Raw genomic sequence first — 144,179 nt, 5'->3', positions numbered from 1 at the left:
AACAAAATATATTGTTTTTCTGATTAATAAATAGCAAAAGTTCCATGATTTATTCTCTTTAGGTATCCATGATCTTATTTTAATAAAATGACCACATCTATTTTGAGAACATTTTTGCTTTTGCCTTCCAAGATCAAACCCTAAACTCAGAGGAAAGAAAAAGCAATGTATCTTTTATACTTAAAACGATTGTTGAGATTTCCCAAAGAATCCGGGAGGAATCACAAAATTTATTACAGATACTAGAAATGATTAGGTACATTTAATATGTTTGGTATTTCTTAAATAGCTCAACACCACAGTAAGAGCTGTCTCACTGGGATGATTACCATAATTATCCTACAGGGAAAAAAATCATCAAAACATAACAGAAGCTCTGCCTTGCCTAGGTCACTTTCTGGCAGTCCAGGAATGACAACAGATTATGGGGATCTTAAAAAGAAAGAAGTTTGACCACAATGATAGAGACTGCAGGTAAAACTCATGGAGGTAATTTTCTGGGAGTTGATTTTGTAGGCTCAGCATGAAAGAGCAAATAACATAGAGGTTTTGGAAAGTGGAACCCTAGATTCCTTATACAAATTTTCACATGAAAGATAATTATCTGGCATTAGTAGTTTTTAACACTGTATGGCTCTATGCATTCAAGCAAGTGAACACTCAGTGTCATATATATGTAAATGAAAGGACCGGAAAACAATACGTAATCATTTTGATTCATGATGAATCAAAAAAAAATCTTTGGAGATTATTTATGAACATAAGCGTGTCTATTAAGAAAATATTATCGCAAACTTGGGAGGCCAGCATGTGTTTTCAATGTTTTATGTTATATGGAAACACTGGTTAATAGGCCTAGCCAGGGGAATGTAGCTTTGTTGGATTTGGTTTTTTCTCTTGATTATAGGTCAAAATTTTATTAACTTACATACTCACTTAATAAATTATAACAAAACATATAATTTGTCTTCTAAACCAGGATACTATTAAACATTACACTTGGAAAATAGTGTCAATGTAGGTACAAATGATTTATCAGCCACAGAATAGAAAAATATCACAAAGATTATTGCCCTGGTAGATATTAATAAGTTTTGTGTCTACTAGCAAATGTATTCAAATACACATAGATACCCAGTTCTTCAAATGCTCTTTGAACCAGTTTTATCATCTGCTGGTTCCCAAATTAATGAGTTGAATACATGAACACTATGCTTTTAACTTTTTGAAAATTGTACTTTGACAAATGTTTTTGCAAAGTGTATTTTGGGGTATACAAGTCCCAAGAGATGTTTTATGGAGAAAACGATTTCATGTTCATGTTCAAGTAAGTTTGGAAAAATGTGACCTTTTTTATTTTTATTTTTCACCAAAATAACCACTCCCCTTACCATTGGTTTTGGTAGATATTTCTCTCTCTCTCTTTCTGTGTCTCTGTCTCTCTCTCTCACACACACACACACCACAAGTATATTTACTTTAACACTGCATTTCTTAAGGAACTTGAACATAGCAACAGCTCTGCTGATACTGCCCTAGTTTGAGCCATTATGATCTGTTGCCTCTTGCCTGCACTTAGCAATAGTCTGAAACATGGGTCTCTTACCTCTATCCTGCTGCTCTCCAGTCCATTCTTCACACAGTGGCCTAAGTGATCACCCAGAAGTGTAAATTATACCAAGTTTCTCCCTTTGTAGCTTTCCACTCGCTTTGAACTGCACTCTAACTAAATCCAAGCCCCTTCCCTGTTGGGCCCACCTAAAGTGCCTGCTGTCCGCCTCTCTCTCTTCAGCTCAGTTGCACCTGCTCTCTCCTCATTTACCGTATTCTATCCTCACCTGCTTTCTCCTTTTCCCAGAACAATTCGTACTTCTTCCACCTTAGGGTTCTACTTCCTGGAATGGTCTTCCTGCAGGTCGTCCCATGCTAGGTTCTCCGTATCCTTTAGTCTCAGTTTAAATGTCACTTCCTCCAGAGGCCTTTGTGACCACTCAGTTTAAAATAGATTGTCCACTCTTCAAAACATGTAATTTTTCCACACCACTCTATTTTATTTTATTCATAGGACTTACAACTTTCTGAAATTTTTTATTTACTGATTTACTTACTTCTTTATTAATGTCCCTACTCCACTCTTGCGTATGGTACTTTCTACTCTATCTTCAGCACCTAAAACAGTGCTTAGTATTCAGTAAACACTCAGAACAAACAAACAAACAAGCAGATCAATTAATTAATTCTATGGAATAAACCATGCAAAAGAGTTGTGAATGAGGAATGCTGAACAAAGGTTGAAAATGGTCTTTCCCTTAAGTGAAAAAAAAAAAAAAAAAAAAAAAGGATCTGGGAGAATCTGGGGGTTGTTTATAAAATCAGGTCATTTGAGGTCTCCCTAACCCTTAGTCAAGAGTTCCTAACAATGCAGAGCCACGTTATCTTGCTAGGCATAAAATACAAATAGGCAGAGTTTAAAAATATGTCTACATGACCCGATTTAAGGGTGCTGAAAATGTGCTGCGCTCTAAAAGTCTCATATTCTTTACTTTAGAACTGCTTGAAAATCTACTATTCAGAGGCTTTTTAAGGATATCTTTGTCCTCTTTTAAAATGCATGAATTCCTCGAAGGATGAAGGCAAAGATGGAACGGGAAAAAATTGTTGGCCTAGGGCAGGAATTGAGTCTGCAGATAAGGTTTTATGCGGCCCAAACAAGTGTTTTAGTATTTCCATTATTTGCCAACATTTATCAATTAAGAGGTTTTCCAGTAAATTTCTCCTTTTTGTGTTGAAACCATACCCCTTTCTTTCTTGGTGACAATCTTGTGAAAGGACAGACATCCTTTAGGGATCTCCAGTTCCTGCCTAATGCTGGACACTTGAAGTTACCTGCCTAGACTTTGTAACCTCTCATTTTAGGATACTATTATCTCTTACTTAATCATGAATTAGCTAAAACAGTTTTTTATTTTTTCCCCAGCAGAAACTTAGGCAAGACTTCTGAGTTTTGTTATATGTAAGAGATGATGGTGATTTTTCAAAAGTGAGGCTATGGTAATCTTCATGGTAATCATAGATATGTAATTTGATTCTTAGAAAGGAATTTAGAGATTATCTAAGTAACCTCCCACTCAGTGAGAAAGAATTGTCTTACTTAATCTTTACAGAAATCTCTTCTTTTCTCTTTTTGACAGATCTTTCTCTTTCTGTTGCCCAGGTTAGAGTGCAGTGGTGCAGTTATGGCTCACTGTAGCCTTGACCTCCTGTGCTCCAGTGGTCCTCCCACCTCAGCCTCCCGGATAGTTGGGACTACAGGCACCCTTCACCATGCCTGGCTAATTTTTACATTTATTCAAGGGACAAAGCTTTGCCATATTGCCCAGGCTGGTCTGGAACTCCTGGGCTCAAGCAATCAGCTCACTTTGGTCTCCCAAAGTTCTGGGATTACAGGTGAGAGCCATCACGTCTGGCCCTTTGTAGCAGTCTTTTGGAGAAGGCATTATTTTCCGCCTCTTTGGGGATGAGAAAATGGGTCTTCAAATAATTCACACAGCTAGAGTCAGGGTCTAGGCTTTATCTGACTTGTATTTGTTTTCAAGTACAGTGGTCTTTCCACCATACTCCACTGCTTCACCATAAGGAGGTGGGATTTGTGTGTAGCTACTATGAGAAATTTGCCAAGGTCAATGTGTATGTCTACTCAGTTCTCTGGAATCTGCTTCTCTGTCCTGGACTGTGACTCCAGACGCAGTTCCAAATGCCCTGTGCCACTGGCATAATGACCATGTAATTTCCTTAATGTGTCTAATCTTGATTTTGACTGTGGTTTCTTGGTTTATGTTCCTTTCTCGCTGCTGTTATGCTGTTATTGCTCAGTTCGCTCACTCTTTGTCTTGCTGATCCATAAGTTTTCTTGGTGATTTTCCTGCGTTTTCTGGATTGCAACCTCACTCTCTTTAAAGCCCTGCTACTGAAGGAGGATTGGAGGACAGCAGCATGGCATCATTCGGGAAGTTGTTAGAAATAAAGCATTTAGATCTCTTCTCAGAGCCATTGAATCAGAATCTGCCTCTGAACAAGACCTCTGGCATGATTCATATGCCCGTTAATGCTTGCAAAGCTCCACCCTTCTTATGACTTCTTTGTCAGGCATCCTGGAGTAGGTCTCCTTATTGCTGTAGCTATCCTGCTTTCCCATTGGATCAATTGAAATCAATCAGAAATCTTGACAGTTCCTTGCACCTTTTGCATCACCTGTTTCTAGAGATTGTGGCTGCCTTGCTTTTCCCTAGACTCTACTTGGCTGCTGTATTTATTCGGATGACATTGACAACAGTGTGTGTATATGTGTGCATGTATGTGCAGAAGAAAATATCGAGTTGAGGAGTATATTTCCATCAAGACGGTAGGTATATGAACTGAACATTGGAAGTTACAAAAGATTTTAAAAAGATGGAGTTTGAGAACAGAAAATCAAGAAAAAAGGTATCTTATAATAATCACCAATGAAATTAGACATTTCTTGGTGACAACAAATGTGGTAATATTTCACATAAATTTCTCTCATCTAATCCTCACAAAGCTTTATCATTTAGGTCTATCATTATCCCCCTTTTACAAATAAGGAAACAGAGGTACAAAGATGTTAATTAACTTTGCCCAAGACCACAACACAAGTAAATGGCAGAGCAGGCCTTTGATGTTAGGCAGTGTGGATATCACACCTACGCTCTTAACCGCATCACTGCCTGTGGAATCAATGTGAGAAAATAACTCTAGGTATGAGAAAATGGAGTCCAATTCACTGCACCATGAATAGTCCAGATTAGTTAGAATCTAATAATAAGAAGAGAAGTAATGGAAAGAAGGGACAGATACTACAAAATTTCCACATAAAGATGGGTCTAGGGTAGAAATCTGGTGAAGGGTTGCGAGGGGTTGCTAAAGGTTGTTAACTTGATGTTTCAGTTACAAAATAAACACTGTGTTTATACTTAGTGTATTACATTTGAAGTGGATTGGTAGCGGTGGTAGGGGCAGGTAAGGGCCAATTAATAACATATGTAGGAAAACGTGCAAAGCTAGATAGATCTTGTTATTGCCAAATCTGCAGAATTCAGCTGAAGAAGAGCATGCATGGCTTCAAATGTTGACTTGAATAAAGGTAATAGAGCTAATAAAAGATCTGTATGCAAAGGAGATTGGGGAAAGAATAGTGATGAGAAAGAAAGGTGATGAGATGCAGGGAGGGGAGTTGGGGAGTGGATTAATAGGTAATAGGACCTCAGCTAGAGCAGAGGCCCTCAGTTTACAAAGGAAGAGATGGCAAAAATATTTACCTCATTATTGGCATGGGCATACAGGAGTGGGAATACTTAGCCAGTATTTTGAATCTCAGTGACTAGAAGTTTGATAGAAGGACTAAATTAGACTAATAGAAACGAGAGATCTAGCCTCTATTTAATCACTTGAAGTGAAGGAGATCTCTCTAGTTTGCCTGGCATCCTGTTCTAACATGGGATAATTCAAGTTATTATTGATGAGGGAACTTGGTTGGCATTAGTGAAAAAACTCATCTTGGGATACTGGAGTCATGTTGCTTCAGAAGTATTTTTCCATTATGACATATCCGTTATTATAATAACGAAAATGTTGCCATTATTACAATCAGAAGAAATTTTTATCTTTTAAAATACTAAGAGAAATCTATGTTTAAACAAACAAAAACAATTTAGTGAAACAAGTTCTTATAATAATATGTAAAAATTTATATCAGAAACTTGAAGGAAAAATAACATTAGATGAAAGAAAAAAGTTCTCGAGGCAGGGTGAAAGAGAGTAGCATGTATAAACACCTTGGGATAATAGTTAACAGGCAATGTATCAGGGGAATTGTGAGTAGTTTAGGTCGGATAGAGTAGGGTGGATGGAGTGGGCAAGATTCTATAAGACCTACTGAGACAGACTAACTCTTTCAACTTTAAGAGCAGTGGAAGTCTGGAGTAGCTATTACTAATGCTCACCAGTGTCTGGTTCTCTTCTCCTTCCTGGCCACATGGAAGATTTACATTCTCCAGAACCCTTGTAGTTGGAGGGAGGAGTATTGAGTTCTGGCCAACAGATTGTAAGTAGCAATATGGACTGTGGCAAACAATGGTTCACCCCCTCTCCATGAAATATTTATGTCCTAACTCCAGAACCTGTGAATGTGTTACCTGACATGGGTATAGTAACTTTGCAGTATTTGCAGATGTGATTAAGTCAAGTATTTTGAGATGAAGAGCCTATTTTGGATTATCTGATGGACCCAATATAATTATAAGCATCCTGACATGAAGGAGAAGTGGTGACAGAATCATAGGAAACAAACAGAAAGACAGAGACAGAGAATTAGAGAGAGAGAGAGAAAGAGAAAGAGAGAGAGAGAGACTTGAGGGTGCCGTATTACTGACTTTGAAGACAGAGGGATAAGTCTTGAACTAATGAATGTAAGCAGCCTCTAGAAGCCAGAAAAAGCAAGGAAATGGATTGTTTCCTAGAGCCTCCAGAAGAGATTACCTGACACCTAGAGTTTTAGTCCAGTGAGATCCATTTGAGACTTCTGATACAGAGACATGTAAGATAATAAATTCATGTTGTTCTAAGCCACTATGCTATGGCAGTGTGTTATTGCAGTAATAGGAAAATAACACATGCACCAAGATAATGAATATCTTTGAGAGACTTTGCATTCCTCTGTCCCACAGCATTGAAGATGAAGCTCTGTAATGGTAGAGCCATGAAACTGACCCAATCTGGATTGATGATAAAGACAGCTGCCCAAAAAAGTCCCTTATCTAACATGAATGAAAGATAAACTTTATGTCTTAAATTATTAAGATTTTGTCTTTGTAACAGAAGCATTAGCCTATCCTATCCTGACTGATATAAAGCCATTTACAGCATTTAGGTAGACATGTAACAAGGTCAGATTTGCATTTTTAACTATCACTTTAGCTGTAGCATTGAGAATGGATGAGAGGGATACAAAGTGGTTAGTTGTTAAAAGACTATTGTAAGCATCTAGGAAAAGATGACCATAACTGGATAAGGATGTGAATGAAGAGAAAAAGAGTTTGAAAAATAATTTTGAAAACCAAATAAATATTTCCAACTTCCAAGATTTTCAAATCACAAGATTGGTGATCAATTGGATATAGGAGGTGAAGGAGAAGAAAGGGTCAAGGATGGCCAAGATTTATGTTTGGGTGGTGAATTATGGTGCCAATAACTGAAAAAGGGAACACAAAAAGTGGATAATGAGGATGGGGAGTTGATGAGTTTAATTTTGGCTTGGTTAGAGGTTTCTATTGACTATTGGAATGGAAGTATATTGTGGGAAGTAGAACACATTGGTCTGGAACTCGGTGAGGGTTTTAAGCTGGGGGTTAGATTTGGGAGTAATCAACATGTAGATGGTAATTGAATCCACTCATTCATTCAGTTAGTTTTGGAATGCCTACTATGTGAGAAACACTGTTCTAGGCACTGGGGATTTGGCAGAGAAGAACAGATAAAAAATTTCTGCCCTCTTGTAGTGTGCATTCTAGGGAGAATGGCTGAGATAACCCCAGAAAGAAGATAAAGGGTGAGAAGAGACACACAAGTGCTTAGGACAGGAACAAGAATGAGCCTATATTTAAAGACCAGCTGAAGAACTAAAGTCCAAACTTACAATCTGATATAAGTGATCCTTCATAACATGGCTTTTGTCTTTCTCTCCAGACTTGTCAGCTGAAATTTCCATGATATCAGCTCTACTCCAAAGGAGATGGGGAAAGACCAACAGTGAGTTAGAAGAAACACCAGTAATGTATAATACCAAGAAGACTAGGGAGATACAATGTTTCTTGAAGAAAATTGTCAATTCTGTTAAATACTACAGGGAGACCAAGGAAGAGAGAGACAGCAGAGTATCTGTGTTATGGTCTTTGGCAAGAGCAAGTTCCAGGACCTAAGACACTGCTGGAGGGTACAGATCTGAGTGGGCTACAATAAGGGAAATATTGTATGACTATCTCCTACATAATAAAATATTATTAGATGGTGTGTTAACTATTTACTGCTTTGTAAAAACTTATTTGAAAACTTAGAGGGATACTTAAACAAGCATTTGTTATCTTACAGTTTTGGAAAGTCAAGAATTCAGAAACAACTTAGCTAGGTGGTCTGGATTAGGGTCTCTCATGAGTTCACCATAAAGATGTAGATCATGGCTTCCAACTCTCAAAGCTTGATTGAGATCAATGTCGTGCACCAAGATCTCTCTTTTGACTATTTGCAAGAGTCTTCACTTCCTCACTGTCTGTTGTTTGAAGGGTCATTGGCAGAAGAGCCATCTTGGATGTTGGCTACCACTGGGGAAGTTCAACTTATTTAGGATGATAGGCTAGGTGGCGGTAACATATCACATTGCTTTCCTTAAAAATCTCTGTTGTTACTATTCACAATAGGAAAGACATGGAACCAACCTAAATGCCCATCAATGGTAGACTGAATAAAGAAAATAAGGAACTTATATGCCATGGAAAACTATGCAGCCACAAAATAGAATGAGATCATGTCTTTTGCAGCAACATGGATGGAGCTGGAGACAATTATCCTAAGCAAACTAATGCAGAAACAGAAAATCAAGTACTGCATGTTCTCACTTATAAGTGGAAGCTGAACAATGAGAACACATGGACACAAAGAGGGAAATAATAGACATGGGGGCCCACTTCAGGGTGGAGGGTTGGAGCAGTGAGAGCATCAGAAAAAATACCTATCAGGCACTATGTCTATTCCCTGGGTGGCAAAATAATCTGTACATCAAACTGCTGTGACATGCAGTTTACCTATTTAAAACCTGCACATGTACCCTTGAACTTAAAATGAAAGTTAAAAAAAGAGAAATCTTTGTCGTGCATGTTATCAAAAATGTTAGCTTTTGGTGAGGCATCAGGGCCTTGGTGCCTGAAGCATAAAAGGGAGTCTGGCAAAAAAGATGAGCTTTCCTGAATAAAATATTACAGTTCTTAATACTCCTACAAAATCTACAACTTCAAGTTATTGCAATCTGGCTTTTAGGCTCCCTTTGCACACCTGCTACAGGTTGTCCCATCAAATATCTTAGTGGAAAGGGTCACACTTAAGTATCTTATTTATATTTAATAAATAATAGCATATTTAACAAATCTAATATTAATTTATATTTAATAAATTGCATATATAAATTACATATGCTATTCGACTTATCTATCTTAATATTATTTCTTATATTATTTATCATACATTTTATATCTTATCACCCTTTGTTTTTACTCCCTAATCCAAGAGTGGTAAAAAAAAAAAAAACCCACCTGTTTAGCATAATATCCACAATGAAAGAAATCAGCAAAATTACTATTTCAGGATGTCTACATCTACACGTTAGCATATTATATGTTCTGGAAAGTCATGCAGTAAACTAAGTGTCTGCAATTTATTTGGCTATAGAATCTTTTTTTTTTTTTTTTTTTTAAACATAACACCCTAACATCCAACTAAACTAGTGCTCCTTGGAAAACTCTTTGGAAAATAAAGATGTCCTAATCTTTCTCCTCTTCTCTTCCACAACCTCCTCTTCTCTTCCACAACTCTTGTTGCTCTCTCTTTTTTCTTTCTTTCTTTTTTTTTTTGAGACAATCTTGCTCTGTCGCCCAGGCTGGAGTGCAGTGGCGCGATCCCGACTCACTGCAAGCTCCGCCTCCCAGGGTCTCGCCATTCTCCTGCCTCAGCCTCCCCAGTAGCTGGGACTACAGGCGCCCGCCACCACGCCCAGCTAATTTTTTGTATTTTTAGTAGAGACGGGGTTTCACCATGTTAGCCAGGATGGTCTCGATCTCCTGACCTCATGATCTGCCCGCCTCCGCCTCCCAAAGTGCTGGGATTACAGGCGTGAGCCACCGCGCCCAGCCTTGTTGCTCTCTTTAAAGTTCTCATTCTGTGGCTGAGAACCACTATAATAGACTCTTTATGAGTCCTCTGCTTTTATTCCTCCTACCCAATTCAGTTTTACATTTTCAAAATGGTTGTCCTTCTAGAACAAAATCTAATTACAACTCTGTCTTTTTCAAAACCAACTTATGATGCTCCAGAATCAACTGCAAACTCATTCACTTGGCACGAAAGATCCTCCTTCTGCTTTTTAGCCCTAAGTCCTGACATCTTCATGCAAAAGCTCTGCAGCAGCAGCATGGAATTTCCAGTGCTCCCTAAACAATACCATGTTCTTTCATTTCGCCATGGCTTCTTTTTATTTCCGCCTGAAAACTCTTTTTTCTTTACTTGGAAATAAGATTATTAACCTTTAGGATTCTTCTTAAATATAACTATCTGAAATCTTTCTGTACTTCCTTGCTAGATTTTTCTCCTGAGTACACTTCATATTCAAATCTTCCAACCCTACTTTCCATTTTAACTTCACTAGGTTGAAACTTTCCAATGAATCTAGTAGACTATCCAAGCTGGCTTAGGACACACAGCTGGGAGGGCACCAGCTCTCCTGCAGAAGGCAGACACTCTGCAGCTTGTGTTTGCTAAGACTGGCTACATCTCTCTCTAAATTCAGAACAGGGACTTTTGTGTGTCCTTTACATTTTGACAGTTGATCAGCTCCTAAGTAAGTTTAATTACTCCTTTCCCCTGCCCCACATCACCCAGTGACAATTAAAGTGATGATAATGGTGCTTAGTGCCTATCCCATATCCATTCACCCTTTTTCTGATCACAGTGTTCTGACTTTTCCTTCTGGGGAATCCCTCTCCCTAACTCTTACCTCTGGAGTTAGGAAGTGTTGACTCCATTCACACCTTCAAGAATGGGTCCATGACCCAGAACTATTCAATCAGATTATTTTATTCTTTTGGCCATAGTGACTGGCTGAGGCATTAGTATGTGAAGAAAGTTATACTAATGAGATTTAACTTTTTAATTTTTACAAGAACTACTGAGGAAGAGGATCTCTTTCCTCAGGAGTTGCTAAGTTGGTCAAGTGCATGTCTGTAGTTACAGGGCCCCAGTTCATGGAGAGGGCATTTGAGTACAAAGACTACCGTGTGGACCAAAGGGACCAGAGATGGAGACCTGTTTCTGATGTCACTTGAGTATCTGCAACCAACTTCATTTGGTATTTATTTATTTATTTATTTATTTATTTATTTATTTATTTTGAGACAGAGTTTCACTCTTGTTGCCCAGGTGCAATGGCATGATCTTGGCTCACTGTAACCTCTGCCTCCTGGGTTCAAGTGATTCTCCTGCCTCAACGTCCTGAGTAGCTGGGATTACAGGCATGCACCACCACATGGTTAGTTTTTATTTGCGCTTCTCTTACTATGAGCTGGTTTGATCTTTATTTCATAGGTTTAAATGCAATATATGTTGCATATTTTTGAAGTATCCATTTATCTAGCTCAGTTTTGTTGGTCTTTTCTTTCTCTAGTTAGTTAAATATCAGAAATGTTTGTGAGATTAACTGCAAATGTTTTCTTCAGTTATCATTTGTCTTGATTTGCAAAAAATTTATCTATGTGTTTATGTGTGTATATGTATATATGTGTGTGTGTATATGTGTGTATATATTTATCTATGTGTTTATGTGTGTATATGTATACAAAACCATGGATAATTTTGTATTTTTAGTAGAAATGGGGTTTCTCCATGTTGGTCAGGCTGGTCTTGAACTCCCGACCTCAGGTGATCTGCCCGCCTTGACCTCCCAAAGTGCTGGGATTACAGGTGTGAGCCACCGTGTCCGGCTCATTTGGGAATTTTAATTGTGTGGGCCAATTTTTTTTTTCTTAAGTGAAATTGGTTCATTTAACATTTAAAAAGTTTTGATAATAAAAATGTTATTTGCTTGCGTATGACTGTCAAGTAATTGTTTTCTCATTTCTATGGCTACGGCATATTATACTAGGGACTCTTGTCTCCTTATGTGAATCACTTTTAGGGTCACTGAGCCTCTAGCCTAAAGCAAACATGAACTTTTCCCAAAAATATTGGTTCCTAAGAATTCTATCAAGTTCTTCTTCTTCTTTTTTTTTTCCTGGAGTCAGGCAAACAGATTGTAACCTTCATCTGGAATAATATACAAATGAGAATAGCCAGGAAAACTCCATAGAGGAAAGGGGGAGGGTGTCATCCCCAGCAGATGTTAAAATCTATAATAAAATTTCCATAATTAAAACAGTATCTTAAATGGCATGTGGAAAAGCAGGCTGACTGGTGGAATAGGATAGAAAATCAGAAATAAATCCAAATTAATTCCTAAATTTAGTTTATAATAAAGATGATATATTAGTTTCCTATTGTTGCCATAACAAATTACCACAAATGTAGTGACTCAAAGCAGCACAGATTTATCAGTCTTACAGTGTTACAGGTCAGAACTCTGCAGCAGTCTTCAGTGGATTAAAATCAACGTGTCTGGAGTGCTACATTTTTTCTAGAAGTTCTAAGGGAGAATCTATTTTCTTGCTTTCCATAGTTTCTATAGGCCTCCTGCATCTTATGGCTCATGGTCCCTTCCTTCAAAGATGCTTCAAAGACAGCAGCATCTTCAACTCTTCCTTGAACCTGACCTCCTTCTCTGCCTCCCTCTTTAATTTCAAAGGAGCCTATGATTACATTGAGCCCACCTGGATAATCCTTAATGTCAGCGGATTAACAAATTTTATTCCATTTGCACCTTTAATTTTCCCTTCATGTAAACATATTCATAGGTTCCATAAATTAGGGCATAAACCTTTGGAAGGCCATTAGTTTGTATATCACAGATGACATCTCAAATGATAAAAGAAAGGTGAACTTGTAAGATAAGTGATGTCCAAATAGCCAGTTTATAGAAAAAGATAAAACTGGATTCATTCCTCAAACCATATACCAAGATAACTTGTACAAGTATAAGAGATTTAAATGTAAAAATATAAAACTATACAAAAACAAGAGGAAATGAGGGTGAATTTCTCTATAAATAGAAGTGGGTAAGACTTTTGTAACTAAGACTGTAAATCCAAAAGCAATAAAGGTAAATTATATATGTATATATGTGTATATATAGGTATGTATATATGTGTGTGTATATATGTGCATATATATGCCTATATATGTGTCTATCTCTGTGTGTATATAAATATATACACACATATACACATACATATATATACATATACACACATAAACACATAGATAAATTTTTTGCAAATCAAGACAAATGATAACTGAAGAAAACATTTGCAGTTAATCTCACAAACATTTCTGATATTTAAATAACTAGAGAAAGAAAATACCAACAAAAATGAGCTAGATAAATGGATACTTCAAAAATATGCAACATATATTGCATTTAAACCTATGGAATAAAGATCAAACTGGCTCATAGTAAGAGAAATGTAAATAAAAACTAACCAAGATACAATTTCTCACCTATTTAATGGGCAAAAATCCAAAAGTTTGCCAATAGGCTCTATTAGCATGGCTGTGGGAAAGTAGGTACTGTCATACACTGCCAATGTGAATACAAAATGGTACAATGCCTATGGCAGAAAGTTTGAAGATACAGTAATGTACCCCATAATGACATTTTGACCAACTACAAACTGCCTAAATGACAGTGGTCCCCTAAGATTACAATGGAGCTGAAAAATTCCTATTGCCTGGTAACATCATAGCTGTGATAACATTGTAGCTCAATTACTTAATATTTAAATGTAAATTTCATGTACCATAAGTGTACAATGTTTTCAAAGTCTACAGTAGTGTATACAGTAATGTCTTAGGCCTTTGCATTCACTCACCACTCACTTAGTGACTCACTCAGAGCAACTTTCAGTCCTGCAGGCTTCATTCTTGGTAAGCGCTGTATACAGGTCTACCATTTTTTAATCTTTTATACTGTATTTTTACTGTACCTGTCCTATGTTTAGATACACAAATACTTGCCATTGTGTTACAATTACCCACAGTATTTAGTATAGTAATATGATGTACAGTTATGAAGTCAAGGAGGAAAAGGCTATACTATATAGCCTAGGTAAGTAGTAGACTATACCATCTAGGTTTGTATACTTGCACTCTGACATTCATACAATGAGAAAATCACCTAATGGTACATTTCTTAGAATATATCCCTGTCATTGTGACGCATGACTCTATCTAACAAATTATATATGCATTTTACCCTTTGATCTAGCAATTTCACTTTCAGGAATCAATTCCAAAGTTACACTAGCATAAATTGAAAAAGTCATTTGCCCAAGATCTTTATTTAAGGACGTTTTATTCTAGCAAAAGACTGGAACCGCCCTAAGTGTAAATCAATAGGGAACTGGTTGAGTGACCATGTCACAACCATCTAGTGGGGGTTTTATGCAGCTATAAAAAATAAGGAAAATCTCCCTATACTACTATAAATTTATGTCCACGAAGTGACGTAAATTTTTGGATAAGTATATATATATAACGAAGTGAGAAAAGCAAGGTGAGGAAAATGTGCTACATTTATCTTAGTATGCGATGTAAAATAAAACAATAAAGAGAAACACTAATAACATTAGAAAAATGATTACTTCTAGAAAGTGAAAAGAATAGGGTAGAGGGAATAGGGATGAAAGCTAGATTTCTTTAAATATGCTGGATAGATAAATTTGATTTTAAAACCACATAAATATTTCACAAAATTAAAAACTCAATTCAATTGAAAAATCTCTATCAATTAAAAAAACCACAGATGTATGTTCAGTTTGTGGTATAGCTACATGGTGAAGAAGTATTCTAAATGGTTTCAAAACCCAGTAATGTGACTGTAATAAAATTGTAGGTCACAATGTAGGTGTTTTAATCTAACACTATTGTGTGATAATCTGGAAACAGACAAATGAGTATCTATGTGATGGCTTAATTCAGTTATCCCTGTGTCCTTGAGAGCCAGGATTGTCATCCTCAGAATAGGAGAAAGGAGACACAGAAATAATATAGAAGAGGTTAAGTAAAAAACTTATAGTCTTGAATTTAAATGGGAACATATAGTAGGGATTTTGATGTGATTTATCTTAAAAATAATTCCTAGTTTAGTCGATTGAAAAGGTCTAGAAACCATGGTTAACCAAAGAGTAGTAAGCCCTCTAACACTCAGATTTTTATTCTGAAATATTATTTCCCACTAAAGCAAACCAAAATTCCTGGTACAGGAAATGTACAATATGAGTTTGAAACATTTTACCAAGGAGGCTATTAAACACTATTAAGATAGTGTTAAAAAGATTCAGGAATCAACCAAAAGAAGATCCATTGGCAAGAGATAAAACAATTCCAATTATACAAACAAAAACATATATTCTATGGTTGTTTGAGTAGTGTTTTATATATAAGACTATATAAACTCTGTTAGTCATCATTTTTACAGTTTCTTTATATCTACTGATTTTTGTCTGATTATTCTTTCAGTAACTGGACCTGTATGCATATATTACAATAAATGCAACTTTATAAAAAGATCAAACAATCTGATTATCAATAAAGATGCAAACTGCAATGACTTTAATACCAAATAAGTTTAAATCAATGGGTTCATAATAATACTTATCAAAAAAAAAAAAAAAAAAGAAAACTTACCATCAACAAAATGTACTAGCTTCAGAATGCTGGAGAACCAATTTATTATTTTTAAAATTTAAAGATAGTGAGAAGAATTAATCATTTACCCTATGTTTCCTATATTGTACCATGAAGTAACCAAATGGTAGGCAAGGGAAAGTTTCTCATTACAGAAATGTTCTAAGAAATAAGTGAAGAAATGATATAATTGCAATATTTTTATCATTCTTCCCCAGCCCCAGTGATCCCCATTAGGGCTCAAGATCATGGCATCAATTGATGCTTATAAAATCAAAGAGAGACAACGTGGCTTCTGATGGAACAGTGCATCATCTCTAAGGTAGTCTTGCAAAAAAATATCAAATCTGAACCGGATCATGCCTTAGATTTAACAGCTGACAGAAAAAATAGAGAACCTGGGAACCTCCTAATGACACCACAGGGATGCAATTAGAAAAATCCCGACGGAGGGAAACTTTAAAGATCTCAAAAGATCTAATGATTCAGTCTTTCTGACAAGTAGGTATCAAGAGAATAAAATGAAGACACCTATAAATTAAGATAGATTTATGGAACTTATCAATTACATTTGATGCGCTAAACTGGTAAATAAAAGGAAAGAATCAAGCATTTATCTTGTGTTTCCTATTCAAACTGGGATAATCAAAATAGAATTTCTTCTCCGAGTCCCTGAGAATGGGGCACGTATTTAATCAAATCATAAACTACATTTATTAACCACCTAACGTATTCGTCACACTTTGTTATTCTCTGGGATTTGTAGTTTCATAAACCAGCACCTGCCTTCTGATTCTCTTTTCCAGTCCGTATTTTGGACACTGAACCAACCGCATGGAGATTTATTTTTTAGCTGGTGAATCTTTCATTATGTAAATGTTAATGTATTATTAATGATAATAATAATGGTAATAATAATGTGACTAATTTCTTGAGTCTTCCTTATGTGCAAGGAACTGTGTATTGTGTCATTTATTCACCCAGTGATACTAACGTAAGCACTTTACGATTCCTATTTTACAGATGAGGGAACCGAGGCTTTAAAAATTGAATAAATTGCTTGTGAGCCCACAGCCAACATCAAGCTAGAAACGTGCACCTGAGAACATGATTCCCTGTCCAGCGCTGTTACTTTCACCGAGTACTTAATTTAACATAAAGGTAAAGGAAGAGATTGCCTTTTTGGTTAAATGTTCTCTGACGCTATAAATACAGTTAAAGGCTCTTAAGAGGCTCTATAGCTTCTAAGATGAATAACATGAATTGAAAGTACAGTGAAAAGTGTACCCCTTTTGTAGCTGGGGGATTCTTGCCTTTGCATCTAGACTGGAGTTCTGCTTTAAATGGGTTGCCATTTCAGGATTGCTTTAGGGATCAATGATAGTAAAGAGGAATGTTTTAGTCTAATAATATTAACCTGAATATATAAAATGTGCTATCTAGGGACAAAATGTACTTTTGCATTAGAGAATAAGAAAGGAAAAAAATTAAAAACTGGAGCAGAGAGGTAGAAAGGTGAAGAGGAAAATAGGTTATGGGAATGAGGAGTCAGATTGGGAAATAAGCTTGATGAATAATTAGTGAGAGGGCAATGGGGTAGGTGTAAGGCTGGACTCACTTTGCAACCTGCATGCTGCATGGAACCTGGAAAACTACCATATACTGTATAAAGTTTTCTTTCTTTCTTTCTTTTTTTTTTTTTGTCTTTAATGACAACAAGTCAAACACTACTAATGTCTCATAGAAACCTGGGAGGCTACTGCACAGATGAGGTAATGACATTTATCTTATACCTGCTCAGCATACAACCTCTGGGTTTCGGCATTCAGTTAAGATTCTATATGGATGATACTGGCAATTATCTCACATTCTACTCAGGATGCAGTAGAATTTAGCAATATTGTATCAAGATCCCATTATGGACTATGACTTGCTATTCTCACAAAATGAGAATGGTTTGAAACCTTTGACCTCCAAGAGCCATTCTTGAATCTATGATCCAGCTAGCTCCAGGAAGATGACTGGAAAATAGATTCTTAGGTTGTGTTTCAAAATATCAAAATGTACTTTGGGCATGATTTTTCTTTTTCTTTTAATAAGATTAAATAATAAATATTATATTTAATATATTAAACATATTATAATAATAAGCTAACGATGAAAGTATTTTGAGCATGAAAAGTGCTATCTCAGGTAGATTGTAAGGTACGCCCTTACATAAGAATAAGAATAAGAATGCCCAGGGGTAGGCTGGGATGATTGATTCAAGACTAAAACAATTTTAATTTAAATCCTCCTTGTCACTGGTTCACATAAATCAATATCCCTGGGTCCTACCACTCTGTCTTACATTCCAGTACTTTCTGATACCTTTCGCTATTTGTCTGACTTTGCTTAAAAATTCACAGCACAGAGATCAGAGGGTTACATTTCTCTCACCTCTGTATACTACTCCTTTCCCAGTAATTCTGCATTCATTAAAGGCTGATGTGCTCCTTACCACAAAGGGACTTGATTTATTGTGAGCCTTGAACTCTCCCTAAGGAAAAAAAAAAAAAATAATGGACAGCACTCTGAAATACTTTGATTAGTTGTGGATTAGATACTGGTTTATGTAACTCGTTTATGAAACTACAAGTCCTAGAGGGAAAGAAATGTGAGCTGAATATGTTAGGTACTTAATAGACGTAGTTTGTCAATGGGAACATCCGAACATAAAGATGGAAATAATAGACTGAGGACTCCAAAAGGGGGTCAGTGGGAAGGGGGTGAGGATTGCAAAATTACCTATTGGTTACCATGTTCAATATTTGGGTAACGGGTACACTGGAAGACTAATTCCTACCAGTATGCAATACCATGTAACAAACATTCATATGTACCCCCTGAATCTTAAATAAAATAAAATTTTAAAAATGTAGTTTGTGATTTGATGAAATATATTCTCTATTCTCGACTTCCTTCTCTAAACACACGAAGTTCAACACAGGCAGTCACTGTTTTTATTTTGGCTTTGAATTAAGCCTTGGCTACTTTAACTGGCATGTTCTGCAGAATAACAGGGCCACACCCTGAGGTCCTGCAGCCCCTTATAGTATAGGATTTCCTCTCTGCAAGGCCAAAAAGTCACTGCATTTGTTATTGTGATGGCTTATTATATTAAGAACTCTCCACCCTGTAAACAAGGCAATCTAAAATATATTGACGCAAATTATAAACAAAAGTAATCCTGTATAAATGTTTCAGACAGTTTCTTAAAGGGATCTATGTTTATTTGTGAAGCTGGACTTGATATTTATACACAGCCTTTACTTTTGTTGTTGTTGTTGTTCTCAAGTTTCTTTAGACAGTTAATGCATAAACCTTCCTGAATCTCATAAACTGTTGTTCTGAACACTATATTTTCTTCTTACTTGTGCTATAAACAATATAAATTTTACCAACTCATCCATGTTTTAAACCTGAGCTGTCTAATAGGCTAGCCACTAGCTACATCTGGCTACTGAATACTCAAAATGTGGCTAGTATGAATTATGATGTGCTCTAAGTGTAAAATACACACTTTATTAGTCAGGAGTCTCTAGAGGGGCAGAACTAATAGGATAGATGTACATATCAAAGATAATGTTATCTTGACTGGAATGAAAGAAAAATTATGTAATCATCTAGAGGAAACCTTACAGAATTGGCAGGTGCAAATATTGTAAGACTCCAACTGTTCATTCCCTTAGAAACTGACGCATCATTAGTAATCATAATTGCATTCCTGATGTTATACATATTCCAATTAGGGTAACCTGACTGGGAGCATCTCAGCCGGAGGGTGGGAAAGGGGTGAGACACATGATCAATGATGAAGAGGCTGTTGGAACACTGCCAGCTTTCTAATCTCTTCCGATTCGCATGTGTACTCTACATGGGCCAACAGTTACTCTCACCAGTCTTCTCCCACCCAAATCCACTCCCAGTTTAAATGAGCAAATATTTCAAAGAAATTTATTGTTACTATTTCTGCATGTTTGTTCCAGACACAAATTTATAAATTTTTCAGGCTCACATGGGAAAATGTAACTAAGTGATGCACATGAGGCGATCACATAGGGGACGCAAATGGAGTAAATTTTGTTTTTGTATGGCCACTTGATTTTGATCTCTGTACCAGCAGCTTGTTTATGTTTAATGTGAAATTTGTATTTCAAATGAAAATCTCCTAATTTTTTTACTTTTCACTTTTTCTCATCAGATTGAGATCTTTCCGTTAGAAAAGAAAATAGACACATTCTTAAAGATGCATCCCGGAGAGCTGTCTAGTTTCAGATGATTCAAGCTTGTACTTCAATATCTATTTAGTTCGTGTTTTCTGCTGCCTTCCTCCTTGCCCTCCCAAACTATTTTTCACTCACATCATCCACATTCCTATCTCTCTGCACCCTTTCACCATAGTGCCTTAAAACTACAAAGTAGTCTTTCAGTGGATTTATTTATTTAATAAATATTTATTGGGTCCCTACTACGTATAATCAGGCATAGTGCAATTCTGAGGATGCAGGTATAAACAAGTTATAATTACTGTCTTCAAGACAAGAGACAGGCAATTATACTATAGTATATAAATAAAACATGTAAACTGAGTAAACTAGGATATTATTTCTGAGACACGAAAGCAAAGCATTTTGGTTCTAGATTATTCCGTTTTTTTCTTCTTTTCAAAAGGAGGACAGAATGCTACTTAGAATCAACAAGTCCTTGTTTGGTTTTGGATTTCATGTTAGACTTTCTTCTTCCTCCTCCTTGCCCTCTTCTTTCTCCTTCCTTCCTTAAGGAATAGAGAGAATGAGAAAGAGAAGAGGAGTGAAAGAGAGAAAGAGGGGATGAAAGAGAGAGCGAGAAGGAAGAGAGAGAGAGAAAGTAGGGAGGAGAGATGTGCAGGAATAAAATAAAGATGTAGATGCCTTCTCCATGAACTCCATTACGTTTTCCAGACTCTCAGCACTTTGTTCTTCAGCCTATTGAGTCAATTTATAAGTGGCAGGATCTAGGAGTGGGGTTAGCCTGATCATAGCAAATTGAAATAGAATAAGAGGGAAGCCAAACTAAGAGGGAAGCCATGAATAGTCTGTGTCTTGATTCCAATTTGGAGAATTTTTCTTAGGGGATCCTGGACCATTTAAGTCAACAGCAGATGAGTAGAAATATTAGTATTATATAGTTAACGAGAAACTGTGAGAGAGTATTGATGTTTTCCCACATTTAATGTGTGAGCTACACAAGTCTTTATATGATTCATGAAGTAAAAAGAGACCTGGTAGACCTATGCAAGTTTAGGGTTGGAATAAGGGAGTTTCAGAGTACACATGTGAACTATAAGATCCTCAGTCAGCAGCAGCAGATACCAGCATAATACCCAAAGAGACTGACTAGGACTTCTGTTTATGTAGAATGGTGGACTCTGTGTCCCATAGATCATCCACTGAACAGAATCAGAAACACTGAATACATTTTACAAATAAATAAGTGTATTGATAAGTTAACATTTAATAAAATCAGGAAAACAAAAAGAAAAGTAGACAAAGCTGATATTTCCCCTGAGAATATTTCAAAAACTATGTGCATTTAAAATTTAAGATTAGATGGAGAGTAGGGAACAGAATAGGAAGTCTCAGGCCAGTCCAGAGTTGGGAAATGAACAGAAAAGTTTTTCCCTTTTTCCTATCACATACAACTAGAATTCCAAAATGCCATTCCATCCAGAAGAACTAGAAATAAATTCCTCCTCCCTTCCCTTTTTCCCACAGAAGAATGTGAGAAAATTGCTTTTCTCAAATGTTAGAGTGGAGTAGAGGAAAAAAAATATTCTCCCGTAACTTATAATCACAAGGTAACCCCTCACACTGTTTATGTCTTGAAGTCACAGTAATTAAGTTGTCTCTACCAAAAATCTCAAACTGAGAGTTCATTTTAAAGTGGTCCAAGGTTGGGAGCCCTCCACGTTTTTGGCTGAAGCAAAAGCAAGTCTCGCCTATTGGAACAACTTCACTCCAGGCCTCAAATGAAATTTCAAGAAGTGTGAGTCCACAAAAGGCACAAAGAAACAAGACACCATGAATAAGAGCCAGCTGAAACAACTGAGAGCAGAATCAGACCAGCAAACATTTTCAGACATTGAAATTATCAGAAAAATTATAAAATCATTATTTTTTAGGGAGTCTGGCTTCTGGTTAAAAACCTGTGTGTGATTTTTCAGGCCTTACTAGAGACAATTACAAAGTCTACTGTCTGACCAGGCGTTGTAGGGAAAAGTTGGCTTCCCCACACTAGACTGGGTGCACAGGTAGTGCATTGAAGACTCTTAAGGGAGTAGCAATAAAATGTTTCAGGCCCTCTTGGCTGGTTATATTCTTTTACATGTTTACATACCTAGCTCAGGCGCCTTCACCTAGATTTCTTTATTTGAGACCTTGGGCAGGAGTTTTCTTCAGGCATCTCTGTTGAGACCTCTTTTGTGGAGATGAGGTTGTGATGGTTAATATTAAGTGTCAACCTGATTGGATTGAAGGATGCAAAACATTATTCCTGGGTGTGTCTGTGATGGTATTGCCAGAAGAGACTAGTATTTGAGTCAGTGGACTGGGAGAAGCAGACCCACCCTCAATCTTGATGGGCACCATCCAATCGGCTGCCAGACCAGCCAGAAAAAGCAGGTGGGAGGGAAGAAGTTGGAATGAGTTGGCTGTCTGAGCATTCCAGCCTTCATCTTTCTCTCATGCTGGATGCTTCCTGCCCTCCAGTATCAGACTCTGAGTTCTTCAGCTTTTGGACTCTTGGACTTATACCAGTGGTTTGCCAGGGACTCTTGAGCTTTCGGCCACAGACTGAAGGCTGCACTGTTGGCCTCCCTACTTTTGACATTTTGGGACTCAGACTGAGACCCTACTGGCTTCCTTGCTCCTCAGCTTGCTGACAGCCTACTATGGAATTTCGCCTTGTGATCATGTGAGTCAATTCTCCTTAATAAACTCCCTTTGATATATGCATCTATCCTATTAGTTCTGTCTCCCTAGAGAACCCTGACTAATACAGAGGGGAAATGTTGATACTGGATTCTAGTTTACAGTATTTTTTCACTTCTAGCCCTTCTCCCCTTGTTCTTCTCTGACCTCAGAGTTCATAAAGCTGCTGGAACCTTTTATTCCAGGATTCCTCAACAGTGCTGATCTGCCTGACTCTCGAACCATGCACCATACCATGGGGAAAATAGAAAAGGGAGAGTCAGAGCTTCCTTCAGTTTAGGTTCTTGCTTATACCATTGCAGTAAATATTAAAGCCTTGACTCCTTCATTTTGATAATTCCCAGTGTTCAAAGAGGGGCATGGTGGTGATTGGATCATGGGGGTAGAGTTCTCATGAATGGTTTAGCACTATCTCCTCTTAGTAGTATACAGTGAGTGAGTTCTCACGAGATCTGGTTGCTTGAAAGTGTGTGGTACCTCCCCACTCTCTCTCTTCCTCCTGCTTTGGCCATGTGAAGATGCCTGCTCCGACTTTGCCTTCTGTCATGAGTAAAACTCCCTGAGACCTCCCCAGAAGCAGATGCTGCCATGCTTTCTGTACAGACTGCAGAACTATGAGTCAATTAAACCTCTATTTAATAAATTACTTCAGGCATTTCTTTATAGCAATGTGAGGATGGACTAATATAATCGGCTACTCAGACACCTAACAGTTCAACTTTGTCTTCTAGCTCAGCTGAGCTCCTGATATGCTCAAAATGTTTAAAGAAAAGAAAAGATTAAAAGATATGAGGGAAGCAGAAGAGACTAGTTTAAGAAGCTGATCGAAAAAGAACCAACAAGAACAACTGGAAATAGAAGTGATAATAACTGAAATTTTTTAAAAATTAAAGAGACACTGGTACATCACAAACTGCCTAACACCAAATAAAAAGATTCTAAAAGCCTCTAGAGAGAAGACAAAATCTCTCCGAAGTAATACTAGATTGACAGCTACCTTCTCAAGAACAATAGTGACGGGCAAAAGGCAGTCAAAAGCGTCTTCAATAAGTTGTAAGAAAAATAGAAAACTATCTCATTTCCAAGATTAGATTATAGAGAACAGATTAAAAATTGAAAAAAGAAAAATATAAAACTATAAGTCAAGCATTCTGCATTCAGTCAACTGATATTTCCAGAATAAGGGTGAAAAAAGACATTTTAACAAATAAAAACTAAGTTTGCCTAATAGACCTGCAATGTTCTACAAGATGTTCTTTAGGCAGACAGAAGGGAATCCCAAAATTCCCCTCCAAAATTTCCTAGATCCTTTTGTTTGGGAGCTCTCACCTTTACAGTATATGCTGGAAGTTTTTTAATGCAGATCGACCATCTTTGTATTTAGCTTGAGCATTTTTAAAAATAGCTAATGTATTTTAATGATTTCTACCATCAACTTTGTACTGTGTATTTGTCCTGCATTTGCTACGTTGGTAGTTTTCCAGGGAGGTGTTAACATTCAAAGCTGACGTGTTATAAATAACAGAGTCTCAAAACAAATTTAAGATATTGTACAATTACAATGTGAAACAGATAAATTACTCACCATAGAGTAAATTATAAAGTTCAGTAATGATTGATCAAGAGGGAAGTACAAAAGTAAGGCTACAAAAGATATGAACGTCACAATTACTGCATTTGATCTAATAAAAATACGTTCAATACTACATGTAAAAACTGAAAACTGACAGTTCTTTCTGCTGCACTTGGGACGTTTGTTGAAATTGATGCCTATTGGGTCCTGATAAAAGCTTAAATAAATTTCAAAAGATTAGTCTACATGGGACAACTTTCTTAGTAAACTGCAATCAAATTCAAAATTAATAGAATACGTATAGAACTGTGTCAAATATTTGAATATTATGAAACTCACTTTAAATTGGACATGGGACAAAAAGTGAAAATGGAAATTAGTAAATATTTAGAACTGAATGGTTATGAACATATTACCTATTAGCCTTGTGGAATACAATTAATGCAGTACTCAGATAAAATGTTATGATATGGTTTAGCTCTGTGTCCCCACCCAAATCTCATGTCGAATTGTAATTCCCACATGTGAAGGGAGAGACCTGGTGGGAGGTGACTGGATTATGGGAGTGGTCTCCCCTATGCTGTTCTCGTGATAGTTAGTGAGTTCTCATGAGATCTAACTGTTTAAAAGTGACACTTTCCCCTTTGCTTTCTGTCTCTCCTGCTGCAATGTAAGACATGCCTTGCTTCCCCTTCGTCTTCTGCCATGATTGTAAATTTCCTGAAGCCTCCCAGCCATGCTGAACTGTGAGTCGATTAAATCTCTTTTCTTTATAAATCACCCAGTCTCAGGCAGTTCCTTAGAGCAGTGTGAAAACAGACTAATTTGTAGTCTTGTTGTAACTCTAATTTCTTTTATTAGGAAAAACGATGTGAAAGTTAATGAACTAAGCATTTCTTTCAGTCATTTTTGCTGCAGTAACATACCACCATGAATCTCAGTGTCTTACACTGACAAAAATGTATTTCCTTTTCACATTACATGTAGACGTGAGTCAGATACTGCTCTGCCCCAATGTTGTTCTGTCCTGCAGCTTGCTTCATGTGTTTTATCATTCCAAGACCCAGTTTGAAGGAACTGCTATGGGGACCAATCTATTCCTATTCCTAAGGGTAGGGTGAAGAACAAGATAGCTGTTGGAAACTCATTTGTACCCTAAAGCTTCTCCCCAGAACTGACACATTGTCTAGTCTATGCACAATCTCAAGGTACATGGATTGAGGCATGTTCCATGGAAATATACTACTGTCTGCTATCTTAATAAAAAAATAAATTTCTTTCTTTCTACAATCAAAATATATTCACTCCCTCCCCTAATGAAGAAATCCTAATATCAGATTTAAGGTCAATACCTAGGGTCTCATGATAGTGTCTCCATTGAGTGAAGATCTAGGGATCTAATGCATAAAAAGGCACTGCCCTCAAATACAGGATCATGGGATAGTGAACAATTCCTGCGAAAACCACTCCCATTGGAAAGAGGATAAGAAATGTTACTTGATTAGGCCTTTATTTTGCCCAGTCTATGGTATTCCATGGTGCCAAGCTCTTCTCTCTGGAAGAGTTATTTTCTATTTTCCTCCTTGGCCACATCTCAAAAGGGTATTGAATAATGTGCATCTTTGAGGCTGAGCAGCTTGCTAAGCCTGCTCCTTTCTTCTTGAAAGCTGGAAACCCAAAAATTGTTTTATATTTTAACAGTTACAGTCTATTTTAATCCAGGCTATTGGAACTTTTGGCATTATAACTCTCTGAAAAACATGATTGTTTTTTCAACGAATTGATTTTAATCAGCAACCTATGCAAATAGCTACACCTCTGTTATTTGGAAATGTGCCTTTCTCTCCAGACTTACTTATAAATAATGTGAGCTACCCAGCTTCAAGGAAACTGTTGGCATCTCTTTCTTCTAAGTAATTTTGTCCAACTGGCATAGCTTTCTAGGAGTCATCTTAAACCATTCATAGTTTTTAACAAAGGATATGAATGGCAGTGTCCTTTATTTGGGCATGTGTCTTAATCTGAGATTTTGTTGCTCAAGGCATTTATTTTCTACTAATTAAAAAAAAGTATGTTTTCCTATCTTGCAGTCCCTAGAATCTGGTTACTGTAATTTTTGTTTCTTCCCTGCTTGCAAAGCAACTCATTCTTCTCTGAACTCATATGACAATTCAGAGGAAAAGGTAACGTTAGTAATACTCTGTTGTGAAACCTCTTCTTCCAAAGCCACTCTTTGGTAGATCTATTATCTGCTTTCCAAGTTATTAAAGGTGGCAGTTTGCTAAATATTTTGCCATTGCATATCATGGGTCATCATTGTTCCAGCCTCTGATAATAGTATCTTTACAACTTGTCTCTTGGCCTCAAAGTCAAGACACAGATTTTCAATTGTTATAGGAGTACATATCTTTGAGATACTAAGATTTCTTTTAATCAACTTTGCTATAGTAACAAATGGTTTCAAAAGCTTAGCACTTATACCAACAAAAAATAATTTCTTGTTCATGTTACACTGAATATTGGCTCAAGCCTGTAATCCCAGCACTTTGGGAGGCCGAGACGGGCGGATCACGAGGTCAGGAGATCGAGACCATCGTGGCTAACACGGTGAAACCCCGTCTCTACTAAAAAATACAAAAAACTAGCCGGGCGAGGTGGCGGCGCCTGTAATCCCAGCTACTCGGGAGGCTGAGGCAGGAGAATGGCGTGAACCCGGGAGGCGGAGCTTGCCGTGAGCTGAGATCCGGGCACTCCAGCCCGGGCGACAGAGCAAGACTCTGTCTTAAAAAAAAAAAAAAAGGAAAGAAAACAGACATATCAAAAATTAACCAAATTCAATCTTTTTAAAGAGAACTAATAAAAGTGAGAAGCCTCTGGCAAACTTGGCCAAGTAAAATGAGAGAAGGCAAAATAAACAACGTTAAGAGTGAAAAAGGGGCTATAACTAAAGATGTGGCCAAGATTATAAAGAAATAAGAAAATCAGATGACCAATTTGATTGGAAAAGTTAGAAAACATGGAAAAATTTGTAGAAATATGTGACTATTCACAACTTTTTGTACAACAAAATGAAGACCTAGATAGTACCATAAAGAAATTGAATCAGTAATGAAAAATAAGAGATTCAGAAAGCTAAAACAGGGGTTCCAGACACTCTTACAGGCAAGTTTTATCAGACATTAAAGGAAAAAATGCTTTGCTTTTACACAAAATGTTTGTAGAATACACAATAGAAAAAGAGAAGCCCCCTTACTAATTCAATGAGCTAAGTTAACTTTGGGGAGTTTAACCTGACAGGAACAGGACGAGAAAGACAAATTTATAAAAATATCTTATTTATGAACATGAATCCAAAACTATTAAGCATAATATTAGCAAAAAATACAAGGACTGTATTAAAAGGTTAATGTATCTTGAACAGTTTGGGTTTATTTCAGCAATGTGAGCCTTGTTTAACATTAGAAACTCTGTTCATAGTAGTTTTTAATATAAAAACTTTAAATGAAAAGAATTGGATTATCTCAATGAAGACACAAAAAACTTTTGATAAAATTTAACATTGGCTAATGATAAAATATCTAGTAAGTCAGATATTTTAAAAAGTACTTTTTAACTGAAAAACAAGATCTAGACAAAATACTCAGAAAACATTTTAATACTAATATGTTATAAAAATTTCCTTTAAGATTATAAATAAGACAAGACTATCTTCTATCACCACTTCTATTTAACTCTGTGTCCAGGGGCAATAAGGCAAGCAAAAGAGGCAAAAGATATAAGAGCTGCAAAGAAAAAAAAATTATTAACAACATAAAGTTTAGCAATGTTGCTGAATACAAAATCAAATAAAAAATCAATTACTTTTCTCAGCATAGGCAACAGGGAATAATAATAACATACCAATTGTAATATCCCCAAGAAATATTAAATACCTAGAAATAAGTGTCATATAAGATGTATCACATCATAATAGAAAAAATAAATTTGTACAGAAAGACATTAAGGAGACTTGCATGGAGAGATATACTGTCTTAGTGAATTCAAAACTTCAGTATTATAAATATACAAAATTTAAAATTTCAACAGGTGTTTTTGTGAAAGTGAGCAAATTAATTTTAAATTTTTTATTTAAAGAAAACTTGGAGAATAGCCAGACCTCTCCAGTAGTAAAAGATTACTGATTGAACATCCTTCATCAAATATCTAGACTAACAAAACGTTAATATTTAAGATGGTGTGATATTGGTACAGAGATAGAAAAAGGAAACATTGAAACAGAAAAAGGTGTATGGAAACATAGCGCTGACAGGATGAAAAATTGGTGTATAACAGGACCAGCACTGCAGACCCCTGGAAAGAATATACTTTTCATTAAGTAGAGCTGGGGCAATTGAGTTTTTATATGAAAAAAAAAATGAATTTCTTATTCTACAGCTTACAAAAATTCAGCTTATTATAGGTGAATACAAAGATTTAAATGTGCAAGTCAAAACAATAAATACAACATTGAGCAGACAATATAAGATACTCTATGTCTTAAGAAATATATATTAAAAAAGACATTAAAAGTCCCCCCACTAAATTAGACTATAGACGAAGTTGACTACACTAAAATGAGAAATTAAAACATACCATAAGAAAATGAAAAGGCATAGATTTGAAAATGTATTTGCAAAACATATCATGCAAAATGGCTGTATAACAAAAACGTAAAGAACATCTACCTATATCCCACTCCCCCAAAAAAATTCAAAATAAAATAAAAATTGGCAAGATACTTGAAGACCCTTGACTTTACAGATTAGGTATCATGAATGCTAGTAACTTAGGAAGTAATGTTCATGCTCATTAACAAACAGGAAAATGCAAATTAAAACCATAATGAGATATATTTTTATGTCTATTAACTAGGAAAAAAGTTAAACTATCTCAAGTATTGATAAGGCTGTGAAGATATGAGAACACTTTTGTACTGATAGTGGGACTATTGATCAGTATAAAAATTTTGTGAAAAAAATTGGCATTTTCTAGAAGGATGAAAATATGCATACCTTATAATATAGCACTTTCCCTCTTTGGTATATATTCTAGAAACATTATTTTACATGTTCACCAGAAAATACTGTTTAAAAACACAAAAACAAAAACGGAAAATCTAGAATCTAACCATATGCCCATTATTATAAAAGCAACAAATTCTGACATTTTTATCTAACGAAATACTATGTATTTGAGAAAAAATAACAAATTTACAGTTACACACAACAACAGCGATGAATTCAGGAACATGTTTAGTGAAAAAAAAAAAAAGTAGTTTAGGCCAGACACGGTGGCTCACTGTAATCCCAGCACTTTGGGAGGCCAAGGCGGGCAGATCATGAGGTCAGGGGATCGAGACCATCCTGGCTAACACGGTGAAACCCTGTCTCTACTAAAAAAATACAAAAAATTAGCCGGGCATGGTGGCTGGCGCCTGTGGTCCCACCTACTTGGGAGGTTGAGGCAGGAGAATTGCGTGAACCCGGAAGGCAGAGCTTGAAATGAGCAGAGAAAGCGCCCCTGCACTCCAGCCTGGGTGACACAGCAAGACTCCGTTTCAAAAAAAAAAAAAAAAAAAAGTAAGTTTAATGATGCCAACATATGTGTTAAAACTATAAAGAAAAGCAAGGAAGTGATAAAAACAAAATTCAGGATTATGCTCCCCTGAACAGAGAGAGAACTGGGTAAAATGAAAGGCATATGAGAGACAGCAATGGCAAAGGTAACATTCTTTTATTTTAAACTGGGCAGTGGGTAAATGGGCATTGTATCATTTTTAATACTTATGTGTGTATATGTATATACATAAATATTCATTCGTATCTACTCAATATTTGATTACAAAACACCAATGAAGAATGCAAGACACAGAGGAATTAGCCACACCTCAGGGGATACCAATATATGACACTTTGTGACATAATGAGATGATAGACATCTCTTTCAGGCCAATGAAGGAACAGAGGGCAAAATGTGGACAAGAACACCATTGTATTACTATAAACATAATGAGATTCCCCTTCTTCCAGATGCCATCTCAGGGAAGAGGGACTGAGGCCATCCTCTTCCTTCTGAGAAAGCACAGACAGCCCTAACGAAGAATGAGAAATATTTGGAGTATTAAACTGACAAAAGAATTTTTTAAAGAAAACTCTTTTAAACTAAAAGAGTCTGAATTATCTTTAACTGACAAGTGTCCTCCACTCTCACCATTATCAGTGAAAATAGAGACTCCCGAGGTAGGCAGTATAAAATAAAACAGTATTTTGAGGACATCTAAGTCATTGGGTGCATTCAGTTTTAATCTCACTTGAAGTATTACAGGAGTAAATTCAGGGTGCTTTTGTGGCACATTAGGAAGCTTGCCCCAATCCAGATTTGAGGATTGGATTGGGAAGAGGTAGTCACAGAAGACTTATTGAGACCTAAGAGACCAGGAGGATTTAGTTTGGGGAGTTTTTCAAACAGAAGAAAGAGCACATATAAGGATTATTCTCTTCTTGCGTTCCACTGACGCAGGGGTTCAACTTATATCTATATTTGTATCTATATCTACGTACGTATATATGCCCTACTTTTCTACGAGATAGAGTGGTAATCCTTTACTAAAGTCACATTCTGGCTCAAGAGAGATCTGGGCACCTATTCTCTAGGTTCACAGAGTCCTTGGAACTTCAAATCCTTGTACCTCTTATTACCATGTATTAAGAACATTTTTTCTTATTTGTCTTCCCTTCTAGGGAATTTCTATCCTTGAGAATTTCTATCACTTTCCCAAGGATAGAACTTGGCACAAAGAAAATGTTCAATAACATTTAGTAAATGTTGAAAGAATAAAAATCTGAGTAGAATAAGTGATCAAAGGGAAAAAGGTACATTGGTGAGCTGAAAAGATCCAAAAGAAGAGAAATCTAAGAATGTGCAAGAAACTGGTTCAGAAGTAACCTGAAGAGAAGGCACATTTCAATTTCAGTGAAGTCCGTTTAGTCTCCATTGACCTCTTGCTATTTAATCCATCAAAGAGTGGTCTATCCTTTAGTAAATTGATTCAGTATGTTATTGGCTTTTTGGTTCTGGGAATCAAGACAGGCTTATCCAGAACATAATCAATATTAGATTGAGGTTTGATTATAAGATCTGATTCTGTAAAGGTGATCCAAAAAGATGATGAATTTTTATATAGCGTATCGTATTTATTGTACTGTTAAATGAATGATTGCTGTAACTGAATTAAAGTCGTTACTAGCACATTAAGCAATGCCTATTGTTTCTTCCAGGTGGCACAAACCTGTCAAATTAAAAAGCCAAACATAATAAAATTTTACATTGCACTCCAGGATTGCAAAGAGTGATACAATATAACTCCAGGGGTTTGGGGCAAGTACTATAATGAGAGCTTATTATTGAACTCTAGCTTTGAATGAACCTTGGGTTTTCCTTTTAAGTAGACGCCTGTATTATAGGACAAAGAGCTTTATCTTTTGTGACGGGAAAGCTAAGAATATCTGTTCTTTATGAGTCATGCAAACACATTCCAAAAAGGGCTTTCTTCTATTAAACATCTGTAACAGCTCTTCCTGTCCTTTCCCACCACCTCAGCCCAGGTAGAGCTGACAGGCAAGGGATAATAGGCAGCGGTTATTTTTACTCTATTGAATTTCAATAAAGGAACAAAAAATAATTCACAAGAGCAAATAATATTTCAATTCTCTGCCTCCAGAGACAAAATGTGGCCAAGAGTGACCTTTGGGGACAGGAACTATAGAATAATTTTTTTTTTTTCCAGTTTGTAGTTGGTGCCAATTTCTCACCAATGGAGAGAATTACAGCTCCCTTGTTGAGTCCTCATTTCAGCATCTTTTGTAAAGATGAACATTTGAAGTCTAGAGAAAATGTTTTGCTCTGTGTGGTGTTCAGCCTTACCTGGGCTGCCCCCGATGCCAATTTTTTCTTCACAAATGAATCTGATTCCTTTATTTATAGAAAGCTAGCATTTAGGGCTCAAGATACAACATAAAGATGTTGTTTTCACCTATTTAAAAATGAGAAAGGGAATGTATACCTTTAAAACAAAGTCTTAGATTTCTCTATTAAAAATTGACCAGAGAGACTAAGTTCTTCAACTTTTTAGTCACTTGGAGAGACTGAGTAGGGGGGAGGGTAATAATTTTCTGATGGAATTTTTGGCCAAATAATTCTGCCCATCAACAGGAAGAAAGGAGAAGGTTGGTTATGATGGGATCGTGGGTGCTCATCTCCAACAAACTCTGCAGTAGTAGTGGAGGGATGTTGTCCGATTTCACTCTTCTCACAGTTATCCTCTTTGGTCATGTTTGACTTTCTGCCCAGCATGCAGAGTAGAGATAATACTATCTGGCTATGCAATTTGGAAGAATGATTTGCTTTCTCTTCTTGCTAAAATCTGGGAAGTAGTAAGTAGAGAGAGGGAATGTATGTATGTGGATTATAAATCAAAAACAATATTTTATAAAGGGCCAACTTCTCACCTTATTCACTTATCCTAGAGAAAACAGAGTTTCTCATGGCAAAGTTTACTCCATAAAATGGCAACTGTGCAGTATCATAAGAACTCTTTCAAAGAGTAGTAGCTCAATAATCTTTGAGTGAATAAATGCTCTTCTAAGGAGACAAAAAATATTGGTATATTCTTTAGCTGGATGTCTATGTTTTCTAGTAGCTTGACCTCAGAATGAAACAAACGAAAATCAGTATGGCTAGAATATTATAGTTGCTTATACTAATTCAGCAAACCAGCAAATTTCGTGCATCTACTACATCAACTAAGTAACAAAAGCTGCTTAATGAATCCTCAAATTAGAGGGCTTTTTACTCCCTTTTATATCCCGGAATGGTAGAGCTAATGGAGGGCAAATTTTACGAAATAATTAAAATGGTGCCAAGCTTTTACTAGAAAGAGGAGGAGCCCTGATTAGCACAGACTCTAAGGACCAGCAGCTGCAGATGCCAATTTGAAGAGTCAACAACCTTTCTCACTGTTAAGGAGCAGGTTCATTGTTCAGCAGCAGCCCTTTCACTGATGAAAACCCTCTTGGACCTGGAAAATGTGCCAAATGTGGGAAGGGCCTTTCCATGGCAGTCACACTGGTTGCCATAATTTTCTAACTGGCTTCGGTGCTTCTTTGTTGTGTTCCTGTACTGCAAAGCAACAGAAGGAATAGGAATATGCCTGCAGGGCTTTTGATGGAGTGCACAGTTTTTTTCTCAGAATTTATTTCTGTTGCCATCTGCATCAAAATAACATTTTTTTTTACATTCAGTTTGCATGCCCTCAATTCACATAAGCAATTCACATACATTGCTTAATGTCTCTCATTTCTCAGCTCCCTGGGCTGCCTCCAAGTTTCCCCACTAAATACGGATTTTCCTGAATCCTTTGTTCTTTTCGCTCATCCATGCCCTGCCTCTCTCCTGCTTCATCCTTATGTCCAGCAGAGGAAACAGAAATAAGGTTTTGTTTTTTGTTCTTTTTTTCCAATTATAAGATCGTTACATTATTTCTAGGCAGTTTAGCTAGACTGGACCATCTTACAGGTGTCTCTCAATTTCCAGAAAACTTACGAAATTTGAAAAGTTTGTTAAAAGTGAATTTGTTTCATTGTTCTTTTCATGCCTTTTCATGCCACTGGTTTTCATTTAAACTTGGAAAATGGTTGCTTCTGGAGAAAACAATCAGTCCTGAAAGATAATGTCACAAGGGAAGTAATTTTAACATCAGAAGCATGCAATTCTCCATTGAAAGGGGAGGAATTATCTTGTTTGAAAATGCTTATTGACACAGTGATCTAGTCTGCTCAGTTAAGCATTTTGTTAAATAAACTATTTATTTTCTTTTATAACAGCTGGAAGGGATGACATTTCAAATGAAAACAGCTTTCTTGGTCCCTGGGAAGGTATGAACTTGTGAAGGAACATTTTTTTTTTTTTTTTTTGCAGTTTTTTGTGGCCATCACCATTTTGGGCCAGCCTCTGGAATCAGTCTGTGCCTAAAGGTTGAGCAAGATAATGAGGCATGGGTGTAGAATGTACCCCGCCTCACCATAAACAGAATATTTTCTCCTCTGTACAACACCTATTTTTTGACCATCCATGGAACTCTACTGGAGCTCCAGAATAAGATCTGCAAAACGGGTCCTTACCTTCAAACAGTTGTTATGCTAAACCATGATAAGCATGTATGCCAGTTTTCAGTTGTAAGTGAGAAAAAACTCAAACCAGCTTAATCCAGAAATTCATTTACTGACAAATGAATGAGAAGTGCAGAGCAAGGCAAGACCTCAGTTATGGCTGGATTTAGGGCCTCAAGCAATGTCAGGTCTGTTGGATTAGCTCTGCACTACTCAGTGGGTGGACTTCCCCAGATTGACATGATGGCAAGATGGCTCCAGAAGCTTCCCATATCACACTCATTTAGGTAGAAAGAAGACGATATATCTTACTGATAATTCTTACAAAAATTCTGGAATTCCTTCTGATGAAAACACAGGAAAGTCCCCTTTGTGAACTGAACAAGAAGAACAAAACAGTGGAATTCTGTTGATTGGTGAAGCTAGGTCACTTGGCCTCAGAAGAGGATTCGGTGCTCTGACGGGTCAGCCCAGATCACATGCCCAGAAGAAAGATTCAGTTATCTGATTGGCCATGTCGGAGTCACATACCTAGAAAAGGGATTCAGTGCTTTGCATGACCAGATTTGAGTCATATATTTCAACTCTGAAGTCAGGGATAGAGCCCAACCTCCTGGAATAAGCAGTAGAGAAAGTCACTTCCCAAAGGAAAGTTATTATACTTATCAAAAGGGAGAGGAATGAATAAAAATTGTGCACCTGCAGAGTTACTACATATTTAAAAAGCATATTATTTGAGTATTTACTAGGTTGTGGACAAAGTAGTAAGCACATATATGCGTCACCTCTTTTGATTTATTTTTTATCAACTTTATGAGGAGTTGCAATTTATATTTAAGAATTCAAAGTTTCAAAAATTACATGGCCTGCCTAATGTCACACAGTTAGAAGGAGGTGGAGCCAGGATTCGGGCTATAGTGTCTGATTTTGGAGGCTACACTCTGAAATACTGTATAATATCCTACACTCAAAATGATAGTGACAGCCACCACAACAGCTAATACTGGTTGGTACTTACTGTGCAAGGGGTTTTATGTGGATTATGAATAAAGTGCTAAGTCCAGGCAGAGCATAGCAGTTTCTCTTCCAAAAAAAGTTTTTATATAGATAAAGAATTGGATACAAGACTTGAGACTCTCCTTGGCATGAGGAAAGCAGCAGGGATAGGGCAGTAGTTTGCAGTGATGCTGGTGGTGACAGTGCCAGGCCTTAGGAAAGTTGTTTTCAGAAGCAGGATACAAGATGTTTATAGGCTGAAAAAGGGGCAAGAGAAGCAGCTGTTGATAACACAAAAGAAAACAGAGATGTTTATGTAGTAAAGTCTCAGGGGAGGTGGGAGGGAATCAGATTAAGAGCTTTGATGAAGGTTTTAGCCTTGGATAAGAGAAACACCTTTTCTTTTAAGATAGAAGGGAAGAAAGGAAGGCTGGGGCAAAGAAGTATAATTGCTTCTGTTGGGATTCTTAATATGATACCCCAAAGCAGGGTATCTTGGCATGCTGAGTACTTTGAACTGAAGATTGGAAGGGCCTCGGAAGTGAGTTCTCTCTGAACTTCTTCTGCCCTTCTGTCTCCTACCCCTCTTTCTTCCCTGAAGGGAGTCATAGAAATAAGAACTCCTGTTTCCCAAGGAGGGTCATAGAAATAGAACTCCTCTTCTCCAAAGCAAACCATAAAACCTATAAAGGCCGTTCTCTATCTTCTGCCTTCTTCTTTGAAAACCTTCATTCCAGAGGCTTACTGTCCCATACTCAGGAGGATGGAATGCTACACCGACAGTCCAAGAAGAATCTGAACAGACAGACCTTGCTGCATTTCCCTCCTCAGTCAATTACAGTGAGATTACACCCTTTTGTCCAATCACATTTGTATACCACTTTATCAAACCTAAGCATAAAAATAGCTTTCCCTGGGTGTTTGGGTCTTCATTTCTGTAGGCGCCTGTGTCATGTAAAACTTTGATTAAATAAATTTGTTACACTTTTCTCTTGTTAACCAGTCTTTCATTTTAGGAATGTCAACAATGACCCTTATGATGGGTGAAGAAAGGTATCACATCTTTCTGCCTCTACACTCCTTCGTAAAAGAAAATACAGGTCTTCACATTTGTGTTGAGGCTGCCTAACCGTTTACATGGAATAAATAGAGTTGCACCTTTAATTCTGCTTTGATTCCCTTCTCCTCAAGGTCACGAGTCTCTTGAGAGTACCAAATCACCAGGATTTTGGCTGGCTGGCTGCAGCATTTTGGAGGTCTTTGTCATGTTCCGATATGGAATTCTTGTCAACTTTGCATGTTAAAGGTATTTTCTCTTTGTCATTCTGGTGTTTTTATGGTGCGTAGATACAAAAGAACTAGTTTCACCATTTATTGCAGAATAATGTATAACTTATACGCAGGGTTTAAATATATAATTTAATGTAGATAGGCAAATAGTGTATTTCCAAGAAAGTGATATAATACACTTACTAATTAGCTACAGTTTGTAATATAGATGAATTGGCAGCTGGAAGTGACAACCATTACTTTATAATTAATTGAGTTAGACCTTTCTAAAATTAATTAGTTAGGAAGTACAGCTGGGCAAAGATTAATGCACAGGAGGCCTTCAGTGCTCCCACCAGAAATCAAGGTCAAGCAAGTGATTATGGCTATTCCACCTTTCTACTGCTTGTTGAGCAGTAATTCAACCAGCCAGTTATTTCTGATATGCTGCCTAATTGTCTTCTTCGGGTTCTTTTGAATCTTCCAGAAAATCCACAGAAACTATGTTTTCTAAATATTGACTTCTCCTAATTATAGCTCTGTTGTTCCACAGACTTATTTTTTTTAAAAAATAGATAAAATTATTGAGTGTTTAATACATATCAGGCCCTATGGTAAACCACTTATGTACTTTATTTCATGTTTCCTCACAAGATCCCTATAAATTAGGTTTTCAAAGAGGTGGCATACCATAACGGTAAAGGCCAAGATTTAAATGCCTGACTTTCTAGATACAGATCCCAGCTCTGCTAGTAACCGCTGTGTGCCTTTGGGTAAATTATTTAACCTATTTCTTAGTTTCCTTATCTGTAAGATAGTGATAATAATAGTAACTTCCTCATAAATCTGTATGGATTAAATTGGTTAATCTGCACATACATGAGTTTAGAATAAAAATAGGGCTGTCACAGTACTGTTATTTTTCTGCACCACCACCTGCCCATAATGATATTAGGTTTCATTTGTGAGCACTTACATGATTCTAACCATTTTGTGCATTTTAACTGACTGAATCTTCCCAAGAATCCCATGAGGTGGATGTGATGTGAGTTGAATGAATCCTCCTTTTACAGGTGAGGGAGCTGAGGCACAGAGAAGACTGATAACCTGCCTAAAGTTATCTTCTTTACTAGTGTAAGAACCCAGATTTACTCTCAGCTTCAAAACCCATGTTTTTTACTACTCTATGTGGCTGCTCCTCTTCAGCATCACCTGTATATCAGACACACTGAAGGAAGTGGAGTCCCGGGAAGGAGCAGTGTTCTTTTGTGACCCTATCATTACGTGCATTTTTCATCTGGACTGCTCTGCTTCCTTTGCCCATGTGTTGAATACTTATTTAGCCTTAAATAGTCAACAACAGCAACAAAATCACCTCTGCTGGAAAGACTTCCTTAATGTTTTCATAATCTTTCATAATAATCTTATGTTTATCTCTTTCATAACATTTTAAAGTCAATATGTTAGTCAAATAATCAATAAATATTTATTAGTTCATCAATGACTTTTTATTGAGTTCCTTTTTTCATCGGGTTTGCATCCTAATAGAGGAAGATAGTCTTTAAACATGGTGGAGAAATAAAAAAACTAAGATAATGCCAGATGTACAAAATGACTTTTGGAGAGGATGCAATGGGTTAATGTAGAAAGGGATTGAGTGTGCTGCTTCAACTAGATTGACCACAGATGAGACTTGAATAATGGAAAGTAGTCCCATTACTGGGGAGAGAGATGATTGGAGTGATACTAAGCTGTTATTTTGGATGTTGGCTTTAGAAAAGGAAGGAATAAGGGGAGTCACCTTGATGTTTCCTGCTCACCCTGAGAGAAGTTTTGTTGTTTGATAGCTCTTAGAGATTGAGGTTTAAAAATAACTTATAAAAAAGCCAAAAGGGATGACCAATTTTAATAGTTAATTATAAAGAATTCCTAGATTGGAGAGATGATTGGAGATGAGACTTGAATAATAGGAAGTCGCTGTTACATTAGGTAGCTAGTCAGACATGAGCAGGGTAAGAGAAGGCTCTCCCTGCCACACGCACACACCAGGAATGTCAGGCGACCATCAGATGATGGTCACACCGTTGTTAACGGTCTCTCTGAAGTATTAATTGGCCGCAGCCAGCGCCATGGAAAGACACTCACCGATAAACAGCAACACGTGAAACTGGTGATCAGCAACTTCCCGATAAGATCTTAGATGTTGAGCAAGAGGGCTGAAGCACGCACATTAGGAGGCACAGTGGCAGAGTTTAACTGGTATATGACATCTCCAGTTGTATACCACTTCTAGGGACAACTCCTAGGGACATTTGACGGGTAAGAGGAGAAGAACACCTCAAGTGAGCATGCGTATAACTCCAGTAAACACACTGCACAGGCTTCCCTCCCAATATCTAGCAGGCCACTGCACATGTGGACAGCCCACCCCAAGGGAAGAATCAGGGAAGAAGTAATGAAGACCCCAGAGCATGCCAATGTATAAACCCCAAGTCCAGAGGTCAAACTGTGTACTTGATCTCTCATTTCCTGTTTGGACCTCTTCCAAATGTACTTCAATTCTTTTCATTCCTACTCTAAAGCTTATTAATAAACTTTCACTCCTGCTCTAAAACTTGCCTCAGTCTCTTCTGCCTTATGACCCTCAGAAGAATTCTTTCTTCTGAGGAGGCATGAATTGAGGTTGCTGCAGACTCGTATGGATTTGCTGCCAGTAACATAGCCAGCCCTGCAAAGATAGAGCATTCCATGCAGAAGGACCAGCAAGTGCAAAGGCCCATTCCTGGAATCAAAGTTGCTGCACTGGAGGGACAAAAAGAAATGGAGTGCAACTATGAATAACATCAAAATATGTAGAGCCATTACATTTTTACAGGCTTATTTCTCTACCTAAACTGTCAACATTTTAGGGTTAGGGTTATGCTCCACTCATCTTTGAATCCTTAACATTTAGTATATATCCCTGGACAATGGTTGTTTTTGGCCAGGTGCCAGCATGAATCATTGACACAGTGAACTCTTATCACAGATATTTCTCTTTTCTCTTCCTTCTGCCTTCTCCATACTTGTAACTCTTCTGAAACGAGTTCTGTATTTTTCTTTTTTCTCTCTAGTTCCTTCTCCACATTTCTGTTTTCATTTGGTTCTACCTTTCCCTACTTTTATTTATCTTTACCCCTTGATCTCTTTTGTTGCCCTAGGTAATTCCATCCTAAGCTGCAGGGTTCTATCAATAGATAATGGTCTCAGGATAGAAGATGAAGCACATTAGATACCTCTTAGCTCTCTTTAATCCCTACCTTCTTCCACAGACCCCAAACAATTTCTTATATTTTGGGGTCAGATGCCAAAGCTGAAAACATAACTCAGTCCTGAGATCTTTGTTGGCAAAAGAATGCAAGCTGGTTTCCTTTTAAGCTGTTGTTTTGGATGCTGGCTTTAAAGATGAGAGAATAAGGTGAGCCACCTTGGTGTTTCCTGCTCACCCTGGGAGAAGTTTTATTGCTTGATAGCTCTTAGAGATTGAGGTTAGAAAAGAACGTATAAAAAAGCAAAAAGGAATGACCAATTTTAATAGTTAACTATAAAGGATTCCCGGAGTTCCTTTTCTTCCAGCTGATAGAGAAAAGAAGAAACTCCTGTGCCTTTGTCTTGTAAGGCAGCTTTCATCTGCTCCCCAGGAGTTTACACAGCTATTCAGAAGGAAAAGATAACCAAAGCTGAGCTGAAACCTCCCCTGGGGTCTTAAAGGCCATCTCTTTAGTAGCAAATATGCTGAACCCACAAATCTTGGATAAATAGAATTAAATCAGCTTTCCTTCCATTTTTTTTTTCCCCCTTTTTCTTTCAGGGAGTAGGAGCCACCTATAAAGAGTTTAGAATCAATTCTGAAAATATAAGATCAGTTTCCTCCTGCCTGTGACTGTTTTTGAGATGCCAGCCAAGGTGACCTTATTCCCTCTCCTTCTTCCCAGGCACTATGAGGCTTTCTGTATAGCCACCTTCGTTGTACAGCTTCAAACACAACTCAGCTCAATGACCTTTTGTTACAAAAGAGAAAATCTGGTGCTATTTCAGAAGCTATTTTTTAGTGTTTGATTTAGACGTTAGCTATAAAATGCATATAATACCTTTAATTATTCTAAGATACTGTAAAAAATAATCTTGCTGTATAAATGTCTTAATCAGTAGGATATTTTCCGGAAATTCAAAGGTGAAGAGGCAATCATGTACAAATTATACCCTTGGGCTCTGGAGTCATATTGTCTGAACCAAATGCCTGCACCAACAGTGTCATCTTTGGAAAGTTGTTTAATGCCTCTTTGGCTCAGTTTTCTCATGCCTGAAATGAGAATAAAAGTCTCGTGTTATAGAGTTTGGGGAAGGAGTAAATGAGATAATGGACATAAAGCTCTAAGCACAGTGCCAAACTCAATTTAAACACTTAAATAAAGGTGACAATTATTTTGGCCATCTGAATAGGGGAGTAGAAAGGAAAGAGGAGGGATAAGGGAATCCTACTGGTCTCAGCCGTATTGTTCCAGTTTAATATCCTCGACTGTGTTACTGGCCTCTGTACTCACAGGAGCGGTTCAGGAAGATGCAAGCATGGTTCCAGGAAGCATAGAAATTCTAACTTATGCATGGAGTCATCTTATTTGCCAAAGTTACTACAATAAAGAATTGTAAAAAAAAAAATAATAATAAGACACTTATTAATAAAAAATAATAAAAATTAATAAAAAATAAATAATAAGAATTTCAAGATCATCTAAGAAGGGCAGTAGGAGCAAATAAAAAAGAAAACATCAAATCCAACCAAATTGAAAAAGTGCCTACTATGTGTCTAGTACAGTGTGGGGCTTTCTTGGGAGATTGGGGTGGGGAAAAGGTGACCTAGTCACTACCCTCAGAATCCAAATATGGGAGTAATAATTTAAAAAATAATCTGTGATTTGACAAAAGACATGTAGTCATTGAAGAGAAAGACGCATCTTACTCTCATATGGTCCGTAGCGCTACTGATACAATATACAATGCAGAGACAATATTCACTGTATTGATTTCAGAGCAAATGTGCAGTTTCTAATGTGAAGGAAAAGGCAAGTGACATCTCATCCAGAAAATGGGATAATTACTGTGAAACAATTAAGAGCACAGACTCAGGAGACAGAATACCTGAATTTGAGCTTGGACTCCCTTACTAGATATGTGACCTTGGGCGATCCACTTTACCCTTTATGTGCTTTATTTTCTCCTCTCTCAAGTGTGAACAAGAATAGTCCTTCCCTCACAGGATTGTCAGCATTAAATGAGAAACTGCACATAGGCATCAATTCATAGTACAAGCTCAAGAGTTCAATTAATGGTATGGTAGTTTTTTTTACTATTAGAAAAGGATAATTTTAACTTCATCCTATCTTTCTTTGTAAAATTCATCTCTTTTTGATATTTTAACAGGTTTTAGTAAATCAACTTTGCCCTCAGTAAACCACTTTTATTTATTTATTATTTACTTATTTATATTATGCTTTAAGTTCTGGGGTACATGTACACAACATGCAGGTTTGTTACATAGGTATACATGTGCCATGTTGGTTTGCTGCACCCATCAACTCATCATTTACATTAGGTATTTCTCCTAATGCTATACCTCCTCTAGGCCCTCACCCCCCAACAGGCCCCAGTGTGTGATGTTCCCCTCTGTGTGTCCATGTGTTCTCATTGTTCAATGAGAACATGCAGGTGTTTGGTTTTCTGTCCTTGTGATAGTTTGCTGAGAATGATGGTTTCCAGCTTCCTCCATGTCCCTGCAAAGGACATGAACTCATTCTTTTTTATGGCTGCATAGTATTCCATGGTATGTATGTGCTACATTTTCTTTATCCAGTGTATTATTGATGGACATTTGGGTTGGTTCCAAGTCTGCTACTGTGAATAGTGCTGCAATAAACATATGTGTGCATGTGTCTTTATAGTTGCATGATTTATAATCCTTTGGGTATATACCCAGTAATGGGATTGCTGGGGCTAATGGTATTTCTAGTTCTAGATCCTTGAGGAATCGCCACACTGTCTTCCACAGTTCAACAGTGGTTGAACTAATTTACACTTCCACCAACAGTGTAAAAGCATTCATATTTCTCCACATCCTCTCCAGCATTTGTTGTTTCCTGACTTTTTAATGATCGCCATTCTAACTGGCATGATATGGTATCTATCTCATTGTGGTTTTGATTTGCATTTCTCTAATGACCAGTGATGATGAGCATTTTTTTATGTGTCTATTGGCTGCATAAATGTCTTCTTTTGAGAAGTGTCTGTTCATATCATTTGTCCACTTTTTGATGGGGTTGTTTTTTTCTTGTAAATTTGTTTAAGTTCTTTGTAGATTCTGGATATTAGCCCTTTGTCAGATGAACGGATTGCAAAAATTTTCTCCCATTCTGTAGGTTGTCTGTTCACTCTGCTGATAGTTTCTTTTGCTGTGCACAAGCTCTTTAGTTTCATTAGATCCCATTTGTCAATTTTGGCTTTTGTTGCCATCATTTTTGGTGTTTTAGTCATGAGGTCTTTGCCCATGCCTATGTCCTGAATGGTATTGCCTAGGTTTTCTTCTGGGGTTTTTATGGTTTCAGGTATTACATTAAAGTCTTTAATCCATATTGAATTAATTTTTGTATAAGGTGTAAGGAAGGGATCCAGTTTCAGCTTTCTACATATGGCTAGTCAGTTTTCCTAGCACCATTTATTAAACAGGGAATCCTTTCCCCATTGCTTGTTTTTGTCAGGTTTGTCAAAGATTAGATGACTAAGCCACTTTTAGGTGCAAAGTTGCCCACTGAGAAATAAGAATTATAATTGTTGCATTAGGTTGGTGCACATGTAATTGCGGTTTTGGCCCTATTTTAATGGCAAAAACTGCAATTACTTTGCACCAACCTAATACTTGGAAGAGGCTGCTGGAATTTTTCAATGAAAATTTATTTTTTTGTTTTGAAAGCAGAGTGGGTTTGTATTGTAAAATTGTGGCTGGTTTCTCAAATTGACATCAGTATTGATGTCCTTACTCCACATAATGTACAGCCATGAAAAGATTAGAGGTTGGAGATTATCACGTCCTGTTAGTTAATGACAATAATTAGTTGTCATAAACTGATAGACTAGCTTCTTCCACTAGCTGGTAAGGCAAGTCACCTCACCTCACTGAACCTCCTTTTCCCAGCTGTAAAACAAAAATAATAGAATGCTTATACACACACACGGATGTTGAGCAGCTTAGGTAATTGGTGTTTGCAGTATGCTGGGAGATAAAAGACTTTATGAAAATATAAAGCATATTAAAGAAGAACAAAGTGAGATATTAAAAGTGATGGAGGATGTAGTAGAACTAATAGATTGAGAAACAGAACCTGGAAGAAAATAAAGTTGGTGTAACACTAAATTATAATACTGATTTGAGGCTTTGGAAGGATCCATTCAAAAGAGTATCTCTTTTGACACACAATAGTTAATTTCTGAGTGTTGCAACACCTTCCTTCCTTTCCAAACACATGCTAATCTTAAAAAATGGAAAGTACTTGTATCAATCAAAGTTGAATCTTCCACACTATTCTATGACTTCATGTGACCATTGTAATAGTAACCTTTGATGTTGAGCATCATTCTAATGATACTTATTTGTATTGCATTTGTTCTACGTCAAAAGTCAGACACTATCTATCCAGGAGAGTTAACTATATACAAATCTTTAAAGAAATAATTTTAAAAGATACTTTTCCCCCATCCTACAATTCAATTTAATTTAAAAGCCAGTTTGACTATTTTTCTTCTTGTGGTAAGAAAAGCTAACTTGCCCAAAATGATTCTTTTCTTTTTCCTGTTTTATCAATAGAACTAATACCTATTTCTGAGCCATTTGGTTTGACAGCCGTAATAGCTGAAATACTTTTCCTTGCAGTCTTTAGAAATGCCCCCTAGAGGCAAATAAGCTTTGGGCAGAATCAGTAAATATCAGTATAAACGGACATTTCCTGCTTGTTCTTTTTAAGGTAATATGTGGAGGAGTCAGAGCAACGGACAGGAACACCTGCTATCTACTTGGCAGATTTATTGAGCCATTTCAGGTCAGACATGCATTTTCAAGACCCAGGGAAACTTGATCTCATTTGTATTGTACAGCAAATAACATAATAGCACATTGGTATTCATCTGTGTGTCAATAACCTTGAATAGTTTTAGAAGCCTGCAGAAATCACCCTTCACACTAAAATGCATTTGTTAGTACTGACTTCAGGTTCTTGCTTTTTATTGACTAAAGACATCCTAAAAGATAAGGCTTTTGAGGTGCAGTGGGCTGAAGTCTGATAAACGAACACAAAACACTCCACCAGATCAAAAATACAGCTTTGATCAATTTGGGGCATGGGTGTCTTCCTCTAGAGTCATAAAGTTGCTTTTGACGACATATTATAATTTACACATTGTCGTATTTTGTATATTATATATTGGCTATGTCTCAATAGTCCTATGCATAAATCTCTTACCATCACATAAATTAGGCTAAAGTCAGAGATTAATCAAATGGGAGGTATCTGGGCTTTTTGCTTCCTTGGATTTTGCACAGAAATATTGGGGGCTAGTTGAAAAAATAAAGCTGATTGGCCTTTCCTTCAAAATTCCTCCAGGTGAATGTCAAAGACAACACTGGAGAGACAAGGGGAAAAATAACAAAAGGAGAGATTTCTGGCTTGCCATATTTCCTTTGAATAGTGTGCAATATTTTGAATTTGTTTTTTAAATCTGCCCCAGTAAAATCGCCTGCTGAGTTCATGCACAAGATCTTAAGTTAGCCACAAGGAGTTCAGTCATTTCCATTTGTTTTAAACAATAAGCTATAAATAACACAAACAATGACAGGATTGTGTTGGTTTCCTCCTGAAGTATCCTGGCTGAGGGCCTTGGGCATAATCATTAGGTAGAAAGTAGGAATTTTGCCTGAGCTGCAGGCTGATCCATGGGCTTTTTCCAAGATTAGCCAAGGAGGCAGCTTTTAGGAAGCAGGCTTCCCAGCCAGGCACTTGTGGGTTTTCTGAATTATTTATTGTGTAAGAGGGCTCCTGGCTTTGAGCACAGGGCATGTGGTTTTTCAGGCCACAAAGGCTTAAAATAGATGCCCATCTCTCTCCCTTCACACTATTTATGTACAACCAAATTATCCACCACCCTGCCCCTCCCCTGACACACATATACATATTTTTTTCCTCCTAGTGGCAAGGGATAGTAACTTTTAATTTCTGCTTATTAGTAGTTGCTCTCAGGATGGTTCCATTCCCCAGGAGAGAGCTTGTGTATTGAGCGATGCAGATTCACATTCATAAATTCATCGTGATTCATTTCAGTGCTATTACAAATGGCAGGCTCTCAGAAATTAGCAGTGCATTTAAGCACAGCCGCATAACTGGAAGATTGCTTCTGGGCAAGCTGTGTGGCTCCTGATTCTTCTATGTTCCTAAAGTGTGTGTCTTAATGATTCATTAATTATAAGCTTTTACCTGAACCCATTATCTCATCATTAATTGGTATATACTTTGCCTAGTCAAATTAAGGCAATTGCTGTTTTATCTGATCCCTTGGATGAAGACTGCATGGAGGGTGATTTGTTTTAATGCGACCACCAGAGCCGGCGCCAGAGAAAAGGCAAGTAGGCAAGGTAAAAAGGAAACTTTATTAAGTAGCCAATGTAAAGAAAGAGGAAGCGAGGTTCACCGGTCTCGGAGGCGGAGGCCGAGGAAGTCGCTCCGGTATTCTCGGAGGAGGTTCCTGGGTCCCGCGTATGAGGAGGCTCCGAGGAAGTTCCCGCCGTGGGCCTGCTGGGAGCGGCTTTTATGTTTTGGGCCTGAGAGTGGGCGGGCAATAGGTGGGACACGGGCCTGTCGGGGAACGTTCGGTAGGTGCGGCCAGGTAAATCTCGGTCTCTTTCGATTGACGTCACCTGGGGCATGCCCGGTTGATCTGCACCTTCCCGGCGCGGGCTACATTTTCACGTGCAGGAAAAGTTGGTGATGAAGAACCCGGAAGTACGCCATCTTAGTCACCTTTGTTCTTTGTTTCCCTCTCCCTCCATCCAGGCAGTGGGGACCCTAACAGTCTTCTTCCTCTTACTACTCTTCAGCCCATGCATTTGTCAGGCCAGGTCATTAATAAATGGTAGGCTTCTATCCTCCCAGCATAAAAGATGGTAATTGACCTCTAGGGAATATTTGAGGAAAAATAGTTATATCATGAGACCAAATGGAATTATGTCTACTTCTATTTGCTTTGTAGAGAGTAGGTGCCCAACAAATATTTGACATTTGTATGATATTGCTCTCATTTTACTATCAAATTGGAAAATGGTGAGGACTAGTGTGAAAACAAACAAAAACCTGGGGAAGTTAGTATTTATTTCCTGTTTTTGAACAGAGAGACTTCAATTCATTTAGTATCATTTCAACAACTCAGACCAAGGTAGATGCCTTTGTCCAGAAAGAACGCCACCTGTTAGTTCAATTTGATTCAAAAGTATTGAGCATCTATCAGATGCCATGATAAGCCCTGTGTATCATGTAGAAGTGGAAAGATGTGCCAGGAGTGGAAAGATGATCCATTGAGGATTCCATAGTCTTAAGAAGAATCAGGCATTAAAATATATCAGGTGTGTTTCTAGAAGTGCTTCCTAGAGTTGCTGAGGCCATAGTTTGACTTTGAGCATGAAGAAAAATTAGCCAGGCAAAGATAGCTTTGACCATGTGTGCGGTTTGGCCTACTTTTGGACAATGTTGAGTTATCAGTGCTTAAGAGTGAGGGTTGATTTTTACTTCTCAGTATTCCATTCTGGCAGCTTTCATGAGCATGCAGATCCAAGAGATAAAGGAGGTCATTAAAGAGAAGTATGCTTACCGACCACTAAACTCATTCTATTGCAAGGCAGATTTTGTATTATTCCAGTGGAAGAATGCCCATGGTTTAGCACTATCTTCAAGGTCCAACCTGGACCTTATCCCACATGCTTTCTTAGCATTCAGAGTTCAGTAGCCTATATCAGGAGTTGGCACACTTCGTCTATAAATAACCAGATAGTAAGTAGATTTTGCAGGCTGGAATGATTCTGTTGCAAGTACTCAACACTGCTGTTGTAGTTTGAAAGCAGCTAGCTCTCAATATGCAAATGAATGTGCATGACTTTGTTCTGGTAAAACTTTATAAAAACAGAAAGAGGGCTGGATTTGGTTTCTGGGCCATAGCTTGCTGATGCTATAGCATTCAATAAATATATCTGGCTATTATCTGAGGTCAAAAAACTTTTCAAAGTAAATGTCAGAACTTCAAATATTAAATATCAAAACCAAGATTCTAAGCTGATGTTCAAATTCTTCTTATTCAGTTTTCACTTTACATAAAACTACTAGAGAATGGGGATGAAAAGAAATGAAACTTGCTGGTTGGTCTAAGGACCTTACAATCTCTTAGAAAATCATATATTTTATACATAAGGAGATACAGGCCCTCAGAAGTGACTTGCTCTTTCTTAGATAGTAGCCAAACCAGAACTCAATGTCAGACCTCTGTTAGTTCAGGCCTCTTTCTTCTACCTCAGCACTTGGTTTAACGAGAGAAGATTCTTGAGTCAGAATGGAGTTTATGAAGAAGAGAAGATGTATGATTATTCCAGGTTGTCACACCCTTGAATCTGTGCTTCAGCCACCTGCTAGAAATAACTTAAAAAAAGAGGTGGGAGCTGTTTTCTCAATAATGCTCAGTCATGCTGTGACTCACACCAACTTCCCTTGTTGTCTCCAGTTTATAGTTCATTGTATATTCACTTGTATACAGCCATCTACCAGCCTGTAAATGAATTTTGTTGTCATTGGGCAAAAGAATCTCATTGTTTCCTCTGATCTTCATAATACTCACTGAGAGGAAAACAAAGACTTACCATTGCTAAGGCTGAAGAAATAATTGGGAACATTATGCTATGGTATTTTGATTTGATTTCAAGTAATGTAATGCAACTGCCATATTCAAGGTCTTTTAGCAGTCTCCTTCTTACTGCTCTCTCTGTGGCAAGTAATAGGGTTGTTTGCCACTCTATTTTGGGGGGATTTTTTTCTGAAACAGTGTCTCACTCTGTCACCCAGGCTGGAGTGTAGTGGTGCAACCACAGCTGACTGCGGCCTCCAACTCCCAGGTTCAATTGATCCTCCCACCTAGGCCTCCTGAGTAGATGAGACTATAGGTGCACACCACCACATTTGGCTAATTTTTGTATTTTTTGTAGAGATGGGGTTTTGCCATGTTGCCCAGGCTGGTCTCGAACTCTTGACCTCAAGCGGTCTGCCTGCCTTGGAATCCCAAAATGTCTTTTTGGGAAATTCTCTTAAATTCCAGGACACAGAACTCTCTTCTCCTGAAATGAAGACATTTCCCAAAGAACAGTTCTGAACCCTCTCTATTCTGAGTTCTTTATTATCTTTCATCCCTTATCTACTCTCAGGGCTTTAACTTTCTCATTTGCTAATTGAAGGCGGAGGTAAAAAGGAGACAGATAACGTTTATTTGGTACTTAAAGTGTGTTGAGAATCTAGAGGTAGAAAACAGCTCCTTCCCTTAAGGATTCACAGTGTTGAGGGAACTAATTGAGAGAGACAGAGAGGCAGAGAGAGAGAAAGAGAGAGAGAGAGGATATTGACTCTATAGCTCTATAGTAGAGATGTTTGCACAGAGTACGGCGGCAAAAGGTGAACACCTCTCAGAGCCTCGGGTGTGGAGCAATGGCGTGAAGGCTTTTGCGAAGAGGGGTAGCTGTGCTGAATATAGAAATGTGAATAACTTATCAGGATGTAGAAGGATGGGTTTGACTCCCAAGACTAGATTTGCTGCTCTTCAGTATTCACAGACCATGGCAACTTTGATGCTGGTCTAGGACTGCGCATCTTCCTACGGCCTCCCTCCCTTGATCAAAGCTTCTGGAAGGCATCATTGTTCATCATTGCGTTTCTAGCCCCTAAGCTGTGTCTGGCACCTGATAGGGGCTCAGTCATAGTTACTGAGGGAGAGAAATGATTATTCCTACTTTATCACCATGAAAATGAGTCTCAGCAATGGAAGACACATTTATTTATGACCCAACGGCTAGTATTGGGAGATGTAGACATCCAAACATAGGCCTAGATGAGTCCTTTGTCTTTTGGCTTCAGTTTACCTAGTTAGGCATCTCAGCTCCTACCTTCACTCCTGAGCTTCAGTCTCATATTGCTAATTCCCTTTTAGACATTCTTCCTGAATGTGCTACCACCTACCATGTGATCAAAACAGAGCTACTCATCTTTCCCCTGAATGGAGGTGATTCTTTCTTTCTGCGTATCAATAGCTAATTTCCCCTTGTGGTTTCAGACCCTAGGGTGTGGGAGTTAATTAAATAAGAATGTAGAAGGCAGGGATCATTTGGCTGGCAGAATTTTAAAAAATTTGGCAAATGTCATCTCCCATGCCATGATAATTAGTCCTCAACTCTGAATAAACCTTATAGAGTAGCACCATCCAATAGATATAAAATATGAGCCACAGACACAAGCCACATATTTGTTTTTACATTTTCTTAGAACTATATTAAGAAAAGTAACAAAATAAAATATAAAAAAGCAAACTGGTAAAATTAATTTTAATAACTCATTTTATTGAACCCAATACATCTAAAATATTATTATTTTGACATGAAATAAACAAAACATGCTCATTCAAGGCATATTTTACATTCTTTTTTTTCCCCATACTGAGACTTTGAAACTCTGTGTATTCTACATTTCATAGTGCATCTCAATTCAGATTAGCCACATTTCAACTGCTCAATAGTTACATGACTAGTGACTATTTTATTGAATAATGCAGTTCTAGAGAGTCTTTTGCCAAGATTTCATAGGCCATAAAATAAGATTAAATTACCAGTCTCCTCATATTATTTGCTTTCCTGTTTCAATCCAATATTTTTGCTACCCAAATCCAACTGATTGGAAAGCAGCTGGAGGCAAGTAGCAATGGTAAAGAGAAAAGCTTATAAGGATAATGGTCAATGCTGCATTTATAGCCTTTTGTCTTGATGCATTTCTTATCTGAAAAAAACCCAAAATGTATTTGATGAACATAGTTACACAGGTGACATGTTTACAGGTGTGATGTATTTACAAGGATACTGTGACTCAGTCCAAGATCTGGAGACTATTTATTGAATAGAAGTCTTCTAACTCAGGCAGAAACGGAAGCCAGGATGAAACGTTTTACTATTCAAAGTCATTTTGTTTGAAGATGTTCTTCAGAGATGGATTACAGAGATGGAAGAAACATTTTCTGCTCCCTCTGTATTTAGTGTTTCTGCTATTTAACTGTGCATGATTACTAGTAAGTATCCCAATGATATTTATTAAATATCTTCTACCAGTCTTTGTCCTCAAGGTATTTTCTATGTCTTAATATCAAAACCAGAGTGCTCCCTGAGTCCTTCCTTTCCTTCTTTCTAAAGTTGGATGCCAAATTCTGTAAATTCTTTATTCATTAAGTTGCTTACATCCACTTTCTTTTTATTCTTAATGTTGCCTCTGCTGTTTCCAACTCCATCACTTCATAGTTTTACCAGGGCGATAATCTCACAAATGATTTTGCTATCTTGATTCTTTTTGCTTCTCATCCCCTTTGCCTCAATTTTATCTTTCTAAGATACTACTTTGGAAAGACTTCCATTCCTCAAATTTCTCTTCACCTAATTACAACAAAAATGAAAAACCTTCAACTCCCTCCTTTTATAAGTGAAGAAATTTAAATTGATTAACAGTAAGTCCCTCATCCAGACCACACAATTTTAAAACAAGAGCACTAGATTCAAACCCAGTGTCCCTAAAAAAAATTTTTTTTCAATTGGTTTGGGGAACAGATGATATTTGGTTACACAAATAAGTTCTTTGGTGGTGATTTCTGAGATTCTGGTGCACCCATCACCCAAGCAGTATACACTGTACCTAAAGTGTAGTCTTTTATCTCTCACCCCTCCCACCCTTTCCCCCGAGTCCTCAAAGTCCATTGTATCATTCTTATCCAGACTTCCTAATTTTCAGTCTGGCATGTGTTTTACTACACATCCTGCCTGTAGAATAATGTTCAAACTCTTTCATCTTTGTTGCAGACTCTGCCCAATTTAAAGCCCATCTGTCAAGCCAGTCTTCTCTCTGACTGCCATACCCAAATCAGCCAACATATTATTTAAAAACCATTCATCTGGTCACTGTACAAGTGTTTGTTGGGCATATCATGTGTAAGAAATTCTGTTAGATACCTAAAGGCACTAAATTTTACAGTCTCTGTGGTGTGGCTATGTGGAAGGTAAGGCTGGAAAGGTAGATTAAAGGCTAAAGTAGTGACAATATTAAAAATTTGGCTAGGACTTTGAGATTTAATTCATTAGAGTGGACAATAACTTTCGAGTAGGAGTAAGAGATGTCAAATCTGGCAGAATGTGTTGATCATATTAAAGCCAGCAGGGCTTGGAGTAGCCCTGAGTTGCAAAGTGACAGTTCATGAAAAGAATTAAAGTCCAGAGATGTTTTATGTTTGGCTAATACGCTGAGTGTGTGTGTGTGTGTGTGTGTGTTTGTGTTTAACTAAAATTGCTAATGTTTAAAACCTACACATTTTTATAAAAATCAATATTTTAAAATTATCTTTAAACAATTTTTTCTGAAACATGGGAGACAGTAAAAGTAAATACGTAAATAAATAAATAGATAAATAATCTGGCAACACAGAGCATGCATTACTGTGTAGCAATTATCAACAGGAGCTGATGGGAAGTTGATTAATTTAGACAGAACATGCTCTTGCTAGCTGAATTCACTTATGTATGTGACCTGCCATAAGGTGTGACCAATGCCACACCTTAGGCATTGAGACAGATTACTCCACTAGATGTAGGACTATTGGTAGTAAGGAGTGAGCAAGAGAGTAGCGTCAGAAATATCAGTTATGGATTGAGTCAAGAAAAAGAGAGAGACAGACAATATTGATATGATTTGCATATCAAGCCTGCAATGTCTTTTAAGGCTCACCTAGGGCACACTTGCATAAGCTGGCTGTGTTCAATATGTCTTCCTCATGTAAGTGCCCCTTTGCCCTCCACCTCCTTCTGCATTGTTTTCTAATGATTTGAATATGTTTATTCTCCTTTTAGACTGCTTAATCAATAGTGGTTTTTTGGTTACTCCATCTAAAAGGAAAGCAAGCTAAAAAAATTAGCGCTGAATTAGAATTTAAATGTAAGAAATAAAATGTTGTATATACTCACAGAAATTTTAGGAAAACATTTGTGGAAAAATAGTTCTAGGAAGCCCAGAGTCATAAAAAAGAGACATATTTAATGGCATAAAAGTAAAATATAGTTTTATGTCAAAAGATATTATAAACAAAGTAAAAAATCAAATGATTCACTGGGAAATGCCTTCACAGTGCACATGACATAAAAATTACTCTTCTTGAATATATAAAGAACACCTACAAACTGGTAAAAGATGATTTATCAAAAAATATATACATATATATTAAAAACACTGGCAATCATTTATGGAAGAAACCCAACTGATCTAAAAACATAAAAAGCTGCTCAATTATATTCATATAGTCAGGAAAAGGCAAAGTAAAACAACAACCAGATATCACTTTTAGCCCTTTAAATTACAAAAGTTAAAGAAAAAATTGTAACATTTAAGTGCTGGTGCAACATCATTTTCATGTATTGCTGATGGGAACATAAATTGCTATACCCTTTTGGAGAGTAATATGGTAATGTGTATTAAAGTAAAAATTAACACAATTTTGACACAACAGTCCTACTTCTGATAATCTAGCTTATAAAAATGAATGCCCTGGTGCATAAAGCTATGCCACATGTATACAAGTATGTTTGTTATAGCTCTATGTGAAGTGGCAAAGCACTGGAAACAACTTGAATGTCCATCGTTAGAGAAATGGTAGAATAAATTATGATATATTTACACTGTTGGATGTTATATAATGTGATGTGAGAAATACAAGATGCTGAGGGAGACAGGTAAATGACAGATAGGTAGATAAATATAATCATGTAATTAAAAACAAATGATATATTCTATATGTGTGTGTATATATACATATATGTATGTGTTTGACTTCACATGGAATTGGATTCCATAGGGAACATAGAAAACATGGAAGAATAAAAAGAAAGATATGGAATCAAATGCACCATTTTATTTAAACAGAAATGGTGAAGAAGGTGGAGAAGGACATTATTTAAACAATTTAAAGATATTTGTACTTTCTTACTTGTTCTGAGTACATTCTCTTTTACAATTAACAAAAATTAAGAAAATTTGGCAAACTACTTCATTTTATTTCCCACACAGAGTTTTCTCATAAAGTCTCATAAAATGTAAGTGTGTCTAGTTAGATAGAAATACCTCATCAGATTTACTATCTATACTAAACTTTTTAGTAATTCTTCATATAGCTTCTTTCATTCCCAAATTCCCAAACACCTTAGAAACATTGTCTGGGATCTCTTTTAATGAGACAACATGTTCAGAGATGGCAAATGGAATGGGTACTGCCACTCCTTGTTGCCATCTCCTAGCAGACACACCCCACTCTCCACCCATTCCCACTGATCCTGCTGTAGTCAGAGTGCAATTCAACAGTGGTCTTGAGGCTTCTTCTATGAACCAACCAGAACTGAAGGGGAGAAGACACCATTTACTCTTCCTGGGATAGTAAAAACAGCATGTTTTGGAGTATGAATCACACATTTATCCCTGTGTGATCTGGAGTAGGTTAATAAGCCTGTCAGAACTTTAGTTTCCTATAAATTTGGACATTATCTAGTTGAAAATTTTCTTATGAAGAGTGAATGAAATCTTATCCTATCTGCAAGGCCCCTTTGCCATCTCTCCATATTTGCTTATATCCAGTTAAAGCTTTGGCTCAAAGTGCTTACTGTTGCTACTTTGCTCTTATTTATGCTTGGCCCTTCATTCATGCATTTGGATGTATAGCTGAGTGGAAGATATTGATTCTGTTTGATCTGAAAAACAATGATTCCCATTTTCTGTTCATTCCACCCATTGTCTCTTGGGCAATGTCACAAGGAGCAGCTCTCCCAAAATTTATGATCCTCAGTCCTGCTTATCTGTTGTCAGTGTTTCATTGACAATCACCCATCTGGTTAAATACCACTCAGACTTTATTCTCATGTTACATTCACCTTGAGCTTTCTTAGTAGATTCTAAATTCTTTTAGCTTCTTTTTGCCTCTACTATGTACTGAAAGCCTTTGGCAAGTGGCTAAAATATGTCATGTATTTTGGGTTACATAAGAAATACTGTACTGGAGTTCATATGAACTCCAATGGAGGCAAATGAACAAATCCAGAATAGAGCCTAGAAGATGTCAGGTTCTCATCTATCCATCTATCCATTCATTCATCCACCCCTTTCCAAATGATCACATAAATACTCAGTGGTAGACCCAGAAATAGATGTTGGAGATTTAACAGTCAATAAGACTTACAAATTCCCTTTCTTCTCTTGTGGAGTCTCTAGTGAGAGAAAATAGGCAAAAAATAATTGACCCTAAAAAAGTAAATAATGTGATTTTAGTGCTAAGTGCTATGGAAAAAAAATAGAGAGCACGTGAAAACAAGAAGAATATCTTCAAGCCAGGAAGTAAAAATGCTTAGATTTAGTGATCAAACTAGAGTCCTAGAAAACAGGAAGCCATCAAGATGGGGAGAAATAATCAGATCTCAGGTGATTGAAAATAACATAGTGACCAGCAGAATACACTGAAATGGGCCAGATGCAAAGGGATGATCACTCTCAATCTGTCTTTTAGCTTCTAGCTGGGAAGAAATTTCTTTCAGTTTCTGGACCAATAGGTGGGTAGGAGTGAGGAAAATGGCTGCATCTAATTAAGGAAAAACTGCTGGAGAAGTAGGAAGGATTTTCTTTCCAAGATGTTCTGGATCTAGTACATATTTGGCAGGTTTTCATAATTTCCTTTATATTCGAAAGTGGATCAAAGGTCAGGTATGATTATTGCACAAACAAAAAAAATTCCTTCCTCTGGGGGTGTCACAAATGAAGCCCCTTACAAATTCTTCACAGGGGTTACAGGCATTATCACAATGCTTAGGCATATGATTAAACTACAGCAACAAATTAGGTGCAATTAAACGTTTTCAACTCTCTCACATACCTGAAACCAAAGCTGTGAAAAAAGAGGCGTATCCCAGGTAATTAATTGCCAGAAACATTTAATGATCTCTCCTCTGCTACATTTAACATGAGGCATGAGTGCTTTGTTCCAACTTAGTCATGAAGTTCCCTGGAGCCAAAGGCATGTTACTACGGCACACTAAAGGAAAAAAACCCCAAACACAGAGCTTAATTAATTTTCAACTTCTGCCACACAACTTCACACCTGAATTCCTTATCCTTTGGGCATACTTAACATAACCACAATGCACTGCAGTAACATCTACTTTATAGGCAGAACTTTCATCTACCCACAGTTTCCTCTCCTTTGTAAAACCATTTGGCCGACCATCACAAAATGGCAGTAACCAAGCTTCTCTCTTTGCAGCCTGACAGGTCAAGCACCCTACTAAATTCAAGAAAGAGACTGTTTTATACCATTATTTTGCTCTAATAACAGAGTGGGAGCTCCTTTAATGTTAAGATTCTCTAGAGAAGGATGTTGTTTTAAAAGTATTGACCCTCAAGAAGCAAAGGTACCTGGCAACTTTCAAAATGTGTGATATATTTGTGTCAGCTTTTTCTCCCAGGCCCGTTCTGTCTTTTAAGCATATTGAAAGAAAGTCTGTCTTTAAAAAAAAAAAAATCCAAATATGTAGCAGAGGGGATGGTGGATAAATGTCAATTACTGTTGTCAAAATTTGCAAAGGCAGACCTCATTGGCTTTGGGCTTAGCATGCTAGATGACAATGAAAGTGGATATAATATTTGCGTTTAATAAAGCATTTGCTGAGGCAATTGAGTTGAGTCTGAAATTTCTGCTGATGACAGAAAGGAGATTAATGTCAAACTTCAAAGATGGAGAAAAATCTTTTAAAACTTTCAAATTTGAGCTTGTCTAAACCCAAATTTAAAAACGATGCCTTGGCGGGGCGCGGTGACTCAAGCCTGTAATCCCAGCACTTTGGGAGGCCGAGACGGGCGGATCACGAGGTCAGGAGATCGAGACCATCCTGACTAACACGGTGAAACCCCGTCTCTACTAAAAATACAAAAAATTAGCCGGGCGAGGTGGCCGGCGCCTGTGGTCCCAGCTACTCGGGAGGCTGAGGCAGGAGAATGGCATGAACCCGGGAGGCGGAGCTTGCAGTGAGCTGAGATCCAGCCACTGCACTCCAGCCTGGGCGACAGAGCAAGACTCCGTCTCAAAAAAAAAAATTAAATAAAATAAAAACGATGCCTTAAAACTGAAAAAAAGATTATTTTGTGCTTTTTAAGATAAGTTGGGTTTTTCCATTTCAGTACATTTGTGTATAACTCTGAGAACTATTTTCTTTTATCTATTTGACTTGAAAATATAGCAAATACATACAGATTGTATATATTCTATGCCTGCACAGCTAGACTACAAAAAATACATGTCATTTGCTGGTATTTTGTTTTCTACTCCATTGACCAGTTTTTCATTTTGTCCACCTGCTGTTTTCGTATCCTGTACACACTGCGTAAGAGCCCTTCCCCTCTATCCTAACTCGAATCCTCAACAGAGACATAGATCTATCATTCAGTTTGGTCTCACATGATTGCCCTCAGGACCATCCTGGTTTCTTTTGGCCTTGACTAGAGATTGGATTTTTGTATTTTGAAATAATTTAGCCATAAAAAACCATCTGAGTTCTCCAGAGAAGATACCCTTTCTCTCTCATTCCTCCAGAATCCTATCTGGATATGTTCAGAGGGAATGATCACTACACTCAGCGTGGAATATTTCAGAAGCTTGAATTTGTAATCAATGTTCATTTCCAAGGGCAAGCTAGGGTTTCTCCTATGTGTCTATGTTTGTGGGGAAAGGTGAGTTCTGTCAGCATTTAAAATCTCAGTGAAGTGCTCATGAAAGGAGGCATGTAGAAGGGCTATTTTTAAGAAAGCCTTATCGTTAAAACTTAAAATCTTCTTGAATTCATGACCTCTGCAAAGGAACCGAATCCATGGGGGCAAAGGACACACTCCCTGGAGAATCTGAGGGTTCTCAATTGATGCAGTTTTGGAATTTGCAGTTTTGAATTGTAAAGGCTAGCAAGCAGTCACGCTGCGTTGCCTCTTGCTTGGGCTGGCTCTGAGATTATTGATTCCAAAATCCCGACTGGTATGAGAATTACCTGTGGATTTCTTTAAAAGTATAGTTTTCTTCCCTCACTCTCAGAAATTTTGATTTGGTATGTCTGGACTAAGACCCCAAAATTCAGAATACAAACAAGAAATTTAAAAAAAATAAAGAAATCTCCAGGTGACTCTCATGCTTTGAACAGCCAGGTTGGGGAGACCATCGCTCTTATCACACTAACCAACTTGTTTTGGAACTGAACCCTGACCTCAGCCTCATTAGTACCACACTGCTGGATACTGAAGCTAACTGATTTCATTTGGAAATATATAACCTTGTCTCTGATCTTGCTAGAGGGCATCGATGTGAAAAAATAACCTTTCACATAATTTGTTAGCATAGCTCAATATGTGATTTTAATACTGCCCTTTAGTTTTAAATATACTATTTCAAAAAAGTGTTTTAATCTTCAAGAGAATATCTCCATTTGAGTGGAGATAAAAGGGAAACCTAGTTTAAAAAAAAATCAGTGTGATAACCACGTCCCTAAAGCCTTCTTCTCTCAGTGAGGATGATTTTACACATTTTAACAACCTGCTTAACAAATCTGAATTTAAATTTCTTTTTTTCCAAGCAGGAATTACATACGTTTTAATGATCTATCATAACTTTTAAAAAAAGTTCTTATCTTGTTAATTTTGATCCCATGGAAACAAAGGCTATGTGCAATGTGTGTGTCTTTAAAGTCATTGAACACTTATTGTTCCTTTTTTCTTCAAAAGCAGGCAGATATCATCCCACTGCAAGGTCATCTTACTGTTTGCAATGATACATGGTTCTGTACACTAGGCTTGCTTTTGCACCTCCTATGATCATTATTGATAGAGAAAATAAAACAATAAAGAAGTCAGTTTGTAGTAAGTGAAGGCTTAAGAAAAAATGATGTCAAGAAGAAAACTCAAAACTCTGTCCTTAAAGAAGGTGAAAGATTTTAATGGTCCCGTTGATTTATCTAAGTCTACCTGGAACACATTAACCAAAATGGTTTACTGAGTAATCTCTTTCAAGCAAGACCACAGTAGAAATATTACAAAGAATTTGGGAGCTCAGGAAAGCTCTGTGCTCAATGAAGCAGAGAAAAGCCGTAAGCTGCAGATGAAAGCAATGCACACTGATTAGTATCAATGTAAAAAGAGATAAAGACATGTTCTTAGGGCCCTGCTGCTGTGCTCTGGGTCATTGGTTCACAAACCAGAGTGCATATGAATCCCCTAGCAATGTTGTAGAAAATGCAGATTCCCAGGCATTGACCACTGAGATCCTAATTCATAAAGACTAAAACAACAAAATAATTTTAAACAGCTAGCCCTGTTGTTCAGCTTACACTTTGAGGTATACTGCTCTGGATAATTTATCTAGTAAAAATAAAATCAAATTTCAAAAGTAAGTATTTTCCCCATATATAAAAGGAATGATAGGGTGGAAACTATCATTTTAGTCATAACTATCATTCATTTGAAGAAAATATGGAAACTTCAGAAAAATAGAAACAATACAACTCATCCAGTGGTCCTCATTCGAGCATTCTGTGACACTTTCTATGAAGATCTCTCCTCTTCTTTTTTTTCAAATTCTAGTGGATTTCACTCTCTGGCTTACCATCTCTGGTTGGAAGTTACTTTCTATTTAGTATATCTATTAGTCCCTCCCTTAAGTCATATATCTCCAATTTTCCTTTGACTAGTCCCACTTAGATATCCTACTATTATCTCAAACTTAAGCTTATCTGAAACTATTCCTTTTTTTTTTTTTAACCATCAAAACTGGCTCTGTTATCTTCTTGTTAAGAGGAACAATATTTGCTGCAACACATAGAAGAGGCTTCTTTAATACTCTTATTTTTTTACATTATCATTCTCTAACCCATTGCTACCTTCTCCTAATTCATTTTCTTCAAGTGCTCTTTACAACCGTTCTTTCTGTTCATTGCAGGTGTCAGATGGTGTACATTCATACAGTTGCACTGACTTTGAAATGTTCAAGCACCTTCATTAGCCCCTGCCCTGAACCCTTAAGTACCTACTACTCTGTGTTTATCCTGAGACCTCCACAACAACCTCACATGATCCAGCAGCTTAAGGGGTTACATTTTGCCTTCCTGCAGAACCCCGTCCCCCAGAACTCCTGCTTTAGCCCTCAGAGAGCCCCACTTTTGACTGGTCAGTGTCCATGCTGCCCTTCATACCTAAGTGACGATAGCCATGACTTAAATCCAGCTTTTCTGAACTTGAATCATGTTATGCAACATCACCACATCTGCCTTCCAAAAAATCTGCTTTCATCATCAGTCTCCCCTCTTCTGAAACCTTATTGAAGTCATAGATAAGCACTAGACAAGTATTGAATCAAATTTGCCTAATAATTGAATTGTATTAGGTAAACTCAATTCAATAAACTATCAAGAGTTTGCTATGTGATAAGCACCAGTCATTTGAGGTACTGGGAAATTACAAAAATGAACTATATAGAAAATGTAGAAGGTTTAATATGAACATCAATAAAGATAGGAGAAGTTGTAAAGTGTAAGAAAAGAGGCAAAGAATAGTATATGTTATTAACTTGGTTGGAAAATTTTGTTCTGAATGTTGTCTAAGGTCATTGGGGAGATGACTGTTTGCCTTACACTGCAGCTTAGACATCTTTATCTGTTTTTCCATGGCCTCAGGCCTCTTTGTGTCCCGGTAATACCCCTGACTTTCCCTTCTAGCTTCGTAATTTAACCCGTCTTTTTCCCATGGAAATGACCACAGTGTCAATGAGCAATCAAATGTCTTAGACAAAAGGAAAATTATTATTTTTTTAATCTTTAAAGCTTCTGTTAGAACCTATGCTGCTGTGGTTTTTTATAGCTTGTTTTGTATTGAAAAAGATTAAATACTATATAATTTTTACTTAATTTTCTCTACTGTATAAATAAATACCTAAAAAAATCTGTTCTACCCACAAAAGAAAAATGCCATTGACATTTTTATATATTTTTTATTCATTCTATGAATATTTTATGAAGTATGAGATTATCGAAACATATTACTTTGTAGCTCATTAAAAATAACATAAGGATTTCCTTCTTACCAAAATTAATTTTTTATATGTTGTTACTTATATTTCAAATCACTTAATCATGCTGCATTGTTGGAAATTTAGTTTTAAAAACTTATAATATTATTTTGAACAATGCTGTATTATTTATTATTTATTATAAATATTATTATACATAGAGTTAGTTCTCATATTATTACTATGAAATGTATTCCAAGAAGAGAGCTTATGAGGTATTAAATGGTTTATATTTCTTCATAAATACAGCCAACTTACTTTCCGAAGGATATTTTCAATCAATTTTTATTGCCATGAATAAAAAAAGAGAATACCTATTCTATCACACTTTCTTCACAACAATGCAATTTTAATGCTACTATTGTAAGCAAAAACTATATGAATTTTTTCTTTATTATTGAAATTGAACATTATTTTTCCTGTTTGGTAACTGGTTTCTTCTTTAGAATTACTATAATATCAGTGTAAGTGTTAATGATTCTGTCATGAATCCAAGTTGAAAACAAATACCTGGTACAGTTGAAAGATTATATGGCTAGGAGTTAGGAGACCCAAGTTTTTATCTTTAATGCCAATTATTAGTTGTTGACCTTAGACTGATAATTTAACCTGACTTTGCCTCAGTCTGATATGGGGATAATTTTTTATTATATATGTAATGAGATATATAATAATGTTATGCAGCAGTGTTTGAAAAAAAATAGAAACGAAATAAAAATATAAGTTGATGGTATTTTTGGCTCTTCAACAACAAATTTTACTGTAAGAAATATCAATGATTCATCTTGCATAAAATTTGACAGCAACATTAATTCCCCATTCAACTACATTTGTTGGGGCCAACTATATGCCACATATAATTACACAGTAATTATATGAAGTAAAAAAAATAATGAGTAAGTCAAAGGCCAGAATTTGAGAGTCTCAGAGTCTAAGAAGGGAGAAAGATACATAAGTTAAAACATAAAAAATGCTCGTGCACACACTTGCACATACATATGTATATATAAATCCAATGTAATAAATGTTATAAAAATACATAAAATGTGGTGAAAACAAAGAAGGGAGAAGAGCAAAAATTTGGGGAGGGCTTCTGTAGAATGAACATTTATGCATAAGGTAAATAGAAATTCTCTAGGTAGAGAAATGAAGGAAATAACACTATATGAAGGGAAACAAGATGCAAAAAAAGATGCTGAATACTGAAAGAGAGTGTCTATAGTCTAGAGACTAAGAAGGCAGAACTCTGGTTGTGAAGGCCTTTGTATACTCTTTTACAGAATTTGCCGTATTCAAATTTAGTCATGATTAACAATTTAATTACCTATTTCAAATTGGCAAATGTTGACCAAGATATAGGCATCCCATGTGTGGTATGATTTGATTTCTTCTTTTGAAATGACAGAGTCATGAAGAAAACATTTTTAGGAATGATCTCTGCTTAAGTTCAAGGAGCAATCACTACTAAGTATTGATTCAATTATTCATTCAAGATTGCATTAAGTGTCCACTAAGTATAAGGCACTGAATCAAGCCTAGAAGATAGAGTGAGATCTCCCTGCCTTCTTAGGGATTACATTTTAGTAAAAATTATAACCACTGGACAAGTAAACATGTGAGAAAGGAACTGACAAATTGTAACAAGTGCCGAAAAGGGAATAAATGGGGATCTTCACTCAGTCATATAGATTTTTAATGCCTAAGCACTGCTGTAGGTTTTGACAATTTAGTGATACACAAAACAATGAAAAGTCTCTATGCTCAAGGAGCTTATGTTCTGTCCAGTGGGTGATGAATTAAGAAAGTTAAAGAAAATAAACTTACATAGACTGGTCCTGTAGACTGAATGTTTATGTGCCCCCCAAATTCATATACTGAAACCCAGTCCCCAATGTGATGGTATTTGGAGGTGAGGCCTAAGAGAGGTGATTTGGTCTTAAGGGCAGAGCCTTCATAAATAGGATTAGTGCCCTCATAAAAGAGACCTCAGAGAACTCCTTCACTCTTTCTTCCATGTGCAGACACAGCGAGAAGACTGTTGTCTGTGAATCAAGAAGTGAGTACTTACCAAAGTAGACACCAAATCTGGTGGCATCTTGGTATTAAACTTTCCCGCCCCTACAACTGTGAGAAATAAATTCCTGTTGTTGATAAGCCACCTAGTTTATGGTATTTTGTTATGGCAGTCCAAGATGACTAAGACAAATAGTAAAGAAAGGTCCTTCTAAAGACAGACTATTTAAGCTAAGAACTGAAAAGTACAGAGACTGGGAGAAGAGCATTCTTGGCCGTGGAAAGAGCAAATGCAAAGATTTTGAGGAAAAAAAAAAAAATGGCTTGGCCTATTGGAGAAACAGAAAACAGACCAGCATGGCTGTAATATAGTGAAGAAAACTTCAAAAAGATGAAGTAAGAGATGTCAGAAAGAACACCTCAATTGCTCAGTACAAAACTGGATTAGTGAAGGGGAAGAGTAAAAGCAAGACAATTTAGTTTAATAAGCTATTGCTGTTGCCCGGGTGAGAAATTAGGGTGGCTTAGGTAGGGTGATGGCAATGTTGGTGAACGGATGAAAAGGTGGATTTGAGATATATTTTGGTGTCATAAATCATGTAATTTGCTGGTGAATTAGATATGGGAGTTGAAAGAAAAATAGAATACAAGGTTGTTTTCTGCATTTTTGGATTAAGCAACTGATGAATGCTAATACCATTTAATGAGATATTAAAGACTCAGGAAAATAATCGGTTTGGGGGAAAACAAGAACACTTATAAAATTGAAATGCATATAGATATGCATGTGGAAATCTGACTGCTTATTTCAAATAAGCAGTTAGAAGGCACTACAGAATGCTTCTGTAGCCATAAACGTGGGAAGTCAGCAGCTTCACAAGTAGCTGTAAACTGTGGATTGAGAAGCATTTCAGACAACAGTGAGAAAGAGAGAGTGAGCAGAAAACAAAAGATGACCCAGCACAAATCTCAGTTACTCCAACACTTGGAGTTGAAGAGAGCAAAGGAGGCTGAGAAAGAGCAGACAAGGACAAAAGAAAAGCAAGAGAGAGGAGTATTACAGAAGCTATGGTGTGTGTGTGTGTTTTCTTTTTGTGTAAGATAAATGTATTTTCTTACATCTTAATCCATACAGTTTAAGTGGAGCTGATTCTCTCCCAACACACAGGACCCTCAAGTCTCTGCTCTTGGTTGGGCATAGTATGAGACTTGCTCAATTAAAGCCTTCTCATTACTTCTGCTGATACTCACAGGAAAGAGGCATGTGGGGTGTGTGTGTGTGTGTGTGTATGTGTGTTTACTAAGACCAGGAAGGAGAAGGATGATTGATAAAAGCCTAGAACTGTCAATAGTCATCTTTGTTACCACGTGAGGTTTACCTGCCTAAAAACCGAGATAACAGCAGAAATGTAAGCTGAGATGTAGAGAAAAATAAATAGGTTTCTGATAATATTTGTTTGAACCTCTAGAGCCAATGGTGCCTTAAACTAACACCATTGCTTGAACTTCCTGGATAAAAGAGCCAATAAATTCCTTTTGTGTTTACATAAGTTGGTTTGGGTCATGTTCCAATTACTGGCAACCAGAAGACACATGACTATGATAAAAGATATTTCAAGAAAAGTAGAGTAGTTAATTGCATCAAAAGCCATTGAAAAGTTAAGAGAAATGAGGGCAGAAAAATGTTTATTGGATTTGACAACATGGAGTCACTGATGACCTCCATGGGAGAGATATCAGTGCAGGGTGAGACTGGAAGCCTGCCTGGGGTGGGGAATAACCAAATTGGCAGTGGTTGAGTGGAGACAGTGAAAGTGGCAACTCACTTAAGAAGATATTTTGTGAAGAAAAGTAAAGAAATAGAGAGGATTATGGTACCAAAATAGAAGCAAGGAAATATTTGATATTTATCTTTAATCATTCATTCATGAAGTATTTATCCAAGCATGATTATCTATGTATTAAGCTATGTGAGCCCATGAAAAAAAATTAAAATTCTATCATTACCACTTCTTGCTTCCTAATTTACAGTGGTGATGATAGATTTTAAATGAAAGTTAAAATGTCATAACAAAAGTCTCTGCATGCGGCAAACATATGGTGAAAATAAGACTACATTTCTCTGTCTGACTCATAACATTTTGTAGTTCTGTGAAATATTTCCCCAATATTGCTCAAAAGTAATAGGCCCCACTCCTTTGAATAAAAGAGGGAGATTTTACTCATTTTGGGATGATGCATGTAATTAAAAAACTAATTTCAAGTCAGTGAAATCATCTTTTAATGCCAGTTTTCTTTAGTAACAAATGGTAACAAAGAGCTACAATGCAACAATTCAAGAACAACAACAAAAAATAAGTGTCCGGTATGGAAACAGGTACAAGCAATTAAAAAATTCAATAAGAATCATGATAGGAAGAAACACAGGACTCCATAGGAAATCTTAGAAGGAGTATCCCTGTTAGAGTCAATGAATATTTCTGAATGGAAGCAGAACTGAGAAACTGAGTCTGGAATTGTGAGTACGACTTGGAAAGGCAGTTGACTTCCTTTTCTTAGCAGCTTACCCATTTCTCATAGTCTGATCCAGCCTGTTTGCATGCAAAACTCTTCATACTGTAATACACAGTAAGTGCTCAATAAATGCTGCTTTAGCTATTCTTTTCAGTAGGCTCCTATCTCTACGTAAATAAACACAAGTAATAAGCCAGTTAGTTAAGAAGAGGCAGGCAATTACTGTTTGTGGAGATAATGAAGCTTTGGTGTTTTGTAGATTAAATTTAAAATTTATCTACTTAAAAATTTATTGACTGTATTAGTTTCTGAGGTTACCATAACAAAATACTATACATCGAGTGACATAGACAGCGGAATGTATTTTCTCACAGTTCTGAAGGTTAGAAGTTCAAGATCAAAGTGTCAGCAGGTTTGGTTGCTTTGGACGCTTCTCTCCTTTGCTTGGGGATGGCCACCTTCTTGCTGTGTTCTCACGTGGTCTTTCTCTGGTGTCTCATTGTGTGTTCAAATTTCTTCTTCTTATGAAGACTACAGTTAGATTGAATTAGGGCTCATCTTAACTGTCTCATTTTCATGAAGTCACCTTTTTAAAGGTACTATCTTCAAATATAATTATCTTCTTACACACTGGGGGTACGGTTTCAACACATGAATTTGAAGGAACAGCAGTGGCCTTAGAAACTTACCATGGTAATCACTCGGGGATTCAGTTTCCTCATCTATAAAAAGAGGATAGAACAGGGTGCCCTAGCTTGTATTTGAATGAGTTTCAGAGTGGCAGTTTGCAAGACTAGCGGCCTGGTGACCACTTCTGGTTTCTACTTGCATAAATTCATATGCACTGGTATTTTTTGGCAAGTGGTAAAAGGCAGAGGTTTTTGTTTGTTTGTTTTGGTTTTGATTTTTGAACACTGTCATTTGAGAACAAGGAAGGAATTAAAGCCAGTGTCTCCTCGAAGTGGCATAAAGTCCTGATAGAGAGATGAAATGAAGTAATTTCTTTGAAACTCTGGGTACAGGGAGTGCTCATTTGGGACCCGAGTAAAATTTCATATAACATTGGGGAGTAGGCTAGTTTTCCCACTTTTGGAAGCAACATAATACTGCTTTTATTTCCAGTAAATTCCTATCTATTAGTTACCTTTGCTGCAGTGACAAATAGCCCCCATATCTCAGTGGTTCACAAAAACAAACTTTGATTTTTTTGAACAAGTGATATGTCGGGATTTATGGGTTGGCTGCCGCTGCTGTGACTTTGTTTGGTTCTGCTTGGCTCAGCACCGCATGTCTTCTTGTTTCAGTCCCTTTGTGGAACATGCCATTGTCATAGCAAGAAGGGAAGAGCAACAGAGCTGGTAGAAACACATGATGTCTCTGAAACTTATGCTCAGTTGTGGTGAACAGCATGTTTTCTCACAGACCATTGACAAAGAAAGTCTCATGGCCAAGCCCAAAGTCAAAAGGGCAGCGAAATATATGAAAACTACATGGAAGACAGCATTGGGCTGATATATTCGATCTAACAGAGAAAGAGGAGGTGAATATTGCAAACAAAAATACAGCTTAGCATATGCTACTGTTTGCTGCTCATTTTTTTTTTTTTAAAAAAAGCTTAGTACTCATTCACATTAAGTATAGAATTACATTTATTTTCTTGGATAAAATATGTCACTATATTTCCCTAAATTTCTGATTAATTGCTGCAGTCATCCACTTCACTATCACTGTCATTTTTAGCTATGTAAACAATTGGAGGTTTCATAGGAGTAGAAATATCAAGTAAATATGCAAAGGAATCATCTTCAGAACCAAAGACTCATTACAGTGAAGTTCAAATGTAGGCACAGATGTGGCAGGAGACATTTTCTGTTGAGGTCTGAGTTTAAACAAGTCAGACTGGCAGCATATGTTTATATGAAAGCGGCTTACATTGTCTAGAATTTTTATACATATTATACATTTGTGTGTTTTATTTTTAAATCTGTTTTTAAAATGAGTTAAACATTGAATTAGATTTTGAGAGTTTGCTACCATTACATATCTTAATTATATAACTGACATTCACTGCTTTGTTTTTATGCTCACTATGGAGACTTCTCAGTTATTTATTTATTATTCATTCATTCTTTATTCATGTATTATGAAACATTTACTAAACATGGAGTATGCACTATATTTGGCATTGGAAAGATATAGATGAATTATCTTGTCTCAACTTGAAAGAGCTCACTGTCTAATAAAAGATATAGATGTGCAAAACAATATTTACAATGTTTAAGTCTAATACAAAGGTGAGAAAAATAGCCCAGTAAAATGGAAAAGAATGTGCTCTCTAGAGATGGACAGATCTGGCCTCAGTTCTCAACAGTTACTAGGTGTGTTACCTCAGGCAATCTGCAAAACTCCCTGTGCCCCAGATTGCTTATCTGTGAAATGAAGACCACTGCACCCTTCTTATTTTTTTTAAATGAAGATTAGAAATAACACGAGTAAAGCAACAACTACAGTTTCAGAATGTCATAAATGCTCAATGGAGGCATCATTGCTTATTATTTTATGATATTTACTGGAAGAGCTATAGCAACTCAAAATACTTGTTTGGAGTAATGAGATAACATCTGGGAAATTTTTCCAAAAAGGTGAGAATTGAGGGGGAAATGCCTTGAATATTCACAGCAAGGGGCAAAATAGCAAGTACAGTGGGACAAACACATGTGAGTTTTGGTGTCACTGAACAAAGAATGCACAGGGGTGGGAAGAAATTGGCAAGATGTGAGAGTGTGAACATTGGATGGTGCAGATCGTAAGATGTTCATGTGCCGTAGGAAAAAATGTGAACTTCCAGACTGTTTCTTCATAACTATAGCTGTCTGGCTGTCTTCTAACCCCTCTCTCACCTCACCTGGCCGCCTAGATTTGTGAAAATTAGTTCTAAAAGTCTTTTACTGTGGTCTTTAGGAAACTGTATGTTGTTTTTCCTGCCTGCCTCCCTCTTCCATCCCTGCAGGGCTGGCCACCTCCAACCCCTATCTTGCTTGTCTCTCACCTCTGCTCTGAGAGTTCCTGTTCACCATCTGCCTAGTAGGTGAGACATGCCTCATGATGTCTCTGCTTTGTCTTGAGGTTTCTATTTTCAGAAACTAGTTAAGGATCTTATTTGAATGAGCTCATCCTCAAGACCAATTATTTTTATTTTGGAAACATAGACTTCCTTTGAAAATTCTTTCCAAAATATTTTTCCTATTTTCCTCTCTAAACCCTTTCATGTTTCCTTCCTTTTTCCCCTTTCCTTTACCATATCTGATTTTGAAATTGCTCATTTCCATTTTTGAACATCTTTTCTCTTCAGCAAAGCATTCCTTTCCTCCAACCCTTCAACATCGGCAGGTAGAATTTGAAGTTTCCTCTTTAGTGAATGTTTCTTGCCTTTAATGCTGAAACACTCACAAAACCTCATTCAACTGTAAAACAATTAGGCATGGTTGATTTGCCCTCTTCTGCTGCTAGCTGGTAAAGAGGGAGCCCTCTGAAGCTTGTTCTGTTGTTTCAGGAAAGCACAAGAACTGTCTACATGGAGGAATCTATACCCTGCCTCTGGGATCTATACATAATTAACGTGGAAGAAAATGGCTTTAGAACCAGCTTTACAAACCTGTTGTCTAGTGACGATGTGGGTTGCTCACATTCACTCTCTCTCTTTTCCTGATTATCCCTGTATCTATCATTCAGTTTTGCTCTCTCTTTCTCATTATTTTAAGTTGACCTACATTCTAAAGAGTTCGTCGAAAGTCTCCACTCATTTGTTTCCCATTTGTAACTTTTCAATTCTGTGTGATTTCCTTTTGTCTCACATTTTTATGGTCTTCTCTTTACGATTTCTGCAAATTTTTTAGAGGCTTCTTCACATTGTTCTAAATATCTTCAGCCTTACATTTCATATGAGACAATCTCAGACAATCTCAGGGATTTTGTAGGCAGTACATTTATTCTTAAAGCTAGCTTTATTGCCTGGCACAGTAGCTCATGCCTGTAATTCCAGCACTTTGGGAGGCTGAGGCAGGAAGATCACTTACGCCCAGGAGTTCGAGACCAGTCTGGTAATATAGTGTGAGACCTTGTCTCCACACACATACACACACAAAATGGGTATGCACCTGTAGTCCCTCCCAGCTACTTGGGAGGCTGAGGTGGGAGAATCATTTGAGCCTGGGAGGCAGAGGCTGCAGCGAGCAGCGAGCAGCGATCACACTACTGCACTCTAGCCTAGGTGACAGAGAAAGACCTTGTCTCAAAACAAACAACAAAAGAAGTCAGCTTTACTGAAGTATAACCTACATAGAATAAAAGTCAAGAATTTAAGTGTATAATTTGAAAAACACTGACAAATATATACACCTATGTAATCACTAGTCCAATAAAAATACAGAACATTCCCATCAACTCCGAAGCTGGTCTCCTGCCTACTCCATCCAAACCTTTGCCTCTACAGCATTTCCTGCCATGATTAATCTGTTTTCTGTCTTTTGCCTTTTCAAGCATTTTATAGAGATGGAATCAAACGATATGACACAATAGTCTTTTGTGTTCAGCTTCTTTCATTTAGCATAATATTTCTGAAATTTATCTATTTTGTTGCGTATATCTGTAATTTATTGCTTTTTGTGACTGAGTAGTATTATATTTGTATGGCTGTAACACAGTTTGCTTATCCATTAACAGTTTATGGACATTTGTGTTCTTTCAAGTTTTGGAATAATATGAATCAAGTTGTTGTGAAGATTTGCATGCAAGTTTTCTTGTGAACGTATTTTCACTTCTCATGGATAAGTACCTATAAGCAAGATTGCTGGATCATATGGCAAGTGTAAGTGGCTGTATCATTTGCATTCCCTACAGAAATACATGAGAGAGAGCTGTCTATCTTCCCCAACACTTGGCATCAACACTTTTTTTAAAAAAATTATCCTGTCCCATGAGTTTGTACTGCTCTTATTTTGGTTTTACTTTACATTTCCATAATGCTTAGTGATTTGGAACATGTCTCATGTGCTTATGTGCTATTTATATATTTCTTTCATGATATGAATATTCAAATATTTTTTCTGTTTTAATTTTTTTATTTTTAAATCTTATTTATTTTTATAAGTTTTTAATTTTTAAGAATTAAAAAAACACTTTTAGGCCCAGGGGTACATGCGCAGGTTTGTTATATAGGTAAACTGTGTATCATGGGGGGTTTGGCATACAGATAATTTCATCACAATGGTAATAAGCATTGTACCTGATAGATTTTTTTTCTGATCCTCTTTCCTCCCACCCTTCACCCTCAAGTAGGCCCCAGTGTCTGTTGTTCCTCTCCTGATATTTATGTGTTTTCATTGTTTAGCTCCCATTTGTAAGTGACAGTATGTGGTATTTGGCTTTCCGTTCCTGCATGAATTCGCTTGGGATAATGGCCTCCACCTCCATCTATGTTGTTGCAAAGAACATGATTCTATTCTTTTTATGGCTGCATAGTATTTCATGACATATGTGTACCACATTTTCTTTATCCATTCTACCATTGATGGGCATATAGGTTAATTCCATGTCTTTGTTATTGTAAAATAGTTTTTGTCTATTTTTTTAAATAGGATTTTTTTTGTCTTTTTATTACTGGTTTATAAGATTTATTTATACATTCTGGATGAAAATGTTTTGTCAGCTATATTTGGCAAATATTTTCTCTCAATCTTTACTTATCTTTTCATTTTCTAAAATGATGTCCATTGAAGAGAAAATATTTAATTTGGGAAAATTTATCAACTTTTAAGATTTGGGCTTTTTGTATCTTTATCTAAGAAATCTTTGCTTAACCAAAGGTCACAAAGAGTTTTTCTTATGTTTGCTAGTAGCAGTTTTATAGTCTTTATTCTTACATTTAGGTCTTATGTTCCATTTTGAATTATTTCTTTATAAATAGTGTGAGGTAATATTTGAAGTTAATTTCTTTTTGCATATAGATTTCAAAATGTTCCAAAACCATTGGTTGAAAAAAAAGCCTATTATTTCCTTTAGTGAATTACCTCAGCAGATGTGTCAAAAATCAATTGATTCCACATTTGTGATATTTCTGGACTGTATATTCTGTTGCCTTAATCTGTATCTCTTCTTTTGTCAATATTACATAGTCTTATTACTGTAGTAGCAAGGAAACCTTGAAATCAAGTCGTATTAAGTCTTGACATTTTGTTCTTTTTCCAGTTTATTTCAGCTGTTTTAAGTCTTTTGCATTTCCACATAACTTTTACAATTAAGTTGTTAAATTTTTTTAAAGCTGGGATTTTGATTAAAATTATATTGATTGTATAGATCAATGGAAGAGAATCAACATCCTAAATTACTACAACTTTTGGTCTTTGAACATGTTTTGGCTTTCCATTTATTTAGGTATTCTTTCATTTTTGGGGCGCAATGTTTTATAGTTTTCAATGTACATGTCTTGCACATAAGTAGAATTTTTGTTACTTACAATTTCTAATTTTTCATTGGAAATAACTAAAAATATAATGTGATTTATAATGATTTTGTATTATGTAACCTCTCTGAACTCACTTATTAGTTCTAGTTGCTTTCTTGTAGATTCCTACTATTTTCTACATACAAGATCCTGCCATCTGTGAATAAAGTCAGTTTCATTCTCCCCATTTTCAATCAGCATTCCTTTCATTTTTAATTGCCTCATTCTACTGGCTGAGACTTCCAGTACAATGTTGAACAGCAGAGAACAGAACAGCTATCCTTGTTTTGTTTCCAATAGTAAGGGGAAAGCATTCAGTTCTTCATTATTTGGTATGATGCGAGTTATAGGGTTATTTTTGAAAATTTCTTCTATCAGGTTGAAAAAGTTTTCTTCCATTCTAGTTTTTTGAGCATTTTTATTATGATTGGATGTTGCATGTTATCAAATTCTATTTCTGTACTTATAAACATTATTACATAGCTTTTTATTTTTAGCCTACTAATATGGTTAATTATACTGACTGATTTTTAAAATATTAAACCAAACTATCATTCCTATGACCAATACCACTTGATCACATATTGTTCTTTTGTTTTTACTTTTTAGAAATGGGGTCTCTCTATGTTGCCTAGACTGGAGTGCAGTGGCTATTTATAGGCATGATAGTGGCATTCAATGCCTGAAAATCCCAGACGCAAGCAATCCTCTAGCCTCAGCCTCCCAAGTACCTGGGACAACAGGCTTGTCCCACTGCACCCAGCTTGCTTTGCTCTTTTTATTTATGGCTAAATTTGAATTGCTAAAAGTTTTTAAGAATTTTTTTGTTTTCACGAAGGATATTAGCGTAGTGTTCTTTGTGATGTCTTTGCCTGGTTTTGGTGTCAGGATAATGTTGGCCTCATAAAGTGAATTGAGAAGTAGTCTCTTCTATTCACTGTAAGAGTTTGCGTAGTATTGACCTTTTTCATCCTTGAATATTTGGTAGAATTCACCAGTAAAACCACCTGAGTGTGAAGTTTTTTGTCAAAAAGTTTAGTAACATGAATTATTTTCTTTAATATATATAAAATTCTTCAGGTTATCTATTTTATTCTGGAGTAAGCTCAGAGGGTTTATGTCTTTCAAGAAACTTTTATGTTTCTTTTTAAGATGCAAAATACATTAGTATAAAGTAGTTCATGATATCTCTTTATTACTTTTTTAATATTTATAGGACTTAGTGATGTCCTTGCTTTTGTTTTTGATATTGGTAATCCATAAGTTTTTCTTTTTCTTCTTGATTATTGCATCTGGAACTTATCAATTTTATTGAATTTGTCAGAAAACTGGGTTTAGATTCCATTGTCTTTTTTTCTATTAGCATTGATTGTATATTTCATTGACATTCACTTTTATCTTTACTATCTCTTTCCTTGCATTTTCTTTAGGTTTAACTTGTTTTTTTTATTCCAGTTTTTAAGAGTAAAAGTTGAAAGTATTTGATTTCTTTTCTACATATAAACTGTAATGCTATAAATTTTACACTAAATTCTTTTTTTTTTTTTTTGCACCACAGAAGATTTAATGTGTTTTGTTTTCATTTTCATTCAGTTAAAATATTTCCTAACTTCCCTTCTGTTTGTTTCTTTGACCCAAGGGTTGTCAAGAAGTATTGTCTTTAATATCCACATATTTAAGCATTTTTAAAAGATCTTTCTGCTATTGACCCTTAGTGTTATATCATTGTGTCATAGAATATACTTTGAATGATTTTAATCTTCTTAAATATATTGGGAATTATTTTTTAGTCTGGAATATGTCTATTTTGGTGAATGCTTCATGTGCCCTTAAAAGCAATGCCTTATTGCAATTGTTGGGTGGAGTGTTCTAAAATCTCAATTAGGATTATTTGTCAGATAGCATTTTTGTTTCTCATGTACTTATCATTTGTGTTTTTCTTTATTTTTGTGTATATCCAAATTTCTATTTGTATCTTTTTTTCTGTTTAAGAAATTTCCTTTAACATTTCTTATAGTACAGTGTTTATTTTGGTTACAGTTTTGAAAATTTTTGGGAGGGATGGGGATAAGGTATTCTAGGTTGTCACCACCTTCTAGCTTGCATAAGTTCTTGTGAGATGTCTGATTTAATTCTTAATGCTTTGTGTAAAATTTTATTCCTTTCCTCTTCCACCACCAACTGTTTTAAAACTTTTTCTTTTATTATTCATTTTCAAAAATATCCTACTGATGTGCCTTGCCATTATTTTAAAATATGTATTCCTTTTGGGTTTTGTTGAAATTGTTGAGATAATTTTCATCATATTTGGATATTTTTTGGCCTTTACCTCTTTAAAAAATTACTTTTCAGTTCACTCCTTTCTGGAACTCCAAATACTCCTATATGTTATACTGCTTTATATTACACCAAAGTTCTGGAAATTAGATTTTACCTTTTGTTCCTCTGTACTTCATTTTGGGTAGTTTCTATTCCAAATTGAGCATTCTCCTGGGGCCCAACAATGTTAAGATGGAGGCACAAGTGATGCACAGGATGCTGCCACCAGGCTGAGGAGCAACTGAGACATAGGCTGCCACATCCAGGGCTGAGGCACAAGTGAGGCATGAGCTAACACCATCAGGGCTGAGGCATGAGTGAGGTGTGGGCCATAGCCAGTAGGGAGTTAAGTTATGCTGGGGTTAAAGTCTGAGACACATGTATGTTCATCACCCATCAACCGAACCTGTTAGCACTGAAGGCAGCCCAGCCTTCCCGAGTGGCAGAGCTGTAGTATGTTAGTTACCATCTTTCACGTGGACATTCCGTTGGGGGGCTGGGGATTGCCCTACCCCTACCTACCATCTGTGGTGCATTTGCACAACATTAGGGAGGCTGAGGACCAGCCTGTTTGGCCTGGCTTTGCTCCCCGAGGCCAGGGCGTACAGTCCAGGTCCAGGGAATTGCCCAAACCAGTTCACCACCATCGGCATCTGAGCACTCTTCTAAGGAACCAGAAGTTGGGCCGCCACATCATACTGCTCCCCCACAGTTGACACCTACTGACACATACCACCTGCGGGGCTGTAGACTGGCCTACCCAGCCCATTGCAGCCACATCCAACACCAGTGTGCACAGTTGAAGATCCAGAGGGCTGTGCCACCACTACCACTGACATTGTCTATTCCATGCTGACTGCCTAGGGACTTAAGAACCTTCCTACCCACACAGCCCACTGCTGCCACGACCAGCATCCAAGTAAACCACCTGGAGTCTCTAGAATCGGCCTTTTCGGACCTGCTAACACCAGTGTCAGCATTTGCTGCCCTGGAGCCCAAGGACAGACATGCTCAGCCCTCCACTGCCACCAGTAGGGCCCAAAGACTGCCCATCTGACTTCCCATTCCCCAGCAAAAGTACACGTCAGCCTTCACTAATAACTACACTCTATGCCACTGAAGAAATAACAGATGCTGCTTATAGCTGAAGAAATCATACAGAGACTACACCGATGCATGCACCCAGAATCAAAGTGCCCTACACAACCAAAACCACAGATATATCTTCAGGGAAAAAAGCCTCCTCTATGAAAACAAATTCCAAAAAAATTGGAAGAAGCAACTATTACACCAGATGTGAAGACATGAACTTAAGGACACAGGAAGCATGAAAAAGCAAGAAAATATGACACTTCGAAGGAACACAATAGTTCTTCAGCAATAGATCCCAATCAGAAAGTAATTCACAAAATCCTGGAAAAAGAATTCAAAATTTTAATTGTATAAAAGCTGAGTGAGAAAACAATTCTAAAAAACAATACAAAGAAATCAGAAAAACAATTTAGCATATAAATGGGTGCTTTATCAAAGAAATAGATATTATTTTAAAAAAACAGAAATTCTAGAACTGAAAAATTCATTGAATGAAGCACAAAATACATTCAGAAGTTTAAGTAATAGACTAGATCAAGTACAAAAAAGAACATAAAAAATTGAAGACATTTCTTCTGAAATAACCCTGTCAGACAAAAATAAAGAAAAAAGAATAATCAAAGACTTCATAACATATGGGATACCCTAAAGTGACCAAATATTTGAGTTATTGGTATCCTGGAAGATTAAGAAAGAACAAATGGGTTAGGAAACCTACTAATAGGTGAAAACCTCTTAATTCTAGCAAGAAATTTAGACATACAAATATCCCCAAACAAATACAATGTAAAAAGGTCTTTTCCCATGGCACATTATAGTCAAGCTGTCTAAATTCAAAGACAAACAGAGAAATCTAAAAACAGCAAGAGAAAAGCATCTAGTGACCTATAAAGGAATGGGGACATCAGTCTAACAGTAGATTTCTCCGTAGAAATCTTATAAGCCAGGAGAGAATGGGATGATATATTCAAGTGAAAGAAAAAAAAAATGTTGCCAACTAAGAAACAATGTTCAGCACGATCTATCTTCATTTATCCTTTATCAATGAAAGAGAAGTATTCTTCCTCAGACAAACAAAGCTGAGAATATTCATCACCACTAGACCAGCCCTACAAGACATGCTCAAGTGAGCCCTCAATCTGGAATCGAAAGAATGACAATTACGAATGTGAAAATATGTGAAAGTATAAAATTTACTGACTAAGCAAACATATAAAAGTGGAAGAGAAAAAACTAGAATGCTACCAATACAGAAAAATCATCAACCTACAATGGCAAATGTTAAGAGAGAGACAGAAAGAAGATAAACAAAGAATACACTAAACAATCAGAAAACAATTAACAAAATGACAGAAACTAAACCTCACATATGAAAAGTAACTTAGAATGTAAACCAATTCTCCACTTAAAAGACAGACTGGCTGAATGGATCCAACTGTATGCTACCTACAAGAAATATATTTTACCTGTAAAGACACATATTGACTGAAATAAAGAAACAGAAAAATATATTTCATGCAACAGAAACCAAAAGCAGGCAGGATTAGCTATACTTATATCAGATAGACTTTATAAGTCAAAAACACCAATTTTAAAAAGAGACAAAGAAGTTCACTGCATAATGGTAAGTGATCAGTCCAGTAAGAAGATAAAAATTTTCTAAATATATATGCACCCAGCATGGAAGCAGCAAAATTCATAAAGCAAATATTAATTGTTCTAAAGAGAGAACTAGACTTCAATACTGTAATATTGGGAGACTTCAACACCCCACTCTTAGCATTAGGCAGAATATCTAGACAGAAAATAAACAAAAAGAAACAGTGGATTTAAACTGAACTTTATCCCAGATGGACCTAACAGACATCTACAGAATATTTTATTAAATAACTACAAAGTATACATTTTTCTTATCAGCAAATGGAACGTTCTCCAGATTGCTCAAACAGTATGGAGATTTCTCAACAAACTAAAATATACCTACCATACAACCCAGCAATCCCACTACTGAGTATTTATGCAAAGGAAAATAAATTAATATATCAAAAGGTTACATGTGCTTCCATGTTTATTGCTTCATTACTTAAAACAGGAAAGGTATGGAATCGACCTAAGTGTCTACAAATGGATGAATGGATGAAGAAAATGTAGAATATATACACAGTGGAATACTATTTGGCCATAAAAATAATGAAACATTATTATATGCAGCAGCATGGATGGAGCCGGGGGTCATTATGTTAAGTGAAATAAGCTAGGCACAGAAAGACAAATATAGCATGCTCTCACTCATAGCTGGGAGCCAAAAAGGTGATTGCATAGAGGTAGAGGGTGTAATGAAAGATACCAGAGGCTGGGAAGGGTACATAGGTCCTAGAGGGGATAGAGAGATTGGTTAATGGATACAAACATATAATTAGATAGAAGGAATCATTTCTAGTAATTGATAGAAGAGTAGGGTGACTGTAGTTAACAACAATGTACTGTAGGTTTTTTTTTTTTTTTTTTGAGACGGAGTTTCGCTCTTGTTGCCCAGGCTGGAGTGCAATGGCACGATCTCGGCTCACTGAAACCTCCGCCTCCTGGGTTCAAGTGATTCTCCTGCCTCAGCCTCCCGAGTAGCTGGGATTACAGACATGAGCCACCATGCCTGGCTAATTTTGTATTTTTAGTAAAGACGGGGTTTCTCCGTGTTGGTCAGGCTGATCTTGAACTCCCGACCTCAGGTGATCCACCCACCTCGGCCTCCCAAAGTGCTGGGATTACAAGTGTGAGCCACTGCACCCGGCTGTACTGTAGTTTTAAAATAGGTAGAAGAGAGGACTTAAAATGTTCCCAACACATAGAAGTGATAAATACTCATGTGATGAATACCCTAATTACCCTGACTTGATCATTACACATTCTATTTATGTAACAAAATTTCACACATACCCCCTAAATATATACAAGCATAATGTGTCAAAAAAATTTTAAGTGACTGTTTGAATTGCCTTGTCTGCTAGTTGTATCATTGTTATTATATGGTAATGTTTCTTTTGACTGATTTCCTTTTTACTGGTTATGAATACCGTTTTTCTGCTTCTTTTTATGCCAGGTAATTTTTGATTAGTTGCCAGACATTGTGAATTTTACATTGCCAAGTGCTAGATTTTGTCATATTCCCTAAATTCATGTTGGAATTTATTCTAACATACAGTTATTTGAGATCAGTTTGCGCCTTTTGAGCCTTGGCATTAAGGACCAAGCATAGTGTTTAGTCTCAAACCAACTTTGCCTTATTTCTAAGACCAATCCCTTCTGAGGATTCTAGCCTGTGGCCTGTGTATTATGAGATGATTCTACTTCTGCGGGTGTGTGTGCAAATGCCTTCCAGTCCTGAGTAAAGTCCAGAAACTGTCAAGCCAAGTGTTTTCTGGTGTTTTCTTTCTTTCTTTTCTTCCCCACTCCCCAGACATGGACTTTCACTCTATGCATGCATACATCAGCTGAAGATTTTATAAAAGCCCTCTGAATGTCTTGACCGACCATTCTCGCTCTCCCACTCCCTTTAACTACCTTTACTCTGGTATTCTGCTCCACAAATTCTAGCTGATATGGTCTCCCAAATTCTGATATATGCCTGCTCACTTAGTAAGAATGCCAGGCTCTCTTTGTGTTTTTCTCTCTGCCCTGCAGACTAGAAATTGCCTCTAAGCAGTAAGTTAGTGTGATCATAGGATTCAACTTTTTGCTTTGCTTTTCTCATCAATCATAGTCCTGTAATGCCTGTTGTCTGATGATTAAAACAAATTATTCTATATATTTTGTCTGGGTTTCTAGTTGGTTTTGGTGGGATATTTTCACATCTGGACCTTGCTGATTCTGGAGGGACTGTCCTTCCTGGGGCTAGCTAATTCCTAGAGATAGCAAACATTTATCCAAGACACCTCTTAGATATTGAAAACAATTAAGCAAGAGCTCATATCCCAAACTCTTCCTTTGTCAGGATTTTACACTAAGCCACTATTTTCCTACTCTAATCACCTTATTACTAAGTACCAGACAGCTAGAGATAGCCTTTGTACCCCAGAACCCAATACAATCATTCAAACTAACCAATCCTAAGCCAGTTTACCCTGCTCTGCCCATTTCTGCCCATGGAACCATAATAAAGGCTCTTGCCCATGTTTTCTTTCCACTCCCTTTACCTCCTGACTGATCCTAATGCTTCGTCCTGTGGCCCCCTATGTGGTGTGGTATGCCACCTCCTCTTGGGAACTGGAACAAACTGTCTTTTCAGTAGTAATCCTCTCATGATCTGTTGGCCTCTTCATATTTGAATAATAAAACCTACATTTTGGGCTGGGCACAGTAGCTCATGCCTGTAATCCTAGCACTCTGGGAGGCCAAAGCAGGTGGATCACCTGAGGTCAGGAGTTCAAGACCAGCCTGACCAATATGGTGAAATCGCCGTCTCTACTAAAAATACAAAAAATTAGCTAGGTGTAGTGGTGGGCACCTATAATCCCAGCTGCTCAGGAGACTGAGGCAGGAGAATTGCTTGAACCCAGGAGGCGGAGGTTGCAGTGAGCTGAGATTGCACCATTGCACTCCAGCCTGGGCGAGAGAGCAAGACTCCATCTCCAAAAATACAAAATAAAATAAAACATACATTTTGAAACACCTTCAGGCTTGCAAGGAGAGTTTAGTATATATATTTTCTTAAACAAGATAATGTCTGTAAGCACCTGGCACATAACAATTATTGAACAAATGATTATTCATTCCTTAACTTGATCTCAGTGTTTTAACACCTTGTCTTAACTCACTTATTGACTTCAGTTTCCTTACTTATTTAATGCTGCCATTCTTCCCCTATCTGCCACCTCCACTGCTACTAGTATACTCACCTTGAAATCTTTATCTAGCTCTTCATATTTTGGGTTTTACTCCTTACTTAAAATATTACCTTTTATATTTAAATCTAACCCACCATTCTATGACATATTGAAATGCTGAAGGCTTCTCTGCTGAACGTTTTATTTTCCATTTTTGCAGAATTTTAAAAATTAGTATATTCTTTTTTCAAATCTCTCCAAGTAAACTGCGGATATCAATTTTTTTCTTATTTCCATCCTATCCCATTTTCCCAAGGTACAGTAAAAATTTCCTTCAAGCTTTAGCTTTACTATATTTAGCAAATATATAACACTTCTGAATATCATTCCTTTTCCAATTTTGGGGGTAGCATACACATTCACAAATCTGATGATTTCCAATCCTGAATTTCTCCCAGACTGGCCTCCCATATATTCTATGTCTTTTAAAAAAAAGTAACTGTAATTGTAAAATGTGAAAAATTTAGAGTAATGTGATACTTACCTTCCTTTTGTTTAACTTGATTTCTTAATTATGAGGAGGGTTTGGGTTTAGCATATTGGTCTTTAGACAGCTAACCAAACTAAAACTTTATGTATTTTCCCTCATTGCTTATGTAGGTTGTAATAAAGCCTGGAATTTACAGTAATTTTTAAGATGTTGACAGCTGTGTTAAAATACCCTAGTAGATTTGGCATGAAAGCAAATGCCAGATCTGAGGATGAAGATAACACCATCGGCAAACACTGCTACTTTGATGCATTGTGTAGGCTGCACACTCTTCCATGTAAATTATACATGGAAGGCTGCAGTGTGTAGGCTGCACACTCTTCCATGTAAATTATAAGAGATTTAGGATCTGAACACCCTCAAAACACTCATGTGTTGAAATTTTACTGGTTCTTATCTGAAGGACTCAATTCATTTTGCAAACCTCTAACAACTTATTTGTGGTAATGGGTGGGTCTGATTGACAGGTGCCATACTGTAAAGTGGAAACTGGGGCACAGATACTTTTCTCAATTTTACTTTGGTGAAGAGTTTCTAGCAGTAGGAGAATGACAGATATTTGGATCTTTAGGAAATAATGGAAAAACTGAAATATATTATTATCACAGAATGGATTTTGTGTCATTTTTGGTTCTCACTACAAAGGAAGATGGGAAAATGTGGTTTGCTAACTTTAGTACTTTATAGCCTAAGACAGTCTATGCTTTAAACCCCAGAGAGATTTTTTAGTACTTATTTCCCAGACTCTGAAGCCTAAGTGATCATTAGATGAAAACTGAATTTTTATTTTGTTATCCTATTATACCAGATTCTCAGGAAAAAAGCTACTGACATATACTGTGACAAGTCACTGAATCCAAAATGCTATTTAAATTGTTGCTGAGTGGGTTAATTTTTATGAAATCAATTTCATGTTGTGGCTGGTGATAAACCTTGGCAATCTTTGATTGATATGTCTTTTTTTTAAAACTCACTTTGCCTAAAAATTAACCTTCTTTAAAATTGATAGCTATATCTCATCGCTTTTAATTTGTATGAGTGAATTTTAAAAAGACTTTTTTTTATCACTACATGATTGTCTTTTCTAGGAACAGTGTTGGGACCATAATATGCTTTTTACTTCAGGAATATATAAAATCGTTCCCATGATCATATATCCAATTTGCATGTGAATCAGTGCACATTGAAAGTAACCCTGAATGGAAATGTTTTCTTTTCTTTTAATTTTTTGGAGAGTAGACTCTAAGATAAATAATAAGGTTTACACTCTGTTTTCAGAGTATAGAGTCTAGATCAGTGACAAGCAACGTAAGATGCACCTAACAAATTTTAATTGCCACCTTTTACCTCATACAAAGCCTCACAATTCAGATAGTGTAATAACAATCTCCAGAAATAGACTTTAGAATTTTTTTTTTTCCAGAAGCTGTGGATTGGAGGGGATTAACATGTGAGTGAATCTGCCCCATCCCAAGTCCCGTAGCACATTGGGGACTCATAGTCAAGTGAAGAGTGAAGCAACCAGGGACCACCTATCTATGTGGAAATGTAGTGGTCTTTTGTGATATTCTAGGGTCTAGAACTGCCCTTCTCAGCTTGAGCAAAGCAGAGAGAAAATCCTGCAAACATGGGAGGAAATCCAAAGCAAATAAGGGCAATGGTCCACATCTTATATATCTTGCATCTTCAGTGCCTTTTACAGTGTCTGGCACCGAGTAAGCAGTTGGTTGTGGTGAATGGAATGATCTAACTCTAGGCCATCTTTGTTGTTAATTTTATTAACATGAAACATTTTGGACAACCCATTTCAGCTTATTAAAACTCAGTTTCACTATATGTAATGTGGAAATAATAATAATACCTACCTGAAAAGGATATTTTTGGAGTACTAATGATACAATGCATTTGTAAGAATATATCTTTCTGATGAAATTCAATTAGATTATTTTTATTTTACCAAAAATGTATTTAGGTCTAGTCATTTTATTTTTTTCTGTACTAGACTATATATAATTTTTTTAATATTAATAATCTAATTTCCATAAAGTTTACCCTCCAAGGATGTCCCCTTGTATTTTGTATCACCCTTTATGTTTTTTATGTAGAGAAATAGTTACAGGCTATGAACTTGTCAGACTCCATAAGCCTCTTTGTACTGGTAGCCATACTTTGTTTCTATGATACAGTGATCCTATCAGGAGTAGAAAGGCAATGGCACTCCTTGGAGTTCTACATGACCTGAAAATATTCTTGCTACACCAGCGATGTGTTTTGGGACACCGAGGAGCAACCTGAGAACTAATATTTGGTGGTACTTAGTACTTGTCAGCTTTGTGGCATATCTCATGTCTCCCTTTAATCCAGCCTCCTCTCTGTAGCTGGAGAATCATCTTTCTGTAACTCATCTTTGAGAGAGGTGCTCACCTCCCTCACCAGCCTCCATCCTTCGAGGGCTTAAAAGCTTTCACTTTCTGGCTGGGCGTCGTGGCTCACGCCTGTAATCCCAGCACTTTGGGAGGCAGAGGTTAGTGCATCACCTGAGGTCAAGAGTTCGAGAATATCTTGGCCGACATGGCGAAACCCTATCTCTACTAAAAATGAAAAATTAGCTGGGCATGGTGGTACGTGCCTGTAATCCCAGCTTCTCGGAGGCTGAGGTCGGAGAATCGCTTGAACCCAGGAGGCAAGTGAGCCGAGATAGCACCGTTCCACTCCAGCCTGGGCAACAAGAGGGAAACTCCATCTCAAAACAAACAAACAAACAAACAAACAAACAAACAAACAAACAAACTTTCACTTTCCTATTGCCCCCATAATAATGTTCAAATTTCTTGGCATAGAGTAGAAAGAATTTTATTACTCAACTCCTGGTTCAGAGTTTCAATTTCTAACCTTCACCCTATCCCATACACACTACCACAAGCCAGTCTATGCTCCAACCTACCGAATTACTTTCTGTTTCAGAAAAGCTTCCTTCTACAGATACACTTACACATTCATGCACACACCCACAGAGACCCTTGTTCCTTGTAACTCCTACACATCCTAAAGTTCCAGCTTACATGTCATTTCCCACAGGAATCCTTTCTGGATTGGCTAGGACAGAGTCAGGTACCTTTCTATGTATGACCTTAGTTCATAGTAATTACCATGTACATAACACTTGTCTATCATATCATAATAGCTTGTTCTACTGTATGGGATGTGTCAATTTACTGGCTACCTTCCTTCTAAAATATAATCTCACTGAAGGCAGAGACTATGTCTCATTTGTCATGGTATTCTAAAAGCCTAGCACTGTTCCTCATTTGTTGTAAATGCTTAATTTGTATTGAACAATGGCTGGATGGCTGAATGCATTATTAGTTTTATGTGGCATCCTTGGAAAATTGTGAATCTGTGCTTATATGTCCGCAAAACAAGGAGTCAAATTTGAATAAATTCTTTACACCGTAAAAATTATAAAGAAATTATAATTTTGCCTTATTTAAAAAATAATTTCAGGTTGGGCAATACAAATAATACTGAATCTTTGTACCTAAGCGTTCCACCCCAATAAATGTCAAACAGTGATGGTCACACCCCATTGACGCATATAGAAGTTAACTGCAAGAGTTTTAATAGAGTCAAGAATGCTGGACATTTTGCTGAACTGGGAATTGGTGCAGAGTGTTGCAAAACTGGATTAAATATACATGTGTCCCCCACCTCCCCAATTCCTTTTCATAGAATTGGGAAGACATTTGCCAGAACTCTAGAATTTTAGAGTTATATCATTTGGAACAACTTTAGGTTCAAATAGTTTATGTAGAAACTATGTTTTCCTCATCACTTATGAAATAGTCAAACTCTAATGATTGTTGTTTTTCAGAAAACAGTTGACCAACACTTCAAGATGTCTGAAGCAGGGCAAATGCATAAGAAAAAGCAGGAAATGATACATGTTTGAGTAGATTTTAACAAAAATGAGAGAGCATAGATTCTTTAGTGAAACTGGTTCAATTTCAATGACCTGTTTTGTGTCACAGGGTCATGAACTTTTAGGAAAACAATGGATTACAGTGAATTTTCAATAACAGCACACATAAAATTTTCTTTGAGCCAAGAATCTGTGGTCAAACAAGGAATTATTTCCTAAAAGCACCAATATAAGGCCAAATATATATTTGCTAAATGTATTTATTGGCAGCATCCGATTTGGGCTTTGAACAAAATAATTATGAAAATTTGGTTTCACTTTGCCAACTGGGTACTGTGGAAACACATGTACAGAGTATCAGTGTCATTGCTACCATAGATATGCCCAGAGACCTTTCCTTTGATATGCCCAGAGACCCTTCCTCTGGTCAGATTCTGTACATTCAAGTACATGCCTATAAAGTTAAAGACACACCAGCAAATTCTTTAATAGCCAAATACTTTGATTTAGGGGAGAGTTGTCTCTTCTGTTAATTGCCTGCTCTTATGTTCATTACAATGTTTCCTAACCACCTGTTTGCTCTTGATGACCTACTTATGAATATCACGGCTCCAGAGAATGGACAAGGAATATGAAATCCCCTGGATATTCTGTTTTAAGGATGACCACTGACTCAGAAGATGAATTTGAGGTTATTTTTTGAAGGAACTTTCTGTAGACTGATGAAGAAAGGACAGGAGCAACCCCATATATATATATAAATATCAATATATATATATAAATATATATAAATATCAAGCAGTGATGGTCACACACCATGGAGACACATGGAAGTTGACTTGGCACACATCTTAACAGAGTTTAGAATGCAATAACTCTAATCTCTGAAAATTTAGAGTGATTGCAGCAGAAAACTTTGAAATCAAATCAAGAAGTTTATTTTATTTCCCAATTCATAAGCTTAATTGTGTCTTCATGCTGAACCATATTTGGCCATTTAACAAACATAACAATAACATTCTTAACAGTTACTTAAGCCATGCAACTGTTGGCATTGATCTTTTTTCAAGTGATTGCCCTGTTTTGTCTTGTTTTGAATTTTATGCCATCTAATAAAGAACTAAGTTCTGGTGGCATGGTAAAGAGAGTTATGGCCTGGGTCTGGAGCTGGACTAAACCCCCAGTTTTCACACCAAATGAGTAACCTTAGGCAAAATGATTTTTTTCCTTTCTATATTTCTTATCCTTATCTATAAAGTGGGGTGAATCGGTTCATGCAGCTCCAAAACTTTATCTTTTCAGTGGTTCTTTGATTCAAGTAAAACTGTTCAAAACATTTTTGAATACTAATGGCATCCTGTTTTCTAGCGAAGGTGGTATTTGATCTCATGTAGCAGGGAAGAAGTAGACATGGTGTTCTGAATCATATGGCATAGCCATGGTTAAAACGTTGTGCTTAATATGTTGCCCCCTTTGTAGACAACACAGAGTAGGATGCCCCCTTTCATGCCAATCTAATATACCAAGGCTTGGCATAGAGCAAAGGGACTTGAGGGAATGAGGAAAGCTGAACAACGGGAATACACAAACTCCTTCTTCCATGTTTAAAACTTTATAATCTTTAAAGATATTAGATTTTGTATTAAAACACTCTTTTCTTTTGAGATCCTGAGGTAACTTTCAATGTGGAAATGCTATAAATACAATGCTGCAGTGAATATCTTCATGTATACAAACTTCTACTTTTGTTGAACTATTCCTTTAAGTTAAATTATTTATTTTGTTCCTGAAAAGATTAGTGTGCATTCAGATTATTGTGAATTCCTAATAATTACAGGTTTAGACATAGTTCAACATTGAAATATGGAGACAAATTGAACAAGATTTGTATTTTTTCTGCAATACAAATAATACATATTCTTTTAAAAAACAATTAGAGGGTAAAGATAGCAACAAAAATGTTATAATTTCACCATCTAGATATAACCATTGGTAGGTATACATACTTCCTCTCTTTCTCTCCCTCGCTTTTTCTCTCTCTCTTTGTGTGTATGTGGACGGGGGCTTTTATGTGTCTGTCTATCTGTCTCTCTCTTTATTTATTGATAATCTTAAACAAATTTGTTCATAAGTTATATACTCAAATAAATCAAAAACAACATATTTTGTTTTTACACTGAAATGTAAATTTCAGAGACTGAAATTTTCTTCTTTTCTTTTTGTATTCCAAAGAAACTAGCTGAGTGTGAACAGAAGGTGCAAAAGAATAATAGAATTTTGAAGTTTAATGTTAGACATTATCTGATTTATTCAATTTGTTTTATCTATGGCTAAATGGGTAGAGACATGTTGTGATTTTTCCTAGAGTCACATGGCTAATTTGTGGTTAGTTGAAATTAAAGCAGAGGTCACTCATTACCTGATCCAGGGTTTTAATCTCAAAAACCACTTTTTGATATTAATTTTTATACTTATCCTGATCTTTCTAGAACCTACTATTGAACTGATTATATACACAGTACTGTTAAGAACATTGTCATGCTGAGATTTCTTTAGAACTCTTTTTCTATTGAGACGGAATTCATATAATGTACAGTTATACATCTTAAAGTGTACAATTTAGTAGCATTTAGTGCATTCACAATGTTATATAACTATAACATCGCTCTAGTTTCAAAACTTTTAAAATAATTTCGGTATCCATTACCCTTTTCCCGTTTGCCCTTAGAGTATTGTGCTGGCAGCGATTGCTGCTGCACTTTTTTCTAAATGAGAAAAGGGTAAGTAATCCCTCCATACTCTCGATTCTGTCAATCCTCTGGCAACCACTAACATGTTTTTTGTCTCTATGAATTTTCCTATTCTGGATATTTCGTATAAAAGAAATGGTACAGAATTTGACCCTTTGTGTCTGGCATCTTTGACTTAGCATAATATTTTCAAGGTTTGTTTGTATTTTAGCTTGTATTTCATTCTTTTTTATGGCTGAATAATATTCCTTTGTATAGGTATATCATAATTTGTTCATTCCTTGATCTTTTGATGTACATTTTTTCTTTAAAACTTTAACAAACAAAATCTATGTTTATTCACTCAAAGCTTGCAATTGCAAGTTCCATAATTTCCAATCTAATCCCAGATCAGATTAATTATATTTAACATTCCTTTGCCATTTTATCCTTCTTAAGTTGATGGACTCACGTTTCACTGCTGCAGTGTTTTTCTGTCACATATGTAATTAATTCCCAGTATTTCCACTTTTAGAATGTTGTTACCATGTAGAACCTTTGTTTGACTTCTACTTATAAATATCTTTTAATGACTTTTGACTGCCGTCTTCCACTAACATTTGTAAAGTATGCTGTTAAGTATATTGTTGAGTATTGTAAAGTATAGTGTGCTAGGCTGAAAATGGTCCTCCAAAGATGTTCACATTCTAATTCCCTATACTTATAAATCTTACCTTATATGACAAAAGGAACTTTGCAGATGGATTAAATTGAAGATTTTGAGATTGAGAGACTGTCCTGAATCATCTCGGTGCATCTGATATACTTACAAACTTCATAAGAGAGGGGTAGGAGATCAAATAAAGTAGTAAGATATGTAAGGACAGAGTCAAAGGACCAGGAGCCAAGAAATGAAGATAGCCTTTAGAGAGCAAAGAAGGCAAGAAAATAACTTCTTCCCTGAAGTCTCCAGAAGGACTGTAGCCCTGCTGACACTGGATTCTAGATTTCAGATCTCTGGGATGTAAGAGAATAAGCTTGTGTTGTTTCAAGCTACTAAGTTTGTGTTAATTTGCAACAGAGCAATAGTAAACTAAGATATTCCACTAAAGAGATGCAATTTTAAACAAGTCTAAAGTTAACCATATTCATAAACATATATATTAATATTTAACTTACATATTATTATTGTTGATAATATTCATTAATTTGACAACATATTGCTGCTCAGTATAGCTTCTAAACAAAAATAAAGAGCTAGATTGTTATAAGGAATGGGACTGATAGTAAAACTTTGTCTGCTTTGGCATTGAATAAAGCTCTTAACAATTAGGAAAAGTAATAGTTTTCAAGCATGTTTCAACATTGGGTTCTTTGGATTCCTTAAATCCTACGTGGAGGTTCTTTAGTGATGATATACTTTTTAAAAATGTTGTGTTTCAAAATGTTCATGTTCAATATCTCCTTTGTCCTGTCCAAATCCACACAGATAAATGTGAAATAAGTGTCTAAATTTTCACTCTGGACTCTATAGGGAGAAACTGGACTGCTCTTGAACTCACAGGTGAGAAGAAAATGATATCACTTATTTTCTTTACAGAATGAAAAAACAATAACACTTATTAAGAAACATTCTGCTAAGGTTAAGGGATCATTGAATATGAAAACAAAACTCAAACTCTTTTATGCTTGGAGTTTTTCTAAATTTGCCCTTAAATCCTTGTATTTTTCTTATCTTTTAGCCAACTGGATGGTCATGATTAATGTGCCTTTAATCACAGGAGCTTCTTGAAGCTCCTTTTCACTACCTCAGAGGCAGCTGCTCCTCAGTGATGTCATGTTTCCTTCCTGACCTTGGGAGTGCCATTTAGAGGCAACCGTTTCCAGGGACTGAAAGGCTTCTGTATCTCAAGTCGTGCTACCAAAATAGTCCATTAGCTGTGCTTTTCAACTTAGTTACGTCATAATGAATCAGTCTCTTCTCCTCTGAACAGTGTTGATGACTTTTCCCTACCTTTGTCAATTTCAGTATAAATGTGTACCCGCCAAAGGCATCAGGAGGGGACTAAGGAAATCCTATAGGAGAACAATGACAGGAAATTGGCATAGCCATTAAGATGTCTGGAAAAATTAAGTTAGAAGAAAGTGGGGCTTGGCTTATTGCCATTTTTGGAATAAGGAAAAAACTGCAGGCAGGGATGTCTCTAGAAAAGTTAACATAAAACATAGAATAAGCATGGTTGTGTGCAAATTGAATTAAAATAAAGGATAATAATATGATAAATAGGAATAATAGTAGAAAATTACTTTTGGTGGGGAAGGGAAAGTAACAAACATTGTAAATTGAGATTCAGATTTTTTTTTTTTCTTTTTTAGGAACAAAGATTTCCCTGGCTTTGGAAGCAAGTGCTGATGAAATTTCTCAGCACAGAGATGATTCACTGAATTGAGGAATTAGAGAAAGGAAAGATTTGTTTTTCTTAAACATCTGTAAGGAAATATTAGGTTAAATATTTATAGGTTCAGAGAGAAGTCTATAATTACAAATCTTAGATAAATAAATGCAGTGTGTTAGAATCTGGTAACTTAGAAAAAATGACCTCATTCAGGAATAGGAATTCCTATAGGAATAGGAAAAAATGACCTCATTCAGGAATAGGAATTCCTCATACAATAGGAAGCAGCTTTTACATCTTTTAAAGGAAATTCATCAATGATTATTTTGACCTCATCTCCATGTATCAGATGCTCAAATTTAAAGTCGATTAGGGAAATGAGTAACAATGAAAGAAAACTCTCATGAATGACTGGATGAAGCATGTGGGAATATATTATGCTTAAATTTATCCTTCTGCTGTAAAAACGTACTTTCTTACTTTTGCCTGTTGACTTTGAATTATTTTCTTCCGGATTGGAGAAGATTACATGAAGTAAAAATTTAGCTCAGTAAAGAGTAGCTTGATACAGTCAATCATAGAGATTGGTAACTTCATTGATTTTCAGAGTTGGGAGAGACCTTCAAAACAATCTAACAAAATTATCTCATGCACAGTTAAGAAGCTGGGGCTCAGAGCACTTAAATGACTTACCTGGATCAGACATCACTAGAATAAGTACCAGCATTGTATACCAGGTTTCCTGATTTCCAAGCTGGTAAATTCCATATAAAACATATTGGATCAATAAACTATTCTATTAATTAATCTTGGAACATCATAGTCAAAAATATGAGTCAAATGCTCTATCACATATCATCCTCAAGGCTATAGTAAAAACTATGCCTCATGGTAAGTAAACAATGGCTACCTCTCTGTATGCAGTAACAGAAAAAAGTGCTGTGAGAGGCCCATTTGGGGGACATTGCGTGGTCAGTTTGTCAGCTGAGTGAATGCTTCCTATGATCCCTTGCCACTTAGAACCTAAGGGCCTTGGGACAGTCAACTGTATCTACCTGATCCTTTGGTCAGTGGATCTACCACTGTCTAAGCCTTTATTTAGATTTTAAACATAAGTAACACAGGTAAATAGAAAAAGTCAAAGCTCAGATTAAAGAAAGGTAGCCATATAATGTGTTAGGTTCAACCGTTTGCCTGTTGCAAAAGGGCAAAAGCAAAGCCATTTTTCTGGTTTCCAGTGAGATCAGGAAAGTCCAAGTTCCTGAGAGCAGCAGAGGAGACTTTATCCCAGAATCTAGAGAAGAAACGTTTCCATACATTGTTTCTCCTACTCTCAGTCAGGGGTAAGTCTAATAATTGTATCTCTAGCTGCACAAGTTTATGCGTTTATTTAAAACCATGTATTGAAGGCAAGATATTTAATCTTTTTCAAGTTTCAGATTCCTCATCTAAAATAGGTACATTATGAAGACCAGGTTCAACTTTGTTGTGAGGATTAGATAAGCTTGCAGGCAAAGCTCCTGGTACAGTCCCTGGCACATAGGAAGTGCTTAAATATCAGTAATGGTGATGTTGTAGGAAGAGGAAGAGGAGCTCACGAAGTTCTATTCCAAATGCTAAAGGAGCAGACGTAATCCTTGACCACAATGTAAACTTCCTGAAAGAAACCCTGTCATGGCAGGATATGTTGTACTAAGTTTTATTTTGTTGTTGTTGTTTTAAAGCAGAAGGTTTTTGGATTATTTAACTTAGAAAACCTTCACACTACACTTGTTGGAGGTGTTCTCTCAATAACTAGAAATAAATAAATATTTATTTTATGAGAGAGTGAATCCAGGATAGATTTTATTATTAATAATCAATCCACTTTCCAAAAAGAATTTGAAGTAACTTATAATAAAAGCTATAGGCACCATGGCATCATTAAAACAAAGATTAAAAAATGAAGTGATTTGGAAAGATGCTTGAACCAGAAAGCCTTGATTAAGGATGGTTACTACAGTGGCACATAAAACTTACTGTAGAATAGTTCTTGGTAGTGATAATTCTCTTTATAAACGAAATGAGGCATATCAATTTATATTAGCTACATTTTCCCTGTGAGGTGAAATTTATCATGCAGATAGTATCCTCAATGGATTTTATTGGCTAAAGTTACTTCTTTTATAAACCTTCATAAAACTTGAGGGCTTAGTGTTTAAAATTTACATTGTCTGAAGGCATTCTATAGGAAGCAAAAGTAATCAAAGGTGAAACAGTTTATAAATTTGACTTTCTGATAGTTTGGGAAGAGAAACTTAGATTGATTGGTGAGAATATCACATATGCATTACAGTCCCTGTTTTGTATTTATTGACTAATATAGATTTTGAACAATGCGAGACAGCAATGAATATGACAGTCATCATATTTGCCTAAAATATCGTTATCGTTATTGTTATTGTGAGCTAGAGGAGATCTATCTGCTTTCAATAAAATGCTAGACACATATTTGACAAATTTATCTATTTTGTTACAAAAATTAAAGACCCTGGCTTGAGTTATTACTCAAATTAAACGGTAACATTCACAGGTGGATTACAGCCAATCAAGTGGCACAAGCAAGGCAAAGAAACTTCCCCAAATCCTTTCTGGGTCTCAAATGCTCACTCTCTTAAAACCTCAGAGGTCCTTGCCATCGAGCAGAAATTCCTAACCAGGAATCAGCAGCAAAATTACATGAAGAATTTCTTCAGAATACTCTTCACATACCTCCCAAATTTGAATCCCCAAGAGTGAGGCTTGGGTGTGAATATTTTAAAAATAAAATTCCCAAGAGATTGTGTTGCAAATCTTGAATAAGAGCTCTGTCCCCAGAGTATCAAGAGATGTGTGGCTTCTAAAGAGGATGTAAAGGCAGAAGTTAGCTTCTGCTATTTAACTGCTTTTGATATAGTTCTTCTAGAATATTTTTTTGAGGAGAACAACATTTCTATAGCTCTAAAACTTGGGTTAGCTGCACAATATACTGAACTACAAGTAAATGGGGTTCCTGTGAAATGGATTTATTTATAATTATCCCTCTGCATGTCACAAACATGCCAAACACTTTTGGTTTTGGTGAAATGGTCTTGAACTTGGTAATAAGCTCAGGTTAACATGCTATTTAAGGGCACTTCCAGAAAGCCAGACTGATATTATGTGATCAGTAGATAGAAGAATGTTTAACTTCCTGTTTGACATGGTAAGAAGGCACACATTCTGTAAGAAATTATTTGTTATTTATTTAATGCCCACTTCATTCTAAAAAAGACTTGAAGTAGTGTGCAAATCCTTCAAGAGTAAGTTGGAGAAGAGGAAGTCTGGAATAGAGTCCTGTATTATGCCATCTTCTTTTGATATTTGATCCACCATTGAGTCCATTTCTATTCATTTTAATTCCTTTGATGGTTTGAATATGAAATCATTTTGGGCTAGCTGCACTCTTTCCCTTGGGATCTAGTTTCGTGGCTACATAGAAATGACTTCTAAATTTACATCTTCTGCTCCAAATTTTCAACTGACTGCTTAAAAATCTCCACTTGCGTGTTTAGTAGCAAATAAAATGTATATGTCCAAGACAAATCTTTTGATTCCTTACCTCCCTCATGCTGACCTTTCTTTTTCTAGTCTTCCCCATTTTTGTTGCTTATTTTAAAACCTTTGTATTCTATGTCTCTCCATCTCCTTGCCAGCATCCCTGGCAAGCTACTACCTTGGAGTATTCTAACAACTTCCACAGTAGTCTGTTTCCACTTTTGTATGCTAGCATCCATTTTTTGCAAAGCAACCAGAGAGATGTTCTCATTACAGCCCAACTAACATTTCATTTGAGAGGATACTTTGAGAAAGGTTTTAGCTACTGTACCCATTCAAATATATTAAGGCTAATATTGGTAAAATTTAAAAAAACAACAACAACATTGAGGCTAAGAAGAGTTTTTTAAGCAGCAAAATACAGGGTGAATGACACCGATCCATAAAATCAATATTTATGAGTAACCCACTTCAATTTAAAACTAATAAGGGTTGATGTGTAAACTTTAAATGAAAGTAGTTGGTATAACAAAATATTTAAAATATTCTGCCTTGCTAGCTCATAATACCACCATAATTTTTCAGGAAGAGTTCAAGAAGAGGATTCAGAAGAATAGTCACTTGTTGATCCAGTTTGTTCTGGAAGTAGATGCTTTCTAAAATACCTCTTTGCAGTGGTATACAGATTTCATATATATTTAATGTTTTCCCTGAAAACTCTATCATATGTGAGAACTCAATCATGCCAACCTTACTTCTGCCAGCCCCTGTGCTTTTAAGAAACAGCTCCTGAGTTGGTGCAAGATTTCTGTAGCTCCATATGACTGGAAGGTAAAATGTGAAATGGGGATTGGTGTCAGATGAAGCAGAAGTCAGGCCGTATATCTTTCAAGTGATGTTAAAAAGCTTAGAATTTATCCTGAAAGCAATGAGAATACAATTTACTCTCAATGACTTTCATTTGTTCTTACAAATCCTGCTTCTAAGTGAAAAGTCATTTATTAAGAGAAAACTTCCATTATTTCTTTCTTTCTTTTCTTTTTCTTTTTTCTTTCTTTCTTTTTTTTTTTTTTTTTTTTTTTGAGACAGAGTTTTGCTCTTGTTGCCCAGGCTGGAGAGCAATGGCACGATCTCAGCATCTCAACTCACCACAACCTCCACCTCCTGGGTTCAAGCAATTATCCTGCCTCAGCCTCCTGAGTGGCTGGGATTACAGGCACACACCACCATACCCAGCTAATTTTGTATTTTTAGTAGAAACAGGGTTTCTCCACGTTGGTCAGGCTGGTCTGGAACTCCTGACCTCAGGTGATCCGCCCACCTTGGCCTCCCAAAATGCTGGGATTACAGGGGGGAGCCACTGTGCCTGGCCAAAAACTAACTAACTAACTTCCTTCCTTCCTTCCTTCCTTCCTTCCTTCCTTCCTTTCTTTTTTTTTTTTTTTTTTTTTGAGACGGAGTCTTGCTCTGTCGCCCAAGCTGGAGTGCAGTGGCCCGATCTCAGCTCACTGCAAGCTCCGCCTCCCGGGTTTATGCCATTCTCCTGCCTCAGCCTCCCGAGTAGCTGGGACCACAGGCGCCCGCCACCTCGCCCGGCTAGTTTTTTTTTTTTTTTTTGTATTTTTTAGTAGAGACGGGGTTTCACCGTGTTAGCCGGGATGGTCTCGATCTCCTGACCTCGTGATCCGCCCGTCTCGGCCTCCCAAAGTGCTGGGATTACAGGCTTGAGCCACCGCGCCCGGCCTCTTTCTTTCTTTCTTTTAATTTAACAGAGTTTAACTGAACAGTTTGAGAACTGGGCAGCCTCCTCAGCCGGAGTAGGCTCAGAGACTCCAGCATAGTCATGTGGTGGAAGAAGATTTATGGACAGAGAAAGAAAAGTGGCATACAGAAAACAGAAGTGAGGTATAGAAACAGCCAGATTGGTTACAGCTCCATATTTGCCTTATTTGAAAGCAGTGTCAAGAGTTGACCTCTTTTGATTGGCCAAAATCCAATGATTGTCACAAGAGTAGGTCACAGTCTTGTTTACACATCTAGGTAGGTTACAATTCACTAAGTACAGAATAACCTTCAGGTCAAGCTTAAACTGTGTAAGGAGGCGGTTTTAGGCTAAATTTGATTTAACAATGTTAATGACATATTTATGATAACTATATTTTTGAAACAAAACATATTTGGTGGGAAGAATGAAATCATTGCAGGACTTTTCCTTAGTTCAGCTAAAGATAAGGCTCTTGTCCATCCCACAGCCACAAAAATTTAGGCTTGCAGATGGTTTAAAGGGTGAGTAAAGTAGGGTTTTATTAAGTGAAAAGGGGAAATAAAGGGTTAGGGGGAACAGGGATCCTCTGCAAGGCCAGAGTCCCCTGCCAGAGTGCTTCCCACCAGGCTGCGCGAATCCCAGGTTCACATAGGAAAAGGAGGTGCCAGGCTCTTCCCTGCTGCAAACTCACGAGGCTCCACCCCAGTGGGCAGGCTGGTTAGAGTTTCTCCAGGGACCCTCTCCCATCTGGCTGTCAAATAATTATTTTAGAGTTTTATAAAACTCTGAGAAATAAAAATGAAATCCTAAGTCATCCAGCTGACTAAATGGATGCACCACCTCTTGGCCAAGGGAACCCCAGAGAAACCTCGAAAACTGAGTTCCTGCCATGATGTGTTGTTATACCCTCTCCATTGCTAAACACCATTAGAATTTCCTTCCTACAGGTTAAACAGAAATCAGCCCTTTGGAAGGATGATATCTGATGATATCTGCTGATATCAAACAATGGTCTGACACTGCCCCTTCCTTTTGCAGTTTCTGCACAACTAACCAGCATTCCTTCCTGATTATAGACTGCCCACAATGGAGTGGTTCTGGCCAGTTTACAGAGGATGCACAGTGAGGGTCTCTGTGTCCTCTGTTTCACCTTTTGATGTCAGAGGACAGAAAACTCCACCCTCTGATCATGCTAATGCTGCCAATTTTTGCACATGCATCCCATGGAGAGGCATGAAGCTCAACTGAGCATGTGCATGTTTCTCCTTTCGTGACTATTCATGACTCCTCCTATAGTTTATTGAATGCATATATTTGGCCATCCTATTCAACATAAATGCCCATCTTATTCTTCTGACCCTCAGTGTCTGTTTTTGGCTTCTGGCCAGGGACTACATTTCTCAGTCTTTCAGAATGACCACCCTGCAGGCAGCAATCTTTTAGGAGAAATAAAGCTCTTCTTTGCAAATTTATTAATCTCAGAATTCTTCAGTTGACAACTGTAATGTTTGGCTTAATAGAAAACAGCTGGATTCTTCTACTTGTCTCTTCATTCCATCTGTTGCAATATGTTGTTTTCAGTGGAGTAGATGAAGAAAACCCAGGCTCACAGAGTTATGTAGTTGGAAAAAGGAGAACAATACATATCTCTGAAGAGATCTGGGGGATGCAGAGGTTCACCTTTTTTTTTTTTTTTTTTTGAGGCAGAGTCTTGCTGGAGTGCAGTGGCACGATCTTGGCTCACTCCAACCTCCACCTTACAGGCTCAAGTGATTCTCCTGCCTCAGCTTCCTGAGTAGCTAGGATTACAGGTGTGCGCCACCATGCCCAGCTAATTTTTGTGTATTTAGTAGAGACGAGGTTTCACTATGTTGGCCAGGCTGGTCTCAAACTCCTGACCTGAAGTGAACCATCTGCCTCGGCCTACCAAAGTGCTGGGATTACAGGCATGAGCTGCTGCTTCACCTTGAAAGCTATCCGGATGAAGAAGCTCTTCTCATACTCCAGCAACTCCATATAACATCTGGATGGAGAAGATAACCAGATTTGCTTGTTTGGCGTCTGCTTGTTGATCACGTAGGTTCCTAGATCTCCACCCCGTTTAACAGTTAAGACACCACTCCCAAAGGAAACATCATAGTCCTCAAAGGTGTATGGCTTGTCTGCAAGGTCTTCAAAAAACTCTGCTAAAGAGTCCAGCGTTTCCTCTGCTAGTCTTTCATAGGTGGTGTCATCTAGAGAGCCTAAGTGGCCCAAAGTTCCTGATTTCCTCAAATTCATCAAATAGACACTCTGTTTTTTGACATTCCGAATCTGGTTGAGGCCACGGAGGTTCGAACTGGCGTGGTGGGGTGTGCAGGTTGCATCGATGCCAGTACGCAGGCTCCGGCGGCCTCAGAGCAGGGCCAACTCTGCCGGCCGCGGAGCCCGGGTAAGGGTCTGGGCCTGGGCCGGGCTGGGGGACGCCAGGAGGCCGGCGACTGCATGGCGCCTGAGAGTCCACGTGCTGCTCCGGGTCTGCCCATTTCCATCATTTCTAATGAAAAATGTTATTATGTGTTCCACCTCAAATCAATGTACACAAACAAGTTTTGCATAAGAAAGACTACATATCACTTGAACAACGAAAACAAATTTCTATAAGTGAGAAACAAGATGTCATTCAAATACTACTTTCACATCAAATTTTTCTTTCTCTGTCAAGTCTTTGCCTGAAACTTTAATGTCTAAATATTATTGTTTATAGTGTATTTATTTAATGTGTTATAAAAAATTGTTATACTGATAAGAAAAACTTTTCTGGAAAATAACTCTTCAAGAACCATGATGGCAGTCATTAATGGTCATTATGGAATGTAAGTCTTTAGCAGTGATAAAGGATATTAAGCAAGGAATAATAATCAGGTTTTTTTGTTTTGAGTAGAATTGATTGTAGACAAGAATTATGTAGCCGAAAGAAGTAAGATAGAATGAATGAATTGCAGAGCTAGTTGACAAATAAATTTGACAGGACTTGTTGTTGTGTCAAAGAAATTGTTGACAGAGAATTCTCAGTGTTAGCAACTTTATGGGTGATAAAGTGCTCACTGAAATCAGTCACACAGGGACAGGTTAGGGAAAGAGATGATAAACTCTACGTAAAACTGATTTTGAAGCCTCTACAGGAAACCTGCATGGGGATGTCCAGTAGAGAGTTACATAAATTTTGAGCTCAGGAGTGAGATCATGGCTGAAGTTAGAGGTTTGATAGTCATTATCAAATGGTGTTTGCATTCAGAGGACTGAATGGTATTGCCTAGGGAGACAGATAAAGGTGACACAGAGGAGAATCTAAGCACCACCAAATTTTAAAAGATGGGCATAAGTAGAGTTCACAAAAGACACTAAGAAGTAGCTTCTAAAGATAGGAGGAAAACCAAGAGAGGGTGACGTCACAGATATGAAGGAAAGGAAGATTTTCAAGAAGAGAGAGTAGGCTGGGCACAGTGGCTCATGCCTCTAATCCCAGCACTTTTGGGGGCCGAGGTGGGCGGATCACGAGGTCAGGAGTTTGAGACCAGCCTGGTCAACATGGTGAAACTCCATCTCTATCAAAAATACAAAAAATTAGCCAGGCATGATGGCACATGCCTGTAGTCCCAGCTACTTGTGAGGCTGAGGCAGGAGAATTGCTTGAACACAGGAGGTGGAGGCCAAGATTGTGCTGTTGCACTCCAGCCTGGGCAACAGAGCAAGACTCTGTTTCGGGGAGTGGGGGGGAACGAAGAGAGAGTCTAATATTCAGTGGTGAGATGAGTTAAAACTACAACATGTTTGTTGGATCTAGCAACAAGAGAATCCCACGTTATCTTGATAAGAATAATCTTAATGGGATATCTCAGGTCAGAAGCTACTTGGAATGTGTTGAGGAATGTGTTAAATTAGAAGGAAACTTGAGAGAATCACCTGGTATAGCTGATATCCTTATACATAAAAGTCAGAACATTTGTATTCAGAAACTCCTTTGGGAAGGTCTGATAGCCCCTATTGTGTTTCCACAAACTTCTTATCTGCACAAGGAGAGATGAAAACACCTCTTAACATTTATTTCACTCTTTCTCTTTCTTTCTTTGATACAGAGTCTCACTCTGTTGCACGGCTGGAATACAGTGGCATGATTATAGCTCACTGGAACCTCAAACTCTGAGCCCAAGTGATTACTCTGTCTTTAATTTTCCAATCTAAACAGTGGCTAACTTATATTTTATTTTACTGAATTTAATTTACATACTTAACTTGATTCTTAGTATATTATAGATTTATGTCTCAATAACAAAATATTTTGCATGACTGGAATAATTTTTGATGGGCAAACAGATCCTCTCCTTTGATAGCTTCACACAAGTTAATCCTTTCTCAAGCATATAAACAGACATTTCTCAAGCATATAAACTCATGTTGGTGTTTACTTGGACAGAAGTTGAACATGGATACCAAGTATGTTTTAAAACAATTACAAATAATCTTAGGAAAGACAGAAATTATAGACTTGAAACAGTTTTTTTTTCCTCTGAAAAATATAATTTTTTAAAGTTTGATTGTTTAATTGGAGATTGTGTTCCTAGATTAATATTAGATGTTTTTAAATGTAATTTTTATGTCACTGTCCAATTTGAAAAATACTTTTAGCTATGCTCTTTCAATTCCTTTAACAACCATGTCAAGTAGATATTATCTTAAGTAATTTCTCCATAAATTTTACTCTTAGTAAGTGTAGTCAGAAAGAAAAAGAAAATCTAAGTCTTGTCATTCAAAGTCTTCTGATGTCCAATTTAGAAACACCTGAAGTTTTATTCAGATATATTTGTACTTACTTATAAACTGTTCTAACTAGGACTTGAGATGGCTCAGGAGGATGCTATTATGCAAATAATAGCAAGATAAAATAATTAAAAATAAGTAAGAGAGAAGATGAAAAGGAAAATAAGGCATAATGGAGCTAGAATATTAGGTCATTATATCAAACACATGTCATGTAGCCACATAAATGCCCCAAGAGACAAACCATGCATTATTTCTTTTTTTAATATAAAGCAGCATAGGTTACATAAGTGCACAAATCTTAAATGTACAGCTCAATGACTTTTCTCACATAAATGTGTGTATAACCACCCCGATCAAATTATAAAACATTCTCATCAGCCTGATGTCATCTTTATTTTTCCTCTAAAGGTAACCACTATTCTGACTTTTATCATGTGTGTGTTTTGCTTATTTTTGACCTTCATATAAATGGCATTATGCAGTTTGTATCTGATTGCTTTTGCTCAACAGAATGTCTTTGAGATTCACTTTTCTCTCATTTTTGTTTAGAATTTTGTTATATGAACATATGACAATTAATTTATACATTCTACTACTGTTGAACATTTGGTTGTTTCAAGTTTTGGCCTATTACAAATCAAGCTATTATGAATATTTTTGTACATGTACATGTGAATAAAACCACTTGTTTTTGTTGGGTATATTCCCAGGAGTGGAATTGTTGCATAATATTTTAGTTTAGTAGGTCTTGCCAAGTAATTTTCTGAAGTTGTTATACTGATTTATACTTCAATCAGCAATATAAAAGAGTTCCCATTGCCCATATCTTCATCATGACTTTGTGTTTCCAATCTTAATGTTAGCCATTTTCATGGGTGGGTCGTGGTATCTTATTGTGCTTTTAATTCACATTTCTCTGATAACTAATGATGAGTATGCCTTCACATGTTTAGTGGCCATTTTGATACTTTCTTTTGTGAAATTTTTTTGAGTCTTTGGTTCAGTTTAACTTGGGTTGCTTGTTAGATGTATATCTTAGAAATATCTTCTTCCAATTATGGCTTGTCTTTCCATTATCATAATATTATCTTCTGACAAACAGAAAGTTTAATTTTAATGAGGTCCAATTTATCAATCTTTTCTTTTAAGTCTAGTGCTTTCTGTGTCCTGTTTAAGATGTTTTTGCCAGTGTTATTGTCATGCAGATATTCTTCTAATTATTTTTTTAGGCCATACATTTGACCCTAAAATTTTTTTTAACAGTCAGACAAGAAAAGAATGCACAACCAAGTACAGAATTCATAGTGTTCATAAGGTGAAAAATAAAACTGTTGTTCAGGAAATACTCTAGTAAAAAGTCAGAGTAGAACTTCTCCTCTAGGTCTGCATATGGCTTATAATAATAAACACTCTCAAAAATATCCTTACAATACTGGCAGTGCTGAGTTGCTTCCTATAACATCCCTCAATATAACCTATTACTTCATACTGAAGGGCAAGTGACTATAGACACTTCTCTTGGAGTCAATATAAGGCAGATTTAATTCTGGAGGAGCTCACAGAATATCTAGGTGATTTTCATACATAGCACTTTCTTACATAAAGTTTTTGAAAGGTTTTGGGTAACTTCAAGATTTTACTCCTAAAGAGATATTGTAATACAGTTATTTCATGTTGCCTTTTATTGCACACCATATGCTTTAGCAATTGGGAAACCCGATAAAGACATATTCTCACATAGAAAGCTACCCTCTTATAGCTGGAACATGTGTAGAAGAAGCAATTTTGGCATAACCAAATAACCCATTAGGCAGAAAAAATGTTTGTGAAGCCTATCAGCAACACACAGGCACTGAGATAATTTTTTTGTTTTGTTTTTAATAATGTGATGTTTCCAAACCGGTACTAAAATCATTCACTGTATTAATAATTAGCACTTAGACTATCTTTACTTTATTTTTAAAAAAATTAAATAATATAAATGGATGACACCCAAAATCCTGTTTTTTACTTATGTCCTCTAATTCTGCTAGTCCACAGGTTAGAGGTAACACCTTTTGGCATTACAAGGGATTTGCTTTTATTTTATTTTATATATTTATTTATTTATTTTGAGACGGAGTCTCACTCTGTCGCCCAGGCTGGAGTGCAGTGGCTCGATCTGGGCTCACCACAAGCTCCGCCTCCCAGGTTCACACCATTCTCCTGCCTCAGCCTCCCAGTAGCTGGGACTACAGGCCCCCGCCAGTAAGCGTGGCTAATTTTTTAAATATTTTTAGTAGAGACTGGGTTTCACCGTGTTAGTCAGGATGGTCGGGATTTACCTTTTATTTTTAAGAATAGTGAGAATCCTCTTCAACTCTTACCTTGAGTCCCATTTCTGCCACTCTGTCTTCAGAGGCAACCATTGTAATGAGTTTGCTGTGTATAATGATTTGCTCCTCATCACAAGGAATATGTTTGGTGTAGAACATTAGTAAAACAAGGAAAAGGAAAAGAAAACAATGAACATTACTGATAATACCACAGCTCAGAGATGACTCCAGTTGTTTGCCCTTATGGCTGTTTTCCATGGATGGCATACAAATGCCTACAACATAAGTTACATAATGTTTCCATAGGTGATAGAAATTAGTGATTAAGAGGAAAGACTCAAAGTAGGCAGCCTAAGTGCACATTCCAACTCTGCTATTTAGTAGCTCCCTAGGTTACTCTACCCACATAGACACACACACGCATACACACACACACAGACACACACATACACATTACAGTATAATATTAGGTGAGGGCAAAAGTAATTGCGGTGTTTGCATTGTTGGAATTTTCCGTTTGATACTGGAATACTTTCTTAACTAAATGTGGTTATGTTATACATCATATTAATGGGCACTTCTCACTCTATTTCTTTTTGCTAACGACTTATTACTTGGTGTTTATTTTAGGTTTATTTTAGACTATGGAAATGATGTTAGACTTAAAAGTAAATTTGAGCGATTTTCTTATTTGAGTTCAAAATGGGCCATAACGCAGCAACACAACTCGCAACATCAACAGCACGTTTGACCCAGGAACCGCTAATGAAAGCACAGTGCATTGGTGGTTCAAGAAGTTTTGCCAAGGAGACAAGAGCCTTGAAGATGAGGAGCATAGTGGTCAGCCATCGGAAGCTGACAACGACCAATTGAGAGCAATCGTGGAAGCTGATTTTTTTTTACAACTACAGAAGTTGCCAAAGAACTCAACGCAGACCATTCTATAGTCATTTGGTGTTTGAAGCAAATTGGAAAGATAAAAAAGCTCAATAAGTGGGTGCCTCAGGAGCTGAGTGAAAAATCAAAAAAGCCATCTTTTTGAAGTGTCATATTCTCTTATGCTGTGCGACAACAACAAACCATTTCTCAATCAGATTGTGACATGCAATGAAAAGTGGATTTTATATGACAACCGGCAACAACCATCTCCGTGGTTACACCAAGAGGAAGCTCCAAAGCTCTTCCCAAAGCCAAACTTGCACCAAAAAAAGGTCATGGTCACTGTTGGCAGTCTGTTGCTGGTCTGATCCACTATGGCTTTCTGAATACCGGCGAAACCATTACATCTGGGAAGTATGCTTAGCAAACTGATGAGATGCACCAAAAACTGCAACGCTCTGCAGCCAGCATTGGTCAGCAGAAAGGGTCCATTTCTTCTCCATGGCAAAGACCACATGTTGCACAACCAACGTTTCAAAAGTTAAACAAATTGAGCTACAAAATTTTGCCTCATCCACCACAGTAACCCGACCTCTTGCCAACTAACTACCACTTCTTCAAGCATCTCAATAGCTTTTTGCAGGGAAAGCACTTCCACAACCAGCAGGATGCAGAAAATGCTTTCCAAGAGTTCGTTGAATCCTGAAGCATGGATTTTTATGCTACAGGAATAAACACACTTATTTCTCGTTGGCAAAAATGTGTTGATTGCAGTGGTTTCTATTTTGACTACGAAAGATATATTTCAGCCTAGTTATAATGATTTAAAATTCACGGTCTTAAACCACAGTTACATTTGCACCAACCTATACCTCTGCCTGGACCCTCTTTTAATTATGGTTTATGCCCGTTTCTGTTTTACAGATGAAGAAACTAAAGCACAGGGTAGTTAAGCAATGTATGCAAGGAAAGGAGTCGGGGCAAAAAAGTTGTTATAGACAAGGAAGTCTTCAAGAAAGGATAGGGTGCACTTTTTCTTTTTCTTTTTTTTTTTTTTGAGATGGAGTTTCACTTTTGTTGCCCAGGCTGGAGTGCAATGGCCTGATCTCAGCTCACCGCAACCTCTGCCTCCCGGGTTCAAGCGATTCTCCTGCCCCAGTCTCCTGAGTACAGGTGTGTGCCACCACACCTGGGTAATTTTGTAATTTTAGTAGAGACAGGGTTTCTCCATGTTGGTCAGGCTGGTCTTGAACTTCCAGCCTCAGGTGATCCTCCCACTTTGGCCTCCCAAAGTGCTGGGATTACCGGCCTGAGTCACTGCGACCGGCCGGGGTGTACATTTTTAAAATAACATTTCTATTTTGGAGTAACTTCAGTTTTACAGAAAAGTTGCAAAGATAATTCTTAGTGTTCCAGTATACCTCTCACCTAGTTTTCTCCTAATGTTAAGATCTTACATTACCATGATACATTTGTCAGAATTACAGCTAATGTTGGTATATTACTTTATTGAGATTTCTCCAGTTTTCCCATCAATGTCCTTTTTTCCTGCTCCAGGATCCAATTCAGGAAACCACATTGCATTTAGTTAAACTCGTTTTTTAAGATGAATAATAATTGGCTGAACAAAGGGGAGGAGAGAAAGCTTCAGCAACGAGGTAGCTGTTGGGCAATGCAAATAACGGTATTGAGCGGGACTGAGCAGAGAGATGTGGGGTGTGATGAGGGGGCGGAATTGACTGGAGCAGGCTGAGTAGCAGGCATTAAGGAGTAGAAAGATTTGAAAAATGATTTTGGATAGGGCAAGAACAAAACAACTAAGTAGAGCAGGACAGACAAGGGAGCAAGGGTGTTTAAGGAAATTGGGAAAAGAACATAGATTTCCAGCCCTTCCTGCTTAGATCTGGTCCTAGAGAGAGTCAGAGAAGAATTCCTAGAAGAGGCTGAGGGGCAGAAAATCCACTATGCTAAGGCCACATTGCACTCTTTGTGATGAGTCCTGTTAATGCTACCTACCTACTATGGGAAAATAGCTATCACTTATTTATATCATTTTATGACCTGTCCTATGTGCCAGGCACAGTACTTTCTGTGGTGCTTTTCCTTGCAGTTGCATAGTGAAAGCTCCTAATGCCTTATGGTACTTTTGCATAAGGTACTTTCTGTGCTTAGCACATGGGATAGATCATAATACTTGCAGTACCTTCTTTCTCTTTCTGTACACACACACACACACACACACACACACACAGAGTCATCTAGTTCTTACACTAGTCTTTTAGTGTAATAATAAAGCCTATTATAGAAAAGGAAACTGAGGTTTACAAATGCCATGCAATTTGCCTAAGTCAAACTACCAATAAGTTATGGAGCTTGAAATTGAACCAACCTCTAACTAACTGCAAAGCCTGTCTTTCATTGTCTCGCTCAATCTAAAATCTTCTTAATTATTCTTATCAGAGTTTGTAGTGTAATTCTCTTTACCTTTCAAGAGAATTGCTAAGTGCTACACAATTGTATTTCACCAGCGATTTTCTGAAGGAATCCACTTGGAACTTTGATGATCTGAAGCACTCCTTCAAGGCTCCACACATGTCTGTTCTTTCACGGGTAGTAGTTATGCAATATGGAAACCCTTGAAGGAGATCAGTCATTTGAGTAATGGAGTAAGTTGACCCTTAGTGGGCTAATTATATATTTTCAAAGTTCAACTAACTTAGGCAGTTAGCTTATGATCTAAATTGCTGTGTAGAGCTTCCGCTTTCACATTTTGGTTTGGAACTAGAGCCAGAATGGAGACGAATAAATTGGGAAGTGGCAAGAAGAAGCTACTGGCAGTGGCGTGGGGGGCTTTCAATATGCAACCGCAAGGAAAAGGAAGCTACATGACCTTTTCCTTGCTTCAATTTCCCTTTGAAAATTAGTGTCCCTGACAGGGGAAATACTTGAGGCAAGGTCTTCAAAGCACCACCATCTGACCTCTCCCTTCATATTTTTCCTTCTTTCTCTCTACCAGTTCTTTTCAGAATTTCAGGTTTTCTTCTAGGCTTTTGGAATAAAATAATACTAATCAGGAACATACTGTCTCAATTTGGCAAAATCATTAAAAATTCAGCATTGGTTCTATCACAATATTGACCTTTAAGACTGATGAACTGACATTTTCTTGGCATTCTCTTGAAATTGTATTCAGTACTTTTCATGAATTATCTCTGAATTATTACTGATTGTCTTTTAGTCTTGCCTGGGTCTCCTTCTACCTCAGTAGTTTTATACTTCTCAAATTCCCTGACTAATTCCTCCTTTTCCAACTGATGAATGTTAAAGTTCCTTGGTTCTCAGTTTCTGGCCTTGACCCCTTCTCTAACTACAGTCCTTCCTTAGAAGAATTCACTCAGGCACATGGCGTTAAAAATCATCTGCGTAATGCCAGCCAACCAAATTACATGTCCATCTCTGACTATTCTCCCAAACTCAAGAGTTGTGTATCTATTTGACAACTTGTTTTCTTGAATGTCTTATAATCATCTCTAACTTACCAAGTTCAAACTGAATTCTTGCGACCCCAAACTTTTTTTTCCCCAAATCTTTCCCATCACACTAAATGGCAACAACTTCCAACCATTTGCTGAAGCCCAAATTTTAGGATTCACAATTGGTTTCTTGAGGTGTCTCACTCCCCAGTTCAATCCATAATCAAGTTTCATTGACTCTACCTAAATGTGGCCACTTATTTCTACTTTCATTCAAATAACCATTTTGTTCATTTTTTTAATATAGTGATACCTTCTACCTGGCCTTCTTGCTTCCATTCTTGCCCACTGACCCTCTATTTTCCATAAGGCATCCAGAGTTATCTTTTAAATTTATAAATTATATCTGTTACTCTCATGATCAAAGTCTTCCAACAGCTTCCCATTGCACATAAGGTAAAACTCAAACTACTTACCATATGTGTTAGGTTGTTCTTGCATTGCTATAAATAAATACCCGAGACTAGGTAATTTATTTAAAAAAGAGGTTTAATTGGCTCATGGTTCTGTATGGAAAGCATAGAAGCATCTGCTTTCCATTGATAGGGGAAAGGTGCTACACACTTGTAAATGACCAGATCTCATTAGAACTCACTCACTGTTGTGAAGACAGTACCAAGGGGGATGGTGCAAAACTACTCATAAGAGATTCACCCCCATGAGCCAATCACCTTCCACTAGGTCCCATCTCCATCAATGGGAATAACATTTCAATATAGGATTTGAGTGCAGACACACATCCAAACACTATCTCCATGCCTTCAAGACCCTATACAATGTGTCCCTGCTTACCTTTCTGACTTCATGTCTTGTCACTTTCTCCGTTTCTATTTTTGAGTAATCTTCTTGTGCTTCCTCAAACAGGCCAAGATTGTTCCCTCTGAATCTCTTATGATTTCCTGTCCATAACTCTTCCGTCCTTCATACAGCTGACTTCTTCATGTGGTTAAGTGTTTGCTTAAATGAAACTTTCTTGGATAGGTTTTCCTTCACCACTCAATCAATACCAGTCCATTCTTGGACACAAGAGCTGAATAGAACTGAACGTTGTGTACCTGCCTTACTAAAATATAAACTTCGCAAGGACAGAAACCTCCTATCTTAGTACATAGTAAGCACTCACAAGTTGTTGATCGTTTGAATTCCTCATTTCTTTTCTCCCGATCCCTTCTAATTCTAAAATTCCGTAATTTTTGAAATGTACAAATGTTATATTTGCATCTTACAAATGAATCTTAATAATTTGTATGAAAATAGAGACCCACAGAACACCAGAAAAAGCCAATTTAGTTCTTTTAGTGTATCCAGTGAAATGAAAACTTATGGTTAATCCTTTTTTCTTAAGTCTCACATGAAGAAGTCTCACATTATGTAAACCCAGAGGTCTGTAAGTATTTTTTGTTCTCACTGACATAGTTGATCTAGATATGAAAGAAGGGGAGAGATGAGAAAGGGGATCAGCAGGAAGGAAAAGAAGACTAAAAATTATTGATTGTCTGCAATGTGAAAGGCCATTTTGTTGGACATGTTTTATATCTTTTTAAAGGTATCCCAAAAATTCTGAAAGGCATGTTTTTATTAACTCTATATTTCTCATGAAGATGATGAGGTTGACTGTTTAATAATTCACCTGAGATCAGATAGGTGGTTGGTGGTGGAATCAAAGATGCCGGTTCTGTTTATTCCAAATATTAAAATACTTTACACTACATTATCTTGTACACTCAGAGTTACAATAAATATTCAAATGTCGTTTCCCTCTAGAATGACACGGTTATATTGGACCATGAAGTTTTAGAAGTGGCTCAATCAGTATTTGCTTCCTTTCTTATTTACACATTTTTTTAATTCCAACAGCTATTTAATCCAGACTCATGGATTAAATTGTCTTTTCATAGTTGGGGACTGTTGAACATTCTAAAAAGTAAGGCATGTAAAACAGGGCACATAGAGAAAAAAGCTAATCTAGTAAGTGAAAAGGAGAAAAAGGAATCATTCCTAGGTATATGCTTAAGTATGGTCTTCAAAGTAGCACTATCTAAATTAGTCCTACAATTAATCTCATAAATGTATTTTACTAAATATCTAATAACTACTTAGGGGAAAGAGGGAAAGGAAGTAAAGACAATTATACCTAAAAAAAAAATTTTAAAGTCAACATCCTTTTTTTTCTTGTATTTTTCCTTGTTTATGTGCTCCCCTACCCCCACATCCGCCTCTTCCTTCTCCTCCTCTTCCTTCTTTTTGGTTCAATGGGCAAGTAAGCTTACAGTTTGCAAATCTGTGCCTATATCTTTAAAACCCTTTATTGACTTTCACACTTTTTAGGCAAGATGATAGCTTTCACTGGTATTATACATCATGATTTGCAGGATCTTTTACATATAATAACATATATGTCCCCACAAGAGCCTTGGGTTTACTAATTACAGAGAAGTTTGGAATGAGGCTTGTAATATCGGATTATTTAGGGTTAACTCTTATTAGCTGTGTGACCACAAGACTCAGTGCCTTTTTCTTCAATTTCCACAACTGGAAAATAGAAATATAGACATGTAATACCTGTTTCACAAGGTTTTTTTTCTAATGAAGTACAAGCGAACTAATAATTATTATTAATAACTATTATTATCTACCAATTCTAATCAACATTTTAGAATATTCTAAATGGAAGATAGGATTTCTTTTCATATTGTATATCTCAATAAATGAAGCTCGTTCAAACTATTTAACTGATTTCTCACTTCCTAATAGAAATTAGGGTAAGACTTCTCAGCATAGGAATCAGTCACTCTGTGTGATGTTGTGACATTCTTTCTCAATATGGAGTGGGGGTTGCAGGGAGAGGTTGCCGCGAGGAAATCTGAGCCATTTTCCTTGGTTCTCCAACATGAGATTTCACTGTGTGCCTCACTAATAGGTATTAATTTTGTCATTTCCCGTGTGTTTTATACATCCAACTGGAAGCAGAGTTTTATTCCAAAGCACATTAAGCATAATTTTGACTAATGGATTCTTCAGAAAAATCTAATAATGACAGCAGTATGGATATCATATTATAGGTTAGATTTTTTTTCACATAAATCTATGCAGTATGCATAACTTGTCATGTTATCTTACATATAAGCAAAATAAGAGCTAGAGATTCACTGATTTCATAAGTTCATATAAGGCATTTTAACACCAAACATTAGGGTATCTGATAGAGTGTGGGTTCAGTTACTGGCATTTCTAAGTGTAAGTTTCCTTGTTTACAAACTGAGGGATAACACATACATACTTTGTGAGTGGTCATAAGGATTAAACAGAAAACGTAAGAAGAATCTTTCTAGGCACAAAATAGATGTTAAATCAATGTTACCTGTGCTTTCTAATTCCAGATAAATAAAAGAAACAGTACCTTTCATTTTAATGGAACACTAAATATATATCACTAAAAAATTAAGCTATGATAATGCTTTTTAAAAAAGTAATATGATTAAAAAAATATTGCTTTTTTGGCCCAAGGACCTTTACTTATGATTTTGTCCTTGATGTGTATTTCTCAAAATTGGTGTTTATAATGATATCTGCTCTCACAGTTAATAAATTACCACTTTATTAGAATCTAAAATAATCCCCCAAAGGTCATTTTGACTATAGTAACCTCAGGTAGCAATAAAATTCACATGAAGTAAATTTCCTCTTTTTGGGGAAAACCAGTTTGTAAAAGATACAGTAAAGCAATTCGTTCCGTGAAAGAAGCAACAACATACTCAGGTTAAAAATGCACTGTGTTTTGAACCAAACATAAAAAGTGTGAAATATCATTCTGAGTTCCCTTGGCAAGATGTGACTGGATGATTCAAAGATAAAAGGTGCAAATGGCTTATAAAAGTGTTCAAAGTCATTACTTGACATCAAAGAAATATTGCTAAAAATCTTTTAATTGAAAATGAATCAGAAACTTCAAAGCTAAATTTTACTTAAAATGCACATGAGTGTGGATTTTTTTTTAAAAAGTAATGGTGAAAAGTGAACATTAGTAATGTTAGAGACAGGGTTTTTAAAAAATTCAGTATAAAGGATTTTGGTAAAGGCAAACCTAGATTTAATCCAATCTTGCCAATATTAGGTATGAGATTGTTGTATCCAGGCAGAGGGGGCTATGAGACATCACAAAACAAAGTAAAGAGCATCGGATCATGATCCTGGCCTTGACCTCTGCAGCCACATGCCTTTGTGTAGTTCTGTGCTATCCTGAGTTCAATTTCCTCATCTAGGTAATGAGAAGGATTATAATACCAGCTCTGCTTCCTTCCTACAGAGTGGATGTCAGAATCAAAGGAATAGATATTAAAGTACATTGTGAACTTTAAAACATTCCACAAATGCTAGGTATGGATTGTACACAGCAATTAAATAGCACCATAGGTTGAAAAGTAATAATATATTTCCAGATTTGATTAAAACAAAAAAAAATAGTTGTCTCTCTTTGGAAAGCCATATGAATTATTGATTATTTATTGTTTTGGTCATTATCTATTGATATATAACAGACCATTCCAAAATTTACTGGATTAATTTATTTTGTCATGATTCTGTTGCTTAGCAGTATGAGCTGAATTCAGTTAGGCAGTTCCGCTGTTTTTAGAGTTATTTATGCAACTGCAGTCATCTAGTCACTGAACTGGGACTAGATGGTAAACAGATGATCTTACTCATGTTTCCGATTGTTGGTGTTGACTGTCAGCTGGTTCATCTTAGGGCCTTAGTGGAGAGGGTCCTTTTTGTTCCATGTGGTCTCTCATCCTCTAGGGGCTAGATTATGCCTCCTCATGTGGCAATTTCAACACAGTTCCAAAAGGGTGAGAATAGAAATTATAAAGTCTCCTGGAACCTAAGCTCAGAAATCCTCTATCCTTATTCCTACCACACTTTACTGGTCAAATTAAGTCAAAGGCCAGCTGAAAGTTAAGGACTGTTAGACTTCACTTCTTTTTATTTTTAATTTAATTTTAAGTTCTGGGATATGTGTGCAGGATGTGCAGGTTTGTTACATAGGTAAATGTGTGCACAGGTGGCCTGCTGCACCCATCAACCCATAAATCACCTAGGTGTTAAGCCCACATGAATTAACTATTTATCCTGATGCTTTTCCTCCTCCTGCCCCCTGACAGGCCCCAGTGTGTGTTACCCGCCTTCCTGTGTCCATGTGTTCTCATTGTTCAGCTCCCACTTATAAGTGAGAACATGTGGTGTTTGGTTTTCTGTTCCTGTGTCACTTTGCTGAAGATAATGGCTTCCAGCTCCATCCATGTCTCTGCAAAGGACATGATCTTGTTCCTTTTTATGGCTGCATAGTATTGCATGGTGTATATGTACCACATTTTCTTTATCCAATCTATCATTGATGGACATTTGGGTTGATTCCATTATACTTCACTTCTTGATGGGGAGAGTGGCAAAGTGACATTGCTAAGGAGCATGCCCACAATTATGGGAAAAAAGGCTGTGGCCATCCTCCTCTACAACTTATCACACCATCAATTTGATGTTTGATTTCCAATTAAACTATTTGTATAGGAAGGACACTTCTATGAGGAAGCCTCAATTGCAATTCCCAAAGACAAAGTCACATTTTCAACAGAGACATTTCATAAAGAATGGTGAGTCAATAACAAGGAATCCACTGGAATCCTATGAAGGAGTCCATGTAACAATTACAGGAATGTTAGGAAAAGACAAGATAGAAGACACAGTCGAGGATAGAGAAAGGTATTTCAGGATTACATATCAAAAACCAGAAGAAAAGTTTAGAAATCACAATAAAGGCCATCACTGAAAAGAATTTTGGAGGATCAGAGAATATACATATTAGCTGGCTAAACCAGTACCAAGTAGGATTGAACAGGATGGAAATCAGGATATATGTAACATAATCTCTAGAGATATTATGAACAGGTGGTGGATTTGAGCAGGTGTTGGACCATTTCAAATGGTCCAGTATTCTAAGTTGTGTGAGGACATATAGGGTCATAGGGCCTGAGTTAATTGGGATATGACAAATTGAAAAACACTGGCCAAAAGAAAAAACTAGATTCAGAGATTTGAAAAACTACACAGGAATGGAAGAGAATTCTACAAGAAGCACTTCCTAGGGTGATCTGAATAATTCTCCCAGTTGGTATATTTTTAGCCCAATAATATTTTATGTACCAATTATTTATCAACATGCATTCAAAAATATTTATTTAGTACTTATAATGTTTTAAAAGCCATATTTGGCCGGGTGCGGTGTCTCACACCTGTAATCCCAGCACTTTGGGAGGCTGAGGCGGGTGGATCACAAGTTCAGGACATCGAGACCATCCTGGCGAACACGGTGAAACCCTGTTTCTACTAAAAATACAAAAAATTAGCTGGGTGTGGTGGCGGGCGCCTGTAGTCCCAGCCACTTGAGAGGCTGAGGCAGGAGAAGGGTGTGAACCCGGGAGGCGGAGGATGCAGTGAGCCGAGATTGCGCCACTGCACTCCAGCCTGGGCGACAGAGCCAGACTTTGTCTCAAAAAAAAAAAAAAAAAAAAAAGAATAAAAGCCATACTTGTTACAGGGGATACAAGGTCAAACAAGGTATATTCTTTACCCTTCAAGGGTCTACAGACATTGTCAACGCAAGTGATAAGTTATAATAACACAAAGTCTAGGAGTCATTGCAAAGTGTCATTGATAAAATTATAATTAGGGTTAAATAATTGTTACAAACTATGAAATTCTTACTTCATGGTACACATTGTACTAGGCCCTCTATATATTATCATTAGTCTTCAAAAAAATAGCATAGAATATTTATTCTGTTGTATACACACATACACACACACACACACACACACATCAGGTTATTTAGGCTCATAAGATATAAATGTCGTTTGGTTTCCAAACCATATGTCTTTATTCCAGGGTGCATAGCCTTTTGACGAGACCATTTGAATCTCACCACTTTTACAAAGCCATTTTGATACCAAAGTATTTTGCACTCAATTATTTTTATAAGGGAACACTTGGATTCACCTTTTAAAAGTTAAACTTTTAGATTTTTGTTATGTAATAAAAAACTAAATGAACATTCTTACCTCATTCTTGAGCCTCATTCCTTCATCTATCCCATCTCTAGAGATGGGATAGGCTGTGGTTAGATAGCCTTTTGTAGATAAATCCGGAATTGTGTTTCCCATCCTTGCTACTAATCTCAGAAATACCATCAATTAATCTCAGGTAAGGGGCTGCTTATTCTCTGAAAACTTGCATGTGTCTTATATTGTCTGCATCTCAAATTCTGTGATTTCTTCAACAAGGAAATAATGGTCATATTCATTTACTTTTAATCACTAAGTAGATTTGATGATGTTTCTTATTTGAAAACTGAAAGCAGTGTTTCTCAAGAGGAGGATGGACTTTTTAACATTTCTGAAGGGATAGCATATGTAATTTGCAAGTTTATTTAATATAACACTTTAAATTTGAAAAGGGAATATTATACTTACTGTTTTTATAATTGTGGGCAATAGAAACTAGAGCACCACACAATCTCTCGCACTGATAGTGGATAAGAAGATGCTATTGATTCTGAGGAGGCAGGGATTGGGAGAGTAGGATATATTTCCCAAATCAAAGTTTCAGCACAGTGAAAAGAACGAAGATTTTTACACACACACACTACATTCTAAAGAAAAACTTGGGAAACAGTCATCTTGTAGAAAGAATGGACATATCTGCGTATCTGCTTTTTGGACGCTTTCTGGTCTGCTGATTGTATTAGAATGAGGATTAGATATTAGGGGTGGGTAGACAATTACGGTACATTTGAATCATAATATGAATCTTCATTCTCTTCATTCCTAAACTTTGCAGGAACTCATTCAAAATCTAACACTGAGTGACATTGTTTGGTTCTGTGTCCCTACCCAAATCTCATGTTAAACTATAATCCCCACATGCCAGGGGAGGCATCCAGTGAGAAGTGATTCGATCATGGGGGCAGATTTCCCCATGCTATTCTTGTGATAGCGAGTGAGTTCTTATGAGATCTGATGGTGTAAAAGCGTGGCACTTCCCCACTTGCTCTGTCTCTCCTGCTTCCACGTAAGACGTTCGGTGCTTCCCCTTTGCCTTCTGCCATGATTGTAAGTTTCCTGAGGCCTCCCCAACCATGTGGAACTGTTAGTCAATTAAATGTCTCTTCTTTTATTTTTCCTTTTTTTTCCCCCCTGACATAGGGTCTGACTCTGTCACCTAGGCTGGAGTGCAGTGGTACAGTCTCAGCTCACTACAACGTCTGCCTCCCAGGTTCAAGTAATTCTCCCACCTCAGCCTCTCAAGTAGCTGGGACTACAGGAATGCCACCTGGTTAATTTTTGTATTTTCAGTAGAGACAGAGTTTTGCCATAATGGTCAGGCTGGTATCGAACTCTTGACTTGAAGTAATCCATCCACTTCAGCTTCCCAAAGTGCTGGAATTACAGTTGTAAGCCACCATGCCCAGCCTAAACCTCTTTTCTTTATAAATTTCCCAGTCTCAGGTAGTTCTTTATAGCAGTGTGACAGTGGACTAATAGACCAAGAATATAGAAAGCTGCCTTTGACTTACGGTGAAAGGCCCATTTGGTGAGTAAGAAACCTTCAACTAACTTTTCATAAGTACAAATGTATATGTTCTTAGTTTATTATAAGCTGGATAAAAAAACTTTTAGATTTTAGTTCTCATTTGTAAGGTTATGCTTGAAAACATTCTAATATAGACTGTATTTCTGAGATTTTCCATCCCACAAATGGTTAACATGAGAAAAAGTTTCTTCACCCTTGGTGGGTTGTGAAACAAGCAATTTTCCTGCTAAGAGGCTCTCCACAATCGGTTTTGAATCGCCAACAGTTATGCTGGCCTCCAGTTCAAAGGTTTTATGTAAGCAGGGAGATTGGTGACAATCTGAAAAAAATCAAATATTATGGAGCAAATATTTTGTCTTGCCAAAATATAGCAACCATTTATTAACTATCTACTTCTTTGCTTTTTATTGAAGAAAATATGTATAAGATGAGACTTCTGAATTTAAAAAGCTCATGGTTATTATAATATAGTATGCATTTAAGATAATATGTGTGAAACATATAACAAAATACTCATTAAAGGTCCTGTAACTATTACTATTAATATAGTATTTGTCACTGAAACAATATGCACATAAAGATTGCTATGGTATTATTTTTAAAAAGCTTTTTCTCCTGTAAGGATATCTTCTTATTAAGGGAAATGAGGAATTATTTTCTCTACACTTGACAGTAATTTTTTTCACTTATGTAATATGATGTAACCAAATATTATAATCTCCAAGGGACTGGCTGAGTTGTATTGTTGTACTGCAATAGGTCATAATACATGTGTTTAAAAGAAAGGAATCAGAGTCTGATAATTTATTTTGCACATTGATCATCATCTGTTATGTATTTCCCTGGAGCTCAAATGGATGGAGGGAGGGGAAAATTTGGCCACTGGAGACAACAAAAGATCATAAGAATTCAGCAAACTTTGAAAACCACTTATTCAAGAAGAAAATACAACCTTGTAAAGGAAACAATAGTCTCTTTAATTTAAAATACTATGAAATGAAAATATTATAAAGAGACAGTAATGTATCCAAATCTCTACCATATAATAGCTGTAACAGATGCTTTCAGTAGATACTGCCTTCTCTGCTTATGTCCACCTCCTTCCAGTTTCCATTTACCTGGTTGTGTAGGTACTAGCTGCTAAAGGCACACACCTGTATCCTCTGTTGGACTGCCATGGTTTTACACCTTGGTTTTCAGGAGATGCACAGGAGGCAGGTAGCCTCAGATTCATGATACAGAGGTGTGATAGCTTAGCTCTTGCGTCAGTTCGTTCTGACACTGCTATGAAGAAATGCCAGAGACTGGGTAATTTATAAAGGAAAGAGGTTTAGTTGACTTACAGTTCTGCATGGCTGGGGAGGTCTCAGGAAACTTGCAATCATGGTGGAAGGTGAAGGAGAAACAAGCACCTTCTTCACAGGGCGGCAGAATGAAGTGAGTGCAAGCAGGGGAAATGCTAGATGCTTATAAAAACATCAGATCTCATGAGAACTTACTCATTATCATGAGAACAGCATGAGGAAACTGCCCACATGGTCCAATTGCCTTTACCTGGTCCTACCCTTGACAGGTGGGAATTATGGGGATTACAATTCAAAGTGAGATTTGGGTGGGGACACAGAGCCAAACTATATTAGCCCTCTTGCCTTTAGGCAGGGCAGCCTCTGTGACACAATCTAGCTCAAGAACTCCATATAAAATCAGAAGACCAGACTTCTAAAAGCTCATTTTTTTGCCTCAGCTATTCCCCTACCTTATCTTGCTGTTTTCAAACCTTATAGTTTTCCCTTAAGAGCAATTCCTCAAAAGATTGTCCCTCAGAAAATACTTGTATAAGAATCCCTATTTCATACTCAGCTTGTAAAGCACCTGGCTAAAGACAATTACCAATATCACATACTTATTCTACTGTGCAGACAACAATTTGTTATTTTTAGTGATAAGGCTGTGTTTTCTAGAACTGTTAATCTACCTTGACATTGCTAAATAGACATCCATATTCATTTGTCACCACTTATTGGTTGTTTTATTCCTTATATTTATTAACTTCTCTAATAGATATTTTCATCAATAGAGATTCTACAATTTGGAGCAAACATATTTGCATAAGAGAAAAAGCTAAATGCTAAAGTTGTCAATTTTTGCCTAGCAAAGAATTTGAATACAGTGGAAAGAGTATGGGATTTGGAGCCAGAAAGACTTAGGTGTTAATCCTGGCTGTTCAATCACTTATTAGCCATGTGACCTTGGTCTAATCACATAGATTTTCTGAGCCTCCATTTAATTTCATGGAATCACGATGTCAATGCCATTTCATTGTTGTGATGAGTAACGTCATGATAATGTAGATTAAATACTTGGACTAGATAATGTAGATTAAATACTTGGACTAGTGCCTGGCACACAGCAGTTGCTCAGTGAATGTTATTTTTGGCAATGGAAAATGGTTTAAATACAGATGTGAGCAAATCAGTTAATTAAGCCGGAGTTTATCACTCGCTCTGTTTCCAACTTTCCTAACTGATGATGGGTGCCTCCTTTAGTAGCATTCAAACAGTGCCTATTTAGCCTGAACTCCAATGTACACACGAATATCCTAAGTGGAGCCAGGCACTCCAACTGATGAAATGGAAAAGAAAATAGTGATACAGAAGCCCCCAAAATGTAGAAGTTCTAGACCAAAAGAAGTTTTAAACCAGTGATGTATGGGGAAATCTGTCATTCAAATAAGTTTTAACCTACAAAGTAACGACAAAGAAAAATAAGACATCTTAACTAACACTAAACACTATAGGAATCTACCTAAAGTCTAGATGTGGCTTCTTTTGAAAAAGCACAAGTCTTTATTCCTATGTAACAATGCTGGGCAAGAACCAAGTAAAGCCTTTTGTTTCTTTGGGTAGAACATATGCCCTCTAGTTTTTCATTTAGGATAACCATATGATTTATTACAAAATTAGGGTACATTGAAAATGATAGGCGTAGTGTCGATAATTATGCCAGAACAACAGGCATACATCAGATCTGGCTCTAGGCAAATTGAGACAAAAGCCACCATAGCCAGAGTCCCATCCACTCCCTAGTGCTTCTCAGAGTCAGTCACTATACTGTATAGTCTTGCACCTGTAGGTACTGTGGAACTGTCTTTAAGAGCATCTGGGTTTTTTAGTGAGTCTGGAAATCAGTCAATTAATTTCTTGCATTCTGCATTTTCATAAGTGAATTTCTACTAAGTAAAAAGTACTTCTCATGAAGTCTGACTAGTATATCCAGGAAGATATACAGTGTTCAAATAGTTATGTTTTTCTCTACAGCTTTCTTTGAGTTCAAAATACTTATATATTTAGAGGATTTTTTAGAGACTTGGACATAAGGAAAGCAGTGACAAAAAATAACTCAGTTTCAAAATTACTGGGATGTCAATAAATTTCTACAAGTCAACGAGGGTTGTGAATTTTGTTTGCAGAAAACATTTGCTGTGCATAGTGAAGCATATTTTCCAAGGAGCAGTTGATGATTGGTGACCAGAGAAAAATGACACATATGTAAGATAGAGTTGGAGGCATGAAAACGACCAGCTTAAGAGAGAAACAATGCAAGCCTATTTAAAATGGACAGCAGGCTTTGCAATCTGTTGCACTGGAGTTTTGGGGACTTACCACAGACAGTGTTTGTTATTGCAGAACGTTTTGTTTCCCAGGAGGAAGGAAGATTAACCAAAAGAAATACAACATTAAAAAAATACACAGATGATACAGCAGAATAAAGCCCTAGACTATAAACCACAAATGGCTCAATATATTTCTTTGGGAATTATTGGAGAGGTCCACCATCTAATGCTTCCATCCTAAGGATGTTTATTGAAAGTGAAGATTGAGTAAGCTTGCACTGAATTTTCGGCAAAGTTCCCACTAACACTCCCCACAATCCTGACCCTCTTGTGGCTTCTTGGTCTTCTGAGAATTTTTTTTGGCATATTTTACCTCTTCCTAAAATCTGGCTCGCCTGTGGAATGTGTGTCAAGAAGCAGGCCTTATTTACTCATTGAGAAACTGGCCACTAGTGAGGAGCTGGGTATACCTGATGAGAAGAAAGGAGGAAGGGCCACATGCCCACCCACCCATCACACAGATGGCAATGCCTATTTTGTTTTTAACATCACAATAGAAACCACATGGAAGGCAGATAGGCTAATTGATCCCTTACCTAAAAGTCTTCTTTGCATCCCCCAAATTCCTTCATATTCAGAGATGCTTGAAATTCTTATCTCTCCCTTGAGATGACAGTCCCTAGGATTATTTTAAAACATTTCTGTTCTTTATTTCAACCACAATAGAGATGGTTAACTTGGGGTGTGAATAATGTTTTCTATGACATTTAACCTAGTTTCATAACTCAGTAATTACTTCCATTCTTATTTAGTCTTCCTGAAAGAGCAATTCTATGAAAGAAGGATTAAAGTATAAAACATTTAAAATAGGCCTATTTCATGCAAATGATAATGTTTGATGCCAGGAGTTAGTAGATATTTTTCCTTCAGATCCACATTTTGTTGTTTCAAATACCATTATAATGAAACCTAGAGGAATTCATCAGTTGACACTCCTATATGTGTTTAGTGGCCACTCTCATGCTGTACTTCATATTGCTCCCCACAAATATAACAATAATAGCAATAATAACAAAAACAAATATACTGGAAAGAAAAAACATAATGATGTTGAAAATTCTAACTTACAAAATTAATAATTTTACACTGACTAGCTTATTATTGGCCCCTATCATATCATGTTATTGTGCAGTCATTATGATAATAGTTGATATTTATTGTGGACTTACTTTGTAGCTGATGGCTAAGTAAGCATTTTATACATATTTGTACATTTAATTTATATAGCAACCATTTGAAGTTAGTACTCATAATATCTATTTTACAGATTTTAAATTGTGGTTTACAGAAGTAAGCAATTTATTTCAGGTCATGTAGCTTACCATTGACCGAGCAAAGACTGCAAATCTTACAGGTGCCTGACATTTAAGTCCAGGTTTTTCAATCAGTGCTATATTGCTTCTACCTTTCTTAGCCTCTTGGAAAAGACACATTCTTTTAAGTGCTTTTCCACTCTAATTTTAACTTCAACTAAATTCAACTAACATTTATTGAGCCCTTTCAGTGTTCCAGACATATAACCAAGATATGTGTCTTCACAGCAGTATTTTTGTCTCTCTATCTTCAGTTCCCTCAAGGTAAATAAAGATAACAATACCCACTGTCAGGCTTCTGAGTCCAAGCCAAGCCATCGCATCCCCTGTGACTTGCACGTCTGCCCAGATGGCCTGAGGTAACTGAAGAATCACAAAAGAAGTGAAAATGACCTGCCCTGCCTTAACTGAGGACGTTCCACCACAAAAGAAGTGAAAATGGCCAGTCCTTGCCTTAAGTGATGATATTACCTTGGGAAAGTCCTTTTCCTGGTTCATCCTGGCTCAAAAAGCTACCCCACTGAGCACCTTGTGACCCCCACTCCTGCCTGCCAGAGAACAGCTCCCCTTTGACTGTAATTTTCCTTTACCTACCCAAATCCTATAAAACGGCACCACCCATATCTCCCTTTGCTATCTCTCTTTTTGGACTCAGCCCGCCTGCACCTAAGTGATTAAAAAGCTTTATTGCCCACACAAAGCCTGTTTGGTGGTCTCTTCATACGAACGCGCATGACACCTACCTCGTAGGATTGTTGAGTATGTTATCAAAAAGATAGCTATTATCAGCATCATCATTATCATTATTAAAAAATAATTAATTTCCTGGTATAAGGTAGGTGATTAATAAATGTTGAGTGAATCAATGAAAGAGTGAATGAAGTTGTCGATTAGATGGGGTCTTGTCTACAAGACATTAACAGTCTGGTGGTAGGAGCAACAGTCTGGCAGTAGAAACACTCAGATTTCTGTGCTTCAAAGGCATGAGTTTTATAATAATAAAACATCTAGGTTCTATTGGTACAGAAATGAGCAACTAATTAAACTTGGGAAGGAATTATAAGGCAGAATATTCAGGAAGGTTTCACAGAAGCAGGAAAAGAAGAAAAGAAAAAAGGAGAGAAAGAAGGAAATATCAGGGTGGTTCAAGGATCAGAGTCTGAGACAAGAAATAGGGCAACCAAATAGGAGATGATTGTTCTCCTTAGGACAAAAGATGGTAAAACTTGAGCTTGGCAGTGACAGTAAATGAAAAGAAAATGATGGAGTCCAGAAATATTGGAAAGGTTGGCAAGGCTTAATGACTGATTCAAGGCTGGAGGTGGGGGAGAAAGAGACAGAACTAGGTTTCTGGCTTGTTCAACTGATTGGGTAATGATGATGTAGTTGAGATGGGAAATATCTGCTGCACAATGTAATTCCAGGCAAGCTATTACTGTCTGAATCCTTATTTTCCATGTCTTTGAATTTAAGATACTAATAGTCCTCGTCACATATAGTTGTGAGAATAATAAAGTGATATTACATGTGAACAACTTAGCACCATGTCTGGCACTTAGTAAATGCTCAATTCATAGCTCTCTTACCTTGTGTGGGATTGGCAGAAGGTGTAGAAGCAAATATGCTTAGCCCTGAAATAACTGAGATTGAGTTACTTATAAGCCATCTAAGTCAGTATGTAGAATTCCCGAAAGAACTCTGGTAATTTGTCAATTTAAGAATAAGAAGACTCACCCTTTTGGTTTGAAATGTGCTATGTTTAGTGATGCTTTAAACTTAATTAAAAGAGATCATAAAATCACCATGACCCTTTTTGAGGTATAATAACAAAATCTGTCAGTCAAGAATGACTGGGGAGGAGTCTCTGTTGCTTTCAGTAGAGGACCAACTTAAGACTTCCATAGACATTCATAACTCTCTGTCTTTGAAAGCACACAGTGATTGCTTGCTTCCTTGAATACAATGGTCACCACCCAAACACAGAATACTGCCTTTCTTCCTCCAAATTGCACGTAAGAAGTCACAATCACTATTGACTTGCTTCATAGGGGGAAAAAAGAGTTAAATCTACTTATTATTCCAGCTTTAATTTGCTATTTTAGACATGCTCAACATACTATTTTGTATTTGAGCACTGCTATTTAATCTGTAGCCATTTCCCCTTTTTTCTATGTATATTTTCAAATATTTCATATTAGCTTCTTAGTTTATTGTTAGCATTAAAATTTCTTACAGTGTTGGTTTTTAAAATAGCCTATGGTCTTTGGCTCTTTATTGATAAAAGGACATTAACTCTATCCTATTCCCTAATGGGATTTGTCTTCTACTCATCAGAAACTAGGATTTTGTGGAATTTTTAAAAATGTATTTTAAGAGTAAGGGAATAGAAAAGATGAATTTCTTTTTCATGTTAAGTCCAACCAACCACTTAGCACTCAGTCTCATATGAAAAGAAAATCTGTGCTATCCAATGGCTAACCATCTGCAAAATTAGTGAAATATCTAGCTCTTGGATTTTTGTCATTTTTTCCATGTGTCCAAGGGATGAACCTGGCATGGGAACAGACAAAAACTAAGCTGGGGCCTGGTGCAGTGGCTCATGCTTACAATCCAGCACATTGGGAGGCCGATGGGAGAATCGCTTGAGCCAAGGAGTTGAAGACCAGCCTGGGCAACATAGGGAGAACCTTGTCTCTACAAAAAAATATAAAATAATTAGCACGGCATGGTAGCACATACTTGTAGTCCCAGCTACTTGGGAGGTTGAAGTGGGAGGATGACTTGTACCTGGGAGTTTGAGGCTGCAGTGAGCTATGATGATCACACTAAGGCACTGTAGCCTGGGTGACAGAGTGAGACCCTGTCTAAAAAAAAAAAAAAAAAAAAAAAAAAAGATAAGAAAAGCCAAGCTGGGATAAACAAGAGGTTACCTTATGTCTGTGTGATTTGAGATAAGTGCCACCAACCAGATGCCACTTTACCCAGGTCAGAGACAGGATTTTTGTCATTTTTTAAAAAACATATTCTAACTTATATATTAACTTTAATTTCTAAGATATCATGTAGGCATGTAAATTTATTCTTTTTTTTTAATCATTATGCAGACTAACTCAAACCATAAAATGTATAATGCAGTTTCTTCATGAGACAATGTGAAGCACATTTTTTGTTTGTTTGTTTGTTTTTAGATAAAATCATAGACCTTCTGTGAAAAGTAAAGAAGAAATATTTCTTTTTTTTTTTTTTTGAGACGGAGTCTCACTCTGTAGCCCAGGCTGAAGTGCAGGGGCGGGATCTCCGTTCACTGCAAGCTCCGCCGCCTCCCGGGTTCACGCCATTCTCCTGCCTCAACCTCCCTAGAAGCTGGGACTACAGGTGCCCGCCATCACACCCGGCTAGTTTTTTTTTTTTGTATTTTTAGTAGAGGTGGGGTTTCACCGTGTTCGCCAAGATGGTCTCGATCTCCTGACCTCGTTATCCACCCGCCTCGGCCTCCCAAAGTGCTGGGATTACAGGAAGAAGAATTATGTCTATGTTAGCAAAACATTTAGCACACACAAAAGATAATTTGAAGAACATTTTCAACTAAGGAATTTGGGACAGCAGATTAATGGTACAGCTTATTGATTCTTTGCCTGACATGCATTGTTTATACAATATATTGCCAGTAGACTCATATCTTCATTCATTCAATACCAACTGTGGCACAGATTGTTTATGTAACCTAAGATTGCTCTCTATAAGTGACTACTTTTCCTGAATTAGCATTTATGATGCAAAGCACTTAACTATCCACAGTAAATAAGTGAACAGACATTTTAAATCTTCCTTTGCTATTATTTAACTTAGAGAATCAAATAAACTTCAAATTCATTTATAAGAAAACGAACACCATTGACTGTTTTCTGAAGTCTGTACTAAGGCACAATAGCCTATCTGCAGAGTTTTGATTAGACTTCACACACTTTGATTATTTTAGAGTGCACGTGTACTTTTTTGATTTATTTGTTATGTTGCAAACTACTTCACTGGAGATTTAAATTGGATTTTTTTTTCTTTTTCCTTTCTATAACCAGAAAGTTACCTTGCTGTCTTTAGCAGAGTAGGCTACCTTAAATCATTCTTTCTGTGGCTGTTTCTACCTTTGATTTGTGCGTGTGTGTGCATGCCTGCACATGCATAGGGCATAAGAAATTATACGGCTCCCTGGGGCAATCAGAATTGCAATCCTAGGTAGCTTGGTATTGCAGTAAGGTATCCCAGGTTACCCTATTGCAGTGTTCAAAAAAAAAAGTGTGTGATGACTCCTTTATGTTTCCAGCATAGACACCTTTGTGCAAGAAAGGGCACAATGTTTGCAGTTTGTAAATGGACACCTGAATTAATCCTAACATTCTCTGGCCAGCTGGCATTTTAAAGGATTGGCCTAAAAAAGTTATCAGTTAAAAGCTCCAACCTGAAGGTTCATTAAGGGCCCTATGCTAAGGTTGGCTTGGGAGAAAAATCTATGCTGCTATAAAGCGTTCCAGATCCACTGGACATCAGCATTATCTCTGAGATCATAAAGCAGTTAGAACCAAAGGCAGTCCCAATTTTCTCTTCCTAGAATATGGAGGTCAGACTTACCAGCCTCCTTGTTCTTTCTTGGACCACGCAGAGTGAAGATACTGCACTTCCCACTAATCTGGCAGGTGAGGACTTTGACTGGTTTTATACATATTTTTAGTAAGCAAAACTATAATGGAAAATTGCTGTAGCAACTCACAGCTACTGTATTTCAGGTGATTTCACCATTTTGCGTGCTTTTGCAACATATACCAGCATTAAAGCACTACACTTTGGAGTTGGAGTCAATTGCATTTTTAGAGAATGGTCATCAACTACTGGGTGGATTTCTCTACAGAGTATGAACTTAATCATGGGTGATTTGGGGGGTTACAGTGGTGGTCAAGAGAATGAGCTTGTTAAGATGTTATAGAGCACTCTGACACCCTGGATAGCAGAGTAGTCAGATGGGAAGAGGTGACCAATGCAGACAAGATTTTCCGAAAAATGAAAGTTTCTGCTTTGTCTTCAGGGAACTCCCTAAAAGAAGAACATTGTAACTAATGATTAGACACTATATTAATTTCTTAAAAGAAAAAATAAGATAAAATATTTAACTTCTTTACAGAGAAAGAATGGGGACATACCCTGTCAAATATCACCAGAATTCTTGGTCCTAGTGTATAAGAATATCCTTATGGACTCAACACAAAGAAAGCTCTCAGTGACACGGGTATTGTGTAGGGCAAGTGGCTGGAAATGCTGTAGTAGAAGCCAGATAAGGAGTAGAAAGTGAGGGCATTTTCTTGTATACAAATTTTCATTTCTTATGAAAATACATTAGTCTCAGATTTTCAGACTACTGAACTGTCTCCAGAATGGCAAATAGCAGAATGAGTGACAGCTAACATACTTAGTTGTTGTGTTCCAGAGGTGATTAAAATGCTTTGACAGACAAGGACAAAACTAGTATGGCAGGATGTTTCAAAAAACAAAAACTATGTTTGGGAATACAGAACAATGACATGCCATGCTGGTTAAATATTATCAGTATATATTAAAATTTTAAAAATATATAGATTCCTCCAATCTAGCAATTCTACTATTGAAAATGTATTCTAAAGAGGTAGAAAACCTGATATTGAAGAAAAGATGTAAATGTAGAAAAAGATGGAACAGAGATTTTGAGTTTTTAATCTATAGATATAAATATAGAGATGTCATGAGAGTATTGTTTGTAGTAGATTTTAAAAACCTGGAAAATTGAGAGCATTTATCAGCAGGGAAATGGTTGAATATATTTTGATATCCATACTATGCAATATTATATAACATTAAAGGAATGAGTTACAACTATATGCATTGTTCTACAGTTACAATACATATAACCTACAATGCATATTACCTACTTCATTAGGTAAAAATAAAAGCAAATTGTAGGATAATGTGTATGACATGATCCTTTTGCATTACATCCAAGTCAAAACTCTGTGTGTGTGTGTGTGTGTGTGTGTGTGTGTGTGTGTGTGTGTGTGTGCATGCATGAGCACATTTACACATTTACGTAAGAATGGGGAAGACACTGAAGGATACAACAGGGTGCTCTTACTGCTTACCTAAGTGGAGTAGGATTGGAAGAGAGTGAGGTGGGATCTGTAAAATAAATCACTTATAATGACTTGCATTTGTTCAGAGATACTTTGTTATCAGAATTTTAAAATTCAGCCTCTTTAAAGTAAAAAACAAAACTAAATAAACAAAAACACAAAACAAAAGAACTCAAGAAAGATCTCAAAGTTTTTACTTTGTCAAAAGATAATTTTTTAAAAATGTTATCTGCTGTCAATATTGTTTTATAAAGAATAGATATTAAACACAAAAGGGGAAGAAGGACACGAGCTAACCTTGTTCTTTCTGAAAAAGGATAGTTGGACGTATATAATTGCATATAATATTGCTCTTATTTTCTTTATTCCAGCACAATCCAGTGAAAAGCTGACCAAAGATCGAGTTTTTGATCCACTTATTTAGTGGAAAGCACTGCACTCAATGTCAGGAGCCCATTGCAGTCACTGACTCTCTCAGCTTTAGAAAACAACCTCTCTGGTTTGTCTTATTGGAAAGTGGGTTTGATCAAACAATCTCTAAAGCCCCTTTGCCTTGGAACAATCTATCATTTCTGATGATTCACTTCTTACTTTCCATAATTCCTGTTTTATTTATTTATTTAGCAAATACTTTCTGAGCATCTACATACATATATCAGGCATCAAGTTCGCCACTGGGAACGTTGTCATGACAGGGCAGGTGACGTCCTTCCTCTTGTATTCTCTTGGGGAGACAACAAAAAGCATGCAAATAAGTGAATGGAGAAATAATTACAGGTTCTGGGGAGTGTTATGGAGGAAATCAATAGACTGATGTGATGGGGGTGAGCATAGAGGGGTAGAGAAAGGGAATCTGAGCTTCATTTTCATGGAAAGTCTTTCTGAGGATTTGAGATGAAACCTCAGGGTGAGTAGGCATCTGCCACATGGGGAGCTCTGTGAAGAACTCACCACACAGAGAAAACCGCAAGTACCAGGTTCATGGATTGATAAAGGACCTGGCTATTTCAAAGACAGAAAGGAGGCTGGAGAAGTTGAAGTGTAACAAGCAAATGGGGGAATGAAGGAGTAGGTAATACAAAAAGAGGATGGAGAAGTAGGCATCCAGGTGATGGAAGGCATAGGAAGCATTTGGATTTTCGTACACATGCAATGAGAAGTCATTGAAAGGTTTTCAGCAAGGAAACACTATGATTTGATTTGAATTTTACAAAGACCACCGGCTGCTATGTGAATAACAGATGGTTGGGATGCAGGAAGCAGGAAAACAACTTGGAAGTTGTTGCAGTAATCCATGAAAGAAATGATGCTGCTTTGGACTGGGACCATCATGGGTGTTTTGGAGGTAAAATGGTCTGGAATTCCTGGATGAGATGCGAGAGATAAGAAGGAAAGAGCCAAGGCTCACTTCAGTTCTGGGGTTGGGAAACTAGATAAAAAGGGGTACCATTTATTGAGACAAGATTCAGAATGGAATGGGTTTTCTTTTTTTTTCCTTGGCTATGGGAATCAAGAAATTAGTTTCAGCTGTGAGAAGTTGTGAGCGTCTAGTTATTTATCCAGGTGGAGATATCAATCAAGTGGTTAAATATGAGACTCAGGGGGCTTAGGGGAGAAGTAAGGGCTAGAGATAGACATTTTGAGGCTCATGACCATATGAGCGGCATACAAGGTCACTTTAAGAGAAAAGAGGCTCTTAGGCTTCAGCCCTAGGCAGCTCAACATCTACAGTTGACTCCAGACCTATCAACAAAGTTAATGAAGAAACAGTGACCAAAGAAGTGGCAAGAAAAACCCAGGGTGGCCTAGTATGTCTGTAATTACTCTAAATACCTTAGCATAGACACTGTGATCATCAGTTGCCTCACTCAGGTGTTCACAAGGAACAGTAGGTTTAATATTTAATTGGAAGTGTTACAGTCCATGACATCTTTATTATGGTGACAGGAGAGGCTTTACTAATACTGGAAGTGGTATTTCATTATCACTAATGAAGTACCATAAAATTAGTAGTTCTTTAATTAGCTTATGTTTATAAATGACTTTTCATTATTGAAATTTGTTTTATTTAATATACATGAGCTGCTTCTCATATACAGCTTTACAAGGAATATATAATTTTGTACCTGGCACATAAGGTATTTAGTAATTGCTTTGGGGGTTTTGTTGTTATTGTTGTTGCCATTGTTGTTGTGTTTTGTTTGTTTGCTTGGTACAGGGTCTTGCTCTGTTGCCCAGGTTGGAGTGGAGTGGCATAATCTCAGCTTACTGCAAACTTTGCCTCCTGGGCTCAAGCAATAATGGCTGTTTTTGCTCTTTTCATTCCCATAAATTATAGATTTCTCTAAAATTCCATATTTGCATATAATGTTTAAAAGTATTCCTTAACTTTTCTTTTTCTGTGGTATTCCTACTATGTCATTTACTTTCTTTTTAAGGCACTTAAAAAAAAACTTTTGCTCACAGCCTGGCACATAGAATACTGAATTAATGGTGGATCATCAGAATTTACAAAGGGTTTTAATAACATTAAATGTTATTTCCTTTCAGGGATCTATTATTGAACACTTAAAAGAATGTTGGATGTTGATTCTGGCAGAAAGAAATAGAGTGAAGTAAAAGACCATGAAAAAAAAAAAGGAAAAATTGTCTGAGAAAGAGAGAAGAGAGGGCATAACTCACGTACATGTAAAATACGAAATATTCCTGTCAGTGGTGGTTTTTGCTACTGGACCACAAATACAGATCACATAGCTCCTTGGAGATCACTAGCTGGGATAAGGAAGATGGTTGCTGGTATGTAACCACACACTAAAATATTGCCCCAAGATAGCTTTTTATGAGCACTGTAGAAGATCCAATCATAGTGTGGTTTTGATTTGAACAGACTGCCCTAGAATGAGCATTGAAGCAGTCCAAATATTATAGCCCGATTCATGTTCTGGCCTAAACTGCCACTGCTGAAATACAAGCGAAGTACCCTGAATACCACAGAGTGGGCCCTTCAGATAACATTTTAGTGGTGGAAAATATAAACACATTTTTGCCCAAATTTCCATTGTGATCAAGGAAAATTTGCTGAGGAAACAGAGCTACTCCACAGAGAACTGTGAAACTAATGAGAGATTCAGATTACCCACGATTTTGTCTTTGAGCCAAAACAAATGCATTATTTAGAAGTTCTTTCCCATAGGTATCTAAGGGAAAGGGGGGGAATTTTCACTGTGGTATAAATGCTTCATTTAGGAAAAGGATATCATGATCCTGATAAGAGAAAACATGTTCTCAATCTGGTCTCTACAGGATTTACATGAGATGAGCATACTAATAAGTTTTTTTTTTTTTTTTTTAACTGAAAACAACTCTTCACCCCAAACCAACTGTCTGCGTGTTTTCTAATGAAGTAAAGTGAAGTAAAGCAATGACTTAGCTGGACTAACTGCTCAAGTCTTTTTGTTGGATCTATTGGCCAGAATTTCTGTATAATAGTTTTTTATAAAATCATATTACAATTTTAGACCATAAAAGTAAAGCGTTTGAAACTATAGGAATATCCTATGGACCCATTTAAACCTGTCTGCATCTTGATGAAATAATCTGCTACTGCTTTTTAGGCGTGGCCTAAAGCTATATGTATATCAAGTCACAGATTCATTGGCAAAAGAGGAAGCAGTTGTATTTGTTTCCATTGGACAAACTTTATGGGTTCAGATTAGCACTTACTGACAAACCCAAGGGCAAAGGAAGAGTAAATGCTCTTTCGAAATGTAGACTTCCAGGAAGAAGGTCTAGTATAAACACTTACATACGATTTTAAGACTTATAATATATTATAATTTTCACACATATATGCTTTACAACACAGTCACTTCTGTAATACTATAGTTAGTTCCTATAGAACCCTTATTGGATGGAGTTAGTGAGATGGTCATCTTCCTAAAGAGAAATATAGCCTGGGGCCGGGCGCAGTGGCTCATGCCTGTAATCCCAGCACTTTGGGAGGCCGCGGCGGGTGTATAACCTGAGGTCAGTATTTTGAGAACAGCCCGGCCAACCTGGTGAAACCCCATCTCTACTAAAAATACAAAAACAAACAAACAGGCCTGGCGCCCTGACTCAAGTCTGTCATCCCAGCACTTTGGGAGGCCGAGACGGGTGGATCACGAGGTCAGGAGATTGACACCATCCTGGCTAACACGGTGAAACCCCGTCTCTACTAAAAAATACAAAAAACTAGCCGGGCGGGGTGGCGGGCGCCTGTAGTCCCAGCTACTCAGGAGGCTGAGGCAGAAGAATGGCGTGAACCCAGGAGGTGGGGCTTGCAGTGAGCTGAGATCCGGCCACTGCACTCCAGCCTGGGTGACAGAGCGAGACTCCGTCTCAAACAAACAAACAAACAAACAAAACAACAACAACAACAAAAACAATAGTGGTGGCAGGCGCCTGTAATCCCAGCTGCTCAGGAGGCTAGGGCAGGAAAATCACTTGAACCTGGGAAGTGGAGATTGCAGTGAGCTGACATCACACTATTGCACTCCAGACTGGGCGACAGAGTGAGATTCCATCTCAAATAAAACAAAACAAAGCAAAGCAAAACAAAAAAACAGAGAGAGAGCGCTTTGGGAGGCCGAGACGGTCGGATGGCGAGGTCAGGAGATCGAGACCATCCTGGCTAACACGGTGAAACCCCGTCTCTAATAAAACATACAAAAAACTAGCCGGGCGAGGTGGCGGGCGCCTGTGGTCCCAGCTACTGGGGAGGCTGAGGCAGGAGAATGGCGTAAACCCGGGAGGCGGAGCTTGCAGTGAGCTGAGATCCGGCCACTGCACCGTCTAAAAAAAAAAAAAAAAAACAGAGAGAGAGAGAGAATTGCACACAGCCTGATGTGCAATTCTATGTCCCTGTGAAATATTCTCCGAAAGTCTCTTTCTCTGGTACCTTTGGGAAGCAGTACAAAGTGGTGGTTAGGAGTGCAGACCCCGAGGCACACTGTGTCTTCCTATCCCTTCCCATCTTTCTGTCAAATGTGTATTCCTCCTTTCCATCTGCTCACTGTGTGATGTTGGTCAAATTACTCAATCTCTCTGTGCTTTATCTTCTTATCTATAAAATAAGAGTAACAATGACATTGAACTCTTAGAGCTGTTTTGGATTAAGTGAAGTCTATCCCCATAGGAATGTTGTTACGGTTGCATTGATTTCTTTCTAACTAAGGTCTGCGAGCAGGAGACTACACCAAGGATCCCAAGGCAGAATCACCAGGAGGGAAGAATTTAGTTGAATTGCTGGTCTAGGCTCAACTTTTCAGTCTTGAATGTCATAAGAGGTGAATTTTTTCTCCTCTAGCATATGGCAAAGTTTAGATATATTTCAGATTTCAATTATCCTGAGACTTAGTAGCTCAACTTTAAGGAAATAAAAGCCAAGTAATGTGAAAGACAGAATCTATGAAATGGGAGCTGGCTAAACAGTGATGCCATGTGGCTATAAAAAAAAAAAAAAAAAAAAAGCAATGGTAGGCCGGACGCAGTGGCTCACAGCTGTAATCCCAGCACTTTGGGAGGCTGAGAAGGGTGGATCACAAGGTCAGGAGATCGAGACCATCCTGGCTAACACGGTGAGACTCCGTCTCTACTAAAAATACAAAAAATTAACCATGTGGTGGCAGGCGCCTGTAGTCCCAGCTACTCGGGAGGCTGAGGCAGGAGAATGGTGTGAACCTGGGAGGCAGAGCTTGCAGTGAGCCAAGATCGCACCACTGCACACTCCAGCCTGAGTGACAGAGTGAGACTCTGTCTCAAAAAAAAAAAAGAAGCAATGGTAGCCAAACAATAATCAGAGTGTGCATATCTCACCAATTTTACTAACAGTTCACCTCTCTTATTAGTACAACAACATGAATTTAAGGCCACAGTCGTTCTGTCCACAAAATAACTATTAGACTATAATACCAGTAGCTTATTGTTTTACAATACCAATATATTCACTGAAAAAAATCAGAAAAAAAAAACCCAGAAATTTCAAGCCAGTTTCTCGTCAGTCCAAAGGAAACTGAGAACATTGATATTTGCTAATTTCATTCAATATACACTAAAACATATGGACATATATAAAAGAGAATTGGGAGCCAGACACGGTGGCTCATGCCTATAATCCCAGCACTTTGGCATGCCAAGGAGGGAGGATCACTTGAAGCCAGGAGTTTGAGACCAGTCTGGGCAACATAATGAGACACCCATCTCTACAAACAATTGAAAACATTAGCCAGATGTGTTGTCACACACCTGTAGTTCTAGCTACCCAAAAGACTCAGGTAGGAGGATCACTTGAGTCCAGGAGGCTGAGGCTGTAGTGAGATATGACTGTACCACTGCACTCCAGCCTGGGCAACAGAGCAAGATCTTGTCTCAAAAAAAGAGAAAATAACAGAAAAGGAAAGAGAATTGAGGTTGTGTTAATTCTTTGTCTAAATATTGGATCTGGCTAAGTTGTGGGGGAAAGAAGGTTTGCTTTTCTTTGGAATTATAAACTAAAAAATTTTGAGGAATTATTTTCATAGATTGATAACCTGTAGGTGATATAGGCATTTCAACAATATATGCATTTATATAATGTCTTTATTCTAAAATACTTTCCAATTGGCTAGCTATATTTTTATTCAAATATTAACAATATCTTAAAAATCTTTCTTCAGATGGGTAGATAAAAATGTGTTTCAAAGTTCATTTGGAAGTGTATATAAATGAGAATATCCAAATGTTTTTGGAAAAGAAGATTTGTTATCTAGATATCTAAATGTGTTACAAAATTGTAGGAGTTCACAAAGGATGGCATTGGCATAGAAACAGATTAATAAAACACAGAAACCAAGAAAAACAGTTTTGCCTATTCAAGAATTTGACTATAATTAAACTTGCATTTCAAATCAGTGAAATGTAGAAGTATTATTAAACAAATAGCACTGGGAAAATTGGTTATTCATTTAAAATAAATATTAGACCTCTAATTCATATCTTGCATAAATATATTCCAGATGCATTAAAAAGTGAAACAATTTTTAATTGAAAGAGTATGTTAGAAGAAATATAGAAAAATAATGTTATAACCTCTAGAGGTTTCTAGCTAAGAAGCAAAATCCAGAAGCCAGAAAGGAAAATGTTGGCACTTATGCTGAAATATAAATACTTCTTTAATTAAAGCCATCATAAGTAAGTTACACAATAATCAGCAGTCTGGATAAAAAACTTGCCCAACATCCAACTAAAAATAATTAATACCCAGAATATGTAAACATATCAGCAAGAGAAACTAAACAATTTATAGAAAGTTTGTCAAAAGACAGAAGAAAACAGTTGGCCAAAACAGACGTATGAAAAAAGGATTCCTAGACTTAGTCACAATAGAGATATGTACATAAGATTGTATATTCAAACAGAATAAATTTAAAAATCAGTAAAAATCTGTATAGAAGATACAGGAAAACAATTCCTCTCATACTTTTTGTGGAACTTGGTAAAGCATTTTTATAAGGCAATTAGAAAGTATCTTTCAAAATAAAAATAACATATCATCTACTCAAGACTTTCACTTCTAGGAATCTATCCAAAAAATAATGCTTATAACATGAGCACAAATACATTTCTTTAAAGATATCACTTTTTGTTGAAGCATTTTTTGGGTAATATTGAAATTTTGGGAAATAACTCTATAAAGACAGGGGTAGTTTCAGCTATAATTGACAGAAAAACCCAAAACAACAGTGGCTTATAAACATGATAGAAGTTTATTTCTCCTTCATGTAGGTTCCTGGTGTGAAAACTCCTGATTCTCAGAGATCTGTCTTTCTTTTTGCTCTGCTACCCTCTATAAGTGGGATTTACCTGTGGTCCAGTGCAATTGCTCCAGCTTCAGTTATCTGATCCATGTCTGAGTTAGCAGACAAGGGAAAAGAAGCCCTCTCCCTTTGAGAACATTTATCTGATTGTTCTTCACATCACTTTACTGACATTCCATTGGTCAACACTTATCCACAGACACAAGGCCACACCTAGATTTAAAGAAAACTATAGAATTTAGTTGTTATTCTTGGAGACAATGTGCCCAAATAACATTTGAAGGTCTATTTCTGAGCAAGTGGGAAAAGTTGATTTTGTGGGACAACTCATAGTCCCTCCCACAATCTAGCCATTTGCCTCCCCCAATATTCAGCCGTACCATTCTTCTGACGCATAGAACCAGTCATGCCTTTTGTAAAATAGACAGTTCCAAAGTCCCACACAGAGATCACTGCAGTGTCTCTAGATTATGTGTAGTCTTGTGGTCTGGCAATTGCTAAAATTAAAAGCAAACAATCTGCCCCCAAACATACCCAACCTATCATGGTGCAGCTGGAACAGGATAAACAGAATAAAAGCTCTCATTTGGAAAAGAGGAAAATGAGAATCATGCAGTGTTACTGGGGCCTTAGTGATGATAAAGTTCTCTCTGATGGTAAAATTTTGGGTTCCTGCTATGGCTTCTGTTACTGCTGTCTTTTGCTGTAATGACTGATTTACAGTCTTACTAATAACTGCTTCAGTGTTAGGGTTAAAAAAATTGACCTTCTCAACTTTTCAAGGAATCACACTACTGTAATCTCAGTCACCCTAGATTGTAGAACTAGGCAGAGAGCTTCTCACTGGCTGGTGTTAGACTGTCTACATGAATATTATTGTAGAATTTTGTTTAAAAGTGAAAAAGGCAATCAACACACCTCAATCTTACGTATTGTCTTTACCACTTCCCCTAACGCTACAGTCATTGTTGGCACTTACTCTTTCATCCAGGGCATCTCAGGGAACAACTGTATTAATTTTTTACCATCAAATAACAAAGTTCATCATTGTTTCAGAATGCAACATGTGAGTCCTCTTCATCTTCCATTTGATAAGCCAGTGCAAAATATATGACTTCTGTTGCATGCAGCTCTCAGGTTCTGTTTCAAAATTCCTTTGCACTGTGTTTAATTATAGATGACAGAAACTACTCTTAGCTAGTTTAAGCTGAAAAGAATTTAGTTCAGGAAATTAGGTACTTCATTGGAAGGGCTTTAGAAACAGCCTTTATGCTGAGTCTATAGAAATGAGACTATTCTGAAGCTAGGCATGAAATGAGAGGTATTCTGAAGCAAGGTATCAGGCTCAGTAATTTCTGTTTCATAAAAAACAAATGCTGCCGCAACCAAGCTCATTAGCAGAAACAGAAGTACCAGATTGCATGCCCGATATATGATTGTATCCGCTCATTGAAAGCTAAGCCTGTTTGGAACCTGAACTGCAGAGAAGTCTGAGAAAAGTAGTCTATAACTTTTTAGCCTTTGTCATTTAGTAAGTATGTTCTAAGTTACTTGAAATGGACTGAAGTAAGTCAATGTATAATATTTGCCACAGGACCTAAAAGTCCATCTTTGGTAAATAAATAAATAATGGAACATTAATGTTAAGAAATATTAAGATGTTGTTAAAAAGAGTATGTACAATGGAAACAGATAAACTCATAGTCAATATGTTAAGGCTAAAAAAACTGTCAGACAAAGCTGAGATAGCTGGAAACTGTTAGACAATATTTTGTACAAGGAGAAGCTATTAGGAAATTGCCGGCCAGGCGCGGCGGCTCAGGTCTGTAATCCCAGCATTTTGGGAGGCTGAGGCAGGTGGATCACGAGGTCAGGAGATCGAGACCATCCTGGCTAATGTGGTGAATCCCTGTCTCTACTAAAAATGGTGGCGGGCGCCTGTAGTCCCAGCTGCCCGGGAGGCTGACGCAGTAGAATGGCGTGAACCCAAGAGGCGGAGCTTGCAATGAGCCGAGATTGCGCCACTGCACTCTAGCCTGGGCCACAGAGTGAGACTCCATCTCAAGGAAAGAAAGAAAGAAATGAAGAAGGAAGGAAGGGAAGGAAGGAAGGAAAGGCCATTGAGACCCCTTGAGTATTTGCTGAGTACAAGGTTATATATGCATAGGGTAAAACTCAATGAAGCCAGGCAAAGAATTGTAAGATGAACAATTCTCAGATCTTTCACAAGGTAGGGAAACATTTGAGCTCTGACTAACCAGTGTAAAGATTCTTCAGTAATCAATGAAGCATTCAATAGAAACCCCAGAAAGGTCATATCTGGGTGAAGAGACCAAGGTATGCTTGGAATGAAGAAAACTATAGACATACCATAAAAATGCTTGAAACAGGAATTAAATGGATCAAACTAATCTTCAAGTAAGTTACCTGCCTACTAGAATAAAGCACAACATTCTTTGAAGCAAGACATCAAATTGCAGAAGATGTATGTAACTTCAGTGTAACCACATGATGTCTAGCACACAATAAAAAAATACTATATATGCAAAGCAGAACATTATATAAGATAGCTAGAAGAAGCCTCAATTGATAGAAGCAGATCAAGAAATGTGAGAGGGTAGACTAGCAGACAAGGAAATTTAAAAAGCCCTAAAAATATGCTCAGGGATTTTAAAAGAAACCAGGAAATAATGAGGAGAGAAATGGAAAGTATAGAAAAGAGCCAAATGAAACGTCTAAAGATGAAAGACAGGGTAAATGAAAAAAAAAAAAAAAAAAAAAAAAAAAACACAGGATGGGATAAAGAACAAATTAGAGTGTGCAGACATTACAATAAAAATTAATCCAAACTAAAGCACAGAAGGAAAAAAAAGGCTGAAAACTAATGGACGGAGCTTTGATGACATGTTGGATAATATCAAGCAGTCTTACGTACCTGTATGGAGAGTTCTGGAGGGAGAAGCATTAAGTGAATTTAGCAAATCATAGGCTATATGGTTAAAATATAAATTAATTGCATTTCTCTATACTGGTAATAAACAATTCGATGTTTAAGTTTAATTTATATTAATTATATAGCATCAAAAGTGTGAAATACTTCACAATATATTTAGTAAAAGATGTGCAAATCCTGCACATTAAAAATTATAAAATATTGCTGAAAGAAATTTAAGAAGCTAAATAAATGGAGAGCTATGCCATTTTTGTGATTTGGAAGATTTAAAGTTAAGATGTCAATTCTTTTCCAATTGGTCTACAGATTCAAATCCTTTTACATGAAACAATGGAAAAGATCAATTGTATTTAAAATGAAGAAAGCAGATCAGTAGTTACCAGGAGCTGACAGGATGATTAACTTTTAAAGGTCTTAGGATCTTGTTATAGTTACAATCGTGAAAACTTACAGAGCTTAACACTTAAAATAGGAGTGTTTTCTCATATGTAAATTACATTTCGATAAAAAAATACAGTTACACTTCAATATTCTAGTAAAAACTATAACCATTTAAAAAATAAACAATTTATAATATCAACTAAAAATGGTATCTAAAATAAATCTAGCAAAAGTGGGCCGTGTGTGTGTGTGTATGTGCATGTGTATATGTGTTTTACTCCAATCTATCAACCTATGCTTGATTATATTTTCTAGTTACTAGTGTTCTCTTTATTTACATCCTCTGTAGTGTAAAGGGGCTTTTATTTTTTAATTGATTTCTTTCTCCTTTTAATTTGTTGTCATGATTTATAAATTTCCTTTTCAAATATTCTTATTGTCTCATTACATTTTCCTATTATTTGAGGGTTTCTTTTTTATTCAAGTTACTATGACACTTTATTTAATATCTTTGAAATTATGGGAACAAAGTATTTGAATTACATGCTTCTATTTTTTTAAATACATCCTCATATGATGTAGATCATTTATTTGCTTTTAACTTAGACACACTTTCTGTATTTTCAGTATTTATGCTTAGATTCTGTGCTCTGTTTTGAATTATTCCTTTTTTTTTTTTTTTTTGAGACAGGGTCTTGCTTTGTGATCCAGGCTGCAGTGCAGTGGCGCCATCATGACTCCCTGCAGCCTCAACCTTCCAGGCTTAAGCAAGCCTCCCACCTCAGCCTCCTAGGTAGTTGGGACTACAGGTGCGCATCACCATGCTAGGCTAAATTTTTTAATTTTTTCATAGAGATGGGGTTTTATCATGTTGCCAGGCTGGTCTACAACTCCTGAGCTCAAGTGATTCTCCCGTCTTGGACTCCCAAAGTGCTGGCATTACAGGTGTGAGCCACCACCCACAGCCTATTACTCATTTTTAAATGAAACCTTTTTAAAAAAATATATATATATAATTAGGTGGGTGATATAGGGGGAGTAAGCTGGGGTAGTTAACGATTTTGTTTCTGATTTATTGGTTTGAAACCATCTTGTCAAACATTTAGTTACCTTTACCCTGATAATTTTTTCCTTAATTATATTTTTAAAGTTTTTGATGTTTAAGGGTGTCAGCATAAAATAAAGCCCTTATACCACAGGATTTTGATGCAAAGACATAGCAAGTACTGCCCTGCTTCCATAACATATCCTACTTTTCCTCAAGAAGTTTCTCTTATCCAGGGTTATAATTCATAGAAAATGAAAATTGGGAGTAAATATAGTTTCTTTTTCCACTCTACGTTCTCTGCATTCATCACTATTATACTGTATCCAGCTGAATTTATGTGATAGTGCTCCTTATTTCTGCTATGCTTTAGCCACACCTCAAAATCTCACCATTTCATTCAAGATATTCGAATAGGACTAGCACTTTTAGAAAGATTAACTCTCTTCTCAAATTCTGAAAAATTATATGCCAGCTTTAAGTTTTGTTCAGTTTGGGCCAATTTTAATGTAGTTGGCCGGGGCACTTCATACATTTCAGTGTGTAGCTATTTCCTCTTTCATTGAGGATAATATAAATTTTCCTTCTATTTTTCATTTATTTCTAGTTTCAGTGGGTTCTGACCAAGGGAACCAAAATAAAATTGTCTCTGCCAAGTTTCGTATTTTTTAAAAATTAACCAACTTCATATGAAGAAAAACAGAAGCAAGAAATGAATTTACACATTAAATATACACGTAGGGAACAGTCCTCTAAATTAGTTTAATTTCCTCTTAGTTATATCCACCTCAGCTTATATTGCTTAGATATAAAGTGTTTATTTAGATTTGCTCTAATCCAAAGCTTCCACTAACAGATTATACCTTTCCCTTGTGGGTGCACTTATTTGCCTTTGTAGGCACTCAGGAACACAGTATGAAAGAGCAGTCAACGTCTAAAATGTTTGTTGGGAAAAAAAAAAGGGAGAGTAGTGGAGGATCTCAAATTGGCTATTAAATGTTTGGTCCATAAATTACACACATCACTTTTGCTTATATTATTGTCAGAATTGGTCACGTGCTACTGACGGTGGTGGCTGCTGCCATCACACCAGCTGCAGAAGGGAGGCTCCGCTGTGGCTGCACACTCCATGGGACCCATGAGAGTCCCGCCCCTTTTGAGCTGGGGCGGGAGCTCCCCAGGTACACTGCAACTGCCCAAGCTATGGCTGCAGACCCAGGCCTCCTGCTCTGTGGTGCAGGCAGGAGCCCCACCTTCCTGGGCGAAGCTATAGCTGTCCGTTTTTGCTTTGGTTGCCTAGGCTTGTGGGGTATTTCTTCATAAAATTGTTGTTTAGAACAATATCCTGGATGGCTTCCCCAACGTTTTCTTTTAGTAGCTTCATTGTTTGAGGTCCTACATTTAAGTGTTTAATGCAGTTTAATTTGATTTTTGTATATGGCAAGAGATGAGAGTCTAGCTTCATTCTTCTGCCTACGGATATCCAGTTTTCGCCGCACCATTTATTGAAGAGACCGTCTTTTCCCCAATGTGTGTTCTTGGTGCCTTTGTCGAAAATGAGTTCAGTGTAGATATAAAGATTTGTTTCTGAGTTCTCTGTTCTGTTCCACTGCTCTGCTTTTATGCCTTCCCTTTATTTTCTGTTTTTATGCCATCTCTTTATTTTCAGTCTATGTGTATCTTTATAGGTAGAGTGTGTTTCTTATAGGCAACAGAACAAATCATTGAGTCTTATGTTTTGTTGTTGTTGTTGTTGTTAAATTCATTTAGCCATGCTATATGTCTTTTATTGAAGTGTTTAGTCCATTTACACACAACGTTATTATTGATAAATAAGGACTTATTCTTGTCATTTTGTTTTTTGTTTGCTGGCTGTTTTGCAGTCTTCGCTTGGTTTTTCCTTTCCTTCTTGTATTCCTTTCAGTGAAGGTGATTTTCTCTGGTAGCATGATTTAATTTCTTGCTTTTTTTGTGTGTATATCCATGATATGTTTCTAGATTACCATGGTTACCTCAGGTTACCATAAAGCTTGCAAATACTGATTACCTTAGTTCACCATGAAGCTTGCAAATACTATCTTAAAATCCATTATTTTAAACTGATGACAACTTAATACTGATTGCATCAGCAAACTAAAAAAGAAGCAAAAAGAAAACAAAGAAAAAGTGCATTTTAACTTTGTCTCCTCACTTTTTAACCGTTTGTGTTTCTTTAATGTCTTATCGCACTGTCTATATCTTGAAAAGTTGTAGTTATATTTTAGATTGGTTTATTGTTTAGTCTTTCTACTTAAGATAAGAGTAGTTTACAAACAGTAGTTACAGCGTTATAATGTCCTGTGTTTTTTTTGTATGCTTACTATTACCGGTGAATTTTGTACCTTTGGATAATACCTTACTGCTCATTAATGTTCTTTTCTTTTTTGATTGAAGAATTCCCTTTATTATTTATCATAAGACAGGTATGGTGTTATGAAATCCCTCAACTTCTGTTCGTCCGGGAAAGTCTTTATTTCTCCTTCATACTTAAAGGATCTTTTTTGCCATATATAGATTCTAGGGTAAAAGTTTTCTTCCTTCAGCCACAATGTCATGCCAGTCTCTCCTGGACTGTAAGGTTTCCACTAAAAAGCCTGCTGCCAGAAGTATTGTAGCTCCATTGTATGCTATTTGTTTCTTTTCTCTAACCGCTTTTAGGGCCATTTTTTCCCTTAACTTTTGAGATTTTGATTATTAAATGCCTTGAGATAGTAGTCTTTGGGCTAAATCTTCTTGATGTTCTGTAACTTTCTCGTACTTGAATATTGATATGTTTCTCTAGGTTTGGAAAGTTATTTGATATTATCCCTTTCAATAAAGTTTCTACTCCTATCTCTTTCTCTACTTCCTCTATAAGGCCAATAATTCTTAGATTTGCCCTTTTGATGCTATTTTCTAGTTCTTGTAGGCATGCGTCATTCTTCTTTATTTCTTTTTTGTTTCCTTTGACTGTGTATTTTCAAATAGCTTGTCTTCAAGCTAATGAATTATTTATTCTGCCTGATCAATTCTGCTATTAAGAAACTCTGATACATTCTTCAGTATGTCAATTGCATTTTTCAACTCTAGAATTTCTGTTTGATTCTTTTCAATTATTTCAACCTCTTTGTTAAATTTATCTGATAAAATTCTGAATTCTTTCTCTGTGTTATCTAAATTTCTTTGAATTTCCTCAAAACAGCTATGTTGAGACACAGGTATGTATCTGAAAGGTCATGTATCTCTGTTTCTCCAGGATTTATCCCTGGTGTCTTATTTAATTCATTTGGTGATCTCATGTTGTCCTGATGATTTTGATGCTTGTAGATGATGTCATGTTTTCCTGGATGATTTTGATGCTGGACGTCGAAGAGTTAGGTATTTGTTGTAGTGTTTGCAATCTGGACTTTACAGCCTGTGCTCATCTTTCTTGGGAGGGTTGTCCAGGTATTCAAAGGAATTTGGGCCCCAAACTCAGTAATGCCACGGTTCTTGAAGACTCATAGAGCTACCACCTTGGTGGTATTGGATAAGATCTAGAATAATTCTCTGGATGACCCAGCAGAGACTCTTGTTCTCTTCCCTCTATTTTCTCCCACACAAATGGCATTTGTCTTTCCCTCCCTGTGTTAAGCCACTTAGAGCTAGAGTTAGTGTGATGCAAGCTTCAGTGTAGTCACCAACACTGGAAGTGCCCTGCATCATACCCGAAGCTAGCACAGCACTGGGTCTTGCCCAAGGCTTGCTGTAACCACTACTTGGCTATTACCTCTGTTTGTTCAAGGCCCTAGCACTCTACAATCAGAAGACGATGAAGCTAGCTAGGTTTGCTTCCTTCCCTTCAGGATAAGTTCCCCCAGGCCATGAGGGTATTCAGAAATGCTGTGTGGGAACTGGTGGTTGGAGTCAAAAACCTTAGAAATCTACCTGGTGTTTTATTCTACTGAGGCCAAGCTGGAACTGAAACCACAAGACAACGACCTTCTTTCTTTCTCTTCCCTCCGTTTTCCACAGGGAGAGGAGCCTCTCCCTATGGCCACCACCATCAGCAGCCCATGGAGAGTTCTTCCAGGCTACTACCACTATTCAGTGAAGGTGCAAGGACTCTTCAGTCAGCTTGTGGTAATTGCTGCCAGCCCAGGGCTCACCCCTCAGGGCAGTGGACTTCCCTCTGGCCCGGGGTAGGTGAAGAAATGCTGTCCAAGAGCCTAGGCCTGGACTCAGGGACCCCAAGAGCTCGCTCAATGCTCAACTCCACTGTAGCCACGCTGGTACCTGAAACCAGCACATCTCAAAATCTCACCCGAGACCCATGACATACTACCTGGATATCACTATTGGTTATTCAGGTCCTAAGGTCTCTTTGATCAGCACGTGACGAATCCTGTCAACAGGGGATCCTTCCCTTCAATGCAGCAGGTTCCCTTCTGGCCCAGGGTATGTATTAACATGTTTTCTGCACATTTGGGCCTGGAATGAGGGCCTCATGACTGCCTGCTATCCTATCTTACCATGACTGAGCGGGTATCCAAGATCCAAGACAAAATCCTGTTTACTCTTTTCTCTCCTCTTCTCAAGTAAAAAGAAAGTGTCACTCTCATTGCTGTGAGCTGCACTGTTTGGTGTTGGGAAGGGGTGTTGCAAGCACTCCCTTGTCCTCACCAACTTTCACCCAGCTGGTGTCTTACTAGATCATGCACCACCCCAGTTCACTGGCCATTAAGTCCAGCACAGCATCAGGACTTGCCTAAGAATTGCAGTCCTTGTGTCCTAGGTGGTGCTTCAAGTTCACTTAGGACCTCAGAGAGCTTTAGCTGGTGGTGGCAAGGCTTGCCAAGAAACTCAAGTTGCAACCACTGGAATGGGTGCAATCCCTCTAGCTAGGGTTGGTCCAAATGCTCCCTCCAAGGTGGGCACTACCTGAGTTCAGCACAGTTTTGCTTTCCACTGTAACAAGGCACCACTGAGTTCATTGCAAAGTCGCCCAGTCGTTGTGCTCTCCCTCCACCAAGTGCACAGAATCTCTCTCCACACCATGCGGCCAGTGCCAGGGTTGACATCAGTGTGTAAAAGGAAAATACCTTGGGGCCCTTCAACCTGGCAACTGCTCGGGGCCAGTCTGTTGGTCCCCTTTAACCTGGGAACTGCTCAGCTTGAAATCTGCCTCCCATTCTCTTCATAGTCATCCCTCTGCTCGTGGAGATAG

At 37.0% G+C, this 144,179-nt stretch overlaps 1 non-coding gene and 1 pseudogene across 2 annotated transcripts; both read right to left on the bottom strand.

The window, feature by feature from the left end:
* Positions 1-33,324: 33,324 nt before the first annotated feature.
* LOC111545201 lies at positions 33,325-106,081 on the bottom strand (annotated as a pseudogene). The gene is made up of 3 exons (XR_002732371.1): positions 105,912-106,081; positions 97,396-97,966; positions 33,325-33,471 (listed from the first exon to the last, which is right to left on the bottom strand). The product of XR_002732371.1 is annotated as a frataxin, mitochondrial-like (transcript).
* Positions 106,082-123,445: 17,364 nt separating this feature from the next.
* Positions 123,446-123,584, bottom strand: LOC111539119. Its single transcript, XR_002730587.2, has one exon. It is a non-coding gene; the product is annotated as a small nucleolar RNA SNORA48 (small nucleolar RNA).
* Positions 123,585-144,179: the final 20,595 nt, after the last annotated feature.

Source organism: Piliocolobus tephrosceles, chromosome 10 (genome assembly GCF_002776525.5).
Source record: "Piliocolobus tephrosceles isolate RC106 chromosome 10, ASM277652v3, whole genome shotgun sequence".
Classification (NCBI taxonomy): domain Eukaryota; kingdom Metazoa; phylum Chordata; class Mammalia; order Primates; family Cercopithecidae; genus Piliocolobus; species Piliocolobus tephrosceles.
Note: the sequence above shows the minus strand (reverse complement) of the source record. Positions and strands in the feature narration are given on the sequence as shown.